This window comes from Argentina silus (genome assembly GCF_951799395.1).
Source record: "Argentina silus genome assembly, chromosome: 6".
NCBI classification, from domain to species: Eukaryota; Metazoa; Chordata; class Actinopteri; order Argentiniformes; family Argentinidae; genus Argentina; species Argentina silus.
In genome coordinates, this window is record NC_139660.1 from 9,081,122 (window position 1) to 9,219,354 (window position 138,233).

Consider the following 138,233-nt stretch of genomic DNA (forward strand, 5'->3'; position numbering starts at 1 on the left):
GCTCATTGTTGCCTCCTCTTTGTGCTGCTACAGCGGTACACAGACGCAGGTTGAAGGCCTAGATCACTCGCTGCCTTTCATAGATCTAATTTTTCTAATTAGCGCTTGAATGCAGAGCTGTCTCCCCCTCCCCCCCCCTGCCTCTGCCATGGTTCTCTTTGTCAGCTACATTCCATGAGGTGAGCACATGGACCTTTCTCAAAGTCCACTCCAATGACAAAGAATACTACTGTAGCACTACACCATTGTCACTGTACCCATCCATATTCTCCGGAAGATCACTCCCCTACTCTTTAATTGAATGACATATTGAACATATGATCACCGCCAAGGTTACGTTAAATGAGTGCTTGTCAAACCAAAGTAACTGTGAAGTGTCTGTGCAATGCAGCACTGAAGGTCTTACACTATTATGATGTTATTATTGAGGATAAGCATAGGATCATAATCAATGATAACAAAGACGCCAGATGAGGTTGTCTACATGGGCCTTGTGACTGTGACCAGTTTCAGGACTAGACAGTTCTAACTGGTTATACTGTAGGTAGATTACATATCAGTTGGTATCCCATAATATTCCATATTCTTTCTGGTTCCCCTCAGGATATTGTAGTTCATTAATCAATACTGACATGGTGTAACAGAGCCAATACATGCTGTTGACCAGTTATGATGTCATCAGCCATGAGCTAAAGTTAACATTTTTTGGATACTTAGGTAGCCTACCTGCCACACACATTGCTTGTGGTGCAGTGCACCCTTCAGAGTCATAATTCTAAATGTATGCCAATTTTTCAACTAAATATGCGTTCCAGAGATTTCCACAAAGTTAAGCATGTTTTCTTTTCAGCCACTAGGATGTGCTGCTCCCTAATTCAGTGTGGATAGTTGAGTTAGATTACAGTAAAACAATTACACATGGCAGTCTATTATGTTAGTATTAGCTAGCTGAATAAGATAACATTCGGTCAAGAAGTCATGTAGTCTTCTCTCTTAGGATTGAGCCATGACAATACTTACTATTATCAGCAATGAGCCCATTACTGCTGCTTCTTTACATTTTACAGTATTTTAAGGGTTATGGTGTCATAGGCACAGCATGAACAAAAAACTGTGAGAGAGACCATTGGTAAACTATTTTAATTTTCAGATAGAAGTGTCAAGTACAGAATCTGGGAGCAACTGCCAAGTTGTCCTCGTTGACGCATTGGCACCCTCTCACAGTGTGTGGCTGTTGCGTCAGTCAGCCCCTCAGCAGATGAGGCAACTGTTGTGGTCATGTCCAAAAGGGCACCACCAGCAGTGTCTCGGATGGAGACCACAGCCATGCAGACTCCCTGTCTGCACACTCTCTGTTTTATTCCTGTTGTGGCCTGGGGACTGTGTGTCTATGTCATGCCGGAAGTCTGCATGTACTGTAAGTTTCAGTACTCTGTGGCCTGCTTGTGTAGCACACTTTTGGAGACCGCTTCCCTGACAACTGGCAACAAAGAGGCCATTGAGGAGAGGCGGTGCACAGGGGCTTTGATGGGTAATCTGCATGCGTTTGTAGAGGGAAACCGGAGCCGCGTTAAAGGAAACAGGTGCAACTAATTACAATACCCCCTAGTCCTCCTTCCCTCTCGCTTTCGCTCTCTCTCTTCCTTTTTCTTTATCGGCCCTGCTCTCTCTGTCACCCCAAGTCTTTCATAGGGGCCGAATTCCTGGATGTGAGGGAATAGTATTTACACATGTTGGAATAACAGGGAGGGTGCAGCCTCATTCACATCTCTCTCACAACCCCAGCCATCAATGGTGGGAAAAGCAGTTACAGGACGTTTTTACACAATGAACCACGCAGAAATGTAAAATACAGCTGAACTTACAAAGTCCTTTTTTACTCTTAGCTCCGTAACACAGACTGATAAATCAGACTGATACACACCATCCCTACTTGCAGGTTCTCATACATTTAGCAAAAACAAGGAAACACTCAGATGTGTTTTTTCCAGAGGTAAGTGGAGGATAGGCAAGGCCATGCTATTAAAGCCATGCTTTTAGAATTGTTATTGTTTTGGTCAAGGCTACATGACAGTGAAGTAATGATTGCTATTCCTAATCAAAACTGCAATCTTGATGTTTCAAAATCAATACCAGGAACAGTGACTCTTTAACCATTGCAGACAGGGTTGCGGCTGTGTCAACGCCCCAAGGAAAAGCTGCGGTCTACTCTCATCTTAATGGAAAGATAAGAGGGCTAGGGTCTATTGCCCTAGTTCTGACTGCAAACCTGGTAGGTGTGATTTACAGTGACTGACAAAAGACTGGGTGTCAGGTTCTGTCTCTGTGACTACCACTGTATTCTTCAACTGCAAGCTCTTTGTGGGTAAGTCAATATCTGCCATTTGCCCTTGGGAAAAAAGGGGAAGTCATAATGCTAGTGTATCGTTTACAGATTTCATAAAAGCAACAAAATCAAAGCAAAGGGGGGCCACACCTCTGACAGGTGTCTCAAATCAGGTCAGCTTTATTATGAGGTCTGCATGTTTAAGGTGCCTGCACGGCCTTTAAAAACATCATGACTCCTCTGTCCTCTTGTATTCCACACAGTGAGAGGCGGTTAAAATGTAGCAGCGACTGGACCTCCTTTTGTCATGATATTAAAAAGTATTCCTGTGCTCCCAAGAAGCACTGGATATAAATTCAAAATATGATTCATGGTCAGACCTTTTGTCTCCAAATGTCTCCTACTCCCCACTCTTTTGACAGCAGGAATTTGATGCAATGGCGAGTGGCCAAATCCATACAGATAAATCAAAAAAAAAATAAGCTGCTCAAAACATAATGCATTATGGCTAGCAAAGTATTTGGCAACCTCTATTGTATCTCCAAATCACTAACAGATTTTTTGAGAGGGGTTACAGGCTGACCTTAATGTTTGGCAGGGGGACCAGGGGATTTCCATTTTGGTAGCTGCTCTTTACCTGAACAATGAGCACAACCCCCAGACTGAATTTCATGTATTAAAAAATACCACAGATCAATTTATTCAAACAATTACTTTATTCTGTCTTGTTTGAATGTGTTTAATTGAATTTACATTGTCCAACATGTTCTGTGTAATGTTAGTGTTATGATTCTGTCAATTATGAATAATGAATTCATAATGACAGACAGACGTATAAATCAGAGTGCACTCAACAAGCCATGGCTCAAACGGTAAGACGTGGTTCAGCTGATGTAGTTAAACCTCATGTGACACAGACAGAACCTTTAGTGCTTCAACTACACCCTAAGGAGCAGCAACCAGAGGAGGAGATGAGGAAGTGGTCACAGGATATACAGAGAAGTATTGCTTGGTGAAGAATGGAGGAAACAAAAGACCTGAGGTTCTTTCAGTACAGCGTCCAAGTTTAAAGGTTAGCAAAATAAACAGCACCTGCCACCATGTGTTTACCAGAGAGGGATAACACATGTCAAGATACAGCAACACGTGTACATGATTAGTTTTTAACCTGCACCCAATTTGAATCTTGTCTGTCCACCTTTTGTGTTTTATCAGATTCAGAAATGGCTTTATACTCGTATAGTACTGTCTGTATACCCATAGGTTTTAATTTTTATAGCTTCAGAGCCCACTCCACAGATCGATGCTTTGAAGTTTTTCCTCTTGCTTCTATCCAAAGGAAAATCAGTTGGGGAGGGGGAGGGAGAGAGATAGTGCATGAGTGACAGTGCACCTCGGTTCTATTTTAACTTAAATGCATTTACTGTTCCCTCTCTCTCATAGAGTGAGAGTGAGTATGATGCTAATGCACTAGAGTGCCCAACAATGGGACGGTGGATGTGTCAGAGAAAGGGCCTTTTTACACCAGAGACACAGCCCCCACTGTCTATTAGGCCAGCATGGCAATCTAGTTGTCTCTTTGATGGAAAGCTGGCCCACTGATTGATGACTGAGGAGATCCATGAAAAGAAGCCTGTTCTCTTTTGTTTTTATGTTTTGTTTACATTTTCTGTCCTTGAATTATCCCTTGTATTGTAGTGCCATAATATGTACACATCTACAGTGTTCGATTGATATGTCTCTTATGACAATGGTTATAATGTGGCTAAAGTTGTTTATTTACTTGTTACTCTAATAGTGCCTGTATCCATATTCTACTTGATATGCATTATCTCTGACTGACATTATATCAATGGTCACATAATTCAAAAGCTTGGTAGATTTACATCTGTAACTGTCTCAGTCTTTTTTATGTTTTCTCTTCATCTTTGACTCCATTATGTGTGTCCTAAATGAGAACTCATAAATTGGTCAGATAGTAAGTTGTTCTGTCCCTGTCTGTTTTTGTGAGGTATTCTCTGCCTCCATGCATGTCACAGTTGGGTCCAGAGCCAAATGGACCCTTCAAAGATACCATTCAATCATGGTGCTCCCGACAGATACATTATGATCTGTTATGATCTGTCTCTGAGGAGAAATCAATGTCGTCATGGTGCTTAATGAGATGTGGAGGCCTTTTAGTGTGATTCGACTGAGAGGGCACACATGGCAGAGAAGCTTGCTGCCTGGACAACACATTCCACAGCGTGTGCTTCAAGCAGGGTGCAATATCCTCTCTGAGCTGCCACTCCTCCAATAAAGATTAGTTCAAACTCTTGAGAGGGAGATGGATAGAGGAAAAAAAATCTTACACCAACAAAACCATTATTAGTTCAGTATGAATTAGGTCAAGGCAATTTCATAGCCACATCTGCAACTAATACATGGCCAGGTGGGATTTGTAAATAGAGTACAGTGAAGAGTTTGTTCCACTAATGCATTATAAACACTTCTGGGCCTTGCGGCCTTTGAGGTTAGGGTTACATTCAATATGGAGCTTGATGCCGCGCAGATATAATGTTTCTCACATGGCTCAGCATTTTTGAATGAATCATTCTGGGATGAAACACCAGTGTCCTTGTTATGTTGGCAGACATCTTTGATTTCAGAGAGCGAGCCGTGGTCTCACTATGCTACTCTACTTTTTCGAAGTGCTTGACAGGGACATAAATCCTCTCTTTTCTGTGCAGATTCTCTATGCCCGCTCCCTTTTCCCGAAGGCCCTGCCCAAATGTGGACAGAGAGAGCATTAATCAAAGCCATGGGTAGAGACAAACAAGGAAACTCACTCTCCGGCCAGCTACAAGACAGCCACCAATGCCCTCTGCTCTCATCTTAATGAAAGCTTTATCTTGTTTAACAAGTAGAAAAAAATATCTCAGAGGCTATCAGGACCTCTTTCTTTGAAATCCCCACGGCCAGCAAAACACAAAGGAAACACACAGCATTAATGTTGTGAGAAGTAGTTATTTTGCTCTCCTTCCTTCTTCCAAATCCCACCTTCTTTCCTAGGTACCCTGTCAGCTCAGTAGAAAGGAAGGTTGGTGAAAGGCCATGTTCCCAGGCTGTTCAACCAGGAATCGGCTTGAAAGAGAAGCACCGCAATGAGAGAAAAAGGACATCAAAATTGGCCTGTTGTCATCAGGCCCCGGTATGATCCCCATTTGCCTTTCTCCGGGCAATCCATCAGCGAGCCCTGATCAAAAAGGGATACGTCTTCCAGCATTCCCCTTTTCAAGGGATGAGTGTCCCTCACTGTCCCACTGCAATCACTTCCTGTGAGCCAGGTCCTAAACAAAGGCTGCTTCTCTTTCCCACTGACATGGGCGCAGAAAATGAAATACAACACATATTTATGAGATTATCTAGCATCTCATATTTCATTTTTATGTAAAAAACTGAATTATTTCATCCTCATTGAGTGGGAACATGTGACAGCAGGAAATAGTTTCAGTGCTGTTGTCCTCTGTTCTGAGTGGAACGGGATTATATTTTTGGCCAGAAGGACAACTGATGGCACCACAGGAATGAAATACCGCAGTCTAAATATAACAATATGGGTTATAGCAACGCAGTATTCTAAGAGATGTCCGCCACAGGAAAGTGGTGTGTGAAAATACCGCCCTGAAAAGACAGAGAGATCACTAAGCCTTCTGCTGGCTTGATTCTTAGAGAGACGCAGGGTAGTTGAGACATATAAAACAAGAGCTCCTTGTGTTCAAAGTGAACAACTATGTCAGCGATCTGCAAGTGTGGACATGATAAGGAAGAGAACTAAGCTGAAAGGAAAGACTTGCCCTAGAGCAGCAGGAATGGGTTGTGCGAGGGGGGCCAATCCGAGAAAGAGCATGGCTCGGAGCAACACTGATTTGTAAAAGGCACAAAAGAACAATAAACTGTACTCAGTCAGTCTATAGTCCCATCCCTTAGCGATGTGTCATTGGGGTATTGTCAAAGCTGAAGTGAGTAGTCAGGTTTGCTCTTGTAGAAAGTGAAATATGTTCATTAAATGTGTCTCCTTTCCACTGATATTTCCTAAATAATAACAAGTAACAAAAATGGAAAAACATGCAGAGTTCACATGAGTTCATATCACTGCAGAGTTTAACATTTTTTTTTATTGAAAAAAAAAAACGACATTCTGTACAGCACTCCTTCAGTGAGAGGAGGACCTATATGCTCATCACTCTCAAGCCACCAGGAGCAATCAAAGCATTCTAGGAATTACAGAACTTATTAGCCAACTTAAATTGAATGTGTACAAATAAAGTTGATTATGGTGATGTTGACCATGTTGACCATAAGAATACTCAAAATGTAACATTAGAAAAACCAGATGCCCCCAATATTATATTAGCCAAGGTCTTGTGGAAAACCAAGCCAACTCTTTGAGATTGGAACAGAAGGATAAAATGAAATAAATCACATATGCAGAGGATCTATCTGTTTTGTATGAAAAGAAACATATAGGCACTATTTTGTATTAATCCAGATTACGTAGCCAAGGCTTTTGTTGGACTAATGCTGAAGATAAGATCTACATTTTCTGCAATCAAAAGCTTTCCCTCAACATAAGCCATTAAAAAAGGCACTCATATTAGAACTCTTGTTCCCTAGTCATAATAGACATATAAGGTCTACTTAAATCTATTATCCAATAATGGAACGGAGACTCTGGCATCTGAAAAAAGCAAATGGAAAATGGAAAACAAGTCAAACAGATATCTACATGTTTGGTAATGTGGAAGTCACCAACCTGTTTTGAAAAAATAGTAGCCTTGTGTTTGGATAGTGTCACATAAATGGAACCAGATATGATTGGTGAGATAATTGTGGCCCTTTTCTCTACAGTATCAATTCCAATCTGCATCAGTTACTAATCTGCTTCAATTATAAATGCTAATGAAATATCAACCAAATACAGTATCAAAACATGTTCCGTTGGTAGATGATAGATGATGACAGATTTTTCTCCATTTAACAAGTGTTGTCTTGGTAACCCCTCTGTAATTGTTTTGATTGGGTCACCCAAGATGCCCATGTCAATCAGTAATATCTGAACTAACGAGGACAACAACTTTCTGATTATCACGGATTTGTTATGACTCTCATACTTACATCAGCCCATGACATGACATGTGAAACCATCTATTTTCCTTCATGTGATAAAAAAAAATCTTTGTTAGATCTTTTACAAGGTAATTGTCCATTTTAATGATTTCTGATTTGTTGTTCTTCTCTTGAATCGAATGCCGACCAACACAGAGCTACGAAACTGTAGTCCAATTATGAACTATTTGAAAATGTTTTGATGAGGAAATACAGAGAATTAAGGTAGGTAACAAGTCAGAGAGAACTTCTAAATCAACAGGGCTTTCCTCAGTCCAAAGAAAAGCTGTGATGGGAGGATGTTGAATATATCTGCTTTTCATCACTGCCACCCTCAGCGACTGTAAACGAGGCAAGGCAGCAGAGCTTTGCACTGGTAAATAGGGTGTCTGATTGAAAGATTGGGGCACCTGGCCGTGACTGTCATGATGGCAATGTTGAGGCCTCATCCAAGCTCAGGCACCCACAAAGCTAACACGTCCTCTGCTGCCCACCTCCCACTCACAGCCAGCCAAATAGGTTGGGATAGGACCCGTGTCCGAGGAGATTGCTTTCGGAATGCTCTGACTGGGGCCTGGGAAAGGGAACACTTATCTCTGGGTAATTACCCTCCGTGCACAATGAATAAAATGAAAGATAGCCCCATAATCTAAGGTCTGGCAAGCTTGCAGATAAGAGGAGGGCTCAGATGTTATTTGCCAAACTGGACCCATATGCAAAGATGATAAACTCGGGGGGCAATCTTCGGTCTGATTTGGAGTGGAGAATTGATCAGATTAACATGTATCTGACTTCATATATTCTCAATTCAATTATAAACATGCTCTCATGTTAGGAATGAACTCCAAGGACCTGTACTGGTTACTGGTACTACTAATAATGTATATCTTTGACTTGAGCATGCACAGGACTTGCCTTACCTTCTCTCTTCTGTTTGTTCTGACAGGGAGGGAACATGCATGTTTGATTGAAGTCCTAGAGTATCAGAATACTTCTGCACAGTCACTCACAGATGTCCTGAGCTCTTCTCATCCACTTGTCTTTGTTGGGAGAATATGACTTCCTTGCTCAATTGTTGAGCTTTGTAGTTGACCGTGTGTCCCTGACAAAAGCAGCTCATGGAGAAGTCCTGATGAGAAACTGCCTCAATCCAATGATGCTGTTTCTGGATGGTATTATTTAGAATTTCAGCAAGGACCCCAATGGCCAGAGAGAGGGCCTCTTTCATTTTTCCCGTTGTCTTATCTCATCACATTATCTCCCCTTATTATTTGTGAAAAAGCTGACAGAAGAGGTTAATTTCTCAGATTACCCAGAAATTCTTTGTTATAGTTTACAAAAGGGAACTAATGGCAATTTAATTTAGTTTTTGAGTACACAAGTAATTTTAGTTTCAAGACACTGATATTTCTAGACATGATTGGGAGACTATGATATTGAACATGTTGTACATGTTGTACATGTTGTATAGTATTTTGTTGTGCATTGACTTGGCATGAAGGTTGTCAAACACCAAGTAGAAGATTTACTAATGAACCTATCTGATATACATTTGATGTTTGTTATTCAATTAATTAGCTACCATAAATGCCACCATTGACAAATATATTGTAGTCACTGACAATTTCATCAGTGAAATAATACCAAAAGTTAAGGAGAATCAAAAACATGTTGTGGCAAATTATGGGAATTTTGTGATCTGACAAAAATGGATCTGACAAAAGAAGCTGCAAAGCTTCTTGAGTTTCTTGACATGATTTATACACACAAATAGTATCACCAAGAGAGACAGTAGAGTACTAACCTGGCTAATGATATGGCATATATAGTAAAGTCACACTCCCATGTCCCATATTTGAAATTTTAAGCTAAGTAAACCACCTTCAAAACCTTTGAACCTTGGTATTTCATGTGGAAGAAACCAAATGTTGCTTTCCAGCAATCACAACAGGGATGTGCCACTCTATGCGGGTGATGGAAGTAATTTCATCTGGAGAGGGAGGGGGGTTTCTCCATGGGAAGTTCCTGCAAACAGAGTGCACCCACTTTTTAAACCCCATTTGTCTTGTTAATGTGCCCCTCTGATTATCTGATTGCGCTGCATGACTGTGGAGAAATCTGATTGCGTAAAATTATATAGAGCAAACTTTTGATTGGGGAGGGATCTTGCATGCTCGTTGCCACCATTGATGGGCCCTGTGATTTTTGGCCTCATTGATTTCAAATCAGCGAAATGGCACACATAATTGTAATCAGACCTTACATTTCCAGAGCATTATATTTTAAAACCTAACGTCCATGCTGTGAAAACTTCTGAGCTTGAACAATACGACAAATGTGTTACTTATCCCGGTAATTAAATATCCCTATATGAAGAACAGACGTTTTAACCCTCTCTAAAATTGAGAACCAAGGAAGGACTCCAACTGTGAGGAATAATGCACTGTCAACAGCTACTTGAGAGGCATGCATTTGAAGGCAAATCCATCAAGTTCAATTGTATGACTCAAAATAGGTCATGATTACATCTAGATTACATCAAGGTACAAAAGGCATACTGTACATGCCACGAACAAGTTGAATTATGATTATGAAATAGTAGCCTTTGAACCAGTGTGATTACATTACAAAAGACCTGCAGTATACTGTACTGTATCTGCAATGTCATTTGCAAAACAATCTAAACTACTGTACAGTGACCTTTATAGTGTATATTCTTTCTGGCCAAATGCTTATATACCATTAATGTCAAAGTATTGATGATACACACCAATGATATCATTTCAGATTACTGTAAAGTGTTTCTATTAAAAAGCAAAATGTAGGTCTCAATGATATGTGGAAAAAGCACAATTGTCTAACAAGATGGGGATGGTATATCAAACTTTACTAAATATTGAAACGCTCTGCTTACAATCAAGAGGAGGCTGTCGATGAGTCTTACTCTGCACCGAGCCACTGTCTTTCTCATTAAAATATTGTCTCTATGCTGCTTCTCAACCAAATATGGCTTTGCTATTCAACCTGAAATTATGCTGTACTACTCCACCAACAAATAAGCTATGCACATCCTTGATAGCCTTTTATCGCAGGTTGCAAATCCATTTAGTTTTTTTGTGTTCTAATGTCATTTCAGCACTATAACACCTTTTATTTCCTTCAAGACATAATGGCCCTCAATAAGTGGAGTGTACATATGTTGCTCATACACATCTCTCCATTCTAAGAAAGACCGTGATTGTTGAAGCGGGTGCAGATGAATGCATTATCATTATATGTGCTCTGCATGTCTCCACGGCTCCAAACGCAGACTCCAAACAAAACCCTGAGACTAAAAGCATCACATACTATAGTCATCATCAATTCATGCTCTACCCTTTTACCCTGATCCTTCTCTCTAACATCCTTATAAAATGTTATTCCAACTCAACTTGATAAAACATATAGAGGGTGTAGGGTGAAAGGGGCTCATACAGCATTGATTTTTTTTGTGTTCATACATTTGAATAAAATAAATTGAAAACTGAGGTTAATTGAAATGTATTGAAATTATTTTGTCAGATATGCAATGAGGCAGTGACATTTGAATGCTTGGAGCACAATCATGGACATGTGCTTTATAGAAATCTATACTGCACAGTTGTCCTTGTACACTTCATTAATTAACTTTCTATTGATTACTGACCTTGCCCATTCAACTCATTGTTATTTCACACATCAGCCTAGTTTCTTTACACTCTTGCAAAATATTTCCATAGAAAAACAGGAATATGAAATACAGGGCAACGATTCAAGAAATACTGCACTGGATTCAGAATAATCTGAGTTTGAAAATGTTTCCAGGGAAACAGGGTTTTCCCTTTCTTATATCAGTTTCCTTTCTCATACTCAGACTACATACCACAAAAAAGTACACCTTAAATACAAGAGAGCTAGGTATTTAGCTACAGTATGTTATACAGTCTAAGGGATGTCTAATATTACGTAACAACTATGAGTTTGTTGAATAAACTAAACCTTAGGCAGAGAAGATATTCCAGAGGGATCCGGTTCCTGTTAGTTATGACATGCATGCTGTCAGCAAGGCCTCTACACCAGTGGTAGTCTATGAAGGGAAGGGGAATGGGTTACTCTCCAGGCTTTATGGTACTTGAACATTTTGGGCCTTCCCTGGCCAACATTCCTCCTGGCTCCCAAACCTCCAGCCACCTGCACAACTTGTAATAAAACCGTCACAAATGAGTGTGGGGGGGGGGGGGGGGGAGTTAACACACATGTCCAAATAAGAGTGTGAATGATTCATTTTGCCAAGATTAGTGGCAGTCTCCAGCAGCAACTTTCCCAGGGCTCAAGAACTCCACTGCTTTCATTAGTGCCCTGCGGATTGTCATCAGAAATTGATTTTCTCTCTGAAAGACAAATTGAATTGCATATGAAATACAACAGAAGGAACAAGAAAGCGTCTGTTTCTCCGCTTTCTTCCACAGTTCCCACTCCATCCCCCTCGCCTCTCTCCCTTTTTTGTCAATCCCCCATGTCTCTCACATCTAAGTGATCCGGAGTGTTCAAACTTAAATTAAGATCTGTAGCAAGATAAACAGTTAAAACCGGTTCCCATAGTTACTGCTCACACAGTGTGGTGATTGCATTATAATCCGACAGTAATCAACTCTAAATGAAACAGGGTATGATAAGGGTGCTATTTTCAGTGTGTGTGTGTGTGTGTGTGTGTGTGTGTGTGTGTGTGTGTGTGTGTGTGTGTGTGTGTGTGTGTGTGTGTGTGTGTGTGTGTGTGTCTCTGTGTGTGTGTGTGTGTGTGTGTGTGTGTGTGTGTGTGTCTGTGTGTGTGTGTGTGTGTGTGTGTGTGTGTGTGTGTTGAATGTTTGTCTTTCTTTTGTTCAGCACAGATTTGTCTTACCTTTTAATCAGGTCAGGACTGCAGCAGTATCTCTCATGACTTTGTGGCCATTGTATATAAACATAGTTGTAATAAGGTTGAAAGGAGAGGAGAGGAGGTCACTACAGTGAGGTGGCCATATGGAGGGAACTTTCAGCACAGCCATACAGTTTTCAACATTTCTTATGCTAAAATCTCCAGTGGCGGCAAAAACATAACTGTGACATGGTGAAAACGTCTAACCTTTTCAGCAAAAGATATTATTTGTATGTATGAATCAACATTCTATGCTCTGTAGACATATTTTGTTGTCAATGTACATGTAACAACTCCTGCCAAGGTGAACGAGGGATTTGAACCTACATCACAACAACACAATATACTCGAATGCATCACACTGTAAATATCACTGACCTAGAAGGATACTGTACTATGAGTAAGCATAAGCAAGCTCTTAAAATTGTGTCTCACAGAATACTAAAAAGAAAGGATTTCCTGTTTCTCCCTCTTCGTCTTAGACTTGGTGTCTCTGTGGGAAGAATGCGGCTCATCTGAGATGTCTGCAGGTTGTCAGAGAGAGAGGGAGGGAGAGGCGCAGGGTAGAGCACACCCCGAGGCTGTCCCAGGACAAACAAGAGAGGCGTCTGTGAGGGGCACCCATCGTCAGTCATCCTGAAGAAATTATCCCCGCTGCCGTGTGCCACTGGCCTACAAGGACATGCATGCACAGAGCATGGCTTCCTCACACAAGCACAATGGCCCCTTTCATTCTGGGTCTGTTTAATCTGCTTTAAACAACCCAAGAAATCCTACGTTTCTTGCATTTGATGCCTGAAATGGTAAAGTGGTAATTAGATGGGTGAGGTGGAGTGGGGGGTTGGGTTCTACCGATTCAGAAACACACAACAAATTAAGAGCTTCCGAGAGTTTCCCCATCTCGAAAGATATTTTGAGAAAACAAGCATAAATAGAGAGATGCTACAGTATGACACCACTAAAACACTGCCAGGGTCTTGGACACACGTTAGAGTGCATGTAAGTTTATATTGTACGGCACGTATTGTATGATGTGGTGTATAGAACAGAGGGCCTCTATGCACAGAGGTGTGCCACTGTAAATAAAAAGGATAGAGCAGTCCTTCAGTAATGTGGGGCTACAGCCAAGTGAAATATGCTCCCAATTACAGCAATGGGTGTAAGGGGCTAATAAAATGAGTGTCCCTACAAGACACCGTACCCTAATGGATCCCAACTAATTTGCTTTGACTGATGAATTTTCAGCTCCAGTCACATGGGGTTGAATAATTATGAAATTTATCACAAGACATGGAGACTCATTAAACATTAGCGAAGTTTCATTAAAGCGATGTTGTTCTAAAGACAGCACATGGTTTGCAGCATAATTATTAACCAACAAAGGGTAGATGTGTGTGCGTGAGCGTGCGCGCGTGTGTGTGTGTCTGTGTGCATTTAGCACATTACTAACAAAATATGAATTGTGTTACTGACACATGAGTTTAACTTTACTGTCTTTTGTGAATGCACATAAAACGGAGTGTGAATTTGCATGTTATTGTCTCCACACAATGCTTTTCATCTCCAATCTAATAGAGCTGTCTTAACATTCACAACATTGTGTCTGTTTATCAGGTCTATGGTGCTATTTATTAAGGAGCTATTGATTTGTATTTAATTAAACTCACTTATTTGCTCTTGAATGACACAAGATTGATCAACAAGATCAATAATGGCATATAGATGAAATGAGCCTCTGTTTGAGAGGGGAAAGAATGTGAAACAGCCAATCCATCTCAAGATATGCTACATGCCATTTCAATATGTCATGACCCAACCAGAAACAGCAGTCATGTCATATCCACGTGGGAGTGAGGCATGAGAAAGTGCACAGCACACAATCTGAAAAAGCAACGGCCATCATGAACTCACACCGAGGGACTAATTTGCCCAGATCCGGAATTATCAAAACTGTTCATCAACGAACACAACAATATAGATTTAGATATAGATTTTCACTTCCACGAATCACAGAGGATAATGTTGCATTTTGGAGTTGTGTGTTGCTTTTGTCTGTCACATTGCACCTGTCTAAACAGTTGATGCAGAATGTTTGGTTTGGACTGGTTGGAGGTAAGTCACCGGGTTCATCAGCTCCTTCATCAGACCACTGAGTCATTTAGGAGATCTCATTTAGAGATTTGTCAATGTACACCTGCCATCCTCTATGTAGGCTTGAAGTGGGGTCCTCTCTATCGGTAGATAATCTGTGGCTAATCTCCCCTCATCAGTTGGCCCAGCTAACCGAATCTCATTCTCCCCAAAAGACAGCACACCTCCCCTAGATGTGCCTGCAAACACACACTCACACGCACGCATGCGCACACACGCATGCACGTACGCACACACACACACACACACACACACACACGCACACACACCCACACACACACACACACACACACACACACACACACCATACTATTAAGATTCCCTGTGAATTATGTTCAAAAACATATTGTAATATATGTAATATACTGCATATTACAGTAGCCCCCCCTTCCGCCTCCAGCACCCTCATCCAGAAGCCCCATGGAACAGTACCTTTTTGCAATGCAGTACATCAGACTGTTTTCCCCAGGGTATAGCCAATGCTATGAGGACAAGTAATTCAGCCAAGTACCATATACGTGTACATGTGATATTGCTAAAGATAGTTGATTTTCAATTGAGAATAGATTTTGAGAATATTCAACAAACTGAACTCAGTGTGATTATGTATGAATGACTACACTCAGCTCCTCAGTACAACTTGATAAAAAGCCTCTCTGCAAGTCTACAATGGCATATTAATATATTCTAATGAAGTGTGAATTTTAAGTCTAAAGTGAACCATCACACTGAATGCGTCTTTTAGCAGCCCTCGCAATGGTTTCCCCACAGGGCTAGAAACTTCATTATGAAGTGCACTTTGTTTCTTCTGTAGATGAGCCCTGTGGGGTGTGTCAATACCGTGGGCCACGTCACACTCTCTCTTGTTTCTGTTTAAACATTTAAATAGTGTTGCTCCATATTGTTGTGCCGCCTTTATCCACTCTATTTCCAATCATAATGTGGCTGCTTGGAAACAGCTATAGGAATGAAAGATCTCAGAGGATCCCCCCCCATCCACCCCGACCCCCATCCACCCCCCAGAACACCACAACCCCTTTCTCCCCTCTTCACTTCAACAAACCATAATCATATTGCAAAAGAGCTGAAGAAAAAGAAAGTAATTTTTCTTGCCCAGTTATGAAAAGCTCATTAAAATAGGCCTAGAACAAACAAAGCTTTTCCTATGAGGCCCCCATTCAAATTCATTTCATAACTTCCCTATGTTTAATGTAATAGTTGAGATAAATTAATCATTCCTTGGTGGAAAAGACATTCTTTGCCATCTCGAGGTTTTTGTTCTAATGAGTGGGAGGGGGTTTGATGAGTGTGCCAGGAGAATGGGTCTCAAACCTAGGTGGAATAGCATTGCCTTTGCAGAGGGGAAATCAGCTTGATGCAGTGCAATCTCCTTGAAACCCGGACAATTAAACAATTAACATCTAGTGTAGGATCATCTTTACACATCTGATGTCTTTCTAATACAGCCAGGGGCATCCCATAATAATGTTGTTTTGTCATGTAAAGGCACTCTGCCCAATTAATCTCAAACAACTTTTGTCTTCGTATGGCAGAACTAAGTTGCATAAGTACATGTTTATATCACACTTGCTGTCATAAATTTTGAAATGATGTCAGCTCCTATCCATTAGCACTTCATATTAAGGAGACATGATCAAGAATTGGCATTTACTCTATGGACAAATGTAGCTGTGCACAAAATGCTGAGACAACGAATAGGTCTACTATCATATGCATACCATTATGTTATTTCCTAAATGCCTTTTCTAGCCTATAACACATTTTGCCAAGAAGAAAATCAAAGCCACATACTGTCGTTGGGTATAATGATTTTCTGGTCATCACAATAATGTAATAAAGCCTTAGTGCACTGGAACCCAGTGAGTGCAGTTACTTTCAATGACAGACGATGGCGCCACTATGCAAGTGTAAGCAAGCAACTGACTAATTTTTCCTGTGACAATAGTATAGGCCTATAAAATAAATAAACTGTGGACGAAATACAACTTTTCTTATGTAAGTGGATTGGATCATGCCTATTACAGTTACGTGAGCCCAAAAGCCTGAAAGAGGTGTGCATTACATTACATTTTGACTGACCAATAGTTAATAAATATTTAGAATACATTATATTACATGAACCATAACTATGAGCTATAGGCTCATAGACGAGTTAGATCTCAACATACAGCAGCACGATTTTACTGTTTATTTATGTTTTTATGGATGTTGAATTTGATAAACACAATATAGGCCGATACTGTAGCATCAGCCTTCAGTGAACCGTATGATTCCATTAAAGGTGTATACCGTTCAAACCGCATAGACCCTCCTTCGCAGCTATGCCTTGCTCATTGAGCTGCATTTTTCTTCCTTTACTCGGAGTGTCCAAGTCAATTTCATATTCTTCTGATTGGGTGGATTTGTTATTCCGCTTGAATGGACCGCGTAGAGATTGGCTGTAGAGTGACCTACGTCATGCACCTAGAGGAGGTTTACTTGGGATTCTCATTCTGTCACTGACACATGTAGAGCAAGTGATCGTTGGGGACAGAGCAGTGTCCGCAGAAGAGGACAGTAGACGTAATTGTCGCATCATTTTGTTTTTGCGAATATCATAAATACTCAGTCCCTCATTTTTTTGTGGAAATTATTGCATGCGTGTTGTAGATCATCTTGCGTTGGACTCCCCCTGACTCCTAAAGAAAAACAAGAGCATCGCCAAAACGGACGGCACCAGTGGAAATACTATCTGAAAACTCCATTTGCCTTACTTCGTTTACAATTGCCAGCAGTCACAGTAGCCTATTTCTGAAGTCCTGGGGTTCGCTTTTACCGGGACTGTTGAACGTTTGTCGTGTGATTCGTAGGCTCATAACATTGTATCCTACGCAATAGTTTTTTTTTGGACTGCTTTCACATTTTTTGCTCAAAGTAGCGTTGAGTATACAATTTTAAGAAATCTTCGTGACTGTCAGATTCAACCATTACTCTTAAAAGGGACAAACGAGGTGGGTGTGCTTCATTATTATGCTTCTTAATCTGTCGCATCATGTCTCTTTTTATTATGATGCATGTGGTTATTATAAGGCAAACACATTTGAAATCTAAATGGAAATATGTAGCCTACCCTAAAGGGTGTGATCTTCTACACTGAAAACATTGATACTTCTTTTCGCTTTGCCAAACATTCACAAGTGGTTCAATAAGTAAATGGTCTATATTCTCGTCAAGTAGCCTACAGTAGGCCTAATGTCAATTTGCAATCAACAAGGATTTTATTTAACACCGAGTGGGCTGCGGTCGTATGAGCGGAAGAAAGTATCCATGCTGGCGACTCATGTATCCCCTTTTTCATGTATCCATGTGTTCACATTGACGCGGGCGCATGGAATAGCGCTCTTCGATGAAGCTTACTGTAGCACAATCCATTTACTTTTACTTTCCATTAAAAAACAGATGCTATTTCCAGGATGGGGGCTGTTTGGCCCTCGGCTGCCTGATCTGTTTTGTATTTCTCCGACTCCATCTCAGTGCCTAAATTGCCTGTCCGTGTAATTACTTGAGTTAGCCCATTTAAGTTAAAAGCTTTCCCCCCCACAAATCTCCTCTCTTCCCCAACTCGGAATGAAACTTGACGATGGCCCGTCTTATTTATCTAGGGAGTCACTTTCAGGCCGGCTTTTTGATTCATCTCCTTTTAGATTTAATCAGCACTAAGGTATAGCTTGTCCCTAAGAGCCTCCGCTAATGGGGTTACTGAATGCTTTTCTCAGTGCTCCTCTCTCCTCTAATTACCTTTCAACAAAGATTTGGCTTAGCCCGCCATGAAGTCTGCTTGACGAAATTGGGTGGGATTAGAATTAAAATATATGAGTTTAGGGATGGAACAAAAGTGTGCATTGCAGAAATAGATTATCACACATATGGCTATAACATTATACATTGTACTACCTGATAGCCTATCACTAGCAGCCCCACTTTAAGGTATGGTGCATTAACAAAATGCAGAATATTGGTTTACAGTAGTCAGGCTGACATCATGCTTTAGGATTTAAATCAACGGATTATGGGATGAAGTCCATTTTCAAATATTTTTCAGTTTCTAACTTTCAGTAAAGGTGACAAGTTACAGAGTTTGGCAATCCTCATGCAACTTTCATGGCTTTTCTATAGCCTATTATTAGCACGTCAGTGTTGTCTCAGTTTCGTTTGCCATAACAAGCAGACCCCTTTACCCATAGAAAGAAAACATTGACCAGTGTGAACACTAGCATGGCAGAGTAATGTGCTATTTAAAAGCCATTAAGACAGCTCAACAAAAGATAGCACTGCTTTAATTGTTCCACTCTTCCCTACTGTTATCAGTAACCAGACATTCATCATGAAAGGACCATTGAGGCAACAGCATTTGGATGAGAGAGATCAAGGACAGATTAGTTTGCTAAATTACTTGTAGCCCTCATAAGGCATAACAGGTTAAACTGCTCCCTCAAAGAGATAACGTTTTGCAATCCGTGGAGCTTTAAAAACAACTAAACTAAACAATATAAGGCTGAATAACCTGCAGGCATATTTGGTGGCTTGACAATTCACTTTTGATTAAAGATTAGTTTCTCTGAAAGTCCATTTTGCAGGTATGGTCTGACAGCTGTTTGGACTAGACACTGCCCCAAAGTAAAGCTTTGGCAGCCTGTAGTTGGTAATGAGGTATGGTTTTCATGTGGCTGATCATGTGACTGAGACGGCGTAATTCAACACTTCTTTAATTACCATGTCACAACAACAGTGGGCTGTGGATGAGGAATTGGAATTTAATTGAAAATTAATTTCATTTACCAGTTTATCTTGTAACTTGTTATGCCAAAATGCTGTTTTTGAAAAAAAATTATGTGTTATAAATTTCCAATGCACATCTGAATAAATGTATACATCTCATCTGATAAATCAATAACTTTTTTGTATTTCGCTGTGACAGACAATAATACTTTATGGTCATTCAAACACCATTTGAAACATTTTAGGTGGCTTACAAGTGTCACTTTAAACAGAGAAGCTAATAGAACATCTCTGTCCCTTTTGTTTTTCCTAAACAGGGACCATGGTGAATCCTGGAGGCAGTGCCCAGCCACCGCCGGTCGGAGCAGGGTCTCTCTCCTGGAAGCGGTGTGCCGGGTGCGGGGGCAAAATCGCTGACCGCTTCCTCCTCTACACCATGGACAGCTACTGGCACAGCCGATGCCTCAAGTGCTCTTGCTGCCAGGCACAGCTGGGCGAGATCGGCACATCCTGCTACACCAAAAGCGGCATGATCCTCTGCAGAAACGATTACATCAGGTGAGAGGGCGGCCGATGGTATATGTGTGTGTATGCGTTGTGCAGATTTGCATGAAGAAAAGGTACAGGTAACATTATGTTCTTTGAATTCTGGAAGGCACAACAGTCTATCTTCGATATCTGTCCCACATGAATGTTCTGACAAAAGACTGATCGTGTAAGAGAATAAGGGGATATTTGTTTCTAGGTCGGTTTCCAGGAGAATGAATTGAAAGCAACGCTGTTAGTTCCTAGTCAGAAAAGGATAAAACGTCTTTTAAACAATATTTGGAATTTATTAAGTCATGGGTATAAAAACAAAGTATTATTACAAGAATGTTACAGGCCATGTAATGATGTACAGCGTGGAATGTATTTTCCATTGAGAAAATTCTACAAATTCTACTATCATTGGGCCTTGTTAAAATACACTCGTTGCATTTTCCCTGGACTATTCTTAAAAAGAGGTCAAATTGCTGACATGTTGACAGAGCACAAGACGAACGAGAGTCTTTCTCCTGAACATCTGCACGTCTGTTTGTTGTGCCATTTTTCATGGTGGACCAAAAGGAGGAAAAGGGTCTTGCAGGGATTTTGTTTGCTTTACGAGATGCTAGAAAACTATATGGGATGGGCACACATGACCTTTGGCACTGGTGGAATTTAAAAGGGTTTCTCATCCTGTTCGGCAAGTTTGTGTATCAGAAAGAGACAATTTAATTAGCAAAGAGGGCCTTTTTAAATATTTATATGAGTGTGTCGGACACTTTACCAGAGCTTGGTGATGGCACTCTCATTCTGCTAATGTGGAATAGCCTGATTTGACAGCCTGATCATTCAACAATTTGACCTCTGGAAGGACGAGCAAAAGCTCTCAGTGCACAAAGAATGTAAAGCAAAGGTCAGGTTGGATGCTTTCTTTTGCAACAAACAAGATATATAGTATATAAAGTGGATGGAATTGATTTGTCATAGGACTTGCTTCTTGAAATCCTTGCTTCACAACACTTTTGTTACGTTTTTGTGAAGTTTTAGAGACTTTGCTAAACTCTATAATTGTTTATGAATATGCATCTCAACTCTCTAATTTAAGTTTGAGGTACTTTTTATTTAGTTGTGATGCTAGGTAACTATCTACTTTTTCTACTAACGCCGACAGGTATAATGTATTATGAAAAAGTCATAATGCATAATATGACTTGTCATAAGCGCATATTGCTTCTTACAATGCCTTGGTACCATCTAATAATATTTTATCAGCCATTTTGCCAGTAGAAAAACAATATAAAGGCTCATATATGCATATAACAGTAGTAATGCTGTCTTTCTATCTATTCCGAAAAGTTTTTATTCCAGAGGGGCAAAAGGGGTCATTTGCGTTAGCATAAACAATGTACAAAAAGCGTCGTTTTGGTAACTTAGATTATTACAAAGTATATCTCACAAACTTTCAATGCAGAATCCCCTAATGATTATTAGACCTTTAGGTGTCTCCATAATATCAAGTGAGCAAGGACATTCTGCAGCCCATAGCATTTTATACATTACCATGTTTGTGTGTGTGCATGCTTGCAAATCAGCTGGCATTATTTTCATGATCAATGATGTCTATGATGTTAACGGTCTCCATATTACTGATATTGAGTCTAGACTAACAGTCTGCAATCACCTCAGGTTGGCATGAACATGCTATACAGACACCGAATCTCTAGGGATGAGTCTAAATCTAAAGAGAGGTTATGCTGTGCCCACACACCCCCTCATCAAAAAGCATCAAGTCAATGGGGTACTTCATTCATGATGGGACTACAACCTAATTCAAATTAGAAGGGAGGAAAAGTGGTTACACCTTTCCACTTGTAATAAGAGCATGCTTGGTGGAAGGATGGAGCTAAAACACAGCTCGCACTAGCCTGTGATCTGGGTGGAGATAAGGGAAGGGGGAAAAAACATCTGACAGTGAGTCCACACAATTAAAAGCTTTAATTAGAGTCCCCCTCCATTTTCCTTTAGTCCTGATGGGTTTTATCTAATGAGATCTGGTCCCTGGCTCAGATCCGCTCCCAATGACGTGTCCGAAATGAATGAGAGCCACATTGCAAACAAAACATTTAATTAACCAAATTGGCTTTTGAGAGAGAGGGAGAGCGAAAGACAGAGAGAGGGGGGATTATTGCGAAGGCCAGTTGCCTCTGTTTTTTTTTGTTTTTTTAAAGGGACAGCCTCATTTTTGTAATGGATTATTAAATTGCCCTTGCAGTATAAATAATGGAGTTATATCTCTAACTTTTATTAATACAGCTGATGTGAAAACGCTCACCTGATTGATCGGAACGCATGAGTGAAAATGCATCACATTACGCCTAATGGGAGACGCGCCTGACCTGGGATGATACCCATCTCCCATCAATCAAGTGGGGAGACGCACATGCCACAAACACTATGCATAGGACAAATGCTGTCACTGTGTGTCCGTGCAAAGCAACCAATGCAGCTTTTATCACTGAGCTTTAGCCTCAAAGTGAGTGGGTAGCTTTGGCTGTTTGGGATCATGTTGTTTTAAGCCAGAGGCTGCTAGTGGAGAGAGAATTAATTTAGGTAGCAATCATGTGGCTGCTGGATGCAGGGAAAACGCTGTCCCTTTAATTGAATAGGCCTAGGTAATTAAATGGCACTTTTCCAATAGAACGTGCTAGGTAAATCTAATAGTTGGTTATTTAATATCACTTTGAAGTCTGCCCACTCAAGCACTATGACAGCACAGGAGCATGTGAACTATTAGGCCAGGAAAACCCGGGATCTCAGAAATTAATTAAATCGCATGCAATTTAGGGGAAACGTTTATCTTGATTTGTCATAACAGAATTAATTCAAGGCCTTCAATTCACTTGGGGCCAGATCTGTTACTCTGAATTAACCAAGTGTAATTTGGCTGATTCCCCCTCACCCCCCACCCCTCTTCCCTCGCCTTTCCAGCTTCCTCCCCACCCCTCTCTCTCTAATGCAGCTCTTGCCATTATGCAAAGCCCTGCTTAAGTATCAATATGGCCTAGTGCTTTTAAGGTGCTTTGGCTTCTGATGTAGAGCGGCATTTTTTAATGGACTATGTCGCAGAAATCATTGTTGTGTGGATATTTTACCCTGCTCAAAAGCTATGGTGAACGAGGCCTGCATTTGCCAGACAGCCTAAAAACAAGCTATGCTATATTTCACGTGACAGTCAGTGGAGAAATGAAATCCAGTAGTCATTGCCTATAGACAGTAGACAGCTCCAAATTCTTTTTTAATGAAAGCTATAGCTTGTAGTATCTCAAAAGTCAAATCCCATGTGTGGAGAGGGAAATACAAATAAATCACCATAGCCCCCACCATGTTAGTTGACAAAACCATTTTCCAATGTCTGTGATTGATTGTGCTGGCAAATGGCTTGAAAACAACAAAGGACCCCTTGAAACCTCTGATTTGGAGGGAAGAAACTGAAACCGGTTGTGTCATCTCAATTAAAGAGTCCCTTGGCCTTAATTATACTGACCCGGGATTTCTTACCCCCACCCCAATACATGAGTTCAATGGAAAACGTGGCCATTAGAGTCCAAGTACAGACTGATAGCAACTTAATTGAGCACCTAAAGCCTTCAGCCCTTTAAATCAAATACTATCAGGAGCTATCCCCTGGTCAAATAATTAACCTGTTATGTATAGAGCACAGTGATGAAATGGAGGGGCTGTAGGGAACATCTCTCAAAGTCTTTCTTTGTTTAAACAGCCTTAAAAGGCATTCACACTGGGGAAATTAGTGGTTGAAGAAAAATAATGGTATTGCTCTGAGATTATGTGAATCTGCAAAGTGTTTTACGTGGACAACAGAGAGAAGAGAGCCGTTTGTCAACTGCGCTGTATAATGCTTTTCTATACGTGTGTAGGGTCCCATTTTCACAGTGCAAACAACAACAAAACAGAGACCGTAATACTTCCAATACTTGTCGCCATATTTCTAAACTTTGAATTTCGGAAGAGAAGAAAGCAATGATTTAGAATGTGTGATGGGGATATTTTATGCACAATACTGCACTTGTATAATTGTCGCATTCAAAACTAATTTTCATATTTATGCTGCGCTGAAAGTGTTGCAGACAATTTTCACACAATATTACTTTTTGTGCTGGCAAAATGACACCCATAGAGTCTCTTCCAAAACAATGGATTAAGATCAATGTAATGTAACCACTATGTACATTTGAGTTCTTAGATGTTTTCTCTACACAAATCTAACACTCTGCGGTCTAAAAACAAAGACTTTCATCTGCCTTTTTGCCACAGTCTATCCCATCTAAGACATAGAAAGGGCTATGTTGTCACAACAGTCTCCAGCTAATTAGTTTTTGAAATTGAGTTCAGATTGAGCCTTTCCAATCAATGCCAAGACAAAATGTGTTTCTTGGGCTTCATATTGAAAGCCATTTTAGTGTCCCCTTAACAACAAACTCTCTGTCAATACATTTAACAACATCTTCACAGGCTATATTCAGTGAAAGGACTGCAGAAGCAGTTACGTAAACTATGCTACATGTCCTACAGTACTTGGTGTCATTCACCTTTTTGTAAATTAGCTTGCCGGCAATAGGATAGTTGTGCTCCTACATTAAAGGGGCAATCTGGGATTTGTACATCCATTTTGTTAATTTAATGACATATAGCCATTGATACTTGAACACAACTTATACATGCCTCATGAGTTTAGTTCAACTGCCTTACCCCACTAAAACCCAAAATATAAGCTTGTTTTACTCCATTGTTTGTAAACAATGTCATTGTAAACAAACACTGTATAGCTTCATTACATGGTTAAAACTATCATGTTGATCTCATGGATGGTCAGTCATTGCATCCATAGCTCTGTCTATGAATTTGAGAGTGGTTACATTTCTCCAGCCCCATCCCTCAGCTGTTTACCAATTGTTATTGTTGGAATCCCAGATTGCCTCTTGCAAATAATTTAGACATTACGTGGTTTAGAATAAACTACCACTCTTGTTGCACTTATTTTCTTTATTCCTCATTTGCTGTTTGGGACCAACATCTTCATCTGAGATTCACATACACCAATGTTAACCACTCCCCCTATCCCTCTCTCTTTCCCTCCTTCTCTCCCTCCCTCTTCCCCCTCTCTTCTGAGCATGTCAGATGCTGTGGTCTTATTTGATTGCATAGGAAAAGTGCAGTGATAGAGCAAACACCCGGTGAGATATGATGACAAATGGGTCCAGATCCCAGTAAATTACTTTCTGCTCAAATCGAAATTTCATTCAGTTTGTTGCTCGCCGAGATGAAGTAATCTAAATTGTGGACTCAGAAGGCAGATAGAAGGGAAGCTGGAGCAAGCATTTCATTATCAAGAGGCAGAGGGAGAGAGAGAGAGAAGGTTAGGGACGAAAGAGATGAGCAGAAGCAAATCTAAAGTGTTGACACCATGATTGAAAAGGTTAACCCATGCACATTATATATCAACCCGAGTAGCTGCAGGTTTCTAATGGAAACGCGGCACTGACAGAGCATTCGCAGGAGTCCTAATGGCAAAAGCACTATGTCTCCGCCTAGATGTACAATCAAATCCTCTTAGGCCCTGATTGCTTATGTTCCAGGTTATTATTAGGTAGCAAAAAAATGTGCACCAAAGGTAATACGTAGTTTCGTTGCTAGAAGCTTTTGGAGAGCAGGATACAGGATGTTTCATTTGCTTTCCTAGTATTGCTATGATTTTGTACCCCTCATATGAAAAAAAAAATATCGAAGTTGTAATTTTTTTATGTGCGTCATTGCTGTTTCTATAAGCTTAGGATTGAACAAAATTTAAGCAAGCCCTGTTTTTTTATAATGTCATAGTGGGATTGAATATCAATAATAACCCTAACCCTCACATGTAAACAGATTTAAGTCTTCACAGCATGGTACTGAATATTGACCTTAATGTTGATTTATATGAGTTTTAATATGCACCAATTTATCTCCATCAGACGACAATTACAGTGCAAAATAAAACAATAACATTTCACATGGTTATTTCCATTTCAAAACACAAACAATTGATTATAATGAGTACACTCCCCTCTCTTCCAATTTTCCACCCAACTTATTCCAATCTTTATGTGGAGTATCAAGGATGTAATGTTAAATGTACAGTTGATGCTAACACTTCTACTTCTACCCTTCTCCTAGGTTATTTGGGAACAGTGGGGCATGCAGTGCTTGTGGTCAGTCCATTCCAGCCAGCGAACTGGTCATGAGAGCACAGGGCAACGTGTACCATCTCAAGGTGAGCACTCTTTCATGTTCCTCAAACGTCAACAAATTTAAAATAATGACCAATTAGAAATCACCCAGTAATAAAATAGACACAAACCCACAAACAAGCTTTAAACCTAGTGCTTGTCATGGCTCCTAGTTCCTGGTCGGACAGTAGTGGGTAATAGCTAACTGTAGGTCTTATTTGTATGTTAATTAATGTTTTAGGCTACATCTTTAAAAAATCGCTCAAGGGTTTGTTTAAAACATTTTAGGAACTGTTTACTGGCCCTATTTTCAAAATGGTGTGCAATCGAAGTAGGCTACAGTATTTTGTTAGTAAGCTAGTTTTGAATTACACACCATATCATACATTATTCATTGCTTATTTGGATAAATAAATGGAATGAGCCTTACAATAATTACTTTCACTGGTAAGTTGTGTTGGAGTCATCTTGAATGTGAATGTGAATGTGTATGTGTGTGTGTGTATGTACAGTATACGTTTGTTGGTTTGTGCGTGCGTGTGCACTGCAGGTGTTATTGCATAATGGTTGTCCCGGAGTGGACTGTGTGGAGGTATACAGTAGTGGCAGGGGCTGTGGGTGATGGTTTCTCTCTCTCCATCTCCCCACAGTGTTTCACATGTTCCACCTGCCGGAACCGGCTGGTCCCTGGGGACAGGTTCCACTACATCAACGGCAGCCTGTTCTGTGAACACGACAGACCCACAGCACTCATCAACGGGCATTTGAGTTCACTCCAGACGAACCCACTACTGCCCGACCAGAAGGTAGGAGCCACTCGTCACTCTGTTAACCCACCTAACCCCCTTCTCTCTGCCTGCAGAAAGCAGACATTTGTAAACAATGCAGGTCTTCACCTTTAAATGAGACGACAGCCAATGCAAGCACTAGCTAACAAACAAAAAAAAAGGGTGTAAAAAAAATAAATCTCTACATTATTTATTTTGCAACGTTTTTTATACAGATTATGTATTGATGACATTGATTCATCTTTACTGCAAAGCACGCAATAGATCCATCCACCTGCCCTGAGTTATTAGACCAAGGCCTGTGGTTCATCACAGACCCACATCACAGATATTATTTTGTTTGTAGATGATGAAAAGGTTCTCTTTTGGGGTGCGATCTAACCCCCCCCCCCCCCCACCAACTGAAACCAAAACAGTCAGACCAGCTATTTACTTCACACTTCACATACTGTAGTGTCTGATATAATTTGCTTATTCATACTGCTAGCAGATGATCATATCGTTGCACCCTCTCAAAACAGTTTTATTAGTACTTGTCTGTGGACAGGGGAGATGTATTTGGAGTACATTTGACGACTGAAAGAGGAATGATATTGTTGTGAGCATGTATTTCACCTTGAGTGGATGTGCTAGTGTGGAGGAGAGGCAGAACTCCATTAAGGCCCCCCTCCCTCCCTCCCCCTCCCTCCTCGTCACAGGCCTTTTAAGGCCTCGTCACTTTTACAAATCAGCACTAAGAGCACCTCACATTTAAATTGAAAGCCTTTGCATTATCTAGCTTAATTTTAAATGTCTGTTTAAGCCCTCACTCCCCCCCCCCTCCCCACCCATGTCGCTTGCACCATGGCGAGTGCAGTAAATATGAGGCTTCATTGTTTATTTATGCACCAACATCAATTGTAGTGAAAACAGCTGAATTATTAATGCTAAAATGCAATCCGAATATTGGCCCTGGTGCTTTAATTATAGCAGAGAGAGAATTACTAAATACACACAGACGCCTCCTCCAGCAGTGTTAAAGAGAGTTTCTGGAATCTCCTCGTGTTAAATCAAATGTTAAGAATTATTTTGCTGATGAAGCTCTTTATTGGATCTGGACTTTTATGTGGTAGAAACATACATACTGTTCTGGGATGCACTCAAGAGTGTGCCAAGGATCCATCTAGTAGCTTGTAGCGTACAATTCTCCTCCTCCTCCTCTTCAGCTTTACAAGACTAACCTAATCATGGAGCCAGTGTTACTGCTCCTGTACTTCCAAAAGCACAGAATGTAGAGACTGGCTGAAAAGAACATTGCAATAGAGACTGGCTGAAGAAGAAAAAACTGTGAGGAAAGAAGAGAACAGAGCCGTCTCAGCTTATGCAGATATGAAGTGCCGTCCATTGGCCATTGTTTTTATTATGTGCGATTTCACGGTGACATAATTGGTGTTGTCTGTGTCCGTGGCATAGGACATTTGATGCTCATTTATTAAGTAGGCTTCCCGGCTTCTTCCTAATCTCTTTGTTCAGGACAGACAAATTACCTTTCTCATACGGAGCTTCGACCCAGGGGAATTAGACCTTCCCAGCCTCCGTCACTTTAATTAGCCCCGAAAGTGGGGGTTTGCAATTACTAATAGACTGAAGCCCTCTTAGTGATTTGAGGGAAGAAGGGAGAAGTAAATTGCCCCCTAGAATCTTAAAAACAAAAGGAAAGATGAAAAAAGTTGGTCCGACTGTTGGTGAAAGCAAAACAGAATGGCTCAGACAGATTATAATTGTCTTTGTTCCCCTACATTTCTCTGCTTCACAAGAAGTTCACACCCTGGGGGTTATGTTAGAGCATTGTAAGAATTATACCGAAAAGACTCACTTTATAAATGTGCTTTAATGTTAATGCAAAGGAAATAGGGCACCAGATGGCTTCCAAAGCCTCACTGATCAATAAATTAAGCGGGGGCTTTACTGGGATCTTCATCAGACACAAGCAATGTTGATGCCATTTTGGAACACTGCATTTATTTTGTGATAACACTTACGCTTCTGGGTTCTCCTTCTATATTTTGGTCGTCATGTGACTTTTGTCTGCTGACTTAAACTATTAAAAGTAGTAGATCTTTGTGGGAAAACCTTGCGATATGTTTTCCTTGTGTAATGTTTCAGGAAATCATTTTTCAAGGTTTTATATACACTAACAAGTTGTTTATTTAAGGATTTGTAATAATGATCCAATTTAAAAGTCATTAAGCATGAGGAGATTTGATGCTCTAATGCTCATGAGGAAGTTTTAAAAGCTTTGTCACACTGTGTTTAACAGTGAAAGATAGTGTTTGCTATAGTGGCTGATAATGCCCCCTCTTCAACATTTGCAACTTTTAACCTTTTCCTTTTCTCTGTCCTTCTCTCAGGTGTGTTAGGAGGGAGGTGTGCAAGAAGCAGGATGCGTGCCTTCATTTTAGCCCTTACTCATTGTCACCCAAGACTTCGTGGATCGGCGCCCCATCCCTCTAGCCCTGCTGCAAGGCCCCCAGACCCTTACCTGAGCTCCCAGGAAACCTCCTCCGTCAACCAATATCCCAGTTTCTCTGCACCCCACATCCGGCCCTCCACCCCTCCCCAACCATGGGCGGATACATTTGCGCACATGCGCCTAAGATGGGATACTGAGGACTCCATGACCCTGGACTTAAAGGAGACTGATCAGAACCTAAGGGACTCAAAGAAAGACAGAAATAGAAACCACACAGTGGATGTTTTGGACAAAGAAGAAGAAAGAGAGAAAAAGACAAATGAAGCTAATCAAGTGCAGCATTTTCAGATCTGCAGGTCGTACATTTGTTTAAAAAAAAGTATTTGGGAAACTGACACCTTTTTATTTTTTGCTCTTTTCCTTTTCTATCTTCATTTCCTTACAACATGGTATTTCCTCTTATATATTTTAAGTGTTGTAAAAGGGAATGTGTTTCAATTTCGGTGATATATAAAAAAAGACTGGGTGAAAAAGTATCCGTGGCTTTTTTGTGGAAAACAAATCATGAACACTCTTGGTGTATTTGTAAAACTACCATGTATGTATGCATGTAAATGTTTTTTGTCCAGATGTGGCTACAGTACATTCTACTCCTTACACACACCCTACCCCTCTCCTCTAAAGCTGAAACCATGGCAAACAAAAGAAAGATGCTCATAGTCAGTAATGTAGAGATTTTCACCAACCTATAAATGCTGAATGAAAGAGAAATCTATTTGTGATATTTTCAGAGACATTTGCTCCAGTATGGTGTATTTAATTAATAAAAATGATTAAGATATATACTGTAAAAGCTTCCTCAATTTCCTGGAAATAACTCACTTTATTTCACACTGTGTGCAACATGTTTTACTGTACAGTATATGACAGTCTACGTTTGGCAGTCAGCCAGCGATAAAAATTACAGCATATTTGCTTGAACTTTTGTTCATTTATTTTATTTGTTATGTGTTTGCTGGTCCTGGAATTTCAATCCTTGAAACTGTCTCAATTTGTGCTTAATGGAAACCCTGTTTTAAGGAGAGAATATTATATATCTATATTTTTTTTTTTTTTCAAAAGCCTTCTTTTCGGTCCAAAAAGAAAGGGGTAATCACAACATTAAAACTCATTCAGTGTCGAAGCATTCCTCTTTTATGAAATGATGTAACTACTTTCTTTAGTTTAAAAAAGCAGTAGCATTCTTGCCATCCGATTTTCAGCAGCCCAATTATCAATGCTTATGAGGAGCATCTAACTGAAATGGATAAACATGTATCCTCTTTTTTTCTGTTCAAATTAATGTTTTCCATTCATCACCCTAATGCCTGATAGAAATAGAGGAAAATGCCCCTTTGAAGATTCAATTACTGCAGAGAGAGAGAGGTGTCTCTTTGGCGGGCACAAATTGAATGGGCTATTTGCAGAACAAATTGGTGTTTGAAGTTGTTGCAAGACCTAATGGGTCTGAAGAAGGAACCCTGTAATGGGTGATGTGCTTATCTATAGTGTCTGGGCCCAGACCCGTCTACTGTACTGTAGGTCCCCACTAGTACAGTGGTCTCATCAAACTGTTATGGATGAACATGTGATGTGACCAATTACCACTATAGTCAAGACGTACTGCACTGCAGTGCAAACGTATGTTGCCCTGTTCCGGTCATTACACACACAGACACACACACACACACACACACACACACACACACACACATTCCTTTCATTTTTCTGAACTTAAAAACTCAAAAATGTATATAAGCCTCTTTTATGCACTCTCCAACAAATTGATTTAACAGAATGCCTGCAAATGCTATTGTAATAAAACAACTTGTCCCATGCAAGAATGTGGAGGTAAGGTACAAATGAACACAATCCTTAACCTGGTGCCATTGGTATTCCATATACGTACTTTACAGTGACTGAACATGTGTGACGAGCTGTAAAGGTCATGAACAGGTCACCCTGCACACAATCTACCTACTGTTCATGTCACCCACTAACTTTATGTTATACAGTACCTCAGAATCAAGGATAGGTACTAATGTACACTGTATGGCTGAAATGAACATTGATGTTCTGGAATACCACCTTCTTTTCTCTAGACAACGAGAAAAATCTGGCGGTTCTTGTCCCCTGAGGTACCAACAAACAATATTGCATAGAAATTCATCTCCCCTTTTATACTGCACCCTGCACTGTATACTCTTAATATATTATGGTTATAGAGTTCATTCATCCAAACTTATTATTCAACAATTACACTGTGAAATACAGTATGAGCTCAGTTTCAAACCTGCTCAAATGACAGATTTTCAAATGTCATTCATGTGCACATAATCCATATGTGAAGATTATCTTTGATGTGCCATAGCAGGGTGAGGGCTAATGGATCTCACCCATAACAATGGAGCACACTTAAGTGGCATGTCTGCCTGAGGGAAATCACTTTGCTCAAACTTGAACTCCCTCTCTCTGCCAATGGGGATTAAGATAATGTGGGCATACTAATATAGTGTACTGTAGGTGAGTGGCCACACTCAATTTCCTAATTTGATGCTTTTTAAATTATCTTTATTTAGCAGATTCCCTTTATTATGACTAATCTAATTTCAGGTATTAATTAATTGTACTGTACTGTTTATCTGAAACCCTTTTAATTTTCTATGCAAATGGTAAATAAAACCATCCAGCAAACCTAATTTGAAAGATCTGCAAAGCAGTAATCACTGGGCCTGCAAGACTGCAACGATATATGTCTCTGTGTTTGTAGTTAGAGAGGTCTTGATTAAACAGTGGCATCTACAGCTTTGGGCACACATTTGACAGTTCACAAACATCTGTCATACATTAAAATAAACTGCTAAACAAAGGAAACATTTTGACAGGTCCATCCCGGGCGATATGTACTTGTCTTCATTCAACAGTGAGAGTTTGCGTACAGGTTCAGGCCTGCCTGACAGTAATTTTTGTTCAAGTCATAGCTTGCCTGCCACTTTTGAGGAGAGGATCGTTGCGTCAGGGTAACAATAGATAGAGAGATAGATATGAGAAAAAGTGTTGGACGAGTATTATCCTACGTGGGCAAGAGGGTAGATAACCCTGTTCACAGTATTTGAAGGAGAATATATTCTTTGTTCATTTACAGCATAAAAGTTGTTGTTATTTAACATCAATTTCAATGCTTTATGTATCACATACAAAGGGAAGGAAAACTAATGTTTATATGACACCATTTTTAAACAGTTAGACCTACAGTAAGTCAGTTCATCACTCAACAAAGGGCATCAAAGACCTGAGATGGAACAGTCTCTTCAACGACTATTCCCCCTAAAATGGTTCCTTTTCCCCAGTTGCTCCACAGGCCTCACTGCTCCAGAACGTTACAGTACATGCATTTACCATTACGATGAGTACAGGGGAACTAAACTCTGCACTGTCATTAATACACTGAAAGCCAGTTGGCTTGAATAGTATGGTAAGTCTTCTGAAAAAAACGTCTCTGGAAAGTATTACTTCCTCCACTTTAGCCCCTGCCAGTAATATAGACATCAATTATTAACTAAATGTTAAATAATTAAAGTGGTTGACGATTGTCTTTTCTTCCACCTCCTTAAACCACGTTAAACACATAAGACTTCATACCAGCAAGATCCTATTTACAATAAGGTAAACTCTAATCAAGGTCATGACTTGGGCTTACTGTATGCGTTTGGTATACAGTACACCAGAGTGAGTGAGACCGCCTCACAGTGAAACTGAGAGGCCCTTAAGACTGCCATTACGGTGTGAAATCTGGTTAGTAATTGTCCTGTTTCAACAGCCCTCCAAGGCATCTGCAAACAACTTAAAATAGTGCCTTTCCCGAGGAGCTCAGTTACTTAGCAGGGTGTTCAATAACATGGAGAGGGACATGCAAATATTGGTAAGGCAATTAAGGGCAGTCTTGTTTGCCCTAAAGTAGAAGGTAACACAATCCGGTCCATTATGTGTGCTGTGAACTCTAGTGCGAGGCGCACTGGGAAGGCATGGCTTTTTGCAGTTAAAAGGGTTACCTTATGACGACGAGAGGCTCACTTTCTGCACAGGCGTCCTTCGTTGTGTAAATGCACTCGTAATGCGATGAGATTGAAAGCCCCCCCCATCCCCCTCTCCTGTTCTTTCTTCCCCTTGGGGCCCATGTGGACTCAAAGTAGGAGGCATTTACAGGATACTGCATTCTTTTTCAAATAACAAAAAACAGACACCTCTCCTTCACGTGGGAAACCCTACTCACATATACCTTCCCCCTCTCTCGTCCTCAACTCAGCTATTTACCAAAATATACATCCAAGAGAAATTAGGATTTCTCATCCTGTAGACAACAGCTTCAAATGATAATGAGTTGTTTGTAAGCCTCAAATCTATGTCATTACATATACAGTTTGCACATTTGAAATGCAGTAAAACAGAACTATTTTATTATCATAATGAATATTGTATAATGTCACTACACTGTACTACACCGTTTTCCAATATGGATAGCAAGGCTGCATTGATTAACAAAACTACTGTGGTCTGTGGTCAGAATGGCCAAGGCTATATTTAGCTCTGCATTTTCTCAAATTAGACTCTTGAAAAGCATTTCTTGTCCCCTTTTCCCCTTTGGACCCATTCTGTGCAAGAATGTGGTAACAATAATAATGCATTAAGCGGGCTGAGCCACTCTACAACACTCAGTGCCTCCTCTTACAGTAAGTGCTGAACCAGTCGGACTGCCGCTGAAAGCATCGTCTGCAGACTCCTATGAAGAACCCAAACACATGCGCACACACACACACACGCACACACACACACACACACACACACGCACACACACACACGCACACACACACACACACACACACACGCACACACACATACGCACACACACACACACACACACACACACACACACACACACACACACACAAACACAACCTGAGTAGGAAGTAGATTTATGACGCCTGTGTGCTTATTTGTTACAAAGATAGTTTGATCGATTTTACGGTTCTGAAATATTTTTCTTAACTTGTAAGTACACTATGGGTCAGGAACAACATTGATTGATTGTAATGGTGCTCACATAAGAACTTGGTTTGAGGTAACTTGATTTTGGCATGTAATTCAGCCGATGCTAAAGTTGTTGTTATTACAGGTGTCTGTCTTTTTTTATCACAGGGACCCTATAACCCAATATTTTGGTGTAATGCTAACGGTCACTTTTTGTGACTGTTACTAAACAATTAATGCTTAATGGAACTAGTCCTACAGTAGCTAATAGTCAAATCCCAAGGTAAGAAAAAAAACTCTTCTCTTTAAAATCAGTGGTCATGAAGTTGTGCAGATCATCTTTACAGCTGAATTGTTTGGGAACCATTAGGCTATCTATGCCTGGTACCCTGCGAGAGAGGGGCATTCAGAGAGGCATGCAGAAAATACCTAACCAGCCATCCTGGCAAGTCCACATTTACTTTGGAAAAGACTGTTAATACACAGCTTACGGGTGGTCTGAAGCTCTTCTTTCGAGAGGAGACGATCTTCAAGATGAGATAAATGAAACTTATTTGATATATGCTTGCTGATTAAAACCATATGGTAGTTTGTTAAATATATAATGTTAACCAAAATGTGTGATATTGCTCTTTATGAAGGGGAACATGGGGTTGCACTATGGCAGACTTTAACAGATGTCCACTGTACAACATGACATGGCCAATTTCTAACACCAACACATGCACCACACAACTGACCAGTGCATCAGAGGACCTCAACACATGGCACCGTGTCCTTGGCTTCCTTTGACAGTGCCCCATCTTAGTCCTGTTGCCAATCCCGTCTTTGTCTGTAAAAGCCACCAGAGTGAAGGGAACAGAGGGCTAAATCCTCCATAAGAACAGCAAAAGGTCACCAAATGCTTCTCTTAATCAGCCATACTGATATAAATGGTTGAGATGAAGATTATTGAAAATGTTCTCAAAGTTCTTGTGGTTTTTTACATTCCGACACGAAACATATCCTGTCATTATCCATATGAAATAGTACAAACACCACATTCAATCATGACATACTGTAATGCTCATTCTGGACATATTCTGGACTGCAGAGCAGTTTAAACATTCCATAGCAATGATAATGTATCTTAAGACATTTATTCTGTCATTTCATAGACATGTTAAGAGGATATGTGCAGGGATTATGTAAATGTCCTCCACAAATGCAATTTTGAGACCATTAAGAGGTCGAGACCGGCTCCCAGGACTTGCTGAATGTGCAGTCTAACTGACACTAGACAGAACATGTTGTAAGGCCAGACAGTATGTAGATCTATTCGGATTAAGATAATGAATATTTGAATGAATACACTCTGTGTTAATAGAAAGTTTCATAGAGTGTTAACTGGTGTCAGTGGTGTGGTGGTGATGAAGGAAAGCAGGGGCAAACAGAGCCACCAGAGCAGGGCCGTGATGACAGGGGACAGAAGGCTCAGGGAGAAATGAGTGTTCTAAAGTAGTGGACACAAAAATACACCAGAAGCTTAACTCACACTTTGTGTTTTACAAGATTTCATTTCAGTCTGGTTTTCCTCACTGAAAAGAAACCAAATACAAAGAGGAGAAAAGAATCTCATTACCTGTTAATACGTGTTTTAAATCTATTACTATACCCCTCCTTTCAGATCATTTTTGCTGTGAAAAGTTGGCAATGACTAATGCATTACATTGTTAAGTATATACAGTATATTAATGACTTCTGAGAGTCTTTGAAGTTAGAACCATTAAAGAGCAGTAAATCACAAAGTTGCCAGCTGTCTCCAGGAGTGCCTGCATGAGTCTGCGTTATCTGTGCAATTACATGGAAGGGAGTGGGATCTGTTTAGGATCTCTCTGTCCATTCCCCATTCTATCTCCCCCAACACACACACACACACACACGCACGTACACACGTACACACGCACACGCACGCACGCACGCACGCACGCACGCACACACACACACACACACACACGCACGCACACACACACACACACACACACACACACACACACACACACACACACACACACACACACAACTAGAATTATTCATCTCTCTTTGGATTCCAGAACATGACCCTGTCCAAATTCCTGGGCCCAGCCCCCTAAATGTTTTCCCCCATCATTTCATTACTTTGTGTTTTTGAGAAATACCTTATTCCCACTACTATTCCCACATACAGTGCCTTCAGAAAGTATTCAGACCCCTTCACTTTTTCCACATTTTGTTGTGTTATAGACTCAATTTAAAATGGATTAAATTAAAAGAATTTGCCATCAATCCACACACAATACCCCAGAATGACAAAGCGAAAACAGGTTTTTAGAAATTTCAGTCAACTTATTAAAATTGAAATACAGAAATACCTCATGTACATAAGTATTCAGACCTTTTGCTATGACACTTTCCGCAGGCACTGTATAACAAAATTATTAACTCCACAGACTGGAGAAGAGATTTTTCCCTTTCCCTAAAAACCTTTTTAGAGGTATACAGTAAGTGTACACATGTTTGTGCAAGGGAGTCAGCATGTCAGTTATGTGTGTTGTTGGATTGGGCTCACATTTTGTTCACGGCGATCGTCGGTCCAAATGACAAAGTGCCTTTGATTGAATTCCTCCAGAGATCTAGTTGCCATTTGATCAATGACGGCTGAGTGCCCTCTTGATGTACAGTAGACTACACCATTACCCCGAAAACAGAGCCCTAACCACAAGAACCTTAAGTGGTATTTCATTCCACTCTCATCCCTTGACCTTTGAATATAATTACAGGACCAGTTCAAGCAGCCCGAAATGGACCCTGAAGATTCTCCTCCTGGCCTCTGGCTTTTCCCCTCAGAAGAGAGTTTTTTTGTTCTGCATACAGCCCACTATTTGTATGTGTGTCACAAAGACTCAGAATCTGTGACCTGAAACAGCCGAAGGAGAGCGACGTCACAGGGAGTTTCCTTCGGGACTGATGTGTTTTTGGAGCAACGACCATCTCCTTCCCCTGTTTAATGAGTGCAGTCATAAATAAATGCATGGCCTTAATTAGCCGGCGTGTGGTGGTGGAGGCGATGGAATTAGCGAGGAGCCTGGGATGGAGGCTCCATGCCCGAGTTCCTCTGGAGACGATGGCCCGGGTGTGGGGAGGTGGCCTTTGAGCAGATGCTACTCTCTCTCTCTGCTGGCTGGGGCCTCCTCGTCCCCCACCTGTCACCTAATCTATTAAGCTGCTCCTTACTGAGCTCTTCTGGCCCGGGTTAGGGGGTAAGATTCAACAACGCACCAAACTGGAATAGCACTTGAGAGATGTTAAAGGGGGAACAATGGCAGTGTCAAGACCTTATGGGCAAATATGACCAGACAAAAGGCTAAAGGTTGAACAGACTTGACCGCAAATTCTTTCTCCCTCCTTTACCTATTTAGAAAGGTACATATTTACCCATTTTAAGGTCATTTCTTTATTAGCTCATACTACATGACTACATGTACTACATACTACATGACACTGTGCATATGATATATCCGTTTGGTCACTCACACCCCGCCCCCCCCCACACACACACACCGTAATACAGTATATAATAAATTCACTTTCATCACAAAATGCCAATGTAAGGGGTTTATCTGTTATTATACAGTGGACTGTTCTTGTCCTTTTAAAACATTGGCAAAAGATTGTTTGAGCCGTGCCAATATTTACAATATAGGCACAATTCAATTAAATATTTCCACCTGTTTTTGTATGAGTTCACCTAAAATTAAAGGGATAATTCACCTAAATATCATAAATATTTTGTGTCCAACCAATAGGCCAATTAACAATGCATCATCGTGTTGCCATATTAACAGCCTTTGCCGCATTGACGTGAGTATGATGACTTACGAGGAGGTCCAAGCTCAGGTTGGTCTGCTGTCATGTACTGTAAGCAGGGTTAACTACATGCTAGTAGAAACACTGCTGTTTAACGTGCAGGGGAGTTATAGAGACATAACTTAACCCGGTGTGTGTTTGGTCGGGTAGAGTGACTAATTCCAGTGTCACATTGCACTGGGATCTGCAGTGCAAGCATGAGAAGGCTGGGGGCCCCTTCCCTCAGGCACTGGCCATGACCCTGGCACAGGCACTCAGTGTGGCCCTCTGATGACTAACATGCCCCAGTGAGATGAAAGCAGAGAAGCCTATTATCTCCCTTCACCAAAACATCCCTTGTTCTGGCCATGATGGTTCTTGACCATGTAAACAACTATACTTCACCACACTTTGCCATATCGCGACACATCAACATTTGTCCAAAACCATTTGTAGAAAGTAGTCCTGAACCAGGTTAGTGGAAATACATTAGAGATAGACATTAGTTATATTGCTGTGACTGCTGCTGGGGCCATATGTGTGGCAGTCTACGGAGGTCACCTGGCACTGAAGGTCACCTTTTTTCAGTTAGAATTATTAAGTGCTTCCCCTTTAATCAGATGAGACATTGCACATACTGCCCATGCACATGGCAACCGGGTTATTTATAGGCACCAAACCGAAATGACCAGTTGGTTTAATTTAATAGTGGGCAATAGGATTATACACGGAAACAAATTACCTAAGTGGGGGTACTCCGATACCAAAATCTTTTAACAATGATGGAAACCACGGACATGATGTCTCCCAGTATTATTTCATTATTGCGTTTAGCTGGTGCATCTGTCAGCTAGGCCTGGCTCCTGTGGATGGGCCCAGTCTGTGTCCAGATCGCAGACTGACGCACAGCTGCTCTTCCCCAAGCTCACAGGGACCCTCACCCTCACTCACCCAGCCACACTGCGGTCAAGTGGGAAAATGGAAGCATCCAGCTTCCACCAACCATCAGGGACACAGGCTTAACAGCCATCTCTAAAACCATGTTTAGCACACTGTTGATATAATATAGCATAGCGTATCCCATGGTATTACCACATTAGAGTGAAATTATAAAACAAAAAAACAAATGGGCCCTCTTAAACATGGTTAATGGTCAATATGATCAATATGATGACATTGGACAGAGAGAGGAGTAGGCCCAATCATGTGAATTTTTCATGCAACACCTTTAAATTCAAATAATACAAGGAGATCATTTTTTCTTTTATGCTCCTTAAGGGATAAAGCATGATAATGTAACATTATAGCTGGATAAGTCACAGTGATTACCCTCAAACTATGTATTACCTGTTCAATAGATTACAGATTGGAAAGGGTACATGGCCATTGAAAAGCAGGCTCTTAAATGTGAGTAGGCTGCCATCAGTTCATCTGGTGGAGTACAAAAGGCCCAGCTCAACATACAGGATCACACAGAATGTTCAAATATGTTGCAGTAAATTATTTTCTTGTTTAAAAGAGTTGTGCTGGTGACATTTTTTTTTATCAAGGAATGCAATTAGACTTCAGCCTTAATATCTCAGAGGCTGTCACATCCCTGAACTACTCTGCCATGCTTGCCAACTGCAATCAGAAATAACTCTGTCCCTTCAACTTAATGAAAAACAAGTACTTGGCTATAAACTTGTAGTCATCCTCTATCCAATCACATTGTCTTGAGTAATTAAAATGATTAGCTTAATTAGCTTAATTAACTAAATTTGACTACAGGACATGGCCATATGGTGAAGAAAAACAAAGATGGGAGCTAATTAAAGTTAAAATAATGCAGGTTTTAATTAACTCAACCCTTAGGCATCAACATTTTCAAATTTATCCAAGCTGATAATTAAAAAGTCCTCTTGCCCAAGCAACATTTCTTCTCTGAGCTAATTAAATCTGGAAATGAATTAGCAACATGACGCTCCAAATATTAATTCCTGCTAGAAGATGACTTCACTTTCTAATGAAATTAATTAGCTGCACTGGACCTTCAATCAGATGCCAGGCGCTGTCCGTGAGCATAGACCTCATGTAATCTAGCGCTGGGTTAAGGGCCCTAGGGCAGAAATTTACAATTGTAATGAACACTCTTTAACTGTGTGCCTCTCTTAATATACCAAATGAACATGTAGATCTATTTACGCCAAGGGCTTCCTCATTTAAACAGGAGTGGTAGGAGCAGCTAGTTAAAAATGTTTTTTTTTGTGTGGAAAGAATGTGTAGAGTGAGAGCATATTAACCACATAGCTGCTGAATGCTACGTTAACACCAGATTCACCAGTGTGTGAGGTTCCATGGGCTGAGTCTGTCTGGTGTGTGCCAGCCTATTACAAAAGACGCTCTTGGATTCAACCCCCTACATCCTCCCAGCAGCTCATGGGGATAACAAGTCTGCTACTGTAAAAACAAAAGAGAGGAAAAAATGCTAATAAAACTATATGTTTGCATTTTTAAAGTCTGTCTTCATTGTCCCAATTGTCTCTGCATAGCTAATTTATATACTCAGGCAGTCTTGTAAAATAAACTTCATTAGCTCCAGTTAAGGGGCTAATTAAATAGGGCTGCATTGTTCTGTAGGTTGTCCTGTCTCAAAGATGGGCATAAATGTGAGCGATAACATGACATTACCTTTACTGCAGAGTCATCAAATGTAAGTGCTTTTACACATGGAGGGACACATTTACTGTACAGTACAAGTAGCATTGGGAATCAACTACTAGACCTGTTATTTACTAGACCCATCACCCATCACCCATCATTTAAGCAAAGAAAAGAAAAGTTGCTCTAAATTTTGAGGTTTCTCTGCCATCAGACATTTGCATAGATAACATCTGAAGATTGATATTATAATCGAGACAGTCTTAAGAACTGGAGCTACTGTACTGTATACAGTGTCTTCGGAAAGTATTCAGACCCCTTCACTTTTCCACATTTTGTTGTGTTATAGATTACATTTAAAATGGATTAAATTAAACAAATTTGCCATCAATCCACACACAATACCCCAGAATGACAAAGCGAAAACAGGTTTTTAGAAATTTCAGTCAATTTATTAAAATTGAAATACAGAAATACCTCATGTGCATAAGTATTCAGACCCTTTGCTATGACACTCTTAAAATTAGCAAAAATGCAAAAATGTCATCAACAAATCACTCAATAAGTTGAATTGAGTTCATCTTAATGCAAGGATAATAGTTCATGTAATTTGGGAATTAATATCTTTGTTTTTATAGTGTCTCTGATTTGCATAGGAATCAATTACATGGATTACAAACTGAGCAAATGGAGAGGAACAAAACTGCTCAGGAATGCGACCCTGGGGCCTGGGGAGACTTACAAAAATCATATTTCTTTTATTTATTGTACCATTAATTCCATTAACCATCTTTTGGGTGCTAAAGGTACTGTATATCTACTACCCACATAAAAAGTAAAGCATCCCAACAATGAGAAGACCATGTTTATATCTCAGTATTTACATTTGCTTATTTTCAATAATTAGCTTTGGTTGGCTGGTCTCAGTTCAGTGCCGTCCATCAATGTGACACACTTTCCATTGTAGGACAGAACACAAAGAAGAAGACTTCTGTATTGTGCACTGTCAAAGCAATTAGCCCCTTGACAATAGGAATCTGCTCCGCAAACTAGTGAGATCTTAACAATTCATACTGTATTAGGTAGAATTGCTGTCTCAAGAGTAAAACATTACCAGGTAGTTGTGATAAGGTGTCCATAGTTTATCTGTTCCTCTGTTGTCCCCTCTGACAACAATAGGGGCTACAGTAGTTACAAACAGTTCATTGGGAATGTGTGGCAGATAAGGGCAAATGTATTTATTCCATTGTGAAACTGGATGCCCAATGCCTCTCCTTTTGTCCAAAAAGTCGCAAAATCTACAACATTGGGATAATTATGTTTACTAGGCACAGAGTGGCTTTCTGTCAGCACAGACATCAAACCATGAAGTGGAAAAAGCTGGTCTTTTGATTTTGTGGGGTTTTCAATATTTAATGCTCTCCTTTGGCAATTTTGATCCAATATGTAAATTGTTTCTCATCCCATTATGTGGTGTATTGATAAATATGACAATATTCCAAGAGATGACAGTCAAGCATACCATGAGCAAATTGTTTGAATTCCAGAGGAAAAAAATCCACAATACACTAATGGGCTATCCCTTTAATGCTACCCCATCTGAGACATTAGGGAATTTCAAATTAAAGGTACAGTTGGCCCTCATATAAATGGAATACTCACATCAGTCAGGGTGAAAGCATGATGCACCATCGAGCTGAGCTTAGAGCTAGTTATGGATCACATCAAAGGGACGTCAACATGCCCAACAGCTACACTTGCCATTTAGGTCCCAGTGAAGCCTATCCCTTTTTACATTTTTCAAACTCTCTCTCATGTAGTTCCCCTCATTTTAAGACCATTAAAATGGAAAATATAATGTGTTTTTCCCTTCAGTGGGGCCTTCATTATTTAGGGGACTTGCTCTTAAAAGGGACAGTTTTGTTATCTTGGATCTGAGTAAACAAGTAGCACATATTCCTGGGTCACTTGCAGCCTCTTCTGGTACATGTGGTCAGGAACATAGGCACAATTAGTGTACAGTAAGTAAACCATATCTGCATATCAACAAGCAATGACTTTGGAGACAAAGGCTTAAAAACACTCAGTATCTACTAAATTCTCTGAATACGCCACTCGATGTCTTACCAAGTGTTCTCTGACCATTGCTGTGCTTAGCAAACACAATATGCTTGGAAGGACGATCAGAATGAATCTCAATGTGTTCAGAATCCTGCTGTGACAGAGATACGGGGGTCCAAGCAGTAATGTCATATGGGGAAAAGAAATATAGATTAGAAGTATCAAAGTCCAGCTTATTCAATCAAATATGGAACATTGGCTTAATTTGAATGGGTAAGAAACAGATTATGGAATTATGATGATTAATTGCAAACATGATTAATCTGCTGGGTTCCATGGCTTCAGTTTAGCCACGGTCTTGTTTAGATCGAACAGATCATGTTTATGTGGTGATTTCATTACTTTTCCTCATTGCCCTAACATGGATACATACAGCTAAGATCACATGGACAGGGATTTTACTGTGTTTTTCACAGATTCTGTTCAAACCAGTTCAAAAGAGCATGATTGTGTTGAACTTTAAAAGGGCATTTAAAATGGCTTTCAGCACTCCTGTGGGGAAGCCTTGTTGAATTTTTCTAAGTGATGCTCTTGGAGATGGAGGAACTACATCAGCCTTGCTCACTGACCCCAAGCTTCCATTGTGAGCCTTAATAAGCCTGGACGGCACCAAGCAGTCATTTTCTAGGCCCTTGGTAAATGTACCTGAAGAAAAAACAAGCAGTTTTCATACCATGCTCTCTCAGGCTCTCCTTAAATGAGTATTAACATGTCTCCAATTGCACCTTTTCTGACCTAGTCGAGACACAAAAGGTTAAATCCTGACAGGGTTAAAATCCTATCTGGCCTTTCTGGTTATATCACCTCCCAATTACTGTAGGACTGGCAAGGAAATAGGGGAGGTAGAGGTAGAGGGAGAAAAGAAAAATATAACACATAAAAGTCTGTCTTCAAGTAAAAGATAAGTTCTTATCTTAATCTAATGACTCCACAGGCTTAATTTGTCAGACTGGGCTTGCAGAGAAAAAAAGGGTTCTGTTTCCCAGTGGTTAATAGGGACATCTTTCAAGTATTGCTGTCGACAAGCAGAGGGGAGAGGATCATCCTTGGAACATTCACTGACTATGTCAACATGTGTTTCATTCTCTTGCTGTGGTGTGGTATTCCTACTAAGATGTGCTAATTACCACCTCAAAATGGCTTCCTAGCGTACTTTAGATAGAGTATAGAGCATCTAGTCCCCAATGTATTTATAATACTAGTTCTCTGACTTCATGGGAAAACACTTTTTTGAGGACTACATGTTCTGAGTTCCATACTGTAGGTTAAATTAAATAAATAAATAAAATAGGACAAATTCTGAGAAAATAGCATCAGTTTTTACTCATTGGTTGGCATTGTTGCCTCTTATGACATGGTACAAATAACTGTATGTCACAGATGTGAGTAGGAGGAAATCGAAGATAATATACAACAAATGAAAAATAATTTTGTACATGTCTCCCTGTCATTCAAAGGCATTGCGTTAAGATGATGTTGTAGTCCAAAGAGATGGCTAAATATCAAAATATCGTAGCTGGTGTCAATATGTTATAATGAGAATCAATCAATCAATAAAAATCAATCAATCAATCAAGAGAGTAGACATTCCTTGACCCCAGTCCTCTCTCATATTTTGCAATGCAATGCAGCCAATTAAATTCACACAAAAGGCAAGGTCCACGAGGCTATTCCCCACCATAGCTTCAATTTTTTCCAAAAGTAAACAATAACATTACAATTTAGCCTACCGGCCCCAAGCACTGATTCATAAATGGTGTATTGTCTGTCTAGTTCATGCATTGCTTGATGTACACTTTATTTTTACTGGTCTTTATCTCTCTAATTTACAAGGCCATGAATTACATTCAAGTTACATTACATGAGTACAGCTGTATGAATCATGTGCCTATAATTTGTGCTCCCTTCTGGATATCCAAGGCCATATCATACCAGGGCAAACGAGAGGGATCTCATCTTGAAGGCAAGGTGAAACATGCCTCACTCTCTGCCCCTCTGTCTGCAATTTCCTTGATTAGAATAAGAAAAGACAATGTGAGCAATGTGTGAGAGCAAATCTCAATAGATTAATTTGAAGTGTTCACTGAATTGTGATTCCTTTTTAATTAATGATAGAATTAACTGCTTTGTTAATGCATTCCTGGAGGGATTGAGCTGCTGGCAAATTTTGCAGCGAACAAAAGGAGGACACATCTCTCTTGACATTCACACAACTCTAAATTTGCAGATGTCAGGGCGCAATCGCTCATGTCGGGTGAAATTTGTCCCGCAAGAACATTGTGTTACTCAGAGATGATTTTTGTGTTCAGGCAAGACATCTTGACAGAAAATCATTGAGATTTCAGGAATAATAATGACGGAAGTGGAATTAAGTGAGAGTGTTGGAGGCTACATCCCTGCAGTTTGAGATACTTTTAACATATAAATTGCTCTCCCCTATGCCCATATTCAATATAAATCCATCAAAGGCATCTGGGAAATAATTCTAAGTCTGTGTGAACTTTAATGCCACAGTGTGCCACTTCATTATATCCAGTCATACTTACGATTGAAGAACACCACTTTAGAATGTGGACCTATATAACGATGTCACTCAAATGCTGCTCAAAATATGCAATCTTGTTTTAGGGGGGACAGAACTTCAAGACCTTGCAGATGTGTTCCACTCTGAGGGCGCTAGCTTCTTGATTACTCATGTCAATGGATATAATGTGACAGCAGAATGGGAACAGAATTCACTGCATCTCAAGTGTTTTGGTAAAGGGCAGGTAAACCCCAATGCTCAGAATTAAAATTACATTTACTGTGGCTTCAGTCCTAAAGAGGCTGTGCATGTCCATAGTGTCCATAGAGATTTAGATGAGTGCTTGCACAGCTTTACAGTGGGTCTTAAGGAAGGATAACCTACCAGGATCTGAGATTTAAAGTTTCATATTTTCAAACAAAAGTTGGTTTAGCTTCATCTATCAGGCCATGAGGTGCACCTTCCTCAGGAAGGCAAATAGGTAAATGTCACCTTGCATGTAAGAGTGAACCAAAAAAAGAAAGGGGAATGGGGCAACCATACAGGCATAATATTACAGGGTAGGCGATTCCCTGCACGGGCCTGTCGCACATGATGTACGTAGTGGACCGGTATCTTGCCCCACCAGAGCCCAGATTGTTTTGATATTTTTATTAACATGTCCTCAATCATAAATCACCCAGGGAAGTGAGGCCGATGCCTCCTCTCTCCGCAGTATCAGATTACAGGTGGAAGACAAAGTTATCGGACGCCTTGCCACGTTTCCCATGTTTAAGCCAACACCACTTCTCCCAATATAACAGGAAGCGAAAAGGGAAACACAAATGCAGTGTACATTAGAATATATCCATAGAGTGGAATATAATATACATACTATTATGGAAATCTTATTTTACTATATAGTCTCTCTGGCTCAATGGCAGCCCTGCCTTCTACCCTTCATCTGTTTTTATCTGAGTAGAAGACAAAGCCAAGTGGACAGGCAGTAAGAACTTTCTGCAATGTCAGATCTTGATGTCATATCGCTTTAAATAACCTCTGTGGACATCATTTTCTGTTATTTCACATTTTGCGATGTTATCACGGGCAGTGCATATTATTGCATTGTTTAAGCACAATGCCAGATCTATTTGCATCACAATAGGGCTACATTCCTCTCCTGGGCCCTCTCAGCAGCCAATCGCACAGTGCACCAAACTAGGACCAAGCGACCAAGCCATTATGCAGCCCCACACATTTTAATGTCACTGCAACTTGCCACTGTACGCAAAGCTGTCACACTATCTTAAAGGCAATGGATGCTATGTGTAATTCCTTTAACACAAGGCCATGCAGACATCCTTATCATTGTTGTAATGGCCTGCACATGCCACCTCACATCCTGGAGTCTCACACAAGGAGCTGGTAATTTGTTTAATTCATTTATCTCAGACAGCGTTGCAACAGACAGTCTTGCACTTTTGTTCATGTTGTTTTAAGGTTTACATACATCATCTTGCAGTCAGCAATATTTGTCCTTCAGAAGTAATTTCATGACCATGTGGGATTCTGTGGGCAAGATGTGTTCATGATACAGTATGCTCTCTTTGGCTGGTGTCTCTTGATCATGTTTAATCATAACGTTTTAAAGGGGGAAAACTGCACTTTTGGGAATTTGGGAAATATGTCAATGTGCCTTAAGCTCTTTGATTCAGCACAGACAGAGAACTGTCTGTCAAAGTGCACACCTCTCTCACTCAGGGAGAGCGGAACTAGAGCGAAAACAAGAGCAAAATCACATGGTTACACCCCCCCCCCCTCCCTCACTGTAGCGCGAGATAGAACTTTGTATAATACAGCAAACCGACTATGTTCGGAAAGCCCAATCGATTCTGAGATATGGCATATGCATTTTATGGGATATTATTTGGTCGTGGGTTCACAATTTCACCTTTTCTGAGCTCTCTGTGCAGCAAGGGCATATGGCTGAGCAGTAGTGCTGAGATAGGTGGATAGGATAGATCCTACCCACTTCTGCATCATATGTTGTGACGACAATTACCGATGACTGCAAACCAATCACAGAGCTTTCAATCACGCCATGTTCATTGACGGGTGGGACAATGGCAACCTTTAGAAAGTAAATATTATTCATATGAATAAAATGTGTTAAAATGGAATGATTGTCAGCATTCAAAATCGAAGTGAAATGTGTAAATTGGGTAGGCCTATGCTTATTGACGAAGAAATTGAAGAATGAACATTTTTCATGAGCTGACTATTCCACTCATCACATCTGGCATCTGACCTAAGACCGATTACCATTAGGCCTATATACATTAGGCTATTCTTTTATTGTGTTATTGATTTCCACCAACCAGTCATTTTCACACTGTCGCTGGCAACTGAGTCAGAGAGGTTAAGGCATGGAGATAATTCTCCACAGAGGATTCATTTTACAAAAAGAAGTAGGCCTATTTTTCTATTATAAAAAATACACCTCAATACATTAAGCCATGGATTTGGCACTTCATTTAGAAAAGAAAAGACGTTTTTCTCCCAAAGCATCGCCGACTCCAGACAAGAGCATACCTGGGAGCACAGAGTGGGCTACATAATCATCACTGCTTGCAAATGTTTACTATTGTACAAAGGCTTCATATAACATACACATAATAAACCATACAGTATATGATAAATAAAGTATCCACTTTATTTATCATATGTCATATACTATACTATATGTGGTTGCTGTAATGGCTAGATTAGAACTGGATAGGTTTGTGTGCTGTGGCCATTACATGGCCACCTGTGAACAATTTGAGAATAGGCTAAATATTAGACCTGAAGCAATAATATTTGTGTTTAACATGTCTTATACAGTTCATATCAAATACATCTATGATCCTATGCTGCATTGCATATGTTTTCAACTGATATTTGACAGGCTAAATCTGTTGAATAAACTATCAACATGCTATCAGCGGACTTGATTTTAGAAACATATTGATGAACGATTATTACGACCCAAACGAGAGCTGAATTTGATCAAAGTAAGAACCTGTAATTTGATTGTGTGCACCGGTGCAAAGAGAACTTTTGAGTTGTTGTTTAGAGACTCAGAGCACTCCACACTCTAAAGTTTGTCAAACATAGCTTTTTCAATGGTTACTCAGCAGTCAGAAGTGGATGGACTGTTGGTGTTCAAAATTAAATTACTGACAGGTCGTAGTATCAATCAGATATCACAAGCGAGCACATCCATTTGAATTGTAATACTTCAAACAAAGTTTTTTTTAGTTTTTTGCCGAAGTCGACTTCGGCGTGTCTCTGAAGTGGACGTCAACTTCTCCTACACTATTAGGACACTCTTCAAAGTGATGACATGAAAATCAAGGATTTGTTCTCAGTCAATGTCTGGGAGCTGTTCCATTCTCCATTTAAATGCCACATTTTCCTACATTTAAAAGAGGCCTTAACAAAGGTCCTTTGTTGTTGATGTCACCAGAATTGCAACTGCCTATTTGTGTGAAATGCAAATACATCTGTCTTTTGTTTAATCCTCCACAACAGGTAGCTAGAACAGGAGCAGATAAAAAATCTCCCACAACTCGAGGACAGTTGGCACTTTGGCACAGTGAGCCAAATCTGTGTTGGTGCTTCAAAGCAAATGGCTTGTCCACATGTGGTTAGAGCACTGCGGGTGTGTTTACCTGGATCATAGTCAGAGTTGGGAATGGATTTAAGGATTTATCCTTTCTTAATGACGGTTAATGAATTTGGATAAATTGGACAATGATTCCTTCACTACATTTCATATCATATGTATAAGAGCAATGAGAAAATGGTCATGTATATTTGTACTGAATTATGGTACATTCATATCTGCTATCACATCAGCTAAAGCCTGATGATATGTATGGATGTTTATCAAAAGTCAACACAATGCCACCTCAAGGCCTTTATGCATCAGATGAAACTGCCTCCAGTCCTGATCAGGCCAATAGTCATGGTTCCCTTACTTTGATCACCACTAATTAACACATCTAATTAACGTATACTCATAGTGACACTTTTCAGAGCATAAAGAAGACAAATTGATTGATTGAAAAATGTTACATGAAAACACATGTATACTGTGAAAAAAGTTACAGAATAACTGTTCAGTTCCAGAAGAGCGCTCAAAATGCATGATAAGCATGGCAGAGGACAGAATAAACAAGAGAGCCTATGTTCCTCATAAGACAGATTACGCCTTGGTAAGAGGTAAGTGGAGAACTTGCACTCAGTGTGAATTGAAAAGCACTTAATTCATATGATCAATTTGCCTCACTAACAGTAACAAAGTCGACAATGAGCTGCTTTGTGAAAAATGTGGAGTGACAGTTTTCCCTTTACTATAGCACATTTTCTTTCAACCTCTTTCTCAAAAGTTCCCCAGCAGAGTGTATTTTTAGAATCATCACAATAAGTAAATAAGTCCATGTTGATAAGTCCACAAAAGTGAGTAAAGCATTTCATAATCATTACAGAAAAAGAAAAACAGGAAAGAAAACGATTGGATGGAATGGAATGAAACATTTGAAAGAATAAAGTACTTCAATCATGGTGGGGAAAAAAGATGTTTGAGGGAATTCTAAAATCAGTTTTATTTAGTTTAGTTTATATTTCAATTGAATCAGGATACAATGAGTGACTGTCAAGTGGATATACCACATCAAATGAACAAACCACTAACTGAGAGCATGTATGAAATAAACAAACATCACAAAACAGAAGAAAGACAGCAGAAATGCAACACACATCTAAAATGGTCTTGAGGCTGCTTCCTGACTGTTTTAATTCTGAGGAACATTTATCTTGTATAATAGCTTGAGCCTGGGCATGTACTATAACCTTTTGGTCTGCCATTTGTGCCAGTGCCCTGTCGGTGGGCATGGATGTCAGGCGAGTGCCCACTGGAGGGGTGCCCACCCCATGTGGCCGCCTGCCGCTCTCGCCACAGTCTGCTGTGCCATGTGGAGCCCCAGATGTAGCGGGTGGAATAATCCACACTCATACACTCATGAAAGTGCCCATCTGGCCCTGCACGCGCACATTAAGCCCTGGAACCACACGGGCATGGGCACACTGGGCCGCCTCTCTGTAGTCTTGTTGTTGTGGCATTTACCAGCCTTAGCAGTGTGAGGTACCGTGCACGGTTGTGCCTCTATCGTACAGTTCCTTTCCACTCCTCAGCCTGTAGGATGGGCAGCACACACAGTCACACACAGCAGAGAGAGTCAGTGGGCTGCAACAGAGAGGGGGAGTGGGAGTGAGCAGGTTAAGCCAGCAGAGCTGATCTCCACCATAGCAGACCCGAGTGAGGAGGATCCACTTACACTGGCTGTGCCTCAGGCTCATGCAGATAACGATGAAGCATTCGCCTGGCAAGAGAGACTGTGACATCCTACTGTAGCCCTACTGTACATTGTACCTGACAAGGTTTGTCCAATGTCCTGTATAAAAGAGTATATTCCTTTATAAGATTTAAATAGTTGCATTCACCAGTTTGATATACATTTCCATGACTAGCCTTTGCTTGCCAACCATTTTTCCATTTTTTGAAACAGCAGAGGCACAGATGTGGCTGTCGCCCCCTTCCTCCTCACCACTTCACAGGCTATTCAATTAGCAGGAGGAACAAGCGAGAGAGAGCCCTAATGGAGCTGATGAGATGCACAAGGACAGGTGACACTAATCAAAGTGGCGCCCCATTGTCTTTATGTGGGCATCATTAAAGGAACAGGGTGCACTTGCAATTTCTGGAGTTGGTTGTTTTTCCTGTGCATGTACACAGTCAAGCAGAGACCACACATTCCCCTCATCATCAACTTGTTAAACACTTTAAAGTGACAGTGCAATTCATAGAATAAAGCCTCCATGTAATGGTCAGATATCAGAGTACAACAATACATTGAATTTGTTATGTATTTTGACTTAAAATCCAGAGTTAGGTTTCACCAGCTGTGGTGATATATTGACAGGGAAAACATTTTATGTTACCACGTTACTGTACCAGTTACTGATAAACTGTAAGTTTGGAGTATTTAATGGTCTCATTTGATGCTAAACACAGGGCAAAAATTACATTGCACCAATGTAGCTTTAAATAGAATTTGTCATTAACATACACCGATTAATTATACAAGGACATCCTCTGTTTCTGTTGCATTGACACATGGTCTGCCCCATGTATACTGAGAGTCAGTCAGCTGTTGGACATTTCTCTCCATCCGGAGGGCACTCCCTGGCTCCTGCTCTTCCTCTCAGAGTTTGAGAAGCAGGCTGTGACATCCACTCTTGATCCCGTCCCGTTTCCTCTCCTCCACATGGCCGGATGTCACTTCTGATGAACCATGACCTGCCACTGCTGCTGCAGCCATAGCCAGCCTCCATGTCCCCAAGCCCACCTCGCCCTCCTCAGAGCTCCTGGCCTGCACGATGAAGGAGGACTGCTCAGCCTGCCTGTAACGACTGAGGAAGTAGCCGGACAGACACCTGAGGAGACACAATGAAACCAAACACAATTGTCAGAGAGAGACCACCCCTGCTATCTCAGTCAAGATGCTTTCAGTTCCACTAACCCCTTGCGCTGTGTCATCAGCACACATAACTTGGTTTGTATAATTACACAAGCCTAATCTCATTATGTGGTCCGCCTCTTCTCCTTAAACAAGCCCTTAGTGAGCATTGAAAATCCTCCTGAGATCTATTAACAACTGACAATGGATGCACACAGCAGTTTATTCCCCTGTTCCCACATTCCAAACACTTATATATAATATATTTTATGTGCTGCACAAACCTGTACGGGACACTTCAGAGAGGTGTTAATAATGATATAAGAAGAAGAAGAAGTGGGAGAATTATTATTATTATTATTAATATTATTATTATTATTATTATTATTATACCCACAGCAGCTTAGCATAGTTATTCTGGTAAATTATGAAGGTAAGAAATGTAAAGACATTGAGGCAAAATTACGCATCTAAAGTAACAGACAAAGTAAGTGTAAGAGTATCACATTTTCAGTAAGTGTTTCTGTGGGTAAGAGGATATTGGAAGACCAACCTCTTAGATAAATCCTAAATCAAGCACTTTTGGATGAGGCTACAGCAAGTTTTATGGATACATCTACAGTAGATTTCTTTCAACATCTTTGATTCTTTAAAGTACCTCTCCTGATTGATGCAAAACTTTTGATTAACTAGAGGCAATCACAATACAATTAAAATCAGCATTCAAAGTTACTGTACTTTTGATCAATTTGGGAGATACAGTAAGAGTAAAACATTTACTGAAAATGTACTGCTTTCGTCTGATCTTCCAGCCTATGTATACTGCATGGTGCACATTCCCTTGATAAATAGTGCACAATTGATGTGGCATCGAGGCCACAGAGCAGGAGTGTCATGTCATCAGGTTTCTGTGATCCTCTAAAGGACATGAACCTGAGTCATGTCACTATAGCTACGGCAATAGTTAACATCCAATTCTTTTAGTTATTCCCAACAGTCAAGAGCCACTTCATTTCAAGAGTCAAGCCACTCCGTGCTGCCTGGCAACCTCAAACATGGACTGGGGATTCAAGACTGGGGATTCAAGACTGGGGATTCAAGACTGATGACTGTCACTTTACCCTAACTCCTCATTCACTCGTTTTGCAATTGCGATATTTAGAGGCCATTTAGATACTTATATCTGTTGAGATGAGCACTATTTGGTTGATAATAACAAAAGAGTAAACTGGCTGATTGAACATTGGTCTCTGCGGTACTGCAGTATGTTAGGGCAAGGTCCTGTCAGAAGAGCTAGAGATGACCCTTGTATTATTGTAGATTTACAGTATGAATACCTGTAATCTTAAGCCTGTTAGTGATTTCATTTCTGAGAGTAGTTGCAATTCGGGAAAACTGAAAACAATAAAAAACAATGTATCAAAGGAATTTAAGCAGTGCTCCAAATTGCAAATGTTATTTGCACTTATCTGGTTCAATCAGAGCAATTTTCCGTCCCTTAATATAGGTTTGTAGGGACAAAGAAAAGCTAAATTCTCAGAAAAAAAAAATGATAAACACATTTCTTGTGGTTAACGGTAACTAAGCTGTCAACAGATAAGGGAGTCCACAGTATCAACTCTGCTGTAATCCATCTCACAATCGCTCCCTTGTATTTTCTTTTTTAACAGCTTGGAAATATGGTTTGAGGCCTTAGCCCAAATGTCAGTCCAAATGCTTCTCCAAATGCTCACACAATGAAAGATTTACAGTTGCATGCAGTTGGCATTCAGTGCAAAACCAACACTGTGGTCCCACTTATTCTATAAGCCCATTTCATTGTACATTGATCAGTACAAGAGAAACAATGGATAACATTATCTCCAGAAGAATATCTTTTGCTTCAAAGAAATTTGTCAAAACACTTTAAAGAGCTTAAATTAAATTATTTTAGCATTTCTTTGTGTCTTCTAAGTGACTTTCCGTGAGTGTTTGTAAAAAGGCACCAAAACTGCTCATCCCCAGTTAGCCCTTCAAACGGTAGGAGACGGTGGTGTGAGGTGAGAAAGATAGGTAGGCCACTTTGTATCATGTCAATGTTATCTTTTATTCTGCATGTTGGATGTGGTCTCCACAGTGTTTCTTGTCACCAATCACTTCCCCTAAACCACCCAGGGAGCACAACACCCCCCACCACCTCCTTCAACAACCCCCACCCCTCATACACACTCCCTTATCTGTCAATGCTGCTTAAATAATGTAATTAATGACTTAATTAACATTTCCATAATCTATTTTAATAAATCTCACACAGCATAATGAGAGTTTCAAACCTCCAGGCGATGGCACATAAAGATTCACAGAGCAGAGCTGCTTGGTCAGGCCGGTGTTGTCTCTGTGCCGCGACTCTTGCCATGACAGTAGGAGAGGGGGGGGGGCATGTTGTGTGACAGCACATTGTATGCCCAATGACAGACCTGTAGCAGTGAGCTGCCACCACTCAGCGGAGGAGAGGCATATTTTAGAGTTGCCAGGTCAAAACTCCATAATCCCTGTTTGAGTCTTCATACGAAAGCAAAATAGCACTTGGTATGTGCCCTGGACTTGAGTCGGATATGGGAATAATCACTTGCACATCTTAAAATGGGGAGAAAGGAGGTACTGTATGCAGACAAAAAAAAAAAGCATACACTCATGATATTCATAGAGAATAGTCACTGTTTTTAGTAAGTCCAGTCTAGGACCTCCACTTGTGATCCTATACACTAAGAGGAGTCATAAACGTAAGTTCTGAGGTACCGTTGTTCAGGGGCTCATAAACTCTTAACTCCCTTGGGCTGTTCAGGATATCTTTTGAGAAAATGCAAACTAGCTCTTTCTTCTTATCCCAGCCCACAACAATCAATGCCTCCTAAAGCAAGATCTGCCCCCTCTTTTAGCTATCTTAGATGTGTAAGGATGGATGGAGCCACTGATACTCCAGAGTTGTTTCTACTCTTAGGTGTGGCAGGTTGAACCAAGACAGGACCTCACCCAAGGCAGTCAAATTTAGGGCCTCACTCTTACAAAAGGATCAAACAAGCCCTATGATACCAAACAAAAGAAGAAAGCAGTGTATTGTTAATGTAGTTCAAGGAAAGGGGGCTTTGAGGTGAGAGGATACTACTCTTAAAGAGACAACATGGATAATCTACAGTATATTCATACCTTTTAAAGAGATCTGATTCATCCAAAGCAAAATAAAGACCATGACAACCAGCCACTGAGATGTCCCGTGGACGGACACGCTGATACTGTAATGTTACGTATGCACAACTTGTCATGAGGAATGAGAGATGACACAGAGGCAGAATCTCCCTTTCTGCTGACACCACTGGACATCTGCCTCGCCCAATCACCGGCACAACGGCAACATGCTCTAGCTCCCCTGGCACCAGACTGGCGTTCCTGTTTGCTCCAATTTCATTCCAATTAAGAGTGAGCCTAAATGAACAAATAAGCGCAAAATTTGAGGCAAACACAATAACAACAGCAAAAGGTCACACTGGAAGTGGGGGCGGGGGGTTGTTTTCGTAAATGTTTGTCTGGGAGCACTTCTACAAAGGTTACCATGTCATGCAGTCTAGAAACTAGCAAGAGGCGGCGGGTCCCTCCTTGTGAGGGCTCCCACCCCAGGGGCCATGACTGACTGAGACGCACCCTGACAGGGGGCAGCAGGAGGCTGGCACATCCCAGGCAGCACACGCACCATGGGGCATGGCTCTACGAGGCTCCAAATCCCCCGACCCTCACCCACTGACCTGCCATGTATGGCCAAAGGGCGAGCAAGGGGTGGAGAGTGGAGAAGAAGGTTCTGTATAGGGAGAATAATAAAAGAAGGGGGTGGGGAGGGGGGAAGGGGGTAAACAGAGACAAGACATGGAGGAATGGAGATAAGAGAGGGAGAGACAAGAGAGGAACCTAGAAAAGCACAGAGAAAAGAAGCAGGGGCGATAGAGGAGTGAGGGGCAGCAGAGTGTAAGACTTGAAGACAAAGTGTTGTCAGATTTTGTACCACTCCAAACCTCAAACACTTGAGCAGAATGGCAAGATAGAAATAAGATACAGAGAGCTCCCATTCAACTCCTCAGCAAGAACAAGGATACTGTATGTGCTTTTCATGATAGGTACAGTAACTCTCTTGCAATCAATAAGTGGATGAATACTTTAAGCAAACATGCTACTGTACACTTGTCTAATAGCTAATTTGCATAGACTTTGCCTGAGGTGTACTGTGTATCTGACAACTCTCATCCGGTTCACCACAGTTACTTACACTGGCACACACAGAAAACATTCCTGTCCATACAGAGAGCAAACACAGTCCTGCACTACACATACTGTACTACATACTGTACAGTACAATACCCACAATACCCACAATACCCACATGAAGACGTGAAGAGAGATCAAGGGGCGGGTACAATAGAATTCAAACAACCCACTGGCAGTTAAATTTGCCCAGATCCAACACCACTGTTTACAAACAAAAGCAGAGACATCACTGTTGACTGGGAATGAAAATCATAGTATAGCCCTAAGATGTATCATGTATCACACAGTATAACGGTCTGAAAGATTTCAAGGCCTCTTTCACTAAACTGACAATGAGAATTGCTGGATAAAAAGTAAAAAAAAACGGCAAATTGTATGTAAACATTAATCAGATAATGTTATTACAAACAGCAATATTTAGCTCACCTCTATTGTTATGACTGTTAGACTGAAAACAAACTGCAAACATCTACAGCAGAGCAATGCCAAGGATGGTGTTTCTCTGCAGCTATTGAATGTGTTGTTTAAACATAAACCAATTTCCTGCCATAAAATTACAGCTCATTACTAGCATGGATAAGGGCTGAAACAACAGCATAATGGTGCAGAGGCAAATTACTAGCGCAACCACAATATTAATTACCAGTTCACGAGGCACATTCCTTGCAAACCGGTTGAGTGGGAAAAGCTCTGAACCTTATTGAGTTGAGTACAAATAGCTCCCCCTTCTTAGTAAAAACAAAGGAGGAGGGAGGAAAAATACAGACAAATTGTCACAAATGTTTGATTTCCCTATGTATGGAAAGCAGAAGGGGAAGTCAAGCAACATTTCTCCCATTATGAAAACAGCATAAAGTTGATCGTGTTTATGCCAAGCATTTAATGCATTATTTACAAGTGGGATGGTAATAAAAGCAGTTCATTTATCACTAATGGTTTACAGGAGACCAGGCATTATTCCAATTAGTAATATCAAAATGCAAAAACCTAAGATAAACTCAAGACCAAGAATGAGAGACAAGAATGAGAGAGAGAGAGAGAGAGACAGAGAGAGAGAGAGAGAGAGAGAGAGAGAGAGAGAGAGAGAGAGAGAGAGAGAGAGAGACAGACAGTTAACTTTGTGTTTGAAGCTCTGTAACAGCTATGATTAGGTATTAGAATTTGAAATGGGTTATTCTTCAAGCTGTGTTGAATCCAAAAACAAGTGATACTGAAAACAAAACTCTGATTAAAAGATGTGAGAAATGCATACAATTTGTTTTTCCGAAATGGTTTGGGCCATAAGGTTTCTAGGACTTCAGATGGGGTCTACAAATTATTCTCAACCAACCTTGTCCAGAGAACATTTTATAATTGGTTGTATGTACCGTATTTTGTCAGACAGTCAAATCTGCAATCAAAACTACGGCATACTGATTGATTATGTCAATATTGACAATCTGAGTGTTTCTCTTCGATTTGGGGGCACATAACACCTACTGTAGGATTCCCAATGTATGTTTCATTGTCTACTCTGCAATTAGACAGCCACAGATGCTTGTGCCTGCTGGCAGCCCCAGAGTCCCAGTTTCTAAATTAATTTATTTTGCCCTCCTCTCTCTTCCTCCCAACAGGTTGAAGAGGAAGGGGGTCTCTGGGGAACAACAACCAACCACAAAATAGTTAATTGGCATTACATCACTTGACAGTACTCACTTGATTAGAAGGGTCTCTGTGAGTAAACCGAAGCAGACTGCCGCCACTTTAAACATGGTGTGTGGAGGGGGGTTCTTGAAGGTAGTCATCATGCAGTAGACCACGTAAGGCACCAGGCCTAGTAGAGCAGTGGCAGTGATCAGCACCAGCCATGTCTGCCACTGACAGATCATTGACCTCCATGGGGAGAGCCTTTGCAGCTGGTACTGGAGGTAGAAGACACACAAGGAGACAGGGTTATCATATACAGGATGAAAACCTCGAAATTGTATATAGCTCTAAAATGTAGCTCTAAAATGTTTAATAGTCATCTCATGGAATGTTTTGCATTCTCACAAAACTACAGAAATGGACAACCATGAAAGCTCATGTATAGGTTTAAAGAACCAACTACGAACACTCTTGGAATGTTAGCTATTAGCTGAGCATCCATGTTACACATCAGTAGTTGAGCTACCTGATATACAGTTGGGAGATGTCCAGTTTAAAGCACAGTGGAGAGTCCTTGTCTTTGAGTTTCACAATAATTGTTTTTGGTGTAACAAAGAATCCCTCCACTGAGTCCCTAATGGAAAGCAAACAATGCCCCCATTGTTAGAGTAAACAGTTGCAGAGTGATGCAGCCTCACACCTGCCTACCTTCCCCTTTTTACCCCAGGCATGGCACACTGCAGCTGCATATTTTGTAGCACTTTACCAGGAGACAGAAACCGTCTTTGAAGAAAAAAAGGGATAGTACTTACGTTTTCCCCCCATACAGTTGCTCTACCCTAAGTTAACATCTCACTGATATTTTATCTCCTCTGGTGTACCAATCTGTTTCCTCTGGTCTACCAATCAATGTTTTGTTTACTTATTTGTGGATGCAACACAGCACGAGAATAACCTGTTTAAAAATGTAATACTTAGTACTGTAGCTATTACATTTGTTAAAACAGATGAAGCATGTGAAACACACACACACACACACACACACACACACACACACACACACACACACACACACACACACACACACACACACACACACACACACACACACACACACACACACACACACACACACACACACACACACACACACACCACTTTCTCTGTGATATTTGAACAGTGTTTAATTTGTGTCCGGAATTCATCAGCAAATGCACACTGCCTTGTTCTCGTTTGTGGCTGCTATTCATTAATTAGATTCTTTGTGGTAAGTGCCACTGAGCTATCCGCAATGTTTAAGGTTACATCAAGCCTCAGTAAGTGACTGCCTGATAACAGAATGCATCCATCTTCATTACTCAGCCGTTTCTGTCTGGGCCTGCTCCTCTGCAAGTAAGGGGCCATGTCAGTGGGTTCTAAGGAACTGATACAATTCATCCCATCCAGACCATGAACTTTTGCCTCCCTTTATTTTAGGAGTGATTCTAATTAATTTACTGGGAAAGTGGTGTCCACTCACAGGGATTATCATAGGCACTGATTTCACTCTCTCAGGGTGAAGCAGCCATGAGGTCAATTGCTGAAAAGAGTCCTATTATCACTCAAGATGTAAACAAAGGAACATTTCACACAAAATCCTACATCAAAGCTTGTCATTCATAAACACACTCTATGCCTAATGCAAAGAGATACGTAATGTTGTCACCCCACATTCTGCCCAGGCTCTGAATCCTGAATGCCTGCCTCTTTGAGTCACATCCCCCTTTTAAATCCACAATCTCAAATACTGTATCATAACAGCATAACTGTGACCTAACCAAACAGAAATCTCTATCGTGGCGTCTTCTACAACTGAAAGCATACATCTTTTATATGGTAAGTCAAAAATTCAGTATGAGGTAGTGGCCTGCTGTATAGGGCCTTCAATATCATAATCAGTGTGAAGTTGGTGATGGTTTGTAGCAAAACACTCTGTGCAGGCCATGGCTGCAGGATTGCCTACTTGTAGATAACAGAGTTGCATTCCAACCCTGTTTTAGTAGTGGCAAGGTAAGTGGGTTTAACTCTCAGAGTAGAGGTATTCGATGACAGCAGATGCCTCTGGCTTTAAATGGAGTAAGTGTTTTGGGTACTCTGGGTCTAGCAAATGTATTTACATAAACCCTAATGTGGGCCTTGCAAGAGGGGCCGGAGGTTCTGTAGCTTTTTGTGCTCACCAATTTTCCCAAACTTACATTTTCGTTTTGTTGATTTTACTCCTCCATCCATCAACCCCTAACCGAATTCAACCCCACCCTCCAAAGACATGCAACCATGGCTCTGAGGGGTGTTTTCTGAGAGTTTGCGTGTTTTGCTTCCGCTAAAGAGCCCTGTGCACCACTAAAATCATGTGCAAAGACGTTTTGGTAATTTGATGTCACCAGAAAGTGCATCTGTCCCAAACAACACAAACTTTGCAGGTTAATTAAACCATTCTACAGTGCTTGGAGACTCACACGTTAAATGTGGTGCCCACTCTAAGCTTGCTGCGTGGTTAGATTATGATATCATAGACACTTAAGTTAAATTAGTTGCTTACAACTGTAACTATGATCATTTTATTTCATACAAATATAAATAATTATCCATTCCAACATTTGCAGTGAAATCCTGATTGGTGAGGACAATGGACATCTTCATTGTCATATTCAATTATCCGTACCCACTCATTGCCGCCCTGCCCTCCGCCTCTACGCTAACTGAAACTTTGCTGAATGAAATTACCAACTTAGCGGCCATGGCCCCTAAAACTTAGTGTTGCACAGCGTTATTTAGCGGAAGCAAATTGGGGTCCATAATGAGCTTATGTAACCCTCTGAGACTTCCCGTCACAGAGGAAATGCATCTCAAAACAGATGGATCTTGATTCTTATCGTTTGGTAATAAAATACTTAGTGGTCAATCATTTTAGAAAGGAAAAAGGTCAGAGTTCAACAGCATCAATGCCCTAGAAAGTCCAGGCCTAAAGCACCATTGGCTTTTAGTGAAAGATTATTTTCACAAGTCACACCTAACAGACTAATTGAATAAGAGCGTATACTGTAGATATAGTATCTACATACAAATTAGAGTTCACCGGATACATCTATACACCTACACATTTACACCCACACATAACACTCATGGTACTGAACTGAGACAAAATGATGTCATCACAGGAAGGTTAAGTCCTTTTAGCTGCCACTGATACATCTAATGTGTCATTCCATCCATTTTCATTGATCCACTTGCATAATTTTTAGCTTTCAATTTAAAATTGCAATGCTTCTCATCAACCCATTTGGACCTCTGTAGCTTTGCAATTGAAAAAGGTCCAGTATGCAGCAATTCTGAGTGTATTTGAGCTCATCGGAAGACAATTTCCTCAATTCTTTTCACCCTGGATAGCCAAGAGGATCAAATAGAAACGTCTTTGTTAACAAAAACATATTTCTTTCATCTTTGAGGAAAATGTACAAAACTCTCAAGGTAAGAGGTTTTGAAAGCTAATGTGTTGTCATACAATAGACACATTCCTTTTTGTATCTGGGAAATAATGAAGAAGATGCACATTATAAGAGAGGGATGTGAAGTGATGGCCAGTCTATAGGTCTTATGTAATCAAAAGTAGATAGCACAGGTTATTAGTTTTAATGGCACAACGCTGAAAAGATGGGTTTCATCAAAGCTGTTAGCCTTGTACAGTATTTCTTCCCACTCAGTGTGCCCTCGAACTTCAGTTTCATCAAGGCCAAAATGACTCAATGGAGGTTAAAAGCATTCATTGTATTCACTAGGACAAACCTTAAATACCTAAAGCAAGGCAACATCATTGAGACACACCATTATTTCCAAGAAAATACATGTCTTTTTGAGGTAGGTTTTTCAATCTATTCTCTCCAAGAATATCAAATTCAATCAAGATTACAAACTGCCAATGACTTGGCTCTATCATACTGGCCACACTGAAAGAACAGTCATGGCAATTCACCTTTTCTCATGAAGTGAGCCAATTAAACTGTTCAACATTCCCCATTATGTCCCTTATACTGTAGATTGCAAATAATTAATGAGAAAGATGAAAGTTTATACCTGTACTATACATACTGTACCTGTACCTATAGTACTGTACTTATTCCCCCCAAGAAATGGTACAGGGCCTATTGTACTGTGTATTTTGTGAAAAAAGGACTTACTGTAGGAGGATGTACAATGTATCCAGCTGTTACTTCCTAACCCAACATGGCAATATGCAATATATTAACCACTGGTTAACAATCACAGACAGCAATGTGTTAATCACACTCCTATGTTTTATGAATATGACCTTTAAGGACCATTCCAATCAATCAATAAGCAGGGAAGCAGCCTATTGGGATTATTTAAAACCCAAGATCCTGAAAGTAGGGCACTATTTATCCAAACACAATCATTATTAATGAGAGCACAGTTAACCCAAATACATTTCCCCATTTCTTTATGACAGAAAAAGCACAGCATATTCGTTCTTCTAAGGTAGTTCCTACAAGCAGTCACTTCTGCTTCATGCTTATATCTGATTTGCTTAATAGGCATACCGTACATGTATTTGTAATTGTCATACAGTTTATGGTTCGTAATTTATCATACAGTATTAGTCAGGTAAGATATTTACACTCTGACAACTGTCTCCCACTGTATTTATGAGATAAGAAATGCAAGTACAAACACAGAAATACCTGGCAGCTTGTGTCACAGAAATTATAAAACATATTCATAAGTGCATGTCCCGCTGGGGAATCAATAATGACTTGGCACATTATCATGACATTGGTAGCAAAGGAGTACAACATGTAAAATGTCCAAGCATTGTGGAGGGACAGACACTTTGGCAGGACACTAGTGAGGAAAAGCAGAAATTTGACATTAATATATTTTTTCTCTTCCTTCTGGCTGTTCTTTTGCATAAATGTTGTTGTTCTGGCATTGGAGCCCAAAGAGGATGCATCTTTAACAGGGAATTTGCATAAGTTGATCAGAAGGCTTGCCAGGCTCTGACAGGGCCTACAGAGTGCCCTGTAGTCTACTGACCCTAGAAGCAAACTCCCCCTGAGATCTCATAACAGAGACCTATAGTGCATTGTTGAGGCTAAAAGGCAACCGACAATAGAGCAAATGACCGACTGTTGATTTGTGTGTGGGGAATGCAGGGGTGTTTTAACAAATCTGAGGTACTGAGGTGTGATTTTATTTTCTGCATTTATTTTTAGACAAAAGACAGTTCTGAGCAATTTCTTCGCAAAATGAGCAATGGTTCATTAGTAATTACATTCACAATTGAATCAGAGGGGTTCAGGCAGACCATTTTACAAGCTATGCTAACTGTAACAAAGTCAAGAAGAAACGTATCTTGGATACTTCTGTAGCTGGGCAAACATTTGTGAATGTGACATTAAAGTTATCAGGCAAATCGCTTAAAATGCTATGTTGAAAACTTCTGTAGTGCAAAGACACTTAAAATCCAAAGCAAGACAGGCTCTCTGTATTGTGCTTGATGAATTAATTCACATAAACAACATGAGAGCACTGACTGAGTACCACATCTCTCTCATTTCCAATCATGTAATTCTCTGTCTAGTGTGAGTTGCATGTCAGTGAGACACTGATACTGTGGATGAAACAAGCTCCGGTGTTTGCGCAACTTGTTTGCTAACAGCAGGGGTTAAGTTCTAGCAGCATTCTGCCAGGCCAAACTGGTGAGTCCATTAACTTATAGAGATTAAAAGCTTGATGCGTCCACTCACATTCACCCCTCCACACCCCCACCTTGCATTACACTTCCAAAAGAGAGAGGTGATTGATGAGAGCCATCAGGCTGCTTGGAATCTCCTCTTTCATTAGAGGCTCTCTACATCCCACTTGCTTCAATACCAACTCCAGAAGAGGAGGGGGGGGGGGGGGGGATGGGTTAAAGCAGATAAGTGCCTGCTCTAAAATATTTACCTAGTACATTCATCTCTTGGAAATTAATTTTTGCCCCCATTATATTTTCTTTGGTAGGAGAGAAAACAACCTTGTTTGAAGGAGGCAGAGGGCTCCCTCTCTCTAATCTTCACGCTTAGTGAGCTCCCTCTCCCTCTTAGTCGCTCATGGGACTGGTTGGATTAATGGTCCTGGGGGACCAGTGTTTGGAGAGTCACGGTGAGTCCTATCACAGGCCACAGAGGCTCTCTCAAGGCTCTTATGGCGGCAGTAGGGGCTGAGGGGAAGGGTTACACATAGACAAAAAAAGACACAATTTGGACATGTTTGGGGGCCAGCTGTCAATGGATGGGAGGACTGCTACAGTCAGTTGCCATGTTAGGTGTCAACAAATCCCATGCAATATACCTGTATGTGAAGTGGAGATGTGTGTGTGTGTGTGTGTGCGTGCGTGCGTGCGTGCGTGCGTGCGTGCGTGCGTGCGTGCGTGCGTGCGTGCGTGCGAGTCAGTGTTTGTAGGGTGGGGTTTTGGTCATCCGCCATGGGATAAGATATCCTGACAAGGCAATCAGAGAGAAACAAATTCTGTGGCCATACAGCTTCAACACTCTCGTTCCTCACCCTGATGAGCTTTTGAAAAATGGAGTGAGGCCGAAATTGGTTTTGTATGAGAGGCTTCAGATCTGTCTCTTATCAGGATTATTGCCACCTGTCTTCATTGGCTGCAGAGGTCCGTTTATTAATCTGCCTCTCCTCTTTAGTGCCTGGAGTCTCCAATGTAACCAGAGCACTCTCTCCCCTACGCAGGGCCAGAACATGAACAGCAAAGGTCAACTGTACAATTCCAAACAATCTGCTCATTGCAGGCCCACCAAATGTCAAATTTAGGACAAAGCTAGTGGGACCTACAGGCCTAATCATACAGTATAGCCCCTTTCTAAAAACCTCATCTGGTCTTTCCTTTCAAATTAATGACAAATAGAGCTCTGCAATTGAGTGAACCTCCGTAATCGGATAAGTTATTCAATTGAGATAATGAAAGCCATGGGAACCTTTGTCTTGGGAACAGTGATATCTCTTGTGATCAATCAAGGAGTAGTCAGAGCACTTTAGAGATTCTCTCCTGGCTGATCATTAATACAGCAGAAACAGAGAAAGTATTATATAAGAATGGAATAACAGATCAATAGGGTTGATCAATAGACATACTGTAGTCTACAGTACTGCATACATTTTACAAAATTATTGTCAAGAGCAAAATTCTCAGATTGAAATTGTGCTTCTTTAAAATTGGGCTTCTAAACACTTCCGCTATGATCAGAATATGCTCATAGCACAGCTTTGATTAATTGGAAGCACATACATTAATATGTTTTAATTAATTAAATATGGTAGGTCCATGACATCAGCTGTGATAGCGTACAGTATCAGAGACATGTGGAAAGTGGGGAGGGGGTGGTCATGCTAGGTCAACAACATACTGTAACCGAAAACCAGACACAGGCCATTTGACTCATTGTAATTCCCAGAGTATCTGTATGGTTCTCTATCGCAGTCCTGTAGGGGCAAGCCATACAGTAGGCCACAGCATTGCAACGTGTCACATTGCTCATGTCTTATGTTAAACAGGTATTGTCTGGTCTTTGCACCTGTGCATTCCACCAAGCATTGAGTTCAGAGCAGTTCCTGAGGTGAAGTTTGAACTTGGCCCACTGTTTTCTGCTCAGGCATACCCAGACTTGCCTTCAAACAACAAGGCCCTTTGTGCATATCACTCTCTTCTCTACCCGTTGGTGTTCCCTTGGAATCTTAAAGGGGTAATTCACTTAAAATGCACCTGTATCAACTTTTCCACCTGCCTAGACTGTTGTCGATCCATCCAGACAGTTTCTAAGAACATATTCAGGTTATTTATTTATTGTATGTTATTTTTGGAACATTATTTTTTATATCTTCCTTATCAACTCTTTTGCTCTGGAGAATCCTATTGCTGTGGCCTACTGTAAGCTGTTCAATTCAAATGATCATGTTTCTGCTATGAAGGAAAGCCATTAAATTATAACAGGATGTGAAGTTACAAGAATAAATCATAGGAAATAAACACTACTTTTTAAACACAACTCATTTTCTTTGGCATCTCTTTGGCTTTAGAGAAAGGAAGTGATCACATTAATAAATAACAAAGCAAATAATGTTCAGCATAAATTTCCCCAAAGAACACTGGTGCCCTTAATCAACACTTTTAAGTATGCTTGATTAAAGTAAAAATTGAGAAAAAGAGTTGTTGTTTCCCGAAGGACATGTTTTCATGTGAAGCATACTTTTTCGTTTAGCAGACGCTTCTATCCAGAGCGGTGTTGTTGCCGCCCACAGGTATAATCAACCAGAAAATTAATAATCATTTTCTAGGACCATTATAAATCATTACGCTTTGGACAATTAATAATGGAGGAGAAGCAGAAGATCCATAATTACAATACTTATGATGCATATCATCAAGGTTTAAATCCAACACACAGGAATTTAATTCAGCATACTGTAGGTTACTAGCTATTAGTGGCATTCATAGTTGACTGAAAAGGGTTTTATGTTTTGTATGTTTGTACATTTAACCTTAACACTACCTGTATTCATTTTGTTTAGATAAGTTATATGTTGGAACTTTCGTTAGTCCCAATGCGATAGAAGAAAATCAAGGTTTTTAGATGGGGACTTTGCTTATTGCTGAATTACAGTGCCCTGCATAAGTAATGGGACAGTGAAGAATTCTCTCTTCTTTTGGCTCTACACTCCAAAAGTGTGGATTTGAACTCAAACAATTACTGTAAGGTTAAAGTAGAGATTATTAGCTTTTATTTGATGGTATTTGTGTACATATTGGTTTCAACATTCAGAAATTGCACTTTTTATGCATAGTCCCCCTATTTCAGGGTTACCAAAAGTACATGAACAATTTGACAGGTGTTTCTGGTAAGTCAGGTGTGTTCCGTCACATCATTTGTGCAGGCATAAGAGAGCTGTCAATGTCTAGTATTGATTCTAGGCTTCGCATTTGCCTTTGGAGTCATCATTAAAAAGAAAAAAAGCAGTGGTGACCTCAGCAGTCGCAAACAGGCTGGCCGAAGACTGCTGACCATAATTAATAAAAAACACAAAACAACAGCCCCACTGATCAGGAACACCAGGGGGCTGGTGTGAACGTGTCAGACACTACATGGTGGAGGGGGTGTTCATGTTAGGCCATGTACTGTATAGCTGCCACTAGAACTCGCTAACATGTCTTAATTGTTGATGCAACTGCTGACAGCAGCAGCAGACTCTGGTCTGGTCTGCTCAAGTACAAGAAAATGCCTCCAAATTCATTGGATGGTGTTTCATCATACAGTAAGACAATGACCCAAAACATACTACCATAGGAACTAGGGAGTTTTTTCAAGAAATTCTTGACTGGCCAAGTCAATCTTCATTGGCCAGTCAAGAATCTTCATTGGATTTAAATCCAATTTAACTTCAATTTAATTTCTTGATGATAAGATTTTAGGCAAAAATACCTAAAAACAAACTACTGAAGATGGCTGCAGTACAGGCCTGGCAGAGCATCACCAGAAAAGACACCCAGTGTCTGGTGGGGTCAATGGGTCACAACTTTCAGGCAGTCATTGCAGGATTGTTGACCAAATACTAAACATGAGTGCTTAATTTGGACATTTGATAAATCTGTCATCATCACTTTTGGGTACCCTGAAACAGTGGGACAATGCATAACAAGTGTTGTAATTTCTGAATGGTGACACCAATATGTACACAAATACCATCAAATAAAAGCTGAGAATCTATACTTACACTATAACTACACAGTAATTGTTTGATTTCAAATCCAAACTTTTGGAGTGTAGAGCCAAAAGAAAAGAACATGTTTCACTGTTCCATTACTTGCACAGGGCACTGTATGGGCCCCTTTTGGATGTAGTGAAACATTCTAGCACACTAGCATTTAACATGGGGTATGCATAATGCTGGAGCAATAAATAGCAAATAAAACCCTTACAAAGTAGGTTACAAAGTAGAAGGCTACATTGGTCACATTTAAATCAAACCCATCAACATTCATAGATTTCAGCAGAATGTCATCTAGCCTGTTTTGTCTTGTAGTGGTAGATTCTAGTTTAATATCAAGGGAATAATACTACATCTGTAGTTACAATCTCAAAATGTTGTGAGCTTTTCATGCATTCATTTCCATCTGCTTTTCATTCTTATAAACTCATGTTGAGGATGAAGTTAGGGATACAAACTTAGGACAACATATTGCTTTATAAGGGCTGAGTTGTTTTACGATAGCTGAAAGATCCTGATGAGAGGAAGCAAAGATGACACCTTTCAGAACAAGCCCATCATTAGATTTGCTTGGCTCATATTAATCAATGACGGGAAGAGGCCTGTGAATGTGTGTTTAACTCCAGAACATCAACTACATAGAAATTCAAAGATTCAGCCTTCAGTTTACACTCCCCAAGCAATTCAAAATGTCTAACTTATTTATTCTAACTTCAAGTGGTATGGAGTCTCCTTCTTATATTTGTCAACACTGGGAGTCATTGAAGCTCCCTTGAAGGAAGAAAAGCATTCCAGATAAAATATCAGATTTTTCCAACCGCCTGTGAGGACAAAACACCACAACCACTTAAAATATGATTTGTGTAGTCAAGTGCTCCAAAAGGCACCTCAATTAAACAAAAATAACATCTCACATCATCATCAAACAGAACAGCTGTCTAAGTAAGTCTATAAACTGGCCCAATCTAAAGTTCAAAGTTTACTCCCACTGGCCACCTCATTCACCCTCTAAATGTACCAAAAACATTATGACACTTTGTCAGGAGGAAGAGGAGACAAAGACAGTCTCCGATTGATGACAAAAAGATCTTGGCCACTTAAATTAGGCATATGTTTCTAGTCAAGAGCAGAACAACCTATTTATATGTCCTTTCTAGTCCTGGTGGATCTATCGCACTGTATGTTAATGTGGGTTAATGTTCACTATGAAAAAAATAGGGAGCATTGGTGAGAGCATGTGGGACCGATACTGGGACCTTATGTCCGAACATATGTGGGGTTCACAGTTCAATGAGTTGCTATGGACTTCAGGAGATAGAAAGGACAGCGAGAGGGCAGGACGGAGGGTGGGGAGGAGGAGTGAGTGCAAATACTCAGCCCTGGCTGACTCACAGCTTGTCGCAGTCACAATGCAATCTTTGGCCATGAGCACATCCACTTAGGAGGCAGCTTGACGATCGCAGGCCAGTGATTTATTCATCTTAGCCGCGTTGCGAGGCTGTCGGAATTCGTCAAGTTAGAATCCTAATTAAAACTGTTAATCACAGATTCCTGTTTGTTCAGCACCCGTGTGAAATGAAAAATGTGATCAAATTATTCACTAATGCTGCCTTTCAGACAGGTAAGCCTGCACACCCTGAAGCGTCAATATGCAGAGCATCTGTACAAGTGAAGTTTCAAACAAGCTTATGAACACCTTGAGGCCTGTAATTTTAGATTTTATTCCAACGGAAGCCCATTTGCGATATTAAATTACTTTAACATAAGTAATTAGGAAGCTAAATGTTTTCAATTTTTCCCTTATCTAAATCTACATTATGATCTCTCCAAAATAAGTTGATATAATACAATAAATGTATTTGTAGGAAGGAAAGTCTAGATATCTGAAGTGTGAGTGGCAGGTCAGAAAATGAGTGTGGTTTGCTAAACAAGGATTTACTGGAGTTACATACAATATAATGTGTCTTGTTTGATTTTTGCCAGCCTGTTCCACCCACACAGGAACATTTGTAGATCAAACCCAGGTGCTCCCCTTGAGGGTCAAGGAAACCATCCAACTCTTCCTTTAACGTCAGCAGAGCGAGAGAGAGACTATGGGTTCCTGAGAGGGCCCAGGAGTAGAAGGGCTTAGCAACACAAATGTTTGTATCACCACCTGCTGTGAAGACTCCATTAAAAACAATGAGGAAACCAGCAGGCAGTCAATCTAAAGACCACTGTAGGCCCCTTTGATGTAGCGGGCAGATAACTCAACTTAAAAAAATGATCATACTAGACATCCCCTAGACATCATACTAGACATCCTCTATAACTCTGAAGAGTTGGATATTTCTATGCAAAATTCATAGGAAATGCCACATTTACATGTACATCAGTCCTTATACTGGACTGTATCTCTTACTTTTGCATTCCTTCTCTCACGCATGTTGAAATGCAAAATGTCTATGGAATGCTCTCTCTCTCAATAATGCACATCCCATCCTCATTCTCATTTAATCCCTTCTTTCAAAACAGCTCACCAATTTCATCAAGTCATATGTGATGAGTGCACTAAACAGCTGAAGCTTACAACTTAAACCAGACTCAAGGGAGGAAACTAAGCCCCACTGGCTCCCAAATGAATTGCACAATAGGTTACTGGGCACTCTGCATTTGTCTCATGGCATAAAGGCAATCCATGAGCTTTTGTGCTATTGTTTTAATAGGTATGGTATCAAATGAGATTTTTTATTCTGCTGCTTGACCTTTTACTTATTAGGTGAGAGGGTGATCAATCTGAACAAGCACTCTATGACCTAAAATACATTATTTTGTAATCAACAAGAGGTCAATCCCTTTGACTACTGAAATTGACCAGCAAAGCAAGGGGAAAAGAAATGAGAAAACTGTGCTTTAGTCTGAGCAGGTGTGAGCAAGTCCAAGCTCGATTCATTTGTCTGCCTAATTACCAAAAGGACACGTCTGGATTTCACCTACAATCATGGCTAATGAGAAAATGCTACCTTCCACCAAACTAATTCATTCTTGTTAATAATGTCCCTCTGTGCCAGAGCCAGGGCCTCTCATTGGGTGCGAGAAAGGAACAGAAGCCCAGCTACCGGTGTTCAGTTTCCTCTAAAAACAAGCCCTTTCAGTGAGGGTGTAATTGGTGGTCATCATGTCTCCCTAATGGCCATCATCACCCAAGAGAAGTCATAAACTCAACAGGAAAACTTCCTGACCACTGAGCCATTGACCGGATCCCAAGGACACACCAGTGAAAGAGAGTCACATACAGTAAGCCTCGCTGCTATCAGAGGCAATATTACATCAACCTACTGTATCAGTTCAACATGTCAAGTGAATCCTTGACTGGTTTTGCAAGGTGAAGTTCTTGTAAAGGGAACTACTGTATCTATAGTGGAAAATGGGATCAATCAATGAATGTCAGTAAAATAAATTGAAGTACATTTACTTTAAATGGTGTCATGAACAGAACAAGCAAAGCATATTGAGCTACATACATTAGAATACAGAATACAGTTTTTGATAACACATGTTTAATAGGATTACATTATACTTGTATCTGAATGATCTGCCTCTGCAATTTAGCTGGGTGGAAGAGAGCTTGAGTTAAGTGAATTGCTCTTGAACTCAATCACTTTTTATTGATGTGTGGCAATGAGAGTGGTATGCTTGAGTTACTGTATGCAGAACCAAATCATAATTTGCTTAATGCCATGGAATTTAGACTTTGTGTATGACTAAGAGAGCCATGATCTTAATGTATATTTGTATCAGGCAGAGAGCAATATGCAAGTCAAAACTGATTGTATGAGTGTTTTAGGGCCATTTTCAGGTACAGCAGAATATGTATTGTGTGTTTGCTTTGAGTGACTGTGGTCAAGAAAACCCTTGGTTTTTAATATCTATCCTGAGTCCCCAGGAAGCATAAGAGGTGTATCCTTCTTTACGACAGCAACTTTAGGTGAGTGGGCCTTGCACTTAGAGCCCATCCAGACACTTAGTGTTGGTGACCTTTAATTCCATTCAGGCTGTGTACAAATGACTTCAACATGCCCCACTCAGAAAAAAAGGCTGAAAGAAAGTCTTTGCTAGATTGTAGCCACTCTAGGTTTCAGTGCGCCGGCATTATCTACTCTCTGGCTTTAATGACTTCCCGCCGAGAGAGGCCTTGGTGTGAGCCTTGGCAGTCAGACTAAGAATAGCATTAGACACAAGGTTATCTGGGCATTACATTCACTGTAACATGCAATTAACTCTCCTCTTCCATTTTCATTACACAATTATTCATTAATGTCAATTTAATTTTATGCATTGTTCTACATGACCAAAGGCTGATTACTGGGCCCTTGCACTCCAATATCCCAAGTTAACTGGTGCCAGCCTCACTCACAGGCCCACTAATTGCAATTTAGCCCCAGACAGCACCTCCCTCTTTAGGCCTGCCTTAATGGAGCAACTGATTCGCAGACAGGTAACGATTGGAAAGACAAAGTGCCTCTCTCTCTGAATGGAAAACAAATGCCCTGCTGCTAAGCTGTTTTCTTTGTGATAGCATAGGGGGCAGCCCTTTGTATTCAGAGAGGGATAAGTGGTAATATGTTCCCTTAAATCCTATTTGTCTTCCATTTCTATCTCCATATAGTAATAAGAAAACCCAGCAACACAAGCCAAACTGGAAAGTGGACAGTGAGTTAAAATGTCATATCTGCTAGTCCTAAAATGGTTTATCTACATCACCCATATGGTACAATACACTATACATCATTTTGTGGGTGTGAGTGTTCATTTACAGAATTGTCTGTCACACAATAAATGTTGATTCACAATTATTGCGACACATTTCACTTCTCTATTCGGCAATACCAATGTGTCACAATGCAGCTTGATGAAAAATAGATCAACTGATGAAATCCATGCTCTGATGGCATTGTGACACTTCGTCCTCTAGTTGTGGCATCCCTCTTTCCATGATCTTTGTTTGGTTTTTCTGTCTAATTCAGGACTGAAGAGTCAGTTGACAATAACTCCACTCCTATATCATAGAAATAAAAGTGATATATATATATATAAACTTATAAACAGAAAGTGCTGTTTTTGGTGAGGTAAAGCTTATCTGTTCCACATAGATGCTTCTTAGCCACCCCCCAGCATTTCTCTCCTCTCTCAACAAAAGGCCATCATTAACCTTTCAGATTCATCCAGCTGATGGTAATCAGATGCTGCCATCTGAGGGTTTATCAACGTATTAAAACAACAACTGCTTCGGCTTCGCTTCTCATCCCCCCCTCCCCAGAAGCACCTCTACAGTCTCCTCGCCCGCACCTTCTCCAGAGGGGGAGTAGGGTGTGTCGGCGTGATAATTAAATCCGCTTTTTAGAGCGGGAAATCGTTTCACACTGTTCTGTCGCAGTAACTTAGGAGACATATTTTCTCGTACAATAATGCTAAAAATTGTAAAGCGTGGAGGAATGCACTTTGCACACACCTGGTATGAAGCCTTTGATTCGAGTGTGTAAATGTGATCGCCACCCCAAGCCAAATGGACCCATCTTTCATGGGCTGAGATCTACATCAAAGCGACTCAGGCAAGAATCCTCAAGGCATACGTGTTCAAAGCGCTCGCTTCTTTTCTAAATTCTATTTTATGCTTGTTGTCCATATTATGTTCCAGACTAAACCGCATAAGACTCACGTGTAATGAGGAGTGTAAAAGGTGTTGTTCTGCAAAGAGCTGCAGTATCTGTTTCATGAACAAAACCAGAGAGTGCACAGATAACAGACAGATTCATCTATCTCTTTGTTAATCGACGAATGATACAATTTTTTCCCTCTTCCACAGACCATTGTAAGCAGTGGGGCAGTAATTATTGTCCATTTTCAGACTGGGGATAATCAAGGCCTCTGAAGGAAAAATAGATAATAAGCATCAAATATGAAAGGAAGGAAACAGAGAGCCAACTACAGTCTTCATTTGGAATAAAAGAAGATTTGATTAGCATGACCAAAGGTTTACAACATCCTGTTTGAATATAATAGATAGTAATTACTTTCATATTGCATGGAGTTCACTTCATAGCAAATTATCGAAATGAGAAGATGAAATGTATCTGGATTAAAGGAAGTATGATTGTATTCTTTTAAGTTGACTATTTATGAGGGTTCATTCTCCAGAAGCGGTTTGTCTTTCAGACATCACATGACTTTACACACTGACTTTATGGTCAGAATCTCAATAGATTATAAAAGGAATGTTGGGCAAAACTGTAGTTGTGGTTTTGGTACAGTATGTGTTGAGCAACATGCATTTTTAAAAATATATAAATATACACACATATATATAAATGGTGCCTTAACCATTATATAGTGCAACCTTTGATCATTTCTGTCATCTGAGGCCCATTATTATTTGGCTACCCTTATACTGTTTAAGTAATACAGTAGGTCTACAGTTTGATGCAGTGACCAAGATGAAAACACAGCCAATTCCCTAACTATGGTGTGATGTCATTAACTATATGTGGTTGGTGTCCTGTACTATCCCTCTCCCCTTGAAAATCCCTCACTTTTAGTTATTTGATGTATTGTAGCTCATACTGTAAATCAATTTGTACTTCTCAACACAGTTTGCTGTTTGCAGGACAGAGGATTTGTAGAAGCTGAAAAGCATGTTTAGACACAAGTGAGTAATGGCTGGAATTTAGCTATTGTAAAGGGGTGTTCCACTTCTTTAGAATGTTTTCCTGTTTTTTGGACCAGGAAACTGGTAACAGAGCCAAACCAGGAACACACAATAACATACAAAGGTGGAACATCCCTTAAAAGCAACCATTTTAACCTGTGTTCCAGCCGAACAGCAGTCCAGCCACTTTGTTTGGGAAATGTAACCAATTGCAAACTTGTCTTTCTGGTGGATGCCCTACAGTATCTCCATAAAATATCAATATCAAAGTGTTATCAATTATGTCACAATCATCACCTAGGCTACATTGGCCTATACAGTCATTGACCTACACGTGTCTTAGGAATAATTAAGTAAGACTTGAAATAATAAATATTCATTAGGATAGGCTGTCTAAAGACATGTGGTGTTAAGAAGATTTGAAAGGGTAGAAACATCTTTGTATCTGACCATTTCATCTCATGGGAAACCTGAAGCTGCAAATCAATTATACAATTATAATTGGTTTGGCATGGTACATATATAGGCAATGCCTTCAAAGGTAAGGCAACTTCTCTCCAGTATTTAAAAAGGGAATGCTCATGATTTTCAGCATAAACACTCATTATGAGAGAGGCCTACCTTTTGATCTTTAAATACATCTGATTACTTGATAAAGTTCATCACTATTATTGCAATGGCATGATAACAGCTTATCTGCTAATCTTACACTATGGAGTATGAAATGGCTCTTTAAAGCTCACTCAGAGCCCTTAGCAGAGGACACCATCTCTGTTTATGCAGCTGTGGCTGGCCCGGCAGAGCACCTACAGAAGGAAAATCACTTCTTCAACAAAAACAAATGTTTGCTGAGGCAAATCTCATTAATTCATTATTTCTTTATGGGTGGTGCTTCAAAAACAATCCAGCTTTGAAATAGCAATCTTTGCTGCACCTGTTGCCAATTAATGCACGTGAATACATCAATCAAAACACACTGATGAGTGTTGCTAATGTCCAGTGAAGCAGCTGCTAATGTCCAGGGAAGCAGCTGCTAATGTCCAGTGAAGCAGCATGATAACGTTTTGTTAACTGTGTGTACCTTTTTTCCCCTGCCAGTGCTCTTATCTAAAGGCAGGTTGTCATACACATAACTTTCCATGAGCATCCCACCACTCTTGTGTATGATTGCAGAGACAAGCTAATGCTAAAGGAATCTGTCAGGCTGCATATGACCATAGAAGGCTGTTGTATAACTTGCTCTCAATAGCTGCTAAGGCTCATGATTGGTGTATTTTAAGCTGTGCTCATGTTGTTGAAACTGAAGAATGGAGAAGAAGTTGAAATCAATCAGTACGTCATGTCCAAACTATCAGTTGAACAGTCACTTATAATATAAATAGAACAAGTAAAAACACAAGAATCACTGTAAACAGTAATTCAGCCTTAACATCAGAATATATATAGAACAAGTAAAAACACAAGAATCACTGTAAACAGTAATTCAGCCTTAACATCAGAATATATATATATAATAACATCACTTTGGTCAAAATGTTGAAAATCCAATTAGGCAAGGAAGGAATTGAGCTCTTACTGAGCTGGGAAGCTGCACACCAGCCCTCACTGTCAGTCCATCTCTTCATTCTCTCATGCTCTAGAAGAACCATAGTAGAGGTGGTTTATAATGAATTGAGCATAGCTGGGGATCTAGTTTCATTTAGTAACCTTATTTCTCTTCATCAAGTGGTTGACTATAATTCCAGTTGACAAGAATAAATCATCTCCCCTCTTTTTTTTGGCCTGAAAGATTGAGATAATGAAAAAAAATAACTATGTGCAGTGGCACGAAAGCAGGGAAGCTAGCTGGATCGGTGTACATGAGATCATATCCGAATCATCATTAACTCAGAATCCGCCCCTGCTTGAGGAGACTGTTGGTGCTTGAATGCACACAGTTAGCACACTGGGCACACTGGGCTATGCTAAATTAGCAGGCAGAATGGGCATGAATTTCTCATGTCCAAGGAACAGTCTTCATGACTGCAAGGGTCGAATTAGATCACTGATATAGAAACAAAACAATGATCCATCTTTCTAACCTCCTTTATGCTGGTGATAAGTACCATTTCACAATGCTTGCTGATTGGCACGGATTAATTAACATTTTTGTGATTCCCCCAACTTTTAATTTATTTTTTTCTGTTTTAATTAAAGCTAGTTAAATTCACCCCTGGCTGCACTGTGTAGCAGTGAGGCAAAAATGAATGAATTGCAGCCTTGGGGCAAAGATCCTCATAGAAGCTTATAATTGTAAGGATGGAACTGCACTAAACAAGCCCTTGTGAAACAGACCTTCAAACACAAAATGGTTTGTGCACCCTTTTCGACAATAGGTAGACATCGAAGCAAGATGTTTTTTGTTACTTTTCTGTATAATAATTGTCATCTTTTCAGTTTACCTCAGTACACTCAGTAGAAAAATATCAGCATAAAAATATTAGCATTATCAGTCATCACCTTTAATTGCGAACAAATGTGACTGTAACCCTAACCCTAACCCTTTTTTAAAGGTACGTGCCTCACTTTAAGTTCAAGGTTTATAAATCATAACGTCGCCATGGATGTATACACAATTCACAATCAAATCTGTACGTAAGACAGTTTTAAAAATGAGGCATTTTAATGGGAGACAGCTCTATCTGTTCTCAGTTGTAGTGCTGAGATGGGCACCCTGATTGTCCGCTGAGAGTTGTTTACATTTCCTCAAAAGCCCCATTTAGTTTCCCCTGACAAGGTGGAATAAGTGACTTGGCCATGATGGATGGAGGCACCTGTCCTAATGGTGGCTCAAACTGTGCCCACTAGTGCACGATACGTTGATAAATTGACAACAGTTGGGACATGCTCGGCTAGCAGGGAGAATGAGGCTACTAGGACATCCGCCCGTTCCCCATGTTTCCACCTCAAAGTTACAGCACTGCACAATCTGAAAGTCCCCAAGCAACTCCAACTGGAAAATGAGCTCTCAAAAGAGCGTTAGACGATTAATGTTAGGACTTCTTCATTGCCAAAAAATAGAGAGGACACTTTGGCATTTCATTGTTTGGAATTGGGAGGGGGAAGTCTGAAAACCTGCCAAGGGTTGCCGAAGCAAATAAGCTGACACCCAAAAGCATCTGTGAGAAATTTGTGTGGGAAATTTGTATGAGTGAACACAAAATAACTTCCTCCATAAAACTGCAACAAGCTGTTAATAATAATGTTTGCAATTTTGTCATAAATGGAAACAGAAGCCCTCCTAATGTTGTGTGATGAGGACAAAGGTCAAAGCACAGTTGAAGCCTAACAGTATTGTATGTAGTTGAGACTGCACCAAAATGCAATTTCTAGCTGTTGAGTTGGAAGAAAATCTCCTGAACCCTTACATGAGTTGTGCATGACCTCTGTAAAAGAATTACCCTGGTTACAGCCTTGCCTAAAGCCCTGCCTACGGCCCACACAAAATGTTAAGTAGTTGTTGCATTTTACCAAACACTGTTCCTTAGTGTGTGTCCTACAATACCTCCTGACAAAACCCACAAGAGCTCAAGATAAACCACCTTGGAGTCTCCTTCCGAGGTGTACCTCCTTCATGCGACCAATGGAAACTGCCTTGCAAGTTCATCTCTCGATAGGGTGTTCATCTCTTGATCGGGTTAATCTCTCAATAGGGTCATATGTGTCTCTGAACATGGTTGTGAACCAGTTGTATGGCTCAAACTGTATCTAATCAGTGTCACTTGATTTTACCTCAGCTGAGTCTCCCCTTGGCACCCTCTTCCTGTCGTCTGTTTTTCCTTAGTGTGTTTTGGGTTCCTAAACAATCAGCAACGGTCTAATTAGTTTTGGCACTCAAAACTTGCTCTGAAGGAGAAAAGACCAATTTAAGGACCTTAAAATGCCTCAACCCTTTTTAAAGAGCCAATTAGTCAGAATATCCAACAATGTAGCCTGGTATTACTTGGCATCTCTGTCACTTTTCTGGAGAGAAACCAATTATATACAATTACAGAAAATACTTTTTAGCACACACTTGCCAAGTTCCACTGTCTCCTCTCTTTCCCCTGTGTGTTCACCATGCTACTGTAAGTCTTTTTGTGCGTCTTGTATGTCTGCCATGATTTCACAACAACACTGACCCAGACCTGAGTATGCTGTGTTAAATACCCATAAAAAAATGCTTTGTTTTTCATACCACTTATAATAGATATTGTACTAGTTATTGACCTAGTCTCATTGTTTGTCTTTATATATAGGTTTTTTCTCCATGGCTAGTCATTTTTTAAACACTGAAAAAGGAAACCATCATCCAACCTTGTCCATCAGTCTTAGCGCAGAGGCTGCAACTTTTGCAACTCCCCCCAAATTAAGTTATTTTGAGAGGCAGTCTCTGCAATTGTCTCACATCTGCAATAGTTTACCTGGGTTACTCTGGCGATTACTCAGAGTCCTCCAGCCTTATCGAGATCAGATCCAGATGTCCCTGTTTGTTCACAGCTGAGGGAGCTCAATAAGGAAAAGCATCTGACTTTCATCACCACTGACTCAGTTATCATCATAGTCTTTATTAGGTGTAATCTGCACTCCATCTGATGATTGATGAATATTTGTGCTCATTGCTGCAACCAAAGTGTTATGGCCCATATGTGTCACATTTCCTCCCCAGCTCCAGGTGCAATCTGGTGCCTATAGATCGGGCTGATGAGCTCTGGTCAAGTGTGGTTGGATGTAACTTTATTTAGACATGGGATTCATATAATAATTGGCAATCCACCAAAAAAAGTGTGCAGGTTTTTCAATGCCTGACATGTTTGAACAGGGAGGAGATGTCCTCACTTGGTAAAAGAGTTAATTAAATCAATTAAAGCACCAACTTGATTAAACCTGATTGCCTTTGCAATGAGTAAGGGGGAGGGGAGGGGAGGGGAGGGGAGGAGCCAGTGTTGTCCGCAGGGCAGAGGTGGGCCACAAAGGACCAGACAATGCAATGACTTAAAGCTGATTTATCTCTTGTTTTGGAGTGGTGTGAGTTCCTATGTACCTTCCTGTGATTTAAATCAAGGTCATTAGCTGAGAGGGAATGATAAAAATGTGGACATTAATCCTGGGGAAATACGTAGGTAGCTGCCACTGATGGGTGTGATCTGAATGGAATAGGACTGGAGCAAGAATGTCACAACCAATCTGGTTTATTATCCATTACCTTACACCACTTTTGCTCATCATACCTGAACTATTCAAATTCTCACTGACGAGCAAGGTGAACATTTTAGGAGCTCCCCCTCCACACCCCCTACCCATCTACATCTTTTTAACCAAACAGATTAATCATGGTCTGTTTGAAATTCAGACAGGTCCATTTGTGGTGAGGCTGTACCCAATTGCACTGGCCATTTTCATCTTCTTTATATACCTTTGATATCCTTAAGAGCCTTCCAAATATAAATTAATCACAGACATTATCTTTGTATTTGAAATACAATTCAGGTCAGGGTAAAGATTGCAAATTTACATGGAAACAGAAATCATATGCATCCTATTTTCAGGTAAATGTTTTCTTGTTTGTTAATGCTAAGATTTCTGGCTTTTATTAGGGGAAAACATATGGTACAATTCTTATAAGTTATCACTGCTGTGGTTACATGATGTTCAATTCAGGACGCAACAAAATCAAATAGTCCTCAGCAGCCTTATGCAGCCCTAACAGTTTGTGTGGGGTGTCCCTTGACTCAAGAGTTCACTCAACCCCAAGATGACATCCGATTCAATCTCCCTTACCGATGCATCTAAACGTAGACCGCAGTCCATTGCCCTAATAAAGGGCAGGACAATATTAATGTTTCTGTCAAAAGTAATCTATATTCCACTTGTATGGACGAATGCTACAGCTACATCACAAACATAATCTGCAATAGTAGCTGACCACTCTGCATCCGTACCATGTGATGATTCATGAAATACAAATCTGTATCCAATGAGACTATTCATATTTCGATCATTTTGAAGTCGGATGATATGTTTTATTTGAAGCCGTTTTAATTTGCTAACTCTATGCTTCCTTAGTAACATTGATATCAAAACAAACAATGATGGTCCCTATCAATATAATTACCACATAGAGGTTTTAGTGCCACTTAATGTACGTCCGAGAGCTGTGTCAATAACAAGCCCTGCAGATTGTACCGAGCAAAACTGTCTTGATTATTTTTACAAGCCTCAACACCATACTTCTTGTGTTGTAAACCAAGAAGTGGGCCAGCCAATTCCCATTTGTGGTGGGAAGCTTTAACAGAATGCATGCATGTATTATATGATATTATATTTTCTAAATAAGCTATGACAAAGAGACATTTGACAGAATAAATCATGTACCTGTCCATTTGCTTCTACACAAGCTAAACAGAGCAATCAAAACACATCATGAGTGTCATGTTAGCACAGCTACAGTAAAAGTGAGAGTGTATTAGTCCCGGCTGGGGTGGTGGCCTCAACTTTGACATGGCCAAGACCTTTAGCACAGGACTACTTTGTCACCTCTTCCCTTCCCCCATTTTCCACAAAACGTTCCCATGTAACATGAGTTGCCTCCAACCTCTCCTCCCCTCTCCTTGTCAGTGTAGCCGTGGGGTCATGGAGCTGGGTGAAGACGTACTGTTGGAATAATTTTCCCAACAGTGAGCATGTTATTGGACAACAGAGACTAATCTGCCACTGACAAGCCTGACCCTGATTAATTTAAATCAATGCTGTGAGAGCGCTCCCAGGCACAATTCCTGTTAATTTACTGCATTATTTAAAGACAATGGAAAACTACAACAGGCATCTCAATCACCAATTTACCACAACTGTGTGATTAAGACTGTTTTCTCTTTCTTTTTTCGCATATTTTTCTCCATTTGTCACCTTTTTAAATGACATTTGAGGTATGAGTAGTGAAGCTGTTGAGGGCCTCTGTTTTCATAAACCCAGCTGCTGCATTGAGAGTGACGTGAATGTGTGATACTTATTCCAATTAGACCAAAGCATCATCTGGCTAGTGATGATAAACATCATGTTATCCACATTAAAGTGGAATGCACTTACATATATTCAAATCTTCCAAATCTGTAAAACATACAGTATATCATTAAAGTATTTATAAATACTCACTTAAAGTTTGTCGAGCAAATATGACATACACAGTTGACAGCTAGGTCAACCAAAGAGCAAATTATGCTTAAGTGAAGGATATAATTGTAGGAGTTTCTTCAATACATTTGTGGGGAAAACTGACAAGGGCCAAACATGAACTAAGGTCAGCAATCAATACCTATCTTCCGCCGTAGACTGAAGACCCATCTCTTCAGGCTACATCTTGACTGTCCCTCCTAAAGACCTCTTCATCCCCACTACCCCCCTGTACAGTTTCTCTACTGTAAATAAAAAATAAATTAAAAAATAAAAGTAATTCTTCCTTCTTCTAGCATTGTGACTGCCAATGCCCCCTGGTCCCAGCATAGATTTGTTTTTCTTATGATGACTGATGTATAGATGATTCACTTACTTAGACAAATGTACTTGCTGTAAGTCGCTTTGGATGAAGGCGTCTGCTAAACGACTATGTGAATGTAAATGCCATAAAAAGGCCCAAATGCCTAGCTGCCTATTAGCCAAAAACTCCCTTTATTAAAGAGGCAGAGATTTAATACTGTCAATATTACCATTTCAGCCATTGAATTTTGAAGATTACTATAAGTAAACTTTTTGAATGGCAGATCTCTCTCAGGCCTATTCAGAGTTGAGATACACGCACGCAAAATTGAACAAATTCCAAAATTGCGCACTAGTCCAGTTGAGTGTTATTCAGACTACAGGAGTATTTCCTGAATTAAATGCTCCATGGGGAGTTGTGTGTCTGGGTGTGGTTCGATCAAAATAGTGGTGTGTCCCGAGGTGTTCGCAATTCAGACTTTGACTTAATTCAGTGTGGCCTACGCGGTCTTTCCTTATGAGAAAGGTGGAATAAGTTTAGCGCCACTAACTGGCGGTTTCTGTTCAAGCAGCTAGACAGTTGTGAAGCGCAACTTTTTGTTAATAATATATTTTATTTTAAATATTAATCATAACAACAACACAGTACACACACACACACACATGAACATGACAATAACCAACAGACAGAACAAACATACATACAAAATAAATAAATATGTATATACAGTATATACAGTGTATGTATGTATGTATGTATGTATGTATGTATGTATGTATGTACTGTACAGTATGTTTGTTTTGTCAGTTGGTTATTGTCTTACTTTTGTTAATGTGTGTGTGTGTGTGTGTACTATGTTGGTGTTGTTGTTGTGAAGCGCAACTTGATAATATAGGCTTACATTTGAATGACATATTAAAAAATGTTTATTATCACTTTCAAATATTCATGACATTTAGATATTTTTTATGTAACCTTTATTTTAATTTCAACACTCCACTGCAGGTGATTGATTGGTGTAATTGGACTCAGTCACCCTCATGCATAAAAGACCAAATACATGTCCCTTTTACCAAATTAAGAAATTAGGGAAACATGTAAACCACCAACACACATGGTACCCCAAGCATCTTTTACAATGTGTCCTGTAATAAATGCCTTCTTGCGTGAAAAGGAGACCTCGACATGCTTGCAGATGACCACATGTTTACAGGCCACAACTGGATGTCATGGGGCTGACAGACCAGGAGTGCATACAGAGGTTTCGATTTAACAAGGAACCCATCCTCAGATGACCTGGAGGGCCAGATCAACAATCCCCATGCTCTCTCTGTCCTGGGAACCGGGTCCTTTCAGAGTGTGTCACAGGATGTGGGTTGGCATTTCCCAGGCATCTGTGTCCAGGTGCCTGACAGCACACTTCACAGATTTTTGACCTCAAAATCGTTGTTCAGATCACCTTACAAACGTGTTGGCATGTGAAAACAACTTCCTGTAGATCAAAAGCTAGGTATCGCTAGTTTGAGAATTTTACCCTGAGTGACATATTTGGGGGTAATCACATGGTTTTGAAAACTACAAGGAGCTTTGGGGAGGAGTGAGCTTATCGTTCCTGAATTAGCTACTGCTTGGTTTGTTTACATCCATACGCACAGCTCTCGCACATACATCCATCACGGACATTGTAGGATTTAATCATTCGGACATATCACTTCCTGGTCCAATAAAAGGAATTTGGGCACACTTTTTATATTTTCTGGCTATTTAGATAACAAACACCACTTATAAATTGCTGTTGAGGCATCTTACTGTGAGCGTGCCTGTTCCTCCAATGCGATCATTGTGAACTTGGGCCACCACCGGTTGGGCCATATGAAGCACGGTTCCGTGCCAACTTCACCTTGACAGCAATGCGCTGATCTCTCTATTTCTGCTTCAGTTCCTCAATGTCCCACTTACACCAACCGCCTCCATTATCTTTGCCCAAATCGCCTACTTTTATGCATTGATTTGGGCCCAAACAGGACTGAATGATGCTTTGTGACCTGAATGGTGTGGACTTTCGGTGCCACTTTTCAACTTTCTTCTCCATTGTCTACTTGCCTAATGCATGATTACACAGGTGCCTTTACCAAGGTATTAGTGCTCAGGAAACATTTAACTATTGAAAGAGCAACAATTTTTATCTGTGTATTCAAGACCATTAATTAGTTATTATCTAGGAGCTCCCTGATTGTAGCTAGGCTACAGATTTGATCTGATTACAATTTTGTGAACATTGTACAATTAAAGGCACCCGCTTTTTAAAGGAATTCCTCTGGACTCATGAAGGTATAAAGCTATCCTGAAGAAAACGTATAGAAAATTATTGCTGGCCATCAGGGGCCAGGTGCTTTGAGGATTGCAATTAACATTTTTCAAATGGAACGCCTAATTTATATTTTGTATTAACAGGAATGAATTGCGCACGTGTGAAATTGGACGAAGTCTCAATAAGGCCCTCTGTGCATAATAGAGGGATTTCTCTCTATATCAAAGTTAGACTGTACCATAGAGGATTAGTTAATGTATTTAAGCTAACTCTGATCTCAGTGTCAGCTCAGTGAGTTTGTAATTTGCACATTCAATGGGGCACAGATAGAGGGATTCACCTTTTACACACTCGCAGATGGGATCATCAAGGATCGGCTGACGCTCTCATGTATTTTGATTTCACATTTTTCCGGCATAAAGTAGCCTTTAATAAAGTCTTAATTTCCTGACTACATCATGATTATCTTTTGATACCGATGTGCCATCTGGCAAATGTTCAAGGAAAAGGAGATTATGAAGAATTCATAATTAGTGTGGTTGACTCTCTGACAGATTGTAATAAAGGAGAGAGGCTGTGGCGATTATCATAAAGGCAGAGCACAAGGGTATTCGACATACTGTAATGTGGCATTTGCTAATTGTAAAGGTGTAAGCACACCTTCACCATATCTCAGTGGCCATCAGGGATCACTTTACTGTACATGTCTTTTCACTGATTTTGGTAAAAGAGCCCATGTTTCACATTGAGCTTCTTCTGAGAGTTTATTTTCTAGCTTGTCACAGGAATTTAAACTGAAAGTTAAAACTTACTGGAATATAGCCCAAAGAATTTTTATCTTAAAGGGGCAATCTAGGATTGGTACATACAAGTGTGTACTTTTAAATTAATGCTATATAGCCATTGATTCTTGAAGAATATAACTTAAATGTATTTAATAAATGCCTCATGAGCTTAATTCAACTGTCTTACCCCATCAGAACCCAAAATATAGTATGTATCCAAACACTATATAGCTTCAAAACATGGTTAAAACTATAATTTTGATCTCATGGACGGTCTCAATTTGAGAGTGGTTACATTTCTCCGGCCCCTTACCTCAGCTGTTTATCAAAATAAGTGGCAGGGAGACCGCTTTGTTGTTGTTTGAATTCCAGATTGCCCCTTTAAACAATCATTCCGACAACTCTAACATTAAAGACACTGATATGTACTGTCACACAAGAGTTAAACTGGCGGTGAACACATTCCCACCTACACATGTGAGAAATGAATCCAAATGATTCTATTTAGCAGCGTTGTCAGCTCCTCCCCTGCACAGACTGCCATCAGGATATTTTGCGGTGATATGAGAGGAAACACTTGAGAGATGGTGAGAGCTTTGTGCTTTCATCAACTTCCCTTAATTAAATCTACCCTTCTCCAGGCACTTCCGTGATCTTTGCAAATAAAACAGAAAGTGAGCACACCTAATTAAAGAAGTCGCTGTTAAAACACAGCCGCTCTTGATTCTGCCTCAATGTCAAGCTGGCATTTCTGATGTGTTTCTGTGATGCATTGGAATTCTACCCCCAATCAGTTTGAGCAAAAATTATGTGTCATTAGTAAATTACACAGGTGCCAGAATGAGTTTATCATCTTGAGTATGTAAATCTTCATAATAACCTAAGGAGCTGCTTATAAAACTGTCCTATCTCTTAAACCAAATGAGCACGCCACACTGATACGAGATTATCCAGCTCCGGTGCAGGCGCTGTTACCCCCAAGGCGTGGAACCAGTTTATGATGCACTCTTTTCCCTATTTTTTATGCAACTCTAACAAGGAGAAGTACAGGGGCAAATAGAAGAGAAGGAGGGGGAAAGAACTTTTGTTGTCGTTGTTCTTAAGGTGGAAGTTGCATTTGCTCATGCTGTGCTACTAAGTTGATGGCAGTTTGTGTTTATAATGCTTTTTCGTAATGGCAATAAGCCGCCATTGGAATGGAAAACAAATGTTATATAGAGTACATTTTTTAACTCTGCTAACTCTTCATTACTATGTGACAATTATTGTGATCGAACAAATGTATCCATGTTTTTAGGTATGCTGGAGAAGAGGAGGTCAAATGCATGCCATCTAGCCTGTGGGGTTATCACCTGCCAGCATCACCGGCCTGATTGAATAGGGGTCTTTAGCGAAAGGTACACAACAGTGCATGTTTTCCTTCAGAAAACCTGGGTTACATTTGTAACTAGAGATGCAGCGATCTGATAATGAGCATCGATATTGGGCCGATACTGGCCTAAAATGCTGGATCGGGAATTGGAGATTTTTACCAATCCGATGCCATGACGCAAACAGTCGCAAAAACTTGCCAAACACATGCATCGACTGACAGCTGCACAGCTGAGCTGACACGCAAGTGTGGTGACAACAATAACAACCATGTCTGCAGTCTGGAATTACTTCACGCTTGAGACAGACTCCAGTAAAACCGCTTGTTGCAAAATTGTGTACTACTTCCGGGTGGCAGAAGCATTTCACATTTAAAAAAAAATAGGCTTTTATCTGATCGGTACTCGGTATCGGCCAATACTCAAAGTTCAGTACTCGGAATCGGTATCAGTATGGAAAAAGTGGTATTGTGCACCCACAATACCACTTCAATAGCTGCCATTTCAATAGCTGCCATGTTGTCATCACCATGTTTTCAAGCCCTGCATTTAGAATTGCACTTCTTTGTTCAACTTGAGACTGCACAGATACACTGCCCTCGCCTGAATTCTAGTTGGGTTCAAATTTGAAGTCAAAGAAGCTCATTAACAGCTTGCCTTGCAACCCGCACGTCACTGGTTTGAATATTTGTTATTTATTGTTGCTAATGCTAATGTTTGCTAATACCTTCCCCAGACAACTTACTCTTACCTTAACAGAGTTAATGCCTAATACTCCCTAACCACCATGCAATTCAAAGTTAATAAAGATTAACGATACAAGATTTAATTAGGAGACTCTGTTGCCCATAAACTTGGATGGTTGTTTCAACCACATAGACTCAACAGAATTTAATACACCCACATTGTCCCATAAGTTACCCTTCAGAAGCAACAAGGCCATGGTAAGCAACCTTGAGAATGCACGCCACTCAGGACTGTATGTGCCTCCTGTCACGTTAAAATGCTAATGGGGGTGCCTGCAGCACACACCTCACTTTCCTTGAGCCATTGTAACCGTGGAGATTGCCATTACTCGTGTTTATATTCATAGATAATGTGAGCTGGGATGTCAATACAGAAAGTGATGAAAGGAGATTATGAACAGTGTTAAAAGAGATGTCAGTCACAAAAGAATGAATTAAGAGGAATTGGTGTAATAGATATGCCCTTGTGGGATTGTGTTTGGGAGCGCATTGAGGAAATCAATGGATGACCTACAGTATGTGAAAGAGCCTTTTAGATTTGAATGAGGCTACTCTGTGACAACAATTCAGGTGCAAACAACAAGTCAGGAAAAAGATGTGTGATAAGATTACTTACATAAGAATGTGCATCTCTCACAAACATTCACAAAAACCAATCAAAGTGCTTGAATCTCCAATTGGTCTCTGTACAGTACAATACATGTACATTTGTAAGACACCTAAGAATGAGACTGCACTTGTATGACGGCTTGACTTGAGCATCAACAAGTGACTCAGAGAGTTAATGAAAACGGGTTGACCATGTGAGGACATCTGGAGCCCTAGGGGCTGTTAGGGAGACAGTAACCCATTAGCCATAGCCCCGAGGCACATGGTGGACAAAAAGTGGAGTTCCATTTTATCACCCTGTCTCTATGTAAAGGATGGTGTGGTGGTGATATTTACAGGAGACAGGCGGTAGCTGCTTTGTCTCACCACTGTCATCTTAGACAGGACTTGCAGGGCTCTGCAGGGCCTGAAACACGAAGCCTGGGTGGAGGGAAAACATGCCCTGCTTTCAATACAGACAAACAATGAAAAGTTCAGCACTGACATACAGTAATCCTGTAGATAAACACAAGTATTTAGATAGGTGGTATTGCCCATAGAACTATATATGATACAGAGAGAAGTTAATGTGTTCCACACCTGTAACAGGATCTTTAGAGCTTGGCCTGTATAAATCTGTGTGAGTGCCCACCCTCCCACCCTCCCACCCTCCCACGTCCCAACACACATCACCAAAATGCTATGGGAGCCTCTAAGGCCCATTGTCTTTGTGTGGTGAGAGAACATCACAAAACCTCTCAATTCTACAGGAGGATATCAGTCTAGGAAGTTTGGACCGCTTTTGCAAATGGATCCCAGACATGGGATCAGCCGAGAGCTGTTATTTGGCTCTGCACAGGTGTAAGACACGAAAAGGCAGATATCACAGACAGTCTAGTCTCTTTACACAGCCGTGGTGTCTAACATGAATCTGGCACTGTATGTAAGACTTCAGACAATCAAACAGAATCTGTCAGAACCAGTTGTTCTTCAATCCTAATATTACTATTGAGTTGATAGTTCTAACACTGTGGGGAAAGCTATTCAGATAAATTGGCCAGCTTAGGAATATAAAGCAATAGTTCAGCTAGAGCTACTGTACCACAACCCACAGATGTTAGGGTTACAGGAACATAAGACTGTCATATATAATATATGTACAGTATAAAGTGATATGAAACATATAAAAGTCTGTACTGTTCATTCAATATGAGCAATCTTTGTAGTGCTGGCTACAAGTGAGGTGAAAGGTCACAGAAACACAACATGGGATCAATACCCAAGTAAAAAGTCTTAAATCTGTAGGTGTGGAAAAACTGCTAGAGCTTTACAATAAAAGGTACTAATCGCTAGCTCTTAACTATTCCAAACCATGTGAATCATTTAAAACATTTACAGTAGGTGATTCATTATATTAGAGGATAACCATAGCAGACAAGTACAAAGGGAGATTGTCAGGAGATTACAGTGATGAAATAGTCAAATTTATTATCCTGACAGCTGGAGATTCAAATTCCTTTGCCACTCAGCATGTACATTTTCCAGAACGCAAACACATTTAAAGTACTTATTCAGAGTCAATTAAATCAGATACTAGTTAATTTACCATTTTTATTAACCCACAGGTCAGCAGTTTTGTAATTTTAAATCGCTATTGGAAAGACTATTAGAGAAGCTTTCCCGTGAACACAGACAAGGGCCATTTAAAGAGCAAAAAAATGTATCAGGTAATGTCACTTCAAATCTACATTTCAATTCTTCACTTTAAAACTGACTTTATGATGTACTTGCGCATTGAGAATTATCAAGATTACTCGGTTGTTACTGAAAGAGGAGATTCGTGGTGGTAGGTTACACAAACCCAAGGGGGAGAGAAACGTTGGCACCAGCTCTACTTTAGACCTCAACAAAAGGATTCATAAAAGGATAGCTGTACATACAGTATGTTTACAGTATTATATGACTACTTCAAATATAAAGATTATTACCAGCCCTACTCCACTTATTCCTCTCCGAGACATCAGTTTGTCCAATACCCTGTGGACTCTCTAACTACTTCCATGTAAGTCAGTGTGTGGAGTGGTGAGAGAGAATATATATCACAAGAACATTAACCTTTAGTTCTTGTGTAAAGATGGAACCTCAATTAACAAGAGTAAATAATCCTTGTAATTACTTCATCGGGTACATAACCTAATTAAATGGACCATCCCCACATAAAAACGGTATCTAATTGAAAAACGTTGATGAGGCGTTGCAGTCTGCTCTAGACAACAGCCACTCCCCACCAGGATCCCCCCACTGCAACCTCCCAGAGTCTGACTGATCATGCACCATGATCTAAACATTTTCACAGGCATTGCATATACTGTTATAAGGTGTGTCCTACTCAACAAAGCCTCTGACAGTAGGATTTCTCTGCATTTGGATAATAAAAATGAAAAGCCTCTCTAAATCATGTTCATTCTGGGGCTATTCTGGAAGGCAATAAAAACATTGTTTTGTTTTTTTTAAGTTTGTGGATAAATCTTTTTATTATTTGCAGACTGTAATACATTCATTTCCCCCTCATTATTTGTTAGAGGCAGTTGCAATTCTCCATGGAAGTCATTGTAACATGCGGTGTGTTGAATTAGAGGAAAACAAAAGGGGTTTAACTTTTCTTTATGCTAGGGGGCATGGGGGATGAGTAAGAGGGAGGAAACCTCTCATGAAACCATGAAAGTACTGTACCTAGTTGTAGTACAAATGATGGTGGTCTGGTTTTCCTAACAATTGGACATAGGCCCTACCTATAAGTCAGACTCTCCATTCAAAAAGACCCACTGTTTTCTGCAGATAGGATCCGTCCTGTTGATCAATAGAAAGGAGTTGAGAAGGTGCTTGAAACAGACACAGGGATTTCAAGCGGCATTCTTATGCAAAAATAAAAAGCAAAAAAGCATGAAAAGCCGAACTATGGCATCAAAAACTTCTTCAGGTACTGTACTGTTTTAATTTTGTGAGATGCGTGCAAATCAGGATGTAAACTAGAGGGCACAGACAGAATGGGTAGCGGGGAGCTGCAGCAAAAACCTTTTGAGAGGTGTGGTCTTGGTGACCACTTCCGAAAGCACTTTCCATCCTGCGACCCCGGAATCTCAATCGAGAGATGGGATTCTGGGATCCAAGTAGGCCCTACCCTCCATATTAAATCAAGCAAAAAGGTTTCTCTTAAGGTAAGAAAGAACTACCTTAAGAGAAGTTTCCAATGCTAATGTGAGGTGACTACATAGCAATTATGACCCATAGGTATTTTCAACATCATTCAAATAGAATCTTGTAATTCCTTGTCCTCTGGGTCAATCACTTTTTAATACAAGCAGGAGTCATGGAATAATATAAATGTGTCCACTGGCCATCGAAGAACTCTCTAGAGCACTAGTACTATAGGCAATTCAAGTCAAATCATAAATACCTCAAGTTTTTCTATTTGTTTGTATTTTGCTTAGCTAGATATTAACATTTTCCTTGTGGCAACCACTGCTAATGTGGATTGGTATTTTCATTATAAGACGCCCCACAGCCATTCTCAGTTGTATCTTTGGGTTCCAAATTGAGCTGTAAATTCTGAGAGCATCTGACACCCCTGCCCGGGGTTACATCAGAATACTAACGAGGCCACTACCACATTTCCGTCTCCATAATGTGAGTTGCACCATATATCAGGTCTAGCCAGAACATCGTCCAGTAAAACATGAAGCGTGTGACAATTCCAGACATAACACTTTTTAAGTATCTCTCCCATACGCAAGGCATAATGAATGAAGCCATTTAAACAGGATTTACGATACCTTTAAAACCTGATTGCTCAGATTTTCAGAATTATTCATAAGACTTTAAGTGTCATTTGTCATACTGCAAGTGCTGTTTTGGTGTGAATAAATGGTTTCTATGTAGTCTTTCAAATGAACTCCTTTTTATCCACCAATAAATTATACAGTCTCTATGCTTATGTGTCTATCTTAAGACTTTAATTAAAGAGAATGCGGCTCAAGTGACAAAATGCAATCAAGTTTTCCTCACAATGGATTCTGTTTCTATAGAACTGAAGCAGAATGATTTAGAATGCATACACGTACTGTATTACATTACAACTAGTGTTGAAACAAAGTTAGGTTGTTTACAACACTGGCAAGGGTATAGGTTCAAGGTGTTGAAAAACATTATACAGTACATTTCCTCCTCCATTAATACATAATATATACTATTGGGAAACTTTCTCTTATTTCCATGGCAGTAATCAATATATCCACCAGAAGTTAAGCCACTGTCTGTTTGAGGGAATCATATCCCACAGATCCCTTGTTTGCTTTCTGAGACGGGGAAAAAAAGGCATCTCGGCCTCGTTACAAAGATTATTTGTGTTCACTTCCTGGGGCAGCGTGACCATGCTTTGTGTGTGATGCCCAGATCATTTCTCAATTACCAGAGGATCCCGAGGCAGAGGGTGGGGACCCCGAACGAAGGACCAGTTCTGTCCCTCCGACACACACACACACGAATCACACTCCTCTAGCTCCAAGGCACGGCTTACCATAGTCAGAGCCAAGAATGAGGCCTCTCAGGATAGATTTACACACAAATAAAACCAGTCTTATCTTGGCACATATGTGAACGAGGACCGATTACACGGTCTACATTTCAATGCTGAGAATAAACAGGGCGTCCATTTCATGTGCCCTATATAAACTGATCCCAAACATGGCTACCAAAACAGACTGACTGACAACTGATGTACGTGTTTTCTACAATTAGTATCATTGATAACACTTCATAGTGTGCCGTACTGTGCCATATGAAGTTTTGAAGGCATCTATGGAAGATCTTACTGCGGTTATTTATTTAATCATGCATTTCCATTAGCCTACACTTTCAACACAGCAGTTTGATAAAATCATTTACACAATCTCTTTGTTTTGGATGGGGCTTGTGTATCAATCTGTGGTTTGCAAATGGTTTTGAATAGCAATTTCAATGTTTTCAATGGGTTTCAGTAAACATCAGCCTAACATACTGTATGTGCTAGCTCCTTGTGTTTTGTCCCCTGTGGCGGCCCCTTTGTGGGAAACACCTGGCGTTGTGTGTTTTCCCTGGTTTCACATAGTTCTCACAATGAGGGTGAGGTGAAGGTGATGACAGGTAGATAGACTGCAGGGCAGAGAGGAGGGGCTTGCTGCACAGCCAACTCTTGACTTCAAATTCTAGCCACAGTTTTGTCATCAAACACCACTGTGACATCAACAGTTTGTAAACGACCATGAAGGGGGGGTGGGAGGGTTGTGCCTTGTGTCCAGACCAGAGACTTTCCATTTGCAATTAAGGAATGGCGGGCCCAAGCACCACATCTTTTAAGGGGGTTTCCAAGGTTACAACCAGTATGGCAACCAATTGTAGCTGTTATTAATTCTCCATCAGTTTCAATGTGAATGCCTGAGAGCCAATTAAAGGAGCGCTTGATTGAATCAGCCCCAGGAACCTCCCAAGCAGGAACTCAAATGAATTCAGCCCGGGGCAGGATGGCAGGGGAAGAGGAGGGGGCAGCAGGGTTAAATAAAAGGAGTGAAATTACCAGAGCCTAACTCTGGGATGGAAATAATGGCTGTAGACTGACCCTGCTATTGATGTAAATTAAATCTAGTATATGACCTTATCCAATCAGGCCAGCTGCCTTGTTGGTTGTTATTCTTCTGGTAATCTTGTGGCTTCCCATTCTCAAGCTCAGTCATACAATAAAAGATATCACACAACAGCATCAGCCAAAACAACTTCTGCATACAATTTGCCCAAAATGTCAAACCAAAATCTATGACGAGAAGCTGCAAGCATTTGTAACAATGAGAAACGTGTACTTCACAATCTAAAATTGTGTATATTATAAGCTATCAATAAAGCTGTCTTTCATTGTTTATCTATAGAATTTACATTTGTGTGTGTGCGTGCGTGCGTGCGTGCGTGCGTGCAAGAGTGTGTCACCTCAAGGCCAAGTTCCATTGTCCTGGGAAAGCCATGAGAAGGCATTCCTTTCATGTGTCATCTCCTGTCCTAGTCCCTGTCATGACAGGGGCTTAGTAACATGTGAGAGGCACAGGCAGAAGGTCCTGCTTTTAGTCAAATGAAGAGTATGGCAGCTGCTGCATTCATCAAAATCAAAGGATAAGCTGCTTTTCATTTAAAATCAAGTCATGATTAACATTTTTTATTTAAAAAAAGGGGGAAGGGAGAGAAAACATTAGCACCTTTAAGGAGACACTTGAGAGACAGAGGGTGGGACAGGGTTTTGGGATTGTGGGATCGTGTCAGTGGATTAAAGCTCAGATGATGAACCTAAAACAGAGTTTTGGCAGTAGAGTTTGCACTTGATTTACACATTTCAAATGCTATTATTGACTTAGGGCTACTGGCATTTACCCTGCCAGGTCGTATCACTTAATACAGAATCTCCTCCATAGACTATTCCAATGAGACTGTTAAGATCTTAAGCACAATGTTGGGGCCAAAAGGGTTAACACAAGCCATGCTCCCTAAGCAATGCCCTGCTGTCTCCTGTCTGTCCAAGACCTAACACCCTGACAGGATGTTAGGGGATCCACCTATCATTAGGCAAAGACACAGTCTGTCCTCCCTAGCAAAGTCCTGGGTCGGACATGACTAATCAGGGCCAAGGAGGGAAACTGTTAACCCCCCCCCATTCTTCCACCCCTCCCCACTAACGCCTACTCCACTGGACTCCAATCAATGGGAGCAGAGGCCATTAAGGAAGCTCTGGCCCTCCTTTCCCTTATAATTACGCCCCCCTGGATTCACTGAGCACCAGCTAGCCCACTGCTATTTGCAGTAATTAGTCCGGAATGTGGCCTGTCAACATGCAAACATCTTGCTAGTCCCCCCCTATACCATTACCACCACCACCACCACCCCCATCGAGCACAACAACAAGAACCTTGCCGTAGCCACTGGAATGCATTAACTTTTTCCTCTCTTTTTTTCCCTTGGCGACTCATGTCAAATCTAGGTCCCTCAGAACAAAATCTTAATAATTAACTGGCAAATTTTAACATGATTGCTTGTGACACACCTACTCTGGTAATTATTGCTTTGAGGCCATTTGCTAATGAAATTAATGTATTCGTTGCCCTAACAAATTAGCATAACTCATACAAATGGCCTACATTTGAGACCCAGTTGCAAAAAAATAAATAATACAACAAGAAAAAGCAGCATCAACAAAAACGCTGCAAAATTAAATGACCAGTGCATTGAATAGGAAACTGCATTATGAGAATTGCAGGGAGTTTCTCAAAGTCTTAATGCCTAAAGGCTCTTAATTTTAACCACCGGTGAGCACAGTAATGTATCGCAGAGTGATAGCAGCTTAGGACCAAATTATTATCATTATCATCATTACAGTCATTTCTGATCTAGATGCCCATCGTTCTGTGAGCAAATATTAAATGGCTACCATAATACAGACATTAAAATGTTATTATATTGATCCATTAACTTATCGGAGTGCATATCAATAAAGATGCATCCTAAAAATCATTCTCTAAATTACATCACAGCGGTTTGCTGTGTTCACCACTTCCCACAGTCCCTTTCCTCTATGTTCAGGGCTGTTTGGGTACTCGATGGGATGTCTTTCACACATTGAAGGTTTTACATTAATATTTGATGATGATGCCAGTGGTACGATGGACAATGACGGGTAAACAGGATTTAAAATTTCAGCAGCAGCAATCGACAGACGCATGAAATCTCACTACATAGGAAAAAAGAGCAGCAGAGACGGGTGCGATACTCCCAGAAAATTGTTTTCTCAGCATCCATGGCCTCCCTCCTCTTGCCTTGGGCCAAACATTGTAACAAAAGCTGAAAATAACTCCTATTTAAAGGGTATTGGGTTGCATTACCATGGTCAGGTGGGAGAGTGTGGAAGCCATTATGAAGGCTCTTGGAGGTTGCACAGTGTGGTGAAGCTCACAAAAAGCAACCTGCTCTGACGACACATTGAAATCATTTAAGGGTGAAGCTTTATGCAGACAAGCCATCATGTTATGGGATACAATTGTAACCTATCAGCATCAATATGACGCTAACTAGTTACCTCTTGACTTTCACTTGAATTCAAACTGCATGGCTCATGAACCCATAGTATATGATATTAATTTATTTGAGTATCTGGGTTTAGCTTTGTGTTACTATGGTTAAGCTTTAATTGATTGTGTGTGTGTGTGTGTGTGTGTGTGTGTGTATCTCACATAACCTCTTTAAATTTAACATTTACCAAAAAAAAGAGTATTGGGAAGCTGCAGTATACATTCAGTAACACCAATAAAGGTGTTTGCAAGGTAGGGCAAACATTGAATAAAACAGTCAGTCCCCAGTTTGTAAGGTTGACCCACTGTGCTGGCATGAATACATACAGTGCATCAACAGCATATGCCCTAATCTCAGGATTGTTTCTACTGCGCCCACCTTTCTGAGCTTGCGACCCCATCTATGAGGCCACAACAGGCTTACGAAGGCCCAACAAATGAACTCACACACAGAACACGCAAAATGTAGAGAGACAATTTGCATCAGGAATGTACCATAGGAAAGCATGATAAATTTGGGCCCATGAAATGAATACGGATTTGGACATTACATGGCCTGCATCCTTTGCCAAATATTATAATATTTTCCTTTTTCCACAGTGTGTGTTCTGGCACATTGATAAGGAATACAAGACAGTTTAAAGCTCATAACCAGCAAGGCTGCTAGCAAATCGGCTAAATCAGAGAGAGAGAGAAGGAGAGAGAGAGAGGGCAGGAGAGACAGCATTTTTCGTACAGCATTTGTCCTCACATTTTCCACAATGGAGTGGACAAAAAACAACTTCTACAACTATATTTCAATATTTGAAAAACTCGAAAGAAAAAAGTCACACACACACGCACACTTGCGCACACACACACACACACACACACACACACACACACACACACACTTACCTCGGCATTGCACACACTGCATCTCAACCTGTCCTCACTGCCAAGCCCCTAAGAGGAACCATACAGAATAGTCATTATAATCTCATAAGTACAGTAATAAAGCTGTTTACTTGTTACAGTGAGAAAAGTGTGCAGGCATATCCAGTAAATACACCATGTACAGTACAGTTGCACACAGTATTTGCATTCAAATGTGATATTTCAAATGTTATGATATTTCTTACATGCTAGCCATATAAGACATCCACTGATTGAGGTAACAGGACCAAACCATTACAATAACTTGTAAATGTTCTATGTTCTAAGACAGTTATTCTGACTAATTAACTAATATTCTACCACTATGCCCTGTAAAACACATTGAAACAAGTGGATATTTGGTTCTTAACTACAACCTACAGTACTGTATTGTATGTGTGGACATGTTGTACATTTACAAGCAGTTAGAACCATATAATTAGAATTAGTAGTACAGAAAGAAAGTGGTCTCTTGTCTCCATATGCAGCACAACATGATAGCATTGCACATCCAATGAAAAGAATATGTTAGCAATAATCGTCAAGCTGATTTTAACTAAGTGAAGATGCAAGTGGCAGGAACTGCACTCCAAAAAACACAAATTGGCAAATCCAGTGCTAATATGCGTGGCATGTAGGAGCACATTTTGATAGATGTTAATGGCATATAATTATAGAACACTGCTATTAGGCAATGTGATTTTACAAGAGGACCGTTGCCCCTGGCGCTGTGGCCTGATTGCTGTGAGTGTTTGGTTAATGAATGTAAAGCAAGTCTGTTTGCAATGATGAGAATTATCAACCCATGAGAGAGAGTGGCGGGGGGGGGGGGGGCTTAACTCACTACTTTGACCACTCGCAATTAAAGTGAGGTATACACTTGCACAATCACACCATCAAGAGTATGCCTGGAAATAGCTTGAAACCTTTGGTTACTTGTAAAGACAGCATTCATAAAACCCCTTCTAAAGTTTTTTAAATCAGAAAAAAATAGACTCTCTTTAAAGGTGCAATATGTAACATTGAAGCTTTCTAAAAGATGACATCCCTTGAAAGAAATATTTTATTTGGTGGCTCTGGTTACTGCCTCTTCGAATTGTGTGCGCATGCAGAAACACAACAGCTAATGTTCGACACTGCAAGTCCATTTCAGGGGGTTATTGTGAAACTTCAAACTGAATTTCATCTCAGTGGCCAGAGGTGGCAGATTTCCAACAGGCTTACGCCCTGCTCCTTTAAAGAGTCCCATATGTAATTAAGCCAGGGGTAGATTTTCAAGTCTCTCTCTGAAAACAAACTAAATGTAGCTAGTTGTTAGCATTTTAAAGGCTCTTCTGCATCTGGCTGACCATAACCATGCATATGTTGCTCCTACTACTTTGAGGTTTATTTCAGATGGATTGGTTTACATATTTTGGGAAGCATATTCTTTTTCACAAAAGATAATTTCCATTAACACCAATAGACTGAAATCAGATGGTTTATATATGAAATATATGCACATATATACACAGAAAACATATGTGTATGTTGGTGTATGGTATAGAGTGATTGCAGTGGTTGGACATGGACTCTCAGAAAGCAATAACATACAGTATACCGTTGTCCTTGCTCTGTATTTCCTCAACCCTCTGATTTGAACAGCCTATGGAAGGGAGTGAAACACACCAGGCTTGGGCTGGTTTGTTACAGGCCCCCATTCAGTCCTCCCATGCCCTTGTACTTTGCCGGGTTTCACCCCTCCAGGAACGCGCTCCCTATAATGAGGGTCAGAGGTCAAAGTGCCGCTGTGCCTGGAGGCCGCAGGATCTCCCAGGCACACTCAGTCACTGACTCTGTCCCTATATTTAAATCAGGCCTTGGGGCATGTTTTTCAAAGGGCATCTCTTAACTAGTTCCTGGTTACTAATTAGTTTTGTGCCATGCTATTTGTCTTTGGGAAACTGAATGGTGGCACAAATGAGCCAATCTAAAAAAAGATAACTTATGTTTTGCCTCACTGCAGAAAATAATCACAGGCCTGATACTATTATGCTGCACACAGCTGAGGTGTGTATCAACAACAAAGGGAATGGGAGTCACTGTTATTTTCCTAGTGAATTAAGGCTGGTGTTTTGCAACAGCATCTGGATTGGTATAGTAACTGTTTTGGGTGAAATTAGATAAGGACATGGAATTTGCCCTTTTTTGTCTGAGCTGCTTTTAAGAGTGGTAACAGCGCATGCTATCGCTCCCAGCCGGCTGGCGTAGAGCACTCACGAGTCAAATCATTATTGGATTACATTTTCTGGCTTCATAAAATGCGGTTAAGAGGCACTTTAGACATACGCGCATGACCTGCTTTCTGGAGATGGCTATCAGACGAAAGTGACAGGTCAATCGCTGATTTCTGTTCAGTATGAGGCAAAGAGGCTGCCTCCCCTAAGCACTTTAAAGAAGAAGAAAAAAACTCACACACACCAAAAAAAAACTTTTGGTGGGGTCCAGCAGCATATATCAGCACACACTCTAAGCGGGGGATGAGTGTGTGTGTCTGTGTGTAATTTGGTATGTGGGGAGACTCACTTAAGGGAAGTGGCTCTTCACTCTGACAGCTGGGTGGTGCAGATGAAAGGCCTCCTGTAGCATGTTGTCTGCCACTTGTGGAATATTCAAAGAGACTAGAGGCACACTAGAGAGGACTGCACTGGAGGAACAGTGGTCAAACAGCAGAGAACATTTTATCCTCGGGAAAATGACTGAATATAGTCATGAAATCAGTAATGGTTTATATACTGTAATAGAGACATACTGCTACTAAGAGGCTGTGTCATCTTACAAATACTTTAAAATGTAGTATACATATTATACTATACGTAGTCTTTGGTGAATAAGTAAATGTTTAGGGGCAGACAGAATATTGAGGTAATGGTGTTTAGAAACAACTGCATATTTGTACAGAGATGATCTGGTTTCAATTGAATTTGAATTTGGAAAACAAAGGCCCATGTCACTCTGGATGTCTTGGCTGTTTACTTTGTGTTTTGGGGAAAAAACAAAACATGGTGGTAACTGTGGGTGTAATCAAGGCGAGGAATCAGTGTTGATGAAAAGGACACAGCATAAACATGGTTTGCACTGCACTGCAAAGTTTAATAGCAGAAAACAGACAACAAAACTAACTACACAATGAAATGGATGCTGTTAATCACACTGATGGGCTATTGAGAGTTTTTCCACTCAGACGATACATTGGTGAATGTGGGTATCTATGACCATGCCAGATTGAGCTGTAATCAGACTTCCTTTGAAACATCCTTACCAGTCATATGTATGAAACAATGTGAGGCTAGACCTTGACATACATGCAGAGTGTTTTAGGGTTCTGTCATTGGGTTTGATTAGGGGGCAGAGGCAGTGCTGCTTACCTTGTTAATCCAGGTGGACAGGCACAGATGGTGGGCCACCAGACTCTTACATTCACAGAACCTCCTCAGAGGGTCTCTGGATGCCAGCTCCCCATCTCTGCAAATGAAGCATTCTGACACATCTGTGGAGAAAAGGGACACAGAAGAGGTTATGGACTTCCAGAATGGCTGAAATTCTATGTAGGAGAGAATGTTAGTGTTCTTGTCTAAGGCTGTATGTGTAATGAGAGAAATCCTCACTGTAATACAGCTCAAATAAATGACAGCATTGCCAGAACTCTACCTAGACAGGAAGAGAGTGACAGAGCCTGATGGTTATCTACCCCTCCTTGTTGATATCTTAAGCCAGTCCATTAAGGGGTTAATACACGCATAATAACAAACGTGGAAGGCATTAACCTAATTGCGGTGTGCAATTATTTGATTACTGCACAAAGAGAGGAGTGGGTGTATATCTTTGAAGCCTTCCCTTGCTCAGACTGGTTATTACCTTGTCAATTTGTCATTTTGTCACATTTAACAGCAATTGACAGGATCTGTTTTTGTCAAGTCATTATTGCGCTCGCTCACTCGAGGTGCTGGCGGAGATAGAATCTGAATGGGAAATTACATAGAAGTGCCGTAAACAAGGAACAAATTATCTAACCAAAAAATAAGCAATTACATTAGCTGCCAGGTAATGAACACTTAATCAACCATTAACACCTAAGTGATTAAAAAATAAAATCACTGCTTAATTTGTTGTGCAAATAGTATGGCCGATAACCACAATGAGTATCGGAATTATTTGAGAAGTCATCCATTTTGAGCAACATGAGTGTTTATTTATCTATGAAAAAAGCTTTGTTTGATTGAACATTGGCTTGATGACTCTTTCCCTGCACTGAAAATGGTTTCCCAGTTACAGAAAATTCAAATATGTTTTGATGAAAATCATCTCACATCTATGAGGATACCGTACTGTACCATGAGGCACACTCATACACTGTATTCCATTGTCAACAGACCATAGGCTACTTTATGAGGTCTGCCCTCTGTCACAGTGACAGGCACTTCTCTTTTAGGATAGACTGTTACTGTAAATGTGTGTTTTTTCTTGTACAGTACATCGTCAAATCATAAAGCATAAATCATCTGAGCTCTTGTTCAAACAAGGTAAGCAGAGACACAATGTAAGACAGGCCATCATTGTAGATTAATGGCATTGCATTTTCAAAACAAAATCAGAAAAGAAAAGTTATTAAGCTTCTTTTATTATATATTGTTTATAATATCTCTTTTGTAAGGTATGGTAAACATTGTAAAAAATTTGCTTCTACTATTTGGACAAGGTCATTGAAGCCATTCTATAACACTAAAGCGTGTGTGTGTGTGTGTGTGTGTGTGTGTGTGTGTGTGTGTGTGTGTGTGTGTGTGTGTGTGTGTGTGTGTGTGACAGAGAGAGAGAGGTAGGAAAGAGAGAGAGGTAGGAGCTAGGAAAGTTATGCTGCTACAGTATGAGACAGGCAGTGTGTATCTCAAGCTGTGCAGTAATGAGAGGCCTCACACACACATCTCGTGACTTAAATATGACCCTTTCTTTACGCACACTCACACTCATCAGATCCTACTTCACTTCACAAGGTGTTTATTTAATGCTTCTATGACTGAAGCATTTTTTAATTATATTAAATACTGTCAGCTCCATTCAGCCTCAACAGCCATCTATGCTCTTTGCCGTCCAGTAATCACATACACGTCCACACACACTCACACACACACACACACACACACACACACACACACACACACACACACACACACACACACACACACACACACAACAACTTTACAATAACAGTTTTGTTTTATATTTCTGTGCAGCAACTAACTGTCATTTTTGTGGAAACAGCATCTCATGTCACCTCTCAACACCGACCCTCAGATCTCTCTCCTTTTTAGCCCAGTGTTTTGGCAGGTGCAAGCTGATCTTTACACCTGGAAGTCAATTAAAACATAGAGCAGTCAGCACATTAAACTGTATCAAACTAAGATCTGAGGAGTGTGTGGAAGCTTGGCCCTCAATATTAGTTAGCGATTGGTGAAAGGCGGAGGGTAGAAGGAGAGGGGAGGCAGAGGTTAAAAAGAAATCTTAACGATAACACCCTGATTACTCACTACCTTAACATCTAACAACAACCGCTTCAAAACCACTCTTGAAATGATGTCTTGCAGTAAAATGATTCAATGTGGGATGGACATAAAAGGTGAGCAGTGGAGTACATCAGTGTAACAGTTGCTAGACAGCTGGTCGTGGCCCTAGGCTGAGGTTAGCCAGAGGAGCCATTCCAATTTCTTTTTCTTTTCTTTTTTTTTGTGCTGCAACCATCGTCTTTGATTCAACTGCTGTTATTCTACCCTACACATCTTCTTTCACTGATGATCCCAAAGCAGGGTGCTTTGAAGCAAAATATTGGACAGTAGCTGGAAGCCCTGGCTTGTTTCATCCCAAAGAAACTACTGATAGACAGCAGTGGGGGCTACCTGTCATCAGTGTGCTTGTCTGAAATGGGGATAAACTGCTGCTTCAGAACTTCCTGTCTCTTTTGGGCCCTTCATGGAGCTGAATTGCTTCAGGTGAATATCTGTCTGCTGATGAAAATCCCTTAATTAAAGGGGAGGCTTTTTAATGTAACCCTCCAGAACCTTTGTAAGCAGTTTTTGTTACTGACCAGGCGATACCGCTGTCTTCCATTACAGTCTTTGACAAGAGACATGAAATGAAAAAAAAAAAAAACAGCAACAATTCCTTTTCTGACACTCATCTTGCTTAATTCAGTCACCAGGCACTTAGATAAACGTGGGGTTGTGGGCGTCTGGCTGGCGCTGGCATTCCCTCCCTGTTACTGACACCGGCCACCTGGCCATGTGCAAAGTCTATGTTAATGGAAATCATTCTGGTGAAGCACTCCAACTCTTGGATTCCACTGTGTGTTCTGTCTATCTCTGTCCATTACCCCACATTCTTATACAAGGAGTCACACCAGAAACAGTCTGATGAAAATTAGAAATTGTCAAAGGATCTGCTTCTGGAGAATAATTTGCAACCAGTGTTAAAGCAAACAAACCAATCATTTGGGGGGATGGTTTAAGAAAAAAAAAAAAAAAAAAAAAAAATCATAACATTTTCTGGAAACAATTGGGCATGGACACTCTGCATAACACATAACACTCTGCATAACACATAACACTCTGCATAACAGACATCTGACGTGAAGTTAGTAGATAGTCTATGTGTCAACATTCATTCTAAAACGTGAACTGACTAGAGTTAAAGTAACTCACTCAGAATCAGTAATGGCAAGTTCAGCAATTATAATCCCTACTACTTTTCTTTTACTTATCAATTCAGAATTTGTGTTGCTATTACGATCATTATGGCAAGCCCTGAGGCATTTCCGGCACTGGGAAATAGACCAGACTCTTCAGCTCAGAAAATACCCTGGAAAACAGCGTTACAACATAGAGACATAAACAAGCTGCACGTCAATCCAGCCCACCTGACAAACATGTCTGCCCTGATCTATGGCTCCTATAATTAACTGTCAGCAGTGTCAATATTCAACAACATTTTGGTACGAGGTAAGTGCTAAACTAACTGGCTGTAGTCACTCTACACACCTCTGACAGTTAACATAACTTCCTCCGGGTGTCAGCTCTCTACCTTTGTCTCCTCTGCACAGGGAATGTTTCTCCAAAACAAAGGCTGTCAAGTGAAGACATTTTGATGTCCCATCATACACGCTCAATGGCAAGCTGTATAAATCAATATGTATTCTATCAAATATGATGATATTTATGCGTGTAAGCTGTCTAGAAATAGCACAGCCTCATAGTGATGGGTTGCATACTCATATCATTACAATAATGCCATTTTAATCCATTGTTATGCAGTCATTACAGCCGTGAAATATTACTATGACAACATAGACGGAGGGATTAGAGCATTAATACACTCAACCACATGTGGGAAGAACAAAACGACAGTACTACTGCACCAAATTAGATACATATTATTGCCGACATAGTGTATCAAATGTCAACAATCGGTAGAATGTTGCCAAGAAACTTCCAAGCTGTTGAATTACTGACTATGAATACCAGCTAAAGAACGAGAAAACACTGACCAATGAATACATGGGTCCCTTAACCTATATGAACGATATGTGGTTCCAACATTATAAAATATTAACCAACAAAAACTGCCAGATTGGGGGAGCTCTAAATTTAATTATCAGTGAGTTTGTTAATGACCCCATTAGCGAAAGAATAATGGGGAATTAGCCTGGTCTATGTGAAGGATTGCTTGTGTGACAGCCATCTGGCTACACTAGGGGAAAAAAGAGGCTCACACGATGGCCATCAGAACTGGCCAACATGGGCCCGGGGCATGGCCAGATGGAAAGATCCATTATCATGTATGAGTGAACAAGATAATCCTGTCTGTGTCCCTTAGAACATTTTATTGCTCCTACTTGGTGACAGCCTAAAACATCCTGTTTAAACAACGGTAGTAGGTAGCACACTCTGTAAGTCAGTTCATTTGCCAACATTAGGCTTCAGCAGGAAGACCACACATTTACTTACCCCTTACTTGGCAAACCGAATGGGCCTTTGCCAGTTGTTCATTTACTCTACTTTAGGATTTTATCCCGAACTTTTTTCCTGTATATATTCATACATTGTTAAATCAACTTCTTCCTCAACCAGATGTGTGGTTGAGAAATAATGGAGACCCAGACAGGTACACACATCAATTTCATAGTATTAGACAAGACAGGAATGTGCTCTTGAAGTACAATAGGCTAACCATGAAATGACTGTTATGAATGCCACTTTATGCACAAATTAAAAAGAGAGTGGCAATGCAATTAGCAGGCATGAAAAATGGACCACTGTAATTCTCAAGGGGCTGAAACTGAGCAGTTACCTCCCATTGAATGAAATTATGGATAGAAGTAGTCCAACTTTGTATTCAGCACCCCCTCACTATCACCACAAGATAAGTGTTTATACTTGTTTATAGTACAGGTAGTTTTAAACATAGTGTGCAGTGCATACAGGTATGTGTGTTGGATCATATTTGGCTTTGGTCTAAATGCAACCTGGGATGTAATGTTCTCTTAGTGAAGCAATACATTTTCATTGAGGCAATTGAGGAATTTCCTCTTACAGTCATCTCATCAATGACGCACAGCTTGAAAGGAAGCAATCCACCCACACATGGAAATGTGGTCTTTTCAGTAAGATAACCACAGTAAACAACACAGACAAATTCCATTCAAAGACACAATATTTACCTTTGCTTATAACTTTGTATGTTTCTGCAGAGAGGTTGTTGGATAAAACCTTGTACCCATTGTCCATATTTACTGTTTCTGTTGTGTCTGAGACAGTTTTCCTTCCGTCCACTTCTCAGTCACTTCAGACTTCTCAGTTTCACTTACTTCCTGTTTGAATCCCTCCTTCTTTCTTGTTCTGTAGCTCTCAATCCATCTAAAGTTGTAGTAAGTTCTTAGAACTTTTTCAAGTGTCAGAGACCTGTAGTCTTACAGATGTAAACTTCCCAGATGGTTCATCGTAGTTTTCAGAGTGGGGCTGAGCCTGTCAGCTGACCACTGTTTTTGTTTTTAAGGGAAGTTGTTAAAGCGTTGGCTAGCCAATCACAGGGGCATGTTGGAACAGGAAGGGAAAAGGGAAGTGACAAGGTTTGTTTCCAGAGAGGGTTCTACACTGCCTATGCTTGTGAGTCTGGCAAAACATAGGAGTGGATATTATGTACTCTCTTTGATATTATCAATATCTGTACATTTAAAAGGATGTGCATATGTGAACAATGCAAATTTCATGTAGCAATCATTTGCTCTTATTTTGAAAGAAGGCAGAAAAATTCTTAAGAATGATGATGTCGGGCTGTGTCCAGTATTAGTCTCACTAAATCAGATGAGATTCTGGGTTCTGAGATTAGTACAGTACAGTACAGTATGTACCCGACATGCCCGATGAAAAAGAGCATGACATACTGCATGTACTGCATGTCTGCAAAACACACATTTGTAAAGAATAATAAACAATATTCTAACAAGCCAATACTTGGTGGCATTAAGGTTATCTCGAACACTGATATTGTTGTCAATTAACCCTTTCCATAGACAGTGAATGGAAGCATTTCTCCACAAATGCTAAAGTAAAGCTGTATAAGAAGCAGACTGGGCATTACTTACCTCCAGATCAGTTTGTAATCAAACAGCAGACATCCCATCTTTGGGATTAAGGGGCCCTGACAGACTCATCAGCTCTGCCAATAAAAACGTGTTCATGGCACTTTGGGTTGGATTCTATTTAGGAGTCCACTTCCCTGGCATCCTCAGTTGCATTAATTTTCTCGGTGTGAGTCGTAAATTGAAGGAGGTCACTAATTGGCAGAGCTCTTAAATTAGTGAGGGGTGTATTTTCTACGCCATGGCGGATGGAGGAATAACAAATAAAGAAAATACAGTCATGCTAAGGATGGTGAGACACTGTCTTGTCTTATTACTGATTAATTAGTCTGTCTGTCTGTCTGTCTGTCTGTCTGTCTGTCTGTCTGTCTGTCTGTCTGTCTGTTCCTGGGAAAGTGGAAATACAGGATATGCTGGAGTATAATTACAAGGTCATTACAATGTTAAGCAATATCCTGGCCATACAAAGCAAAAAAAATGGTCATAAGTATGATGGCACATGGTCAAGAATCTATTGACAAACATTACATTTTGAGTGATGGTTCTTCACTTCCAATTTCAAGGTTATATGATAGATTAAATCTACCAAAACATGAGTTGAAAATGTATTAAGGTAGACTTGCAGTGAGATGGACAGACCTCATACGCCGATTGAGACTACCGGGAAAAAGTGTAGTCCTACTCACTAATAATCAACACAATGTCATAAAACACAATGTCACTGTGTACTGCACCTTGTTGGATTTTAGAAACATGAGTTCTTAGACACTGGTAACTATGGAGAGAATATACAACTATTTTTTATATATATATGTATCAGGATTCACTGTTTAGGGGAACGATAATAGCATCATCTGCAATTTAAGCATCCTTTATATTTTGACAGCTCAGTCTAACAGTCATACGTCAAGAGAGACGAGAATCAGTCAAACCAGACACAAGGAGGAAAACGAAGACACACTTCACTGCCATCTGTGGAATGTCTGCAGCCTGCCAACACAATGTGAGCGCCAGCTCTAAAACCACTCCTCATATAATAACTTGTCTTGTGAATAACCCAGAAACACTAGTAAGACAGAGGACACTCTTCCTGAAAAAAATTTGCTCAACAGGAATTCTTCATATCCCAGGAAAAGACTTGATCAAGAGTTCGGTCTACACTTTGCCTAATTAAATGGCAAGTCTCCTTCTTTTCATGAAAAGCACTCTTATTAAAACAAGCATCCGCAGCCATTCCACTAGATAAATGACTTTGCACATAGTGCCATGAAGCCCATTAAATTGCTTTTTTAGAGATGGATCGGGTCCAAACATACAATCAAAGGATTTGACTGGGATTATCTCAGATTAGAAACACTCAGAGACAAATGAGGAGATGACAGGATATCATACATTGAGAGGATAAATTAGCAGTTGCATACCAGACCAAATTTTGTGATGGCTGTTAGTGAAAAGGGAAAGAGAATGAAAGCTCAAGAGAAAGGAAAGGCTCTTTAGTTCTTAATAACCTAATGAAACACAGCCTGTGTATACCTTAGTAAAAGCTTCTCACTCTTCCTTGTTCTACTTAAGTCTCTTGAAATGTAAATAAAGACCTCTGTTAAAGAACCAAAGAAAGAGAAAAAAAATAAGAAAATAACTCAAAACAAAATAATGCGTCGCCTTTTTCAAAAAGCAGGCTAACCATTCTACTTCCACAATGATGCACTGCATGTACTGGACTGTTTATCTTCACCACACAAAGACCTGATATGTGTTGCGCATTTAAAAGTTTGCTAACTTTATTGTAAAGGAAAATAATACAGTAATATCATACAGTGTAACAGTACACTACTACTACTAAACTACTGTTAAATTCTGTCAATTCCTCACTCCTCAGAAGTACAGTAGAGTAATGAAATGATAAACTGCTTTTTGGGGAGATAAATAATGTAGGCTGTGGTTAATGTAATCATGTGGTTCTTTACATATTTTAAAAAGAATTAGAACGTTCTCTCTATTACATTAAAGCAGGCCTTTGAACATCTACCAGACAGCAACAAAGGGGAGGCCTGGTATTCCGGCGGTTTTGCATGCTAAACATTTGACCTATGAACTTGACAGAATCCTCTGTATTTCTGATATCCTCTTGTCAGATTTTATTCGCAAAGTACAGTACCACGTAATAAGGTGGTGTCTCTGAGGAGAGTGATACCTGTATTACCTTTTGAAAATGGAAATATGCATTTCAATGCTTATCCCTTCGTCTCCTAAATGGTGAGTGCTGTGACTCAGAGTGTCTCTTCCTGAATAGAAGATATATGATACAGTACTTATATCAATCCAGTCTCCTTTAGTTTAAGACCTGGGTTCACAGACTGTATCTACTGTACAATATATTAGTTCCATTTCAGTTATCACTTTGTCTTAACTGTCAGAGCATGAGGAAAGGATAATATACATGACCCTTCTGGTCAAATTCAAACCATCAACAATATGTTTATTGTGGATAAATATCAAGAGGGAAAATATGACTCACAAATAGTTGAGAATATGATCATACCTGTATTGTAGCTACTACATCTTGTCTACTATCTTTAAATCACAAGAAAATGAGAAAGAGAGGCTCATCCTGCTTTTGGTCAAATTAATGTCAAGACTCATGCCATTCCACATTAGCTTCAATAATGACTTCAAAGGTCCTATAAAATTAATGTCTGCTGCAATGTCCTCTATAAAGGAATAAAATATTAGACTTCAAGGCAAGCCATTTGAATCCTTCTTCCTGGTTCAGAACTGGCCAGCATCAGGTTTATGTGTTTGCTGCCCTTCCCCTTGCTTACTGTACTCGAACATTATGCAGAATACATCAGCAAGGCTTTACCACAGATCACTCCATCCTTACTCTACTCTAAATTGTTTACAGTTAGCTCTCGACATATATTAGAAACCACCTAATTAATTGGCACATAAAACTTAAACATAAAGCTGCCTTCAGGATAAAACGAGCCTCCTGGCAGAGAGGGGGGAGTCATCCTACGGCTCTCACTGAGTAGACCGCTGAGGGCCTTTGATCAAGGCCTTTGGTGCAGCTGTAAGATGTCAGCTGCTACTAACTTTCACTGTGTCAGTCATCCACAGGCTTTCAAGAAATTAGCCAGCTTGACTGGCTTGGTGATCCAACTGCAGCAACTGACGGTTTGAGTGCAAAAGACAGCCATTCTCAGTTAGGCAGGATTCAACTGTTATATCGACAGCTTGGCACATGTAATCCTGTTCCTCATCTCACACCCTCTCACTTGCAATGGAGTGTGAAACTTGTGTTATGTTCTCCTTTTCTCCTCTCTATATTAGGGAGTATCAGCACCTGTTGGTCCTGCCTGATGGAGAGGAAATCTACCATTGGACAAGACGGGAGCAAAGCAATGATAATTTGATAAGCAGTGATAATTTCTGAATATCACAACCAGATCTAGCAAAGAGTGTGAAATGTGATGGCCGTCTCAAAGTCTAACTCTTGAACCATTACACCAAGAGGTTCAGATCTCTTGTGAAGTCCCTATGTGTAGGACTGATGGGTGAGATTTAACTCCATCACAGAGAGAACAAGTATAATTATGAAGATGAGAGAAAGGGAGAATCAAAAAATCCTTGTTGAAAAAAAAAAGCAAGGAGTCTCCCCGTGCAGAACTTGGTGCTGTGATTGATTCAGAGCAGAGAAGCCCAGGGCTCGGCTGTTGGCAGCCATGGGTTCATGCTGTAATGATAGCTTTATAATTAAGATTAAAGACCACAGAGCACAGACAAGACAGTCTGTGGTGTTGGGGGCTTCCCTGGTGACACAGGAAATAATTGGGGAGAAGTATCTGAAATCCCAATTTCCCCTATGAGTGGAAGATACCACAATGGAGAACATGGTGTAGTTCAACTGTAGACAACTGGATTGAGACAATGGATACTATTGGAGGATGGGATGAAGGATTGAGTGGGAATATCAGGTTTTCTTCATTCTTTTGTTCTTTTAACAACATTTTAAGTTAACATAAAGGACAAAGGTATTGTATTTGAAGATTTCAGTCTCAGCCCCCAAAAATTGAAATGTATCATAAATAATTTACAATGTAAAACAAAAGGCAAGTGTGACAAACAGTAGATTACAGTAAGTGTGATCATAGTGATTTATCCTGTAATGGCGCAGAATGCGGAGCCATCTGTAAACCAGTGATCAGTATGACTCACTGATTTCTATTTTGAGTTGGAGAGCATGAAAAGAACAGCAAAATTATTATTCATCACTTCCCTCTACTCTATAGGAAGTCACACCAACACATTTGAGGAAATAAAGTTGAACAAACATGTTTATTGAAACACAAAGACTATCTGTGTATTCCATAGAATATAGGCCATATAGGCATTATTGTAGGAGGACCGAATAATATGATGAAATGTTCACCCACATACAGTACTGTGCATCTTCACATTCTGTTACGAGCAATTGTGTTACCATCAACTCTCCACAATGTCATTTTCTTTTGATACCATGTCAGGGTCTATGTTCAAAGGAACCGTCATTTCTCACCTTTCTCTGGCGTCTCCTATCTGATGAGTGTGAACTCAAGCCGCTCAGATGACTTATAATCATATCAAAGGTGCCATGTCATGCAGCAGATTTAAATAAGAGGGTTTGGAGAAACATTTGCATGCATCTGTATGCCTGGGCTAAGAGGCTAATGTCATAAAGTACAGCGCAGACATGATTTAATGTAATCTGTCATGTCATATGCTAATCTTCAGTCTTCTCCTCAGTAATGTACAGTGTGTGAGTGGGGATGGATTTCAAGGGGCACCCAACGGGATGGGGTTCTGGTGAACGTTGTCCTTTCTGACTGAGCTGTACCCTCTGCATATGGTCAACTTAAATCGGTTCTTGGCAATAAGTGCAAAGTGACAGTTGTTTTGATAAGGTCATGTCTGTACATGTATCTCTCCCTTCTTTGTGCAATATCTCTGTCTCACTCTTTTTCTCTTTGCCTCTCCTATACTACAGCTGTATGCTGTAACAGCTGTTTCTTTCAGGATATTGCATTTCAGGCTGACCCGGGCTCTCTGAAACCCAAACAATACCCCTATAAAAGACAAGGGTGGCTTGATAGGCCACGATTTATGATTATAAATAGCTCTTCCAAATTGCTAATCTACCTCTCAGCCTCCTAAGTGGCTTTTCCTTTCAGAATTGCGTTATTGCACAACACTTTCTCATCAAAAAGTCAAACAGAGCTGCAGGAGATTTATTTCAAGGCTTACTAAGGGGAATAGAAGCTGTCACCCACTGCCCCCCACCCCCTACTCCCTCTCCTTCCTTGTTGACGGTAAGAGAATGCATTTAGGCTTCACTTTACTTGAGGGGATATAATGCTCATTAAAACCTTTGAAGGAGGTCTAAAAAGGGCCGACACGTGCAGGAGAGAGGTATCTGATGTTGACTGATGTAAAGTGACCGTACCCTGGACTCAGGCCATTATCATCACCTTTATCGTTGTCATCATTATCATCAAAGAGACAGCTGCTTGAGTCGTGTCAATTAGTAACAAGGTGTGTAGCAACTCTCATTAATTCACATGATGAAGTAGATTCGCTGGGTTAAAAGTACACCTCTTGCCATCTTTTCCTGATATCTTTCAGAATGTAGCTACGATGCATGTATGACTTCTCATCTACATCTTATTCTGGATCTAAGCATAATGCTCATCCCAGCAAGACAGAACACATAGTGTAAAGCTAAATAATTGGATACAAGCAACACAGAACATCAACACTAGGGACTCAAATATATTTTCCTTTCAAAAATGTACAAAATGCACAAATATTTACCATAAAATAAATATACTTTACATCCTTCCTCTTTTCAAAAGATAGGGTGCACCAAGGATAAATATTGATTAAATCCACTGAGGGTTTCATTGTATAGTTCTTCCTGTGTGAATTGGGCCACAGAAAGACAGTTGATAATAGTCAGATCTTGGACTCCTTTGTTGGAGTCAGGGCCTTTCATCAGATAATTACATTGCAATTAGATGTCTCCACATAAGAGCGAGGAGCATCTGTAGCAGTGGTGAATTAAAACACCATACAAAAGATGTCCTTTTGTATCACACTTCATCGTTCCTCTTTTGAAACCTGGACTCTCAGATGAACTGCCTTAGATGGTTTAATTCCGCAAGTCTGTATGGATTAAATTCATATTCGTGTCCGGCATTGAAGTTTACAATCCCAGGTGGTATCTATCTATTAGAACAAGGTGTATCTTAATGTCTCTTTGATAACTAAAATGTATGAACCATTGAAATGTATGTCACACCACCCCTAGTGTACAGCTGCGAGAGCGCAACCTTACTAAATAGAAAGACATTGTGTATTGTACTAGGCTGGAATTCAATCATAACAGAATATTTTTTCTAAGCTAAAGCTGCCTCTACTTTGGTGAGATATTACAAGATATTGTAAGGAAAAAGATTTTGCTGCTTTTAATTATGGTGATAAAGATACATAATAGAATATCCGTACTGGGTTTTCTGAAGGCTTCATCGCACTAAGATCATCTTTTGTACAATGACTACAATGGTGAGGTCAGTCTTTCATCTAACTAAATAAGCACATGTAGAATGGGCAGGATAATTGACAATTTGAAAAAACCCCACAAAATGTCCTCTTCGCTGCAGTTGCTCAATTTCACCTTATTTAGAGAGGAACTCTGTCCACACCAACATCTATTTCCATATCTACCTTTATCACCGTCTCTTGCAATACAAATGGTGGCGGAGATGAAGGAAAATGTGTCTCAAGTGCCCCTGTTGCCAAAATATCAGAGTATGAAAAATAAATTCAAAGGGGAAAAATGTCAGGAGCGAAGCTGTGCCATGCACTTTGGAGGTCTGAAAAGACACAATTACAGACTGGCACCCCACTGGGGACTGGGATTTGGTATTTTCAAGTTGGTGGTCTCTTAAGCAAGCCCACAGCAGTATGGCACGCCCCCCTTTGATCTGCCTGGAGTCGGTGTCTGATGCAGCCCTCTATCACTTGTGATACAGGGGGTTGTTCTGGAAGGGCATATACGGTTTGAGAGTGAATGTCAGGACAAAGTCACCAATGAGCCAGCCACTCCCAATCCCCATCCATAGCCTCATATCCACTCAGAATGGTGCAGTGGGCTTGAGATGGCTGAAGGTGAGAGGTAAAGCATGGCTATACCCAGCCTCATCCCCACCCCATTTGCAAGTTCAACTCCTACAATATAGCTATGGCAAGTGACCAAAATAAAGGTGAGAGTCAAGGGCTCACTATTGAAAAGCCAAGGCATTATCTGTACATTGTCCTAGGTTCATGCAAAACCAGACACTTGCGACAAAACATTATTCATCATGCATCCTTGCAGATTTTTTTTTTTGTTCTTTATTAGTTTCATGAGGACAGTGCTTGGATGGACATACACTACAGTATAACCCCATGGTTAATATTGTATGATTGGGAGGGTTGGCCATAGAGTGGTGCCATGAGGTCACCTGTGGCTGGGTGGCTCGTTTACAATTCTCTAAATTGAGGCTTTCCACCCTTTCAACCCTAACCCTAACCCTAACCCTAACCCTAACCCTAGTTTTTTTGTAATTCCAATGTAGACGTGTGAAAGTATTCCAGTAAATTCCAATGAGACTATCAGTATTTCAAGGCTTCATGAATAAATCCAACAATATATATGATGCATTCCTCTCAACTAATAACCTAACCAATTATTCATGGCCTAAGGCCTGCCAGATAAAATGCCTGTTGTAATTAAAATGATTAAGTGAGAAATGCAAAAAGGTAATGCATCCTTATTTGACAGGATTTAGTAAACCTGCTACAAAAATTATTTAATTAGCTGTCAAAAATTATATATTTTTAAATAAGAATAACATTATGGAAGCCTTGAAGCGTAAAACTTAACAAAAAAAATGTAGCTCCACAAAGTTTTTTGTTTGGACCACTTACTATCTTTTTTGGACGAATGACTACCTCGTACGAACGGCATACTTGCGCGTCCGAACAACTTAGCTATCTTGTTATATAACGGCATAGCTAAGTCTTTAGAATGAGAGAGCTAACTTGTTAGAATGAGACACAATTATTTACTGTCTCATTTGTTGAAAGGCAGAGCACACTATGGTTCCATTGTGATTGTCAAACCGTGTAACGATGGCTTCATTAGTTTATTATTATTATTAGTCGGCAGTACCGTGTCTAATAAGGGCTATGGGAGCCCATGTGAGATCCATGTGCACAAATGTACATTCATTTTAGCTTCACAAGAGGATAATTACGACAATTCACAAAATACATGTAAACAGTAATGTCATCCAAAAAGCCACCCTCGAAAAACAATCAGCTGCCAGGTTGTCTGTACAGCGGACATCTCGACATGTTGGATCTCGAGGAGGAACCCCTGCAATATCAGACTCCAGTGAAGGAGTCGGCGGTTTGTGGAACTAGTCCTTTGCAGAAACACCAGGGAGTTATGATCACTGTAAACAACTAGAAGGCTAGAGACCGACACATAAACCTCAGTGATGAAGAGCCAGGATAATAACAAGTGTGTCTTTCTCCTTGGTGGAGTAGCGAGTTTGACAAGAAGTACGTTTCTTCGAAAAGTATCCCACAGGGTGTTCAATACCACTGTCGTCTTACTGTAGCAGAACAGCCCGCGCTCTGACATCACTGGCATATGTGTACAAAGTAAAGGGACAACAATAATCCAGAGCTGAAAGCACAGGCGCAGAGACTAAAAGGGCTTTGGACTTCTCACACTCTGACACTCTGGGCTCCAACGGAAGGGGACTTTGGAACCGGTCAAGTCCGTCCGAGGTGCAACAACCTGGGTAAAGTTCTTACAAAATGCCCAGTGGTAACCGGTCGTTCCCAAAAATCTGTGCAGTTCATGGCAGGAGAACAGGAAGGTTATTGATGCCCTCCACATTTGTGGCTCCTGCATTTCGTAAGTCGAATAGAAGGCACAGGTAGACAAAGGCAGACAGCTCTTTGACAAGCTCAACCCTGGGCAGAGGGTGCGAGTCTGGCTTAGTAGCGGTATTGAGTTTACGGAAATCTGAACAAAAGAGCAGAGACTCATTCACCTTAGGTACTAGTATACAGAGTGAACTCCAAGGACTGTTGCTATATTGTGCAATGCCATGCACAAGCATATACTCCATCTCGCTGTGGAGTTTCTCTTGTTTTTCAGGATTCACCCGATAGGCATGCTGTTTGATTGGGGCAGAGTCCCCAACATCAATGTCATGCCCCAGTACATTTGTCTGAGTTGGTACATCTCTGAAGGCAAGTGTGACAGATAACTAGTTATTCAAACGTCCCACAGGCACAGGGCGTGTTTGACCTTCCTTGTAGTCCCATGGAAGATTGGAGTAAACAGTAACGGCAGTGGCCACAGATCACTACTAGTTTACCCCGCCTTCTCCACCCAATCGCAGCGGAGAAGTACGGAAGAACTTTTGGGTAGGATTAGAACAACAAATAATAACAACAGATTTAGCCTACTGTATTGATTTGCCAATAGCCTTTCGAATGGGCTGATGTATGGGCCTATCCAATGGGTTCCTCTAGCCTTTATCAGACAAGCTACTGCTGACCCATGATAAAAAAAACTAAACTAATAAAGACATCATTACATGGTTTGACAATCACAACAGAACCATAGCATGCTCTGCATATCAATGAATGAGACACAACTATCTCGTTCAAACCACTTAGCTATCTTGTTTTAACAACTTAGTTATGTTGTTATAACAAATAGTAATTCGTCCAATCGAGATAGTAAGTGACAAAACATAAATATGTTTGCAATCACAACATATACCCATACAGTTTACTTTACAGTACCCTTGAAAGCCAAACATATTGGACTCATGCCTTCTCTGGTAATTCCTTTGAATGATTTATGGACATTATTTTTGTTCCACTGATGGACATTAAAAGATAATCAAATGATCAGAGTACACACATCTCATTACAATGGGACAAGCACTGAGAAAACATTACTAGATCAAAATATCTATCATGATTCTATAGGGGTCAAGTTGGTCTTGTTGAGAACGAGTGCAACATACACTACTGTATTTGTGCCATCTACGTAGATGCACAAGCAAAATAATAAACGATATATATGCTTTACACATAGAAATTAGGATCGGAAGCAGGCGTTAACCTGGTTCCAAAGTCATCATCAGGGCCATCAGCGTCAGATTGGTCAAATAAAAAAAGGGTTCAGCTGCAAAACATGAGCATGCACGCATGACACTTTATGTTGTTAAGTCCACCAATGATGTAAACGCTTTAAACCCCAATGCCTGGGGATCATTGCGTCTGTCGGGTTAAGAGAGATGACGTGGAGCCTCTCCATGAAAAACCCTGCCTGAGTCCCTGTCACTTTAAATAGCCAGTCCTCAGCTGGCTCCCATTTCAACTGAATTTATTCTTTATTTTGGTTTAATGCCTGAATTTAAAGTCATTATGGTATAAATATGGGCCGATAGGGATTGGCTTACATTAGCATATGTTTCCAACACATATTAGAGACAATGCTGCAGGCCCACAGGAGAGATACTGTATGTCTCGTAGTGACATGGAGGGAAATGTTTGATGGTACACTTGCAGAAATAACCCTATTCCTATTTCCCTGCATGGGAGAGGATATTGTTTTTCAAATGTTTATTTGTATGCCACTTTAGAGGCCTACAACCATTGATTCATCCCCCAATTGACAATGTAAGTGTTTGTTTGCCTGTAATGATACACAGTAACAATTTCATGTCATTTTAATCATAATCAAATTCAAATAAATTGTGTCATACTGTAGGTTTAAATATTTTATGTGACCTGAACACCATGTGAAATAGAAACTGTATGCCTGAAACACATACAAACACATGCGACTCACATCAATCTACTTCATCCACTGTGCAAACCATGATTTCTGAAGTCAAAGTGCACTAGGGGAGAATAAAACTTGGTCCACAATGCCCATGTTTGACAGTAGCTAAGCACTTCAATTGAGCGTTGTACTTGGCTTTCATTTAATTCATTTCATGGAGACCATCCACTTGACTTGTATCTGATACATCCCCCTTCAATTCAATTCAATTTAGCAGGCCTCTCCTCTATTGAGGCTGGCCTCTCCGCATGTCCTGTCCTGTCATGTCAGCCTTGCTCCGACACACCAGATATCACTGCTAATGCACAGGCCACAAAGACACAAAATAATATTTTCCAACATCACCTATCTGTGCACGAGTCAGTCAAACATTTGATAGCAGTCAACGTGACACTACACTCAGGAGCACCTCTCTTCCAAATATGATTTGAGATGATTGAAAGCTTTTTTAGATGATTGAAAGATTTAGAAGTGTATTCTCTTCAACTAAGTGCTCTCAGAGACCATCAAGGAAATTCAATTGCCTCATTTAGAAGAAGAAAAAAAACGGTGTTCTGCCCAAAATCATATCAGATCTTAATGTCTCAATAGAAACACATGCAATTGGATGTTTGACTGGGCGCCTAATGTCATTGGGAAATGTAATTTTCAGATGGCATTTCCTTACTCTGTCTCACCGAAAACAGAAGATTGATCAAAATCTTAATGAGTAATTTTCAGAAGTGGACTTTGGCTTCCCCTTTATGGTGGGTTATGGAGCCAAACAGCCATGTCTGATGACCTTATGAGAGCAGAGTTTCTACATCTGATAAGTGGGAGGCATTCTTACGTTAGTGCTCTGACACAATGCTGTGCCATGGAAGCATTGTCCTAAAAGAAAATGAAGAATATGATAAACAACAGTGGGCAAATCCAAACCCCCCATACCCTCCACGTTGGTTCTACAGTAGCTACCCCTTCTGCTGCAGCGTTAATACCATACTGCTTTTGATCTCCAAGCCATTGCCAAGACCATGTGAGTTAAAGCTGTGTAGATTCTGATAAGACAGTCATTGTTGAAGAACCATTTCAGCAGAGTATTCTGCCATGCTCAATAGGCAGACTCAGTTGACGGATAGAGTGGAATGGTTGTATTGATCTTGAAACTCTCCACATGTTTGTTTGCTCCAAAGGATTGCAAAGCCTCAGACCACAAAAAACGCTGCAATGTCTGTGGAAAGCAATATTGGTAACACTTTACTTAGAGGGATAATACCCTCATTACCTCATTTAATGGATATACTGTAACACATGATAATGCGTTAAAGATACAGGTTCTAAGCAAACTGTTGGATGCATACACACACACACACATACACATACAAGCATGCATATACACACTCACACAAGCATGCACACACATGCGCGCACACACACACACACAGACACACACACACACACACACACACACACACACACACACACACACACACAAACGTGCATGCACACACACACACACAATTAAATTGTCATATTCTCAATTACTGGCCAAATTAACCTTAAGTTATAAAATGGCATAAGCCTCGTTGCCCTCCTGGCCAGTTAAGGACTGACCCCAGCGCACTTGTCTAATCTCTCTGTCCATGTTGCCTCCAACCTCATGCTTGATTACACCGCTGTGTGAACTGTGCAAACAAATTTCCCAAAGGACCCCTGTGCTCCACAGCAGGAGGGGGAGGGCTGATTGGCAGGGGCCCATCTCTCTATGGGGTGGTCATGGTCACATCTAACACCAAGCTCAGTGAATGAGGAGGACTATCACAATGACAATGCACATGAGATGTATTGTCTGTATTGTCCATCAGGTCTCAAGAATGAATCAATAATTGGGTGAATGTTCTAAGGGACTAAATGATTCCCATGTAAACGTAGAGAGGAAATTGTCAAGCAAGGGATCATTTCTACTGCTGAGAGAGAGGACACTGCACCTCTCTCAATCTCATTCCATCAAGTTATACATTCAATACTTGTTGATATTCAACTAAAAGCAGAGTGTCTCTTTCATTCCAACAAACCACTCAACACTCTTAAGGCAATAAACCCATCTCCAGGCTGGCCTTGCTCCAGGAAAGAGGGAACAATGCTACTATGCCACAGCTATCTAATGCTGTTGCACAAGATATGCTGCCCTACCATTTAAAATGACCCCAATAGCTCACTTTTGCTGCATTCTCATTACTGACCCCCCCCCCCCCTCTCACACACACACACACACCCTCCTGCTCTTAAGCTAAGTTTATAGAAAATGTTGGCCCTCTCAAAAAAGTGAGCTCTTGAAATTTAAAGAGATGAATGTGAATGATAAAATTTTAACAGTAGTATTATTACAGGGTAGTATAAATACTTTCAGAAGTGATATGTTGATCAGATTTCTAAGTCTTTCGTAGTCTACCTTTACATTTTATTGAGCTAATGAACCACTTTACCTGACATTATCATTATGTACAACTCGTAATGCATAATATAAAATAACAAAATAAGTCTTTGCTATAAATGTGTGAACATACTGGCGAAGCAATCTACTCAGGTTCATGGCAGACTTTCCTCAAGGCTTTCATGCAAAGGATTCATTTAGATCACAGCTGGGTGAAAATAGAAATATTGCCCATAATGTCTAAAACAGCTTTGTAGATAATGATCCACTTAAAGAGGTCTTATTAACATAATTTGATTTTGATTGCTGATTACAAATTCATTTGGTAGAAAGAAAAAAAAATATGAACAAGAGTTATGGAGGCAAGTGTTTCAAATCAAATTTCATTATTTTGTCTTGTCACACTGCATCTAATTTTAAGAAATACATTTCTCAGTGTTTAATGTATTATGTGGAACAATATGTGTCAATAAATCAGTTCCTGGATTTTCTGCAATGGTGAACCTAGCCTACTGTATATGAACAGATTGGTTGGCAAAAGGTTTTCTTCCCAAAGAGTTGGAATATAAGTGTATTGAGCTACATTCAGTCAATTCTGTACTGTATCTAATCATGCTTTGCAGAGAGCACTGTTGAGCAAAACACAGCTGTCAGTTTTCAGTGCCCTGTAGTGCTGGAAGAGAAGCACAGTCAATGTGATATTAAGCAATATGATTTTCTTGTTATAACTATGCTACAGGTACTCTAACCACTGACACCAAAATGAGACACAGCACCGAGGGCTAAGCAATAAAATCCCTCTGATACACCCTGGCGCAACATGTGACAAATAATATCCAACTTTTATTAAGAAAGGGAAGCCAAGGCCTTGCACCTTTATTGATTTCCAACAGACCTCTCTCGGCACCCACAGCTAAGCAATCAAGACACAGAGGACTCACACTGGTCGACCAGGAGAGCCACTATTAGAGTGCCCGCAAACTATCAATACAAGGATGAGGCCTCCCTGTCAGGGGTGAGGGAATGACAGGACCTGGACAAGAGTAATCTCTAGTTACATCTGTAACAAGGTGGAAGATGGGGGAGATCCTCATATAGTACAGTGTGTGTGTGTGTGTGTGTGTGTGTGTGTGTGTGTGTGTGTGTGTGTGTGTGTGTGTGTGTGTGCGTGTGCGTGCGTGCGTGCGTGCGTTTGTGTGCGAGTGAGTGTGTGAGTGTGTGAGTGTGTGTGTGCGTGTGTGTGTGTGTGCTTGTGTGTGTGTCGCAGGTGCTGTGAGCTTCAGCAAGCTGGCAGCTCAGAGTGCAGCAGGCGACCCTACTGTAGAATAAGGACGCACCTCCATTAGCACGTGCTCTCTGTGAGAGAGGGGCTTTGCAGAGAGCACTGAGATGACAGGGTGATAGATATATACCCTGCATCATCAATAAAACCCCCACATGTAAGAGCACTTAGTCTCAGCCTAAGTAACTTGAGGAAAAGTTTGAATTTAGGGGCCAGTGCATCATCCATCACACACACACACACACACACACACACACACACACACACACACACACACACACACACACACACACACAATACACCATACACCATACAGTACATTGATATCATATACTGTACCATATCTGATACAGAGGTGCAATAAACAAATCAGAGAGAAGAAGAGAGGAAATTCAATTGCCTCAGAACTGCTACAGAACTGGTTCCTGGTTCCAGTTCTGTACCTTTATTCATGTACACACAATATCCACCCAACCATGACCATTTGTATTCACTTTAAACATGTTTGTTTATCAAGGCCACATGTTATGGATCAGACCGATTTTTTGTTGTTGTCAAAAAATGTAACCTGTGAGTTTTATAAGGAAGCCTTACCTGAGCTCCTCAATTATCATAATGCCTTGAGTAGGGTCAGAAAAAGCTTTCACAGTGGACAGTGTAGTCAAGAATATATACTACCACACCACTAAGAGGCTTTCCACTCTATGACTCTACTCTTTGTGTAAATCCCTCAATAGTAAGTGACTGGTGACAGGGTTATTTTCCAGGTCTGAAATGATTGCATTTTTGGCTGTCACTTACATAATTCAGAATTCCTTTTTGCCCTTACACCTTCTCAGCAAAAGGCAATGTTTCTTTTTTAAAATTAACTCAACTGGTTTCTTTGCTCAGAAGCTATATACAGTAGCAGGAGCTGGATAGGATATGAGCAGGGTGTGGATATACATGTACAGTCAGATATTGGAAGGGTCAGGAGAAGCATCAAGAGACTTGACCAGGGCATTGGACATGGTACTTTAGGTCAACTACAGGAGCGTTATCAGATATGCCTTCCATACTAACCCTAACCCATAACACACATTATTGAACAGTGTTTGGGACTGAAATTAGAAGGCATTTCAGGTTTGTAAGTAAATACAGAGCTGACTGGGAAATAAGATAAACTATTAGCAGATGAAATGGAGCTATCTGTTTCATCTCCCTTGAATCAGAGACTTGTTTGCCTCCTCACAACCTTCAGGAAGAACACAAGAGCTCTGTTGGCATCAAGCAATGAGGCCCAGACACTAAGTGCAATTAAGGCCTGGCATGGGCGTCCATTACGCATGATGTAAAATTACCTCAATTAACCTGCCCAGTTGGCTGAGAGCATCACTAAACACTGGTTCTCTCTCCTCTCTCACTGAATAAGATGAATGTCAGATCAACAGAGGTGGGGAGCATGTTGATAACACTGGGGTGTTTTAATACAACATCCCCTCCCAAAATAATTTAATGCATTCATACACATGGAGACTATTTTTGCAGTCAGCATGACCATGTGAGTGTTAATGTTGGGAATTGAAATGCATGGGATGAAGACAATATTGCCTGGTATGAGATAATTAGCTCTCCTGGCTTGACAAATGGGCCGATACCTATGTGCATACATGCTTTGGAGCACTGCATATGGCACCTTCATTAATAGGCATTGTGCGGCATCCTCAATTGTAATACATATAAATATTTATCACCATGGTCCTTAACAGGAGAACAACGATCATCCCAAGTAAAAATTACAGCCTAATTGCACCACACATAAATAAGGCAAGCAAGGATACAGTGGGAGAAATGTATCTCAGTTACAAGGAAAGGGACCAGTTCCTCTGTTTGTACTATTGTTGTGAAAGGTCTCATACTTGCATGCTCATGGGTTATCTCTGGCCCTCTTTCCTGACTAATGTAATTGGTTTCCACAACAGATCTGAATGCCAAACAGAAAATGTACTGTATCTAAACCTCCAGAAGAAAACACCCCCCTCAATGTTTTTAGTTTTTTTTCATTAGATGCAGATTGAAGTTAACAACAACTAACAAACTTGTCCATTTGTATAAGCGTAAACATTTCTCCTTATGTAATATGGCTGCCAGAGGCATCAACCGGAACACGCACTGATATCTGTGGCTATTGGCTATCAGATCCAGCATCAGAGGTAAGTGATTACATTTAGATGGATAATAAATATGCGATCATGGGGAACATTATCCCAAACCCCGATGATGAGTTTCTGCGGTGGCTAGAAGGGGTTACAGATCAGTTTTGCTTTAAAAATGTATGTATTACAATATTTACAGTAATCCAGTTTGGATGTTGTTAACTCCCTTTGTGTATTTCACCACTGATTCTTTTTCCTCTCCAAATAATTTACTCTAATTGAAGGGCTTTTGTCTATCAGTCACTTTTTATTCTTGTTACTCTTCATTCGATGGGATAAGGGAGGCACTAGCCTATGCTGTAGTATTAGCTGGACAAAACTTTTCCAAATGTGTATTAGTTATCTGTTTTGAAGAGCTCTCATCATCGACAAGTGTGTGTGCATGCCTTTGTGTTTGTGTGTGTTTGTGTGCATGCCTTTGTGTTTGTGTGTGCGTGTGCATGTGCGTGTGTGTGTGTGTGTGTGTGTGTGTGTGTGTGTGCGTGTATGTGTATGTGTGTGTGCTTTTGTACATGCTTCTTTGCTGAACTTAATTTAGATATTAGAAATTACGCTGCTGACCATGATCCCCTTTACTCTAATTGAACATTAACGAAATGCTGTCTATGGACAGAGTAAAAGTCATCCTTTGAAGTGTTTTTATTCATTTTCTCTGATGCCGGGGTGCTTGAGATTTGACAAATGTGCAGGCAGTCTCCTTTTCTCTGCATCACTTCCTCTCATTTATTTAGTGGGCCATAATTCTATTTATAAATGAACATCTTATTAAAAGAAGACAAGAAAAATTAGTTGGTGAGCGCTGGATTGGTGGCAAAGAAACAAAATGAGCCGTCTAACCTAAAGTGACATTTACAAATTACCTGTTAATTTCAACTGGGTTGAGGGATGACAGGACTGAGTTACAGTGACAGGAGGGTACCCAAGGAATGACAGCCAGGCCTGTGGTGGCCAAGCAACTCCTGCAGCCCCAAGCCCCCTCCCTCTTTACAGATAGAGAGAGAGAGAGAGAGAGAGAGAGAGAGAGAAAGAGCTTACTTCATCTACTGTATGAATGAACTTACCCCAGTAGCTGGGCACTGCACTGCTCTCAACTACCTCGAGTTGGCACGGTCATAGCTTGTCCACACCCTCTGCTGAGATTGTGCCGCTCTGCGGTCCACTTCTGCTCATGTTGGCTTGGAGCTGGATGATGAATAGTAACAATCAGTCTTGTTTTAGTGGCCGGTGCTCAGGAGGATACTAGCCGTCCAGAGAGAGCTTGAGAGAACATGCAGGTGCCAAAGTGCAAGGTGACGCACAGAGACTTACAGCAGTGTCACCTTGCATCCATCCCTGCCTCTCCTCTGCCCATTCAAAAAGAAACCGCGTACCAATGAGACAAAATGCACCAACCCCGATATATCCCACGCCATCTTCCATCTCCCATCCCCCAAACACACATTAGGGAAGAGAGAAAACAGTGCCAAGCAGAAGCGGGTGACATTTGAATTGAATACCTCAGTAATGGATGCCATCTCCCTGTGACCTCCATTTAGCTGGAGGAGCAGTAGCAGCACAGCATCAAGACAGGATCCCTCAGGTCGATGCAAACAGAGGACATTGCTTAATGATGCCTACTCTTCTAAAAACACCATGCAAGATACTGCAGAGGAGATAAAAGCTCCATTATCAACAGACTTGCCATCTAGACAAGTGAAATTCTAACTGCTTTCCAAGATTTAACAGTAGCCGAATGCACTGTATAACAATTTCATCCATGTAATCAGCTCAATTACTGACACACCATTACACACACATTCCATGGCAATCCAGGTTATTCTCTATGGTCAGTAAATGGGCCCTTTTTCAGTTGGCAAGAAAGAGAAAGATAGAGAGAGCAGGCAAAGAGAGCTCGGGTCAATTAGGGCTGTGTGCTGACTTGCCCTAAAGGTCACACAAGTCTTCAGAGCAATCTCACCATGGTACAACAGCTGGGATACAGTGGGGTTGGCAAGTCCTTAACAAGCCCTCCTCATGTGCTGTGGAGCACTAGCCCCACTAACTCCACCCTGACCTCTTTAGAGAGGCATACCCGTGGCCTCTCCCTCACTCTCGTCTAACTGGGGAAACTAATGAGAGCCAAGCTGTGGGTAAAACCTAATGGGCCTCAGTAGTTTTGCTCCGGGCAGACTGCTGAAAATGAGCATTTAACCACAGCCAGAGTAATTGAAAAAATGACAAGCAGTACACACAGCGCAGCGCAGTGCACCACATACATACGCAGGCCTCAGATTATTCTGATTATTGCCACCTCCGGATTGTTAGTGTCTCTCTCCTTCACTTACCCTACAGTGGTGGCCACAGTGTGTGTGTGTGTGTGTGTGTGTGTGTGTGTGTGTGTGTGTGTGTGTGTGTGTGTGTGTGTGTGTGTGTGTCGGTGTGTGTGTGTGTGTGTGTGTGTGTGTGTGTCGATGTGTGTGTGTGTGTGTGTGTGTGTGTGTGTGTGTGTGTGTGTGTGTGTGTGTGTGTGTCGGTGTGTTTCGGTGTGTGTCTGTGTGTGTCGGTGTGTGTGTGTGTGTGTGTGTGTGTGTGTGTGTGTGTGTGTGTGTGTGTGTGTGTGTGTGTGTGTGTGTCGATGTGTGTGTGTGTGTGTGTGTGTGTGTGTGTGTGTGTGTGTGTGTGTGTGTGTGTGTGTGTGTGTCGGTGGGACGGGGGCAGGTCAGGTAAGGGGAACTTAAAAAACAATTACTACTGAGTCAGTTATAGAGTGAGAATTGGCTTTTTGTTTATGCTGCATTGATGCTATGGGTATCAGAGACTGAAAATCACTATCCCTAATGAGTTCTGCCTGTTCAGTAACCTACACTGCTGTTGACCAATCTATAACCCGAGTACAACCTTTATAAGGATGATGTCCTAAAATGATACATCTCTCGTTGGAAGTGAACAAGAAGTTGTCAGCTACTGTGAGCTTTTCCAAGTGTTTAACTTTGCTCACAGCTCCACCTGCTTGTCATCTATTGATACTGTCTGTCTCTATAACCTCATCTACCCCTGTTGAACTGATCCACTAGTTGGAGTTATCATGCTCCTCATGTCATGACCTTTGGCTCTAAAGCATATGTACAATATGCAATACCTCATTAATTATCATGTTATGAAATATATAACAGAAATGACCTGATTTGTAAATCAAACAACTCTGAATGATTTGTTTTGACTGTATGTCATACATAGGAGGGGAAAACACTGCGATTTAAATCATCATCCAATGCGCCAAATCATCACCCAAACACATACTTTGGCAAAAACTTATTTTTAAGCTAATACTCATTATCTAGACGGAACCTTCCACCATCTCTTCTTATCCATGTCAACCTGCTGTACGACATATAGTACAGTAACAGAAGCTGCTTAGATATGCTCCACCATCCAAGCTCTCCTTTTTCCTACGCCCAAGTATTACTCCCCCAAAATGCCTTTCAAGAGTATGCTGTATATCCAGAATTAGAGCAGTAATTACAGACAGTTAATGGAGCGGCCTCACATTTAACACCTAGCTCCAATGAAAATAGCCTCTCTACAGCCCACTTCTTTCTATGCAAACAAAGGGTCCTTGTTCCTCTCCTCCCTCTCCCTGCCAGGATGAAAGCTGAGTTGGTAGGCAGCTCCCATGTGAAACAGGTATAGTTAGGGGCTCTTCCTGTCTCTAGCCACTGCGTGCGTGCTATGCCTTACCTTTATTAGCCAGCTAGACGGACCCTGGCATGTAGAATGAGCCGCCTAATTTGAGCTCCTGAAACGGAATACCTTAAACTCTAATTTGCTAAGGCCAGAGAGAGTGTGCACGCTCTTAATTTGAGTCTGCAGATGCGAATTTGAATTAATAATCCAGAAAATTGATACTACCTCTCAGTGGTCCGCTTCCAATATTGACTTTCCTTCCCATGCCCTCCTCCCCTCTCTTTTTTCCCTCCTTCCCCTCTCTAATGCGCTCTCTTCCCTTGGCCTCTGTGGGGTCTTCATTACCACAGGATATAGATGTTGCTCACCCAGCGTTGGCGCTGTAATGAGGGGGAGACTCATCGTGCCAGGCACCAGTTCACTGCACTTCTGCAAACTTACTGCCACCAAAATTGTTTTAATATTCTGAAGAATGCTGAGGAGCAGGGTTGCCTGGGCAACGAGGGGTCACATGGTCAGGGGGGTTCAGGCCCAGCCAGGGCCCGCAGCTGTGGAGCCACAATGCATCTGATGATGATTTATTCAAACACAGTTTAGAACCTGCACACTGGCCCCTCCTCCCCTCATTGCCTTAATGTAGCGGGGCCCTCATTCATAACTGTCAAGAACCTATTCATCTGGACCCTGGCTTATTTAGTCGAAAATCATACATAAAATGCATTTTCCAGTGAGGAGAGAGAGAGGCACTGATCTCATTTCTTTTGACACCTACTTATAATGATTTTTTGGAGGAGAGGCAGTTGAGGATAATCCTTGGATGGATATGAGCCTCTCTCATGTCCCTGAGTCTGTTAGAACCAGGGGGAGGGCAGGTTGACTTTCAGCCGTACCCCAGCTTTCTGGATCCGTGGGGGTGTGTGGTAGAGGCAGGACACAGAAACAGGACCATGCAATATTAATGATGTGTTGAGACATGGGACGTGTAAAGAGCAAATCGGCCGTTGTAGATATATGCGCAATAATAATAATCATTGTGATAAATAATCAATGCTCTCTGCCATTGGCTACGGAACAGTCAGTGAGCAAGAATTTAGAAAAGAGGAGATAAGGCCATGGCAAAGGGGGAGTGGTAATAAGGGGAATAGGCTAGACAGCCTTGTAGAGAAGGGGGCATGGGGGGGGTTGTTCCTATGTTTGTAAATGCATGAGCACAGGGGCGGGCTGGGGCGGGCTGGGGCTGGGGCTGCAGCAGTGGAAAGGAAGGCATGTGAGTGAGGCGCTCCAGGCGGGGAAAATGAGACCATCTGCCCCTCTGCAGGTGACTGTCCCAGGAAGGAGGATGGCGTTGAGCTGAGACAGCGAAAGAGAGCAGCAGGGTAAACTGTCCTGCCGTGAGGCCTCAATGCCAGGCAGAGCCCCCTTCACAGCCATCATCACTGACTGGCACTGAGCCTTCAAATCTGCTATCCTCTACAGACCATCTGCAATGATACATTCTACTATCTTAACCATGAGGGCATTGGATTTAACATGAATGAAACAATACTCTTTTTGCCATCGTAGGTGACACAGTGGGGTCAAAACAAGCTGGAATACTGAAGATGTTTTTTGTACCGTACGCATTTTTGTGATGTCAAACGGTGCCCCCCCAGTCTTTGAGATAAATCACTAATGGGCTTAGACCTAAAATATCTATTCCTAAATAACCAAGCAAATTACTCATGCTTGATATTGCTTCTGCCAGGCCTCCCGACCCTCATTCACCCCTTCTGCTCCCCACACACACCATGCACACACACTCCCTTGCCTCAGCCACAGCCAATTGCAACTGATGCAAATGTTCACTGTTCACTATATCTGTGTGTGTGTGTGTGTGTGAGCACATATTCCTCAACTAATGAAGGGTGTTGAAATGTAGAGCCACCATTTTCTAGTGCATTTCTCGCCCAATGATCTCATAGCGGTGTCGTAGCTGAAGTCCATACTTGCAATGAGGAGGATGAGCCGCTCACAGAATATAATTGAGTCATCTGGCTGTGAAACTGACAGCTGATCTAGATGTCGTGAAGGAGCCAAAAAAATGAATAATTAGTCTAATGAAATAATGTAATAGGAGTTCCCTACAAATTCAAATGCCAACCAGAAGGTCTGTCGAATTAAGCTCTCTTTCAGCACACTGTGGTGTGTAGAGGGAGAGAATGGAAGTCTGTGAATTATTTTTGATTATGCAGCACTTTGTACTCTGAATGCCTCGATAATTGATATCTTTGTTGTAGATTGAGCAGGGATTTAAGGGCCCTTGTCCTTAATTTTCTATATTCCATTAGTATGGGTGGGAAACAAGCATTTGGAATTCAGCAGCCATCACATGATTCTAACATGCAGCATTGATCTGAAGAGGGTGTTTGTTCTTTGTTTTGTGGTGGGTCAAGCTCACTGTATTATAAACATATGATAATGATGTTTAAATGTTAATTATTTTGTGGAGCTATCTGGAGATAGTTTCGAGACACTTTTTCTGTATTAGAGATGGAGGCCCTCTGAGAAAAAGATCCCCATGCTATATCTGTGCGATGTATAAAATGCATCAAATTTCTCATAGTTTAGGTGTAGTTTAGATGTAGTGACAAGGTATAACCAGTGGTCAGCAAAGGAGTGGCTGGAGTTTTTGAGACGTACTTTTGTATTAACGACGGAGGCCCAGTGAGAAAAAGATCCCCATGCTACATCTATGCAATGTAAGTGCATCAGACATTTCTCGTAGTTTAAATCCGATCCATGTGTGCTGTCTGGGTAAGTGCCTAAGGTATCATGCTGTATCTGAGACAAAAAAATCTCAAACCACTCTTCATTCAGATAGGAATATGATAAGATTCAAAGATTAAAAAACAGGTTAAGATATAATATTCATTAATATCCGCACATTATTAGATCAAGAGAAATAAAAAATTGTGAAGTAGCCTTTTAATTAGATAAGTTTTATCTGTGACCTGCTGCATAGTATTCTTATTGGGAAAGTGAATACCTGCAAAAAGATTTTAAAAGTTTCTGATTTCAAATACTTTCTTCTCACCGTACATAACCTTGTTCTGGGGCACTTGCCTTGTTTAAAAAGTGCTTTATTTCAAAATGTTAATTATGCAAATTAGTGGCTCTAGGTAATGCAAAATGAACAAGCCCTTTGCAAATTAGACAATATAATTCTAAGGAGGTTAGAAGAAGAAATTAACATCTTACTTAAAGGGAAATCTAACAACGTACAGGTATTTCAGATCAAAGCAAAAGATTTCTGAGGGATAATCATGTTTTTCTTTCATATTTTGACACACAGAGTGAACCATACAAAAACACAAAATTGGCCTTGGGGCAGGCATCACACCCAGCATCCATGTCCCAGCAAACCTTAATATTTAACATTTAAGTCATTTAGCAGACGCTTTTATCCAAAGTGACTTACAATAAGTACATTTGTCTAAGTAAGTGAATCAACTATACAACAGTCATCATAAGTAAAACCTTCAATAAGAACAAGTGCCATCAGCAGTCACAGTGCTAGAGAAAGGAAGAAAGATCTTTTTACTGGTAATGTAGGGTGTTAGGTGGATGAGAGGTCTGAGGAGGAAGAGCCCAGGTGTACCCGGAAGATGGTAGTGACTCGTCCTGATGGTGGTGGGAAGCTCATTCCACCACTGGGGCGTCAAGACAGAGAAGAGCTGTGACCGAGCAAAGCAACCACTACGTCCTCGTAGAGATGGCGGTGCCAAGCAGCCAGCAGAGGTGAAAGAACGGAGTGATCGGGGCCGGGGTTTGGGGACTGACCATCGTTTGCAGATAAGGAGGGGCTGTTCCCTTTACCTCTCTGTAGGCGAGCACCGGGGTCTTGAATCTGATGCGAGCTTTCACTGGGAGCCAGTGAAGGGTCTGGAAGAGAGGGGTGACATGGAAGAATTTGGGGACATTGAACACCAGACAGGTTGCAGCGTTCTGAATGAGCTGCAGAGGTCTGATGGCGGAGGCAGGCCAGAAGTCAGTTGCAGTAGTCTAGGCGGGACATGACAAGTGCCTGGATCAGGAGTTGTGCTGCTTTTCTCATGAGGAATGGGCGTATCCTTTGAATGTTGTAGAGGAAAAATCTACAGGAGCAGGCCATCGCTGTGATGTTAGCCACATAGGACAGTTGGTTGTCCAGGATCATCCCAAGGTTCTTTGTTGTCTGGGAGGGGGACAGAGTGGAGTTCGCCGCCGTGATGGAGAAGTCTTGGAGAGGGCAGGCTTTCCCAAGAAGGAAGAGGAGCTCCGTCTTGTCAAGATTGAGTTTGAGGTGGTGAGCAGACATCCAGGCAGAGGTGTCTGCGAGACATGTAGAGACACATGTAGCCACCTATGTGTCAGAGTGGGGGAAAGAGATAACAAGTCGAGTTCTTTTACCATAGCATTGCAATGGTAAAAGAAACCGTGTGAGGAAATTACCAAGCCAAGAGATTTGGTATACAGAGAGAATAATAAGGGTCCTAGGCCAGAGCCCTGGGGGACACCAGTGGTAAGGGTGTGTGAAGTGGACAGTGACCCTCTCAGTGACCCTACATTACCTGGTATGAACGATCGGGCCAGGTAGGATACAAACCAGGAAAGTGCAGAGCCTGATATGCCTAGCTCTGAGAGGGTGGAGAGAAGGATCTGGTCGTTTACTGTGTCAAACTCAAGCAGACAAGTCCATAAGAATGAGAACAGAGGAGAGGAATGACACTCTGGCAGTGTGGAGGGCCTCCGTGACAGCAAGGAGAGCAGTCTCAGTAGAGTGAGCAGCCTTTGAAGCTGGATTGATGTGGGTCGAGGAGATTGTTGTGCTGTGAACATTAAACCAACATATTCAAATGTGATATGCCGTTCTGCACACCTAGATGCAAACCTCATACCATAAACCAGAACAACAGCGCATCAACTGTGAAGCCAGTGTTCCCTAGACATTGTGAGTAGAGTAGTCTGATCATCAATAGCAGAGTGACCTGAAACTTGTAATTACTTTAGGCCTTGTAGGTCACTCTGAATCACAGCCTCTGCCAGCTGTGGCTCTTGTAGCCCTCTCTTTGTAGCACCATGAAAAGGAACATGAAATTGAGCAAATACATATAAATAGCTTACAAAAGAATAAATAACAGCTAAATCATGGTTTTACACAATCCCAAGACTCCTGCAGAAGTCTGTGATGTTTAGCTTAATTAAAAACACAGTATGTTTCATAGATAAGGTGAGGGGAGGTGACCTGAGTCATGACAAACACAAATCAGACAGGATTCCCAGACAAGAGAAACATTCCCCCTAAATGAAGACCTGCTAATAGATTCAGTTATAACATCACCAACTCACAGGCCCAGCCTCACCATTACCTTGGGGCCAAACCAAGCTGCAAAACAACATGTAGTTTGATTTTCTCTGCCCAAGGGTCAGCCATACCTTATGGACCAAGGACTGTTTTATTCTTCTGACTCAAAGGATTACATACAATTCTTGAACAAACTGTCACGGCCAGAACTAAAGCAGAGCAGACATCAACCAGGGTGTCTCACAGGTGAGAGAGATTAAATTGTATGAATTTGCGTGAGATTTGGGCTTTGTGGGGTTTTATTGGTTGTTTTGATTTCATTTTGATTCGTAAACCCCTCCTGTGTTTGCACAGGCATAGTGTGTTTGACTTTGATCGAAATCTCTCTTGGACTGACATCTAATGAAAGAGCCAAACCACACCCCGGCAGCCACAATGGCCGTGTGTCACACTGCTCTGCAAATTAAATAAGTCGGTGAGGGTGGGTTGTCTCGTAACAAGGAAGAAAGAGCCTATATCTGTGCACATAATCTGAGTGATTATAGCAATGGAACAACACCATAATAGGCCAGTGGGAGATGGGTGCTTGAGTCCTACATGTTAATGCAGTTCAGTCTTTTCCCCCCGCTTGATCGATAGGCTGGGGTAAAGTGCTTACAAATTACTGAAGGCAAATGTGGCTCTATTAGCACGCAGTGTATTTCACAACATTTACTTGTCTTTTCATTTCTCTCTCCCACCCCACCTCTCGGTCTCTCTTTCCCTCTCTGAACAAAAAAATCCATTTGCTAAAAGCCTGCTTTTTTCTACCTGTCATAATCTCAAACCACTCTCTAAAGGCTGCTTTTGATCATAATTAGCATCAAGACATCTAATTCTAATATGATGGTCTTTTAAAATCTCATCCCCCTGCCCATCCTGATGACAAGCACCACATTTTTTTTCTCGAAATAGGAATCATCATATATTGTCCTGATTGCATTATAATGCTATTAAGGAGATGCTTTTGGTAAAAGGAAACTGAATGGGCAAAACAACAAACAAAATACATGGCATCCACTGATGGAAACATCTGTGAATCATCATGCACACTCACATTAATTCTTTAAAGTTCCATTCATTAAGGCATATTGTTAGTCGCAGTGGCTAAGCCCTTATTATCGTACATTTAGGAAATGAGGCAAAGAGTAGAGGAATAAGAGCCCAATCAATAGCTCTTTTCATTTCTCCTCTAATGGGTCGCTTCTACTCTTTTTTTCTTGTGGACTAAAAAGAAAATACAGGAGAGACTGGTGTTACAGCCATAAAACATCATTTCTCTGCAAAAAAAAAAAAAACAGACAATAATGCCTACCCTCTCTGCATATTCTTGTGGCATTTTGCTAAATTGAGTATGGATTTAACATCAAAGGTTTCATGAATTTTTCAAATGAGATATTAAAGTCAATATTTCAAGCGGAGGATATTTCAATTCAGGGGCTTACACCATAATATAGAGGCCATGTGCTGAGACGAGCAAGCCTGAGCACAAAGCCACGTTCGTTTGCCCAGGAAATGATTATGAGTTCACAGGGAAAATCAAACCCAGACATTTTGATATGACAAATGACATGCAATAGATCAGAGGAGCAGCTAAAAGCCTCCCTACCCCACCTCTCTGCATGTACAGTGCAGTAGACCGCATTTCCCTCAAAAAGAGGTCACACTTTGGACACGAAAGATGAAAGCATGTGTACAACCATGTTACAGGTTCACCAATCCTCCAGAGAGCATTAACAACTCGGCCTTCACAAGGTACCTGGATTTGACTTGAGAAGATTTCACTTTCTGACATACAGTACAGTCTGACAGTAATAAGAACATGACAGAATCTCACTGACAGTTCTCCATGTGTAATCTGGCCACGGCTTGGTATTTTACTGTACTGTGAGACATTTCATCAGATTGGTGAGATAGGGGAGGAAGTAGCTTTATTGGTGTATTGCAAGTGTACGTATATATATATATAAATATATATATATATATATATAGATATAGATATATATATAGATATAGATATAGATAGATAGATAGATAGATAGATAGATAGATATAGATAAATAGATAGATAGATATAGATAATTTGATACATATAAAAGATATATAATTTGAGACACACACAGACACAGTCATTTTTGAACCACTTTATTTTAGCTACGTGTTACCTGATGACAAGCAGTATAACAGAATATCTATTCATCTGCATCTTATCCTCATATACAGTATCAGCTGGCTTGGTGACTGGAATATTAGCTCAACTCCTTGTCTGAAAACAAAAGCTTTTCCAACATTTACTGTAAATTGATGTAATTTGAGTACTAGAGAGGGCACTTAGGTCACTACTATCCCCAAATGACACAGACTCAGCATGCTGCTGCTCTCATATCATAATATATCATGTACTCTAACCCAAGTGACTTAATGCTTTGTCCTCAACCAATTAGTGGCCTTTAGCAATATCATTCTTTTAAATGATTCATTTTCAGCAAGCATATCTTCTAGTAAATTCTTCCTTTCTATCAGTAAGACTTTCTCTCTCTCTATGCTCAAGACCGGAGAGTGACTCCCTCTAATGGGTATGATCTTGTGTCCAATAGCCTGCCTGTCCTGTGTAGTTCTCCCAATAAAGAGACATAAGCCGTGTACACGTCCCAACACCGCAGCATGAGCTCCCATGGGGTTGCTACTGGGGCTGACTATGACCTGCCATAACTACAGCACATTGTATGCTCTTGTATGTAAAGTGATAAAGCCTGGCTTGATTGCATGACTCAGCAACCTCTTGGTCGTAACAAAATACAGTAAAGGCCTACCCACAGCTGAATGCTAAGTGCTGGAAGTCTGTTATGTTTTTCATTGTGAGAGTATATAAATCGGGGCAGCTACATTAAGCACTATGTTTGAACCTAATGGATATCTAAACATCCTATCTGTGTGTCAGTTAAGGTGTGGCCTTCTCCTTTACAGTTCAATCTGCCAAGCTATTTTCATGGCAATATTTTGGCCCATGTTTTTGAGTATCCTTCCATGATCCTCCAACATTATGCTGTTTCCTTGTTGTTGTTGTTTTTTAATAATAATAATGAATAATTAAGTGCAGCCATTGTAATTACCTGCTTGACTGAGCCACGTGCAGACATTTAGCCTTTGTTTGATGCAATGGGGAAGGTATCCAAAGAAGGGCTGAACATGCTTCTTTTATTCTTTTTGATCTTAGGTTTGATAATATCAAAAGAACTGTGATATTAAAATGTAACATTTACTTGAGCTTGAGACTGTGTCTTTTTTCAATGCCATGCAAGTGAAGTGTTTGCAAAATAGTGTCATTGAATCATACCCCTTTTTTTTATAATACAACATTTAACCTGTCTAATTGAATTAGGCCTAGGTCTTACAGCATATGGTGCATTCTGCCACAGGCCTGATTCTGCCAAATGTTTTGGGAAAAGGTTTAAAATGTGTGATTTATTTCTTGATAGAAAGCAGAACATAAAATTACAGCATCATTAGGAGATAAAGCAATAAATCATTCCATCTTTTCCTATGATGGTGAACCTGAGAGACATTATCTTGCATTAAAGTGGATGCCAGACAGTTATGATTGATAACAACAAGAGCAACTGACTAGAACTTAATCATCAGACTATTGCAGATTCAGCCCCAGTTATGTATTCTACAAAAAGAGAGAAGTATCATCACCGTGTGGCAGGTATACCTCAACAGAGGACACAACCATTGTGATTTCAGCCATGGTTAGAACACATGGCAGGTTTGTCTAGTATGTAGAGGGTTGGAGACTATGGTGTGGTGCAACATATTGAAGTCATTTCAACCTGACAACAAGGTACAACAGTAGCAAACTACTGTACAGTATTAACATCCACAGTCCAAAACACAGAGCAAAATGTATAACTAAATAATATAACCCTGAGTTTTAGCCCATGTTATTAAAAGGAAATTCCCCAAGAAGATTTTTCTGAATATAAAAGCAAACCACCTTGAGACCTCCATAAAGGCATGAAGTAATCTTGATGAGTTCAGCACAATGAGAACTGTGTACTCCTATTTCAACAGCTGCATTTTCATTATAGCTTGAACATGCTAATTAAGAAATAGAAGCTGATTATAGCAAGAACTGATTAGAAAGAAAGTTTGCCTCCTCCAGACTGGCGGGGGTATTCTTGAGGGAGCAGGCCGTGGGGTGCCCCTCTCCCCAAAATCCTCCACGCCTCATCCTTCATCTGCGGCCGCTCGTCATGTCCCGTCACCGGCGCAGTTACACCTGAACACTCTGCTGCTGCCAAACACCTGGCTTCATCTCCCACTGTCCAAATGAAAAATAAGCATAATCTGCCTTTCTGAGGACCCAGCAAATGAGGGATTTCTTGACAAATTGGGTATGGGGTGTTTTATGCAAAGGAGAAAGCCGAGCAGAGACTGCTAGAAGCAAAAAAAAAAAGAGGAGGGGGGTAAGCTTGGGCATTGGCATAATTGTGCTAATGAGAGTGAGTTCTGGCTGGGTTGCTAACTCCTGTTAGTACATCTGGAACACTTGCCATCCTTTTGTGGAGAAGTTCAAGGAGGGTGGTGTTTGTCTACCACCTTTTTTATTGTGATGAAACTGAGAACATGCATTTGTTTGATTGTTTCTCTTTTACAACTATTATGATTTTTTTTATTTTATTTTGGTGTACAAAACAACATAATGCATACTATACATCTCAGCATCTGGCATACAACAATTGTGGTCTCTTCAGGAAAGGCTGCTACAGTGCAATGATGCTGTATAGCAAACAAGTTTCTATGTCCACAATTACACATTATCAGGAGAAAACACAGAACACCAATCCAGTGTGCCAGCTGTAACCCAGGGAAGGGTTGTTTAGAGATTGCTGAAACTTGGTGAGTGTGAATTTGTGTCGCTCTGGGAGGGGATTCTGATCTAGGCGGCAATGGCGCATTAACTGCCTCAATAGCTTGATGGATGTGTTTCTTGAAACTTAATTAGACTGAAGTTCACTCAGGATAAGTGGGCGTTCAATAAATGTCTGGCATTTCAATGCGAGTGACATATTCAAGAGCATTTCAAATCAAATTCAATTCGCAGGCAACTGTCATAGAATAATTACGCTGTTGATGTACACAGAGAGAGCCACTGAGTCAGAACTCGGGACATGAGAATACTTGCTGCTTTTTGGCAGGGTGTGGAACATACCAGTTGAAAATGGAGGCAACTGAATTGTCCAAGAAAACTTACACTGATATGAATAAAACACTCTCCAATATAGATTAAGTTACACTTAAAGGCTTTTTTTATTCTATTCAGAAGGCCTAACTTGCAATAGTTTGACAGAGTAGATTTGACACCATTCCATTTCAGAGGGTTGAATCTCTTTGAATTGTAATTGTATGAATATAGGCTACCAATTCCATTTCTATATTCAGAGACTATAGGGAAGGTTTTCCATTCAGAGCTTACTAAAAACTTATTCATGTGTATAGCTGCAAGGTGACTTCAATGTAAAACATCCTTTGTAGCGACTGGCCAATGCTGATATTAAGACAGCCCTAATGAAACTAAATAAAACACTGGTATTGAAGCCCAACAGAAAAGCTGTAAAGCTTTTATCAAGGCCCAAAACACTGAAGATCTAAGATAAATAAATATCAACTTGAGGAGGACTGGAGACAGAAAACAAACAAGGGAAAGTGGGCCTCGGTAGCAAATGGAACGTTTAAAAAATGCTGACAACCAAAAGGCAAATTAATTTGCATACCACAAAAC

General features: G+C 40.6%; 2 protein-coding genes across 3 annotated transcripts; one reads left to right on the plus strand and one right to left on the minus strand.

Annotated features, from left to right (window-relative positions):
* Positions 1–17,102: 17,102 nt before the first annotated feature.
* Positions 17,103–30,239, plus strand: lmo4b (LIM domain only 4b). The gene is made up of 5 exons (XM_083671967.1): positions 17,103–17,569; positions 19,655–19,895; positions 26,091–26,187; positions 26,794–26,949; positions 29,322–30,239. Exons 2-5 carry the CDS (start codon positions 19,660–19,662, stop codon positions 29,328–29,330), a joined length of 498 nt encoding a protein of 165 aa, XP_083528093.1. The 5' UTR covers positions 17,103–17,569; positions 19,655–19,659; the 3' UTR covers positions 29,331–30,239.
* Positions 30,240–50,070: 19,831 nt separating this feature from the next.
* On the minus strand, positions 50,071–105,937 carry LOC310806027 (uncharacterized protein). Of its 2 annotated transcripts, XM_083671965.1 has the most exons (5): positions 105,653–105,937; positions 100,314–100,435; positions 96,889–96,936; positions 58,130–58,335; positions 50,071–52,118 (listed from the first exon to the last, which is right to left on the minus strand). In XM_083671965.1, the coding sequence occupies exons 1-5, from the start codon at positions 105,717–105,719 to the stop codon at positions 51,887–51,889; spliced, it is 675 nt and encodes a 224-aa protein (XP_083528091.1). In that variant the 5' UTR covers positions 105,720–105,937; the 3' UTR covers positions 50,071–51,886. The 2 variants fall into 2 exon arrangements, with proteins under 2 accessions (XP_083528091.1, XP_083528092.1); XM_083671966.1 differs by lacking the exons at positions 58,130–58,335; positions 96,889–96,936; positions 100,314–100,435; positions 105,653–105,937 and adding exons at positions 55,328–55,603; positions 55,820–55,898.
* Positions 105,938–138,233: the final 32,296 nt, after the last annotated feature.

What these genes read in the sequence shown, in the direction of transcription:
- lmo4b (XM_083671967.1), top strand. Translation starts at nt 19,660, where the DNA reads ATGGTGAATCCTGGAGGCAGTGCCCAGCCACCGCCGGTCGGAGCAGGG. An exon ending in TGCAGAAACGATTACATCAG is followed by an intron (nt 19,896 to 26,090) that starts GTGAGAGGGCGG and finishes CCCTTCTCCTAG; the next exon opens with GTTATTTGGGAACAGTGGGG. An exon ending in GCAACGTGTACCATCTCAAG is followed by an intron (nt 26,188 to 26,793) that starts GTGAGCACTCTT and finishes ATCTCCCCACAG; the next exon opens with TGTTTCACATGTTCCACCTG.
- LOC310806027 (XM_083671965.1), bottom strand. Translation starts at nt 105,719, where the DNA reads ATGGACAATGGGTACAAGGTTTTATCCAACAACCTCTCTGCAGAAACA. An exon ending in TGTCCACCTGGATTAACAAG is followed by an intron (nt 96,937 to 100,313) that starts GTAAGCAGCACT and finishes GGTTCCTCTTAG; the next exon opens with GGGCTTGGCAGTGAGGACAG. An exon ending in GCAGTGTGTGCAATGCCGAG is followed by an intron (nt 58,336 to 96,888) that starts GTAAGTGTGTGT and finishes TTCTACCTCCAG; the next exon opens with TACCAGCTGCAAAGGCTCTC.